The 121896-nt window shown below is 47.6% G+C and overlaps 3 protein-coding genes and 1 long non-coding RNA gene across 11 annotated transcripts; 2 read left to right on the top strand and 2 right to left on the bottom strand.

Moving 5' to 3' along the window:
* The first annotated feature begins 2919 nt into the window (after positions 1–2919).
* On the top strand, positions 2920–15361 carry SQSTM1 (sequestosome 1). 2 transcript variants are annotated; one of them, XM_049648977.1, is made up of 8 exons: positions 2920–3201; positions 4951–5046; positions 5544–5773; positions 5879–6020; positions 7363–7443; positions 13096–13307; positions 13496–13691; positions 14505–15361. In XM_049648977.1, the coding sequence occupies exons 1-8, from the start codon at positions 2979–2981 to the stop codon at positions 14660–14662; spliced, it is 1338 nt and encodes a 445-aa protein (XP_049504934.1). In that variant the 5' UTR covers positions 2920–2978; the 3' UTR covers positions 14663–15361. The 2 variants fall into 2 exon arrangements, with proteins under 2 accessions (XP_049504934.1, XP_049504935.1); XM_049648978.1 differs by lacking the exon at positions 7363–7443.
* Positions 15362–15363: 2 nt separating this feature from the next.
* Positions 15364–35439, bottom strand: MRNIP (MRN complex interacting protein). 5 transcript variants are annotated; one of them, XM_049648982.1, is made up of 8 exons: positions 35302–35318; positions 32803–32862; positions 32413–32505; positions 27224–27312; positions 23687–23762; positions 22371–22528; positions 21596–21683; positions 15364–16277 (listed from the first exon to the last, which is right to left on the bottom strand). In XM_049648982.1, exons 3-8 carry the CDS (start codon positions 32422–32424, stop codon positions 15792–15794), a joined length of 909 nt encoding a protein of 302 aa, XP_049504939.1. In that variant the 5' UTR covers positions 32425–32505; positions 32803–32862; positions 35302–35318; the 3' UTR covers positions 15364–15791. The 5 variants fall into 5 exon arrangements, with proteins under 5 accessions (XP_049504939.1, XP_049504936.1, XP_049504937.1 ...); XM_049648979.1 differs by lacking the exon at positions 32413–32505 and having other exon boundaries at positions 35302–35439; XM_049648980.1 differs by lacking the exon at positions 32413–32505 and having other exon boundaries at positions 23699–23762; positions 35302–35439.
* Positions 22523–24758, top strand: LOC125935358 (uncharacterized). The gene is made up of 2 exons (XR_007461631.1): positions 22523–23376; positions 24564–24758. It is a non-coding gene; the product is annotated as an uncharacterized LOC125935358 (long non-coding RNA).
* Positions 35440–39093: 3654 nt separating the features above from the next.
* Positions 39094–85351, bottom strand: TBC1D9B (TBC1 domain family member 9B). Of its 3 annotated transcripts, XM_049648976.1 has the most exons (22): positions 85150–85351; positions 81642–81752; positions 75778–75896; positions 72768–72996; positions 71618–71876; positions 70336–70543; positions 67206–67418; positions 53650–53811; positions 53210–53360; positions 52505–52719; positions 50870–50987; positions 49491–49776; positions 48112–48241; positions 47884–47982; positions 47043–47111; positions 45893–46133; positions 45452–45517; positions 43831–43902; positions 43557–43607; positions 41864–41926; positions 41186–41292; positions 39094–40114 (listed from the first exon to the last, which is right to left on the bottom strand). In XM_049648976.1, exons 1-22 carry the CDS (start codon positions 85265–85267, stop codon positions 39428–39430), a joined length of 3774 nt encoding a protein of 1257 aa, XP_049504933.1. In that variant the 5' UTR covers positions 85268–85351; the 3' UTR covers positions 39094–39427. The 3 variants fall into 3 exon arrangements, with proteins under 3 accessions (XP_049504933.1, XP_049504931.1, XP_049504932.1); XM_049648974.1 differs by lacking the exon at positions 43557–43607; XM_049648975.1 differs by lacking the exons at positions 43557–43607; positions 81642–81752.
* Between the last annotated feature and the right edge of the window lie 36545 nt (positions 85352–121896).

Genomic DNA, 121896 nt, shown 5'->3' with positions numbered 1-121896 from the left:
CAGGTAATATTCAGTGTCTGGGGATTTTCCCAAGGGGTTGCTCAGGAAAGGCCTCATGGAGGAGGTGACAATTATGGAGAGGTTGGGTTGCAAGAGGAGGGAGGGAGGGTTCCAGGTAGGGGAAGGAAGGAGCCAGAGGAAAGTCACCAGGTGGAATGAGTTAGCATGGTTAGGAACCAAGGGTGTGTCTCTCCCTTGTGAGGGAGAACAGTGGAGCTCAGTGTGGGACTCCCACCCACGAACCACTCTGTTCCTCCATGGACAAACTCAGTCCCTGGACCCAGTGCTGGGTTCTGGAGGGGCCTGATCCCCTGTGATCCTGGTTTCCTTGAGGTGACCTACAGCAGCCTGGCCTGAGTCCTGCGGTGGCCTTGTCTCTGGTTGCCCCAGCATCCACCTATAAGCTTGGCTCCACATCCCAAAGAAAATACAGGGAACTTCAGAAAACCATTGTCAAGGGATGGGGTTACTTCTTTAAGGGGGAGGAATAGGAGGGCGGAATTGAGGTGGTTACAACATCCCAGACAGCAATAAACTAAACCAGATAACCTCCCAGCCACTCCTGCTCGTCCCCCAGAAAACCTGACCCAGGTCTCTTCTGTGCTCCCCACACTTTCACCTCAACCCCGACTGTAGTCTCCTTCCTGACATCCCTACGCCCAGTGGACGCCCCCAAAGGCAGCCAAACAACAGCTAGCAAAGCCTAGGGGCATTGCCTGGGAGCGGCCCCATTCTAGCCCCATTTCAAAGATGGGGAAACTGAGAGGCTTGTCATATGCCCAAAGATGGCAGGCCCAGTAGATAGTGGGTCTTCTGGCTCAGGTGCAAGTGGGGCATAGGGGAGGTCCCTGACACCCAAGAAGGGGAAAGACAACGGATGTCAGAAAGGGGCATTGGACCCCTTCTGGTTGGCTCTGGTCTCCACGCTGCCAGCTCCCTGCCACCCTGGCCTCTCTGAGCTCTCATGGCTCTGTCCTGCCCCCCACCCCTGCTGCCTGGCTGCTTGTTAAAATGTTGCTGAGATAGGTGGCAGCGGGGCGGGGATCCCCCTGTTATGACGGTGGTCATGGGACGCTGACTCACTGCTGGCCAGACCACCTGACCTCACCCGGCAGGCAGGCGAGAGGGCCCTGCCAGGGGGTTCCCCAGCTGCCGCCTTGTTTACTTCTCACTGGCCTTGGGGGAGGGCAGGGCAAGGGCCATGTTCAACAGTAGGGCATCCTGGGAAGGTCACAGCTGGGACTCTCTAGAGCTGGGGGGGGGGGGGGGGGGGGGGCTCCAGGTTGGTTTCCCTGGGCCCCATTCCCTGCCACCCCCTTTTCACCTAAACTCCTCATCCCTCCTCTCAAATCATGGTCCCAAATAGGGCTGAACAGAGGAGAAAGCAAAGGAGGTTCTGCTGGCAGCGTCTGTTTCCGCTGCTTGTTTGGACAGGGGCCGCACCTTGAGCCCTTCCTGAAGGGCTTTCCTTCTGTGCTCCCACTGATTCAGATGAGGCTGCTGAAACCTGGGGGGAGGTGGGACGCTGGGCTCTTGGCTCAGCCTGTTCTGGGCTGCCAGGCTCCCAGGCTGCTGAGTCACCCCCATGGACACCTGTGGGCCCTGCAGCTTCTGCCCGGCACCCCCTGACCCTGTCTGCGGGGCACTGGGCATTGGGTCAGTTTCCCAGGCTCCCAATAGGGATGCAGGAAGGGGTCTGAGAGGGTATATCCTCTCAAAAAGGGCTTCTTTGGCCTGGGCGGGGGTGTGAAGACTTGCCTAGTCTGGAACCCCTGGGGAGGACCCAGCACACCTGTGGACAGGTCCCTGCTCTGCTTCCAGGGGCAAACCGCCTTCACATCTGAGCCAAATCCACCCACCCTTCCCTTCTGGGTTTCCCATCCCTTGAGGTTTTACCTGCTCCCACAAACCACACCATGAGAGGACAGGATTTTGACTCAGCAGGTCTGACTTCTCACAGGACCCGACCTGGGAGATGACATTGGATGATATACCCTTCCTGCCCACCTCCTTCCAAGACCCCCCCCCCCCCAACTTCCTCCAGACCTTGTGAACAGGTGGATTTTGTCACATGAAGCAGTGTTTCTTGGTTACTAGCTGGAGGGCTGTTGGTCTGACCCCTGGGGTGCCCGTGAGACCCACAGGCCTGAGACTACACAGGCCGTTGGGGCACCACCTGCTGAACCGAGCTCTGCGCTGACAGGTGGGTGCCTGGCTGCCCATGGGGAGCTCCCTGGGCTGCAGTGAACCCGTAATGACTACCGAGGCTCCAGGAAGCCTTGGCTGGCCCTCCGGCCAGGTGAGCGTGAGGAGACTCTGGGCTCAACCTTACTCTCTATTATACTGGGAGCTCCCTGATCCTCAGGCCTGAGCTGGGGGTATGTCCCTCATGCCAGTAAGGGGCCATCATAGGGGATGCTGGGGGCGGTGGAGCGGGCTGCCACCCGGGAAGCCGAGTGCTTCGGGAGGCTGTGAAGAATGCAGACTCGGGACAGCACCTAGGGGACTAGTTTGTTCTGGCCTGGGGCTTCCCGCCTCTGTGGGCCCCCTCCCGCTGCGCTGGGTATCCCCGGCGGCCTCCGTTCTGCTTTGCTGAGTCACCGCCCGGCCCAAGCCTGGGAGGGCTTTGGGGCGGGACCCCTTCGGGGTGCCTCCCCTCAGGTGAGGATGACGGGGTCCCGGCCTAGATGTCGGAGTCCTAGGCCGGTCTCTTGGGGTGCGCTAAGGACATGAGGAGAGGTGTCGGCAATACGGGAGTACCGGAGACTGTGAGGGAACACTTGGGGACGCGGGAGAAGAGGGGGGAGCGCGCTGGAGGCCTATGCAGGGCGGCTCGCGCTCGCCTGGGGGGCGGAGCGGGCCGCCGAGTCCCCGCCCCCAGGAGGCCGTCCTGGGCGGGGCTTCCCGCGTTCTCTACAAAAGCCGAGCGCTCTTTGCCGCTGCGGCCCAGCTCGCTTCCTCCTCACCAACAAGCAGTGATGGCGTCGCTCACCGTCAAGGCCTACCTTCTGGGCAAGGAGGACGCGGCCCGTGAGATCCGCCGCTTCAGCTTCTGCTTCAGCCCAGAACCCGAGGCGGAGGCGGAGGCGGAGGCCGAGGCGGAGGTCGCGGCTGGGCCCGGACCCTGCGAACGGCTGCTGAGCCGGGTGGCCGCCCTGTTCCCCGCGCTGCGGCCCGGAGGCTTCCAGACGCACTATCGCGGTGAGCGGGCCGGGCGCCCTCGGGCAGCTGCTCGGGGCCGTGACGCAGGCTTGCCGTGCGGGGCGGGGTGGCTGGCCCTTCTCGTCCGGCCTGGAGGAGCCTGCCGGGGTCTGCTCTGACCGCTGTCTGGGTGGGCGTCGAGTCGGCCTCGGGCGCACTTCTGGGCCGGGTGCTGCAAGGCTCTCTCGGTGGGTTTCAGGCCCGGGGGCGCAGGGCGCCGCCCCTCCCCCTGCAGTGACGTCGCAGATCTTGGCAAGGGCGCGTGGGGGCGTCCTAGCCGGTTCCCGGCGGGCACTCAGGTTACGCTGACATCCTGTGGCTGCCGAATCTGGGCTGGCTAGGGCCGGGTGGGGGTTCAGATAGGGCCCGGGAAGGGCCGGCCGGGGGCAGAAGTGAGACGGGAGAACGAGCGCGGGGGTGCGAGGGCTCAGGCAGGGCTGCCTGGCTGACGAGTGCGCACACTGCCCCCCTGGCAGTGGACAGAAGGCCAAAAGCAAAACATTCTTCAGAAGCGTCGGTGGAGGGACAGAAGCCCGGGAACCAGCTCAGTTTCTTGCTGCGCTGGTGTGACTGGTGGCTGCTGGTGGGTGGGGTGGGGAAGTGGTTGTGGCTGGGAGGGAGGCGGGCAGCCAAGGCCGGCCCCTGGGGAGGGGCAGCGCCGGGACCTCCCTTAGGAGTGCTGCCAGCTGGTCTGCCCGCTTCTGGATTGTTTTGTTTTGTTTTGTGATGACTTTATTGAGCTGTAATTCACTTACAATTCACCCACTGTTACCGTGCACAGTTTTGAGCGACTTGTGCAACTATCATCACAGTTTTCAGAACCTTTTCATCACATTACAAAGAAAGTGTACCCTTTGGCTCTCTTCCTGTTCTCCTCACCCCTAAGCAACCACTGATCTTTTTCTGTATGGACGTCCTTATTCTGGACATTTCACATAAATCTGTACATGGAATCTGACAATTATGTATTCTTTGGTGACTGGCTTCCTAGCATAACATTTTCGAGGTTTACATGTGCTGTAGCATAGTTCAGTACTTAATTCCTTTTTGTGATGAATAGTCTCCCATTTTACAGACATACCACATTTTGTTTATGCATTCATTAGTTGATGGATATTTTGGTTAATCACCTTATGATATCCTGCCCCTGTTCTTGTGGTGGACGTTTCATCTGTGGTGGCCCACAGACCTGGCCCAGTCTGCATGGTGTAATGTACTGTGTGGTTTGGTCTACGTGGTGGGACTTGAACACCATTAGCTAAATCTAAGTCTAAAAATGCAAGAGTACATACAGATACTTTAGCTTCATTGGAGCAGGAAGTAGGCAGACCTAAACCACAGGAGGTCCAAGGCCTTTGGAAGGGCTGGGCCCCTAGGAACCCATCACAGGTGTGGATCTCCTGCAGTTGAAGATGGGTCTAAAGCGTGGTCGGAAGTGGACCGAGGCAGCACCTGTTTACAGGACAGCTGGCTTAAAGACAGAGCAGGTGGCCGGCTGTCCCTGGGAACACATGCTCTGTCTCCTGTGGGCGTCCACGGCCCATGTTGGGGTGCTTACCTTCCAGGCAGTGGGGAGTGAAAGGGCATTCTGACCTCTGGCCTCAGCCCTGCTGGCCCCTGGCTCACACAGGTGTGCCTCAGTTTCTAGGCCTGCAGGTGCCCCTTTAGGGTTGACCTCAGCCCCTCTGAGCAGCTTGTGTTGGGCTGAGAAGCCCTGGGTGCTCACGTGCTGTCTTTTAAACAATCTAGATGAGGATGGAGACTTGGTTGCCTTTTCCAGCGATGAGGAGCTGACCATGGCAATGTCCTATGTGAAGGATGACATCTTCCGTATTTACATTAAAGGTAAAGGTCTGAAGCTGGGTGCTTCTTCTAAGTAAGGCCAGCTTGAGGTTTTTGAGAAATCCCTTCAGAGTGGGAGGGGGAAAGAACCTGTGGGTTGAAACCGAGACTTAATCATCACTGTGCTTGGCCCGAGAAAGGAGTCTGTCCACCGCATGGGGTGGGGCCTGAGGATCTCTGGGTTCACTCTTGATTATGCCCAGACCAAGTGCCTTGGGCTGGGACAGCTTTGGGGGTGCTGTGGGGTTTATTGTAATATGGGGCAAGGCCAAAGCTGTGTAGACACAGCTCCCTGCCACTTCTCGCTCGTCTGGGTACCAGCACAGGGACCAGGAACCTCCTGGCAGTTTCTCAGGTCCCTTTGTTATTGTCACTTGAACAGCTGAGTTCTGCAGGGACTCTGGAGAGTAGGGCTGGGGCCTGCTAACTGAAAGCCCTATGGTGGTGATGAATGGGAGACTTCTGGGGTCCCACCTCTTGGCTCTCTGTCCTTCCTGCAGAGAAGAAGGAGTGCCGGCGGGACCACCGCCCCCCGTGTGCTCAGGAGGCACCCCGCAGCATGGTGCACCCCAACGTGATCTGTGATGGTTGCAATGGGCCGGTGGTGGGGACCCGCTACAAATGCAGCGTCTGCCCGGACTATGACTTGTGTGCTGCCTGTGAGGGGAAGGGCTTGCACAGAGAGCACAACAAGCTTGTCTTCCCCACCACCTTTGGGCCCTTCTCCGAGGTGAGTAGGGCTTCCCTGAGGGCTGGGGTGGGCCTGGAGTGGGCCTGGGGCGGAGGGAGTCCCCTGACATGGTGTTGTGCCACCCCTCTGCTTGCTCCTTGTCAGGGCTTCTCACATAGCCGCTGGCTCCGGAAACTGAAACATGGGCACTTTGGGTGGCCCGGCTGGGAGATGGGCCCACCGGGGAATTGGAGCCCACGTCCCCCTCGTGCAGGGGATGCCCGCCCCAGCCCTGCGGCGGAGTCAGGTGAGGCTTGAGTCTGCCGGCTTCTGAAGGGTGAGATGGCAGGCCTGGTGGAGCCGGAGGGCCTTCCCCAAGTCCCGAGTCTGCTGCTGGGCCTGTGGCCTGGCAGGCACTTCACAGCTGTTCACAGCATTTGATCCTAACAAAACCCTGCAAAGTGGGGGGACATTGTCTTCATTTCATAGCTGGAAAACTGAGGCACCTAAGTGCCCAAGGCCACTAACTCACCTGCACTGAATCTAGCCACGGCCCAGGCGTGATCAGCTGTAATCTTCCCCCAGCTTCTGCCTCACAATGCTGCCCTTCTGAGGTGGCCCTCACCTATAGGCAGGGAGGCCCTGAGAGCTCCCACACCTCTGTGATATGCCCGCTGCTGCTTTTGTGTTGGCTGCCAGCAAAATCAGCTAAATCTGCTCAAGGCTTTTATTTATTTATTTATTTACTTACTTACTTAAAGTTTATATATTTATTTTGAGAGACAGAGCATGAGCTGGGGAGGGGTAGACGGGGCGGGATCCACACTGTTGGTGCAGAGCTTGATGTGGGGCTCAGTCCCACAAAGCTGAGATCATGACCTGAGCTGAAAGTAAGAGTCTGATGCTTAAGTGACTGAGCACCACCACCGCCCCCTTTTTTTTTTTAAAGTAAGGTCTACACCCAACATGCAGCTTGAACTCGACCCTGAGATCAAGAGTCCCATGCTGTACTGACTGAGCTATCCAGGTGCCTCTGCTCAAGTCTTTTTTTATTTTTCTCTCTCTCTTTTTTTTTTTTAAATGTTTGGCTTATTTTGAGAGAGAGCAGGGGAGGGGCAGAGAGTCCCAAGTAAGCTCCGCACTGGCAGCGCAGAGCCTGACGTGGGGCTTGATCCTATGGGTCATGAGTTCATGACCTGAGCCAAAACCAACCAAGAGTCAAACACTCAACCAGGTGAGGCACCCAGGCACCCACCCACACTCAAGTCTTTTTAAATACAATCACAAAGTTAACTTACATGTGGCTTGTGTTCTAGATTTTTGGATTTTGGTTTTATTCTGATTTTATTAACTGTCCTTCGATTTACCTCATCCTTTGGAACAAAGATGGGGATGTTTGTTTGATTTTTGATGTGGTTTGAGCTAGAACGTGGTCTATTTTTTCTACTGCGTGTACTGAATCCCCCACAGGTTTCTGAGCACCGGGGTCACAAAGGGGCCGAGAGTGGGAGAGAGTGAGGGAGGGCTGCCAGGACAAGGCCCCTGGGGATAGAGGGGACCCATAATGAACTTGATAGGATTGCAACAGGTGTTCAAGTTACTGAGAAACATGCTTTGAATTAAACATCCTTGTTTTTTGCAAATCAAAGCTTCTGGCCCATCGGAGGACCCCAGCGTGAATTTCCTTAAGAATGTAGGGGAGAGTGTGGCAGCTGCCCTCAGCCCTCTGGGTAAGTGGCTGTCTTTGTCCTCTGACAGCAGCGTTTCGAGAACTAGTGGGTGGCTGTCTGGTGGCTTGCCCCTGGGACACTGTAGAGGAGTTGTCACTGCTGTGCCCTTGATACTAGTGAGCATCTGTTGGCTCACCTTGACCTTTGCCATGTGCTGCACCCCAGGTCACTCAGTTGAAATCCCTGACAAATTCTTGAGCTTTCCACTGGTGTGAATTGGAAGCAGTGAGTGTGTGGTTGGGATAATCCCAAGAGGCTCAGCTGCAGGGCTGGCCTGTCCACTTCAGATAGTTCTTCCCACAAAGGGCAGTCTGCACTTTCCCCGAACGTGAGTCTTGGGTTTACCCAAGGACTTAAGTGAGCAGTTAGCTGAGATGCTGTTTCTTTTTTTCTCCCCTCCACACCCCCCCCCCTTTTTTTTTTTCTTTGCAACCCCAGCTTTTCTGGGTGCTTTCTACGTGCCTGGCTTGTGCCCGAGCTGGGGAGCAGTGTGTGATAAGGAGTTCTGTGTGACACTGGATTTCACAGATGTGAGGTTTCTCCATGGGTGAACCACAGCGAGTACCTTCCTGGTGGTGTGACTGGCCCTAGGCTATATCTATTTATTTTTGTAATTTTTTTTTTAAGTTTATTTCGGAGAGTGTGCACACGCTGGTGAATGGGGGACAGGCACAGAGAGAAAGAGAGAGAATCCCAAGCAGGCTCCCTGCAGCTAGCACAGAGTCTGATGTGGGGTTTGAACTCAGGAACTGTGAATCATGACCTGAGCTGAAGTCTGAAGTTTAACTGACTGAGCCACCCAGGTGCCCCTGGCCTGAGGCTTTAGAAAGTACCTTCTGCATCTGCTGGTCTTGATGTGGGGGCTTCCAGACAGGGCTTTGTGGCAGTGATAGCCCACTACAAAGGTGACAAGATTATAGTGGCTCCATGATCTCTGACTAGAAGTGCTCTGCTTTGTGACTGCAGTGGCAGGAAGTGCCCACACAGATGGTCTAGAAGTCATGTCCAGTGTCTGAAAGGATGCTGGTGGAAGGGGAGGCATGACTGCCCTCACCTCCAGCGTGAGAGCACCCCAGCTCCCACTCCTTCAGCCCAGAATGCAGCTTTGCGGCAGCAGTGATGTCCTGGCATTGCTGCCCGTCAACACCTCAGGCCACATACTGTTTTTGTACTGGTGTTTCAGGCACTTGAGGGAGAGAAAAGAACTAATGTTGTTAATGCTTTATAAGGGGCATCAAATCAAGAGATCAGCTAGTGCTAAACCCCAGCTGCCACTCACTTACAACGTGGTGTTGAGAGCGTGAAGGCCCTGGGTATTTTGAGAGATGGTCCTCCAAAGGCTGGGATTTAGGGGCACGGGAAGCTTCTTTTTGGAAGACAGTTAATGGGCAGTGGTTCTCTAGCCTGGCTGAGCATCAGAATCACCAACACGGGTTTTTGGGGTGTAGATTTTGTTATATGGGAATGTTACTAAAAGGACTCTGAAGAACAAAGTCCTTCACTAAAAAGAACGAACAAGACAAGCCGGTGAGTCCTAAAGCCAAGTTTAGGTTCAGGTAGGGAACTTTGGAACAGTGTAGAGTCTCAGGTCCACTTTTTTGATTCTGGTAAATGGGTCTTGGGTAGGGCCCGGGGTCTGTGTTTTGAAGGCTTCCCAGGCCACTCTGGGTCACATTTGCTGTCCATCTGGAGACCCATCTGAGCTTGTGGCATGTTTCAGACCTTGACCTGGGTGCCCCACTCAAGACATCTGGGAATAATTTTGGCAGTGCCCAGGTGTTTTGGGATGAGGGTAAAGGCCCTTTTTAAGTCTTTCAAAGTGGGTGGAGTTGCTTTCTACAACTAGGGAGGAGCCTAGAGCTCTACGAAACAAGTAAAGTTTCAGTAAATATGCCTTTGAGTAATTTCAGTCCCGGAGAGCCACTTGAGGAATTGATTAAGCTCTGGTGTTGTAGGTATCTTCCTTTCTCATGAGTACCTGATGGCTAGGATGACTCATACTGCCAACGGCCGAGAAGGGACTGTTCCCAGAGCAGGGGCCCAGGGACAGCCGTTAATACCTCCCAGAGGGCAGTCTATGTGCAGTGACTCAGCGGCTTTAAAGTAAAACTCCAAGGCCTTTTTTGGTAGGTGCCATGAGAACCAGCTGAGCAGGTCCACTGCTGAGTCCTAGGACTGTTCCTGGCCTGAGTTTGCAGTCCCTGACGTCCAGGACTTGAGAAAACCCTTCCCCACACAGAGGCTTTGGGGGAAGCAGGGCACAGACTGTGGTACATATTGTAAGCCCCTAAGTGTCAGGTTATCATCAGTTGGAGAACTTGGCTTCTAGAATCTCTCGTTCATTGACAGAAGTCCCATTGTTCATCCATAAAGAAAAGTGAGAGTATGTGGGTGTTCATTGTACTGTTCCAAATTTTCTGTTTGTTGGAACCTTTCATGATGAAATATTGGAGGATAGTAGGGTAAAAACAGCTTAACTATGGCAGATGGGGGGGTGGGTATTGGTAGCTAAGCCTGTCTCTATCTCTGCTCCTCAAACTCTACCAAAATAACAGTAAAGGGATTAAACAACATGGTGAAAAAATCATAGGGGACAAGATGAGGTGACATCAAACTTTGGAAGGTGGGAAATGGATGGAGGGTAGTAACCAACAGTGGAGGCATCAGAAGCCCACATCCTGCACAGGAATACTGGTGAGAGGCAAGATGGCCGCTCAGGGTCCAGGAGAGGCCAAGGAGCAGTCAAGACCACTGTTCGGGGATCATGTAGAGATCACTGGCTGGTCAGCCAGATGGTGGCCCTTGCCAACCCATGCACAAGACCTGATGTTTAATTGCTGGACCCAGGGAAGCTTTAGCCTTAAGGACACTATTACCTTACCCTGCCCTGTGTCCACAGCCTGGAATTGGGCACCATGAATGAGCAGTGGGTCTCTAGCAGGCGCTAGGGAGTCCCTGCTCAGGGGAGGCCGAGCATGCTGGAGCAGAGTCCCACAGCTCTGCTGCCTAGGATCCTGATGCCTGGCCATACACCCAGTCACCCTGCAGAGGGAAATGAATGATGGCCCTGGCCCCACAGGGAGTGCCTCACTAGGATCGACTGCCATAGATCACCGACCATTTGGGAAAATCTCAGCACATGGACAAGAAGGAACTTGGGAAAGGACATTACAGGAAAAAGAATGTTAACATCCTCAGTGAGATACAAAAATATATTTCTATCCTTGAAAAAAGAATAGGATACCATAAAATGACAACAGATTAAAAAAATTTTTTTTAGTGTTTATTTTTGAGAGAGAGAGAGAGCTCACGTGTGAGCAAGGAAGAGGCAGAGGGAGACAGGATACGAGGTGGACTCCACACCGACAGCAGAGAGTCCTATGTGGGGCTTGAACTTCCAAACTGTGAGAATCATGATCTGAGCCAAAGACAGACTGAGCCACCCAGGTGCGCTCCAAGATAAGAACAGATAAGAATGTTCTTAGAATCCAGAAGAAAAATAACAAAGACCTCAGAAGGGGGCTTAGATTTTCAGGTCATTTTGAGGAGATATTCCAGAAGCAAAACAAATAGAGATGAGAAGAGGGAAAAAGTGAGAAGATTTGAGGATTGATCCTGGAGGCCCAGTATAGGATGAATAATAGAAATGCTAAAAAGAACAGACAAAACCGAAGGAAGGAAATGAGCAAAGAATGTAAGAGCATCTCAGCACTAAGGACATTAACCTCTGGATTGAAGGGGACCCCAGTTGTCTTGGACAATGACCAAAAACCCCACACCAGAGCTTATTGCCTGGTTTCGGAGCCCTTTGGATAAAGGGAGGCTCTGGAAATGCTCCAGGTTATCCTAAAAACTGGAGAGTTCAAAGCGCCAGCACTGGAAGCCGGAAGACCATGGAACAACCAGTGACCTCAAAAGCCTGAGCTAAAATGGTTTTTCAACCAAGAGAGCTACCCCCACCTGATTGTCAAGTGTGAGGGCAGAACAAAGTTGTTTTCAGGTATGCAAGGTCTTAGTCATCTTCCTTGGCTCGGACCCTCCCCCAACCCAACAAAATGAAGACATAAACACAGAACGAGGAAGGTGTTCAAAATACGGGACCCAAAACATGAGCAAGATGGGAGGCATCAGGTAGGAGAGGAGAGGCAGGTGCAGCATAGCTGTGCCTCTGGCCCAGGGAGCTGCCAGCATGGGGCAGAGCCGGGGGTGGTGCTAGAGGGATGGTTTCCAGGGAAAAACTGGACCTGTAGGGGTATCTGGCACTTAACCCAGGTAGAAAATTCCATAGAGCTGTTGGCAGAATACGGAGAGAGCAAATGAGAAAAGTGAGTGTTGTTAATGTTGCCAAAAAAAAAAAACCAACCAAAAAAACTACAAGGAAATAAGTTCAGTATTTGGGCTGGCAAAGAACAATATTTATATAGTGGCATTATGTTGTCACTAAAAGTTTTGAAAGCATAGGGGAAGGGGAGGTAAGTGGATCTAGAATAAGAAGCCAACAAGGAAGAGCAGTGTGGATTGAAAGCTGTCTTTGGGAGTGGGCAGGCTGTGGTGGGGGACAGGGAGTCTTCGAGATAGCCTTTAGGAGCTGACTCTAAGCCGTGGGCGTGTCGTCCTTTGAGAAATTAGTTAGAAACACAGCCTGGCGTCTGGGTAGCTGTCAGTTAAGTGTCTGACTCAGGTCGTGATCTCAATGGTTCGTGAGATCGAGCCCTACACCAGGCTCTGTGTTGACAGCATGGAGCCTGCTTAGATTCTATCTCTCTCTCCCTGCCTCTCTCCCACTCAACGCTCTCTCAAAAATAAACTTTAGGGCACTGGGTGGCTCAATAGGTTAAGCGTCTGACTTTGGCTCAGGTCATGATCTCACGGTTGTTGAGTTTGAGCCCCACATCGGGCTTGCTGCTCTCTGTGCAGAGTTCGCTTCATATCCTCTGTCCATCTGTCTCTGCCCTTCCTGCTGGTGTGTTGTCACTTTTCTCTCAAAAACAAACTTAAAAAAGAGCACCAGGGACCACCTTCCGGGTCCTCAGTGAGCATGTGCCCGTGTGAGAGACCAGAGGAGACCTGCTGGCCTGTGTTTCCAGCCTCACAAAGTTAAGCAGGATTCTAGCATTTACTCTGTTTTTCACATCACCAGGCCCCACACACAAGTGTGATGCTTCATGTGGTCCTCAGCGCCATGGCTGGGACAGCCTGGCCACCTGGGGTTTGGCTCCCCATTCCTAGGGCTTGGCCCTGCCTGCCATACAGCTGCTGCCCACACATTTAGGGAAAAACAAGATCTCTTTATGGGTTTTCTGGCTCCAAAGCTGACCTGGGATGTTAGTGGAGATTAAAGTTTCCTTAAGTTGGAAGAAGAGAAAGGTCCAATGAGGTGGACAAGTCAGCAGAGTTTTTCTAGAAGCCAGGATATTGGGAGCAGTCAGCCCTTGGGATCTTGAAGATAAAGAAATGACCATCCATTTGCCTGGTCCTGCTCTGGCTGTGTGACTGTGGAGGGTAGCAGATCCCACTCTGTCCTGACCCGTGACGCTCAGGGGGACTGAACATGGAAGGGCTCTGTAAGCCCGTGCGCCCCACACACTGTGTCACATCAGGGAGGCCCTGTGAAGGCCTCACTGGTTTTTGTTTCCTCCTCGGTCTCTCTAGGCATCGAAGTGGATATTGACGTGGAACATGGAGGGAAGAGAAGCCGCCTCACGCCCGTCTCTCCGGGCAGCTCCAGCACGGAGGAGAAGTGTAGCTCTCAGCCGAGCAGCTGCTCTTCTGACCCCAGCAAACCGGACGGGGACACGGAGGGTGCTGCGCAGTCTCTGGCGGAGCAGATGGACAAGATAGCTCTAGAGCCGGGGCAGCCTGAGGCAAGTCTCCCCCTCCAGAGGCCACAGCCACTGCCTGGTGCTTACATGGCTGGCTGATGGCTTTTCTGTTACAGTTCAGTCTGTGAGCCCTCTGCTAGAACTTTCCTTGCCCTTTGTCCACACCTGCCTCTCCCAGGAACTGGGGCTGTGGGTGGGTCCTTGTGTGCTCATGACTGCTTCTGTTCCAGGAACAGATGGAGTCTGATAACTGTTCAGGAGGGGACGAGGACTGGACTCATTTATCTTCAAAAGAAGTAGACCCGTCTACAGGTGAACTCCAGTCTCTACAGATGCCCGAGTCCGAAGGGCCAGCCTCCCTAGACTCTTCTCAGGAAGGGCCCACAGGGCTGAAGGAGGCCGCGGTGTACCCACATCTGCCCCCAGGCAAGTGATTTCAAACAGTTTTATATTTCTACCTTTATCCTTCAGAGCATCTAGTCCCCTCCCTTTAGCTTCCAGACCCAGAGTCATGAAGGCGGTGGGATTTCAAGGCTCTGGCACCGCCACATACCCCTAGAAGTGGATTCAGAGTTCACCTTCCGTTTCCCTGAGGGAAATGTCGATCTCAGAGCTCCTACAGGAGCCGGGAAGGCCGACCTGTGGAGGGTGGCGTGCCTGGCGGTAGGGCCACATGAGGACTGCGCAGCCCCGGGTGCATTGAGTAGGAAAGGCAGCTGACATATTGCTTAGGTTCGTTATGATCACAAGACGACAATGTTTGAAATGGTAAGACAGGTGAAAACCCGGCTGTGGGCCAGATTTGGCTCTTTGGGCTACCAGTGTTTATGCATGTTCTCTGCCTCAGGGCAGGGGGCAGCAACCTATAGCTTATGGGACAAGAGTGAGTTTTTCATTTTTATCATGGTTGGAAAAAAATCAAGATATGAAAACTAGATGAAATTAAAATGGCAATGTCCAGAATAGAAGTTTTACTGGAGCACAGCCGTGCCTGTCTGTTGACACAGCATCTGGCTGTTTTATGCTGTAATGGCAGAACTGAGTAGTTGTGAGAAACCATATAGCCTCACACAACAGCTTAAGATATTTACTCTCTGGCCCTTTACGGGGAAAGCTGGTCAACCCTGGCCTGGGAACTTCACTCTGAAGGTCGAAGAGCCCGTGGAAGGGCCAGCTCCACAGGCACGGGGTGCTGGCTGGCTGGACTCGCCCTCATGGCTTTTGTCCTCTCTCTGGCAGAAGCTGACCCCCGGCTGATAGAGTCCCTCTCCCAGATGCTGTCCATGGGGTTCTCAGACGAAGGCGGCTGGCTCACCAGGCTCCTACAGACCAAGAACTATGACATCGGGGCTGCCCTGGACACCATCCAGTATTCAAAGCATCCACTGCCGTTGTGACAGCTTTTGCTCACTTGTTCTGTCCCCTTTCTTGTCTCATAGTTGTTTTGAGCTAGTGTAGAACAGCAGGGCCTCTGTAAGGGCCAGTTTCTCTGCATTCTTCTTCCAGAATCTGGGGGGTGGGGATGCATGAAGCCATATAGGGCAGGAGAACAAGTGAGAGGAGGAGACCCCAGCATGTGTGCCAATGTCTGAGAAACGTCTACCAGCTTTCCTTGGGTACGTGGAGGCTTCCTGGGGCAGACTGAAAGTCCTTGCTGGGGAGGACACTGAGGCCACATGGCAGCATATTCCTGTTCTCCCCCCACCAGGATTACACCAGCAGTCCAGAATGTCTTGTCTAATGGCCTTCTGCCTTTTTTTAATCACTACTCACATGCTGACATGTAGTTGATTTTTCTGCTAGAAACCTGATCCGCTCCAAGTTCAGACGAGTCCCGCCAACATCCTGTCTCCTGTCTGGGTGGAGGAGGAGCAAGTGCAGGAGGGGAGACTAGGGCAGCCTGGGACTGGTCAGGAGGGGGGGCCGAGGGGGCGGAGGCTGGAGCTCACAGATACTGCCTGTCGTTAACCACTGTAGTTCTCTCCTTTCCCCGCGTGTCCTTACTTTTAAAGTAAGAAACCCTTTGTAACCATTCTGTTGCTATGTTGTAAACAATCTGTAAGCACCTTAATCAAAGATGTTGCAACCAGAGATGACCTGATAGTTGTGTTTGTCATTTTTTTATTTTTGAAAGATCACACCTGTGTGAGCAGGGGGAGGGACAGGAGAGGGGGCAGAGGAGCCAAACTAGGCTTCGCACTGACAGCACAAAGCCCAACGTGGGGCTTGAACTAAAGAGCCAGAGGAGACCCTCAACCATCTGAGCCACCCAGTGCCCTGTAGTGTGTCTTTCTTGACAGGACTGGGGATCACTTATGGGAACTTTAAAAAAAAAAAAAAATCTACAGCCAATGTGAAACTTTCTCAGGATGAGTTCAAGTCACACACTCTTCCAACTGAGCCAGCCAGGCACCCCTATTTATGGGAACCATTTAAAAGCTACTTGGGGAGCCCCCTTTCCAGTGGCCAAGAGGTCTAATTTGCTCATACAACAAATATGTCTGTTAGTAAAATTCTAGTTTCAGTTCACAAGTGGTCCTCAAAGTCCTCCCCAGTTTTAAAGAGGTCACACAGTTGCACAAGTGGGGGCTCTTGTGCCCCTGTGGCTAAGGACCCACCCTTTGCCAGAGGATTGGTGTCCCATGGCTGTTTGGTGGTCTTCACGCAGGGCCTCTGGGAGCCGGATGTGAGCGTGTGTGTGAGCCAGAGAAGCTCGGGTGCATCATGGGGCTTGCTGATGTACCCCTCCCTTGGGGTTTGGGCCCTAAGGGTCCCCTGCTCAGCCAGTGCCACCTTGGCTGGCCTAGGGTCGCTATTCAAAGGAACTGGGGGCTTCATGTCCACACACTGGCTGTTTCCAGGCGGCTGAAGGAATCGTTCCCACTTGGAAGGCATGGTCCTGACACGGTGGGTAGGTTGTGGAGGATCCCCCTGAGGAACAAAAAGCTCCCTGGTGCCCCAGTCCTTGTGACTGCTTTTGTCTTTGACCTTCCCCATCAAGCCAGTGTGGTCCTGCAACGGAAAGGAGAGAAGATGATCAGGTCCGCCATTCAGAACAAGTGCCAGTGGCCCAGCAGGACCCAGGGATGGGAGAGAAGGATCCCTGTGCCTGCATTGCTGTGTCCTCTGCCTCAGGGTTCTCCCACTTTTCACTCTGTTCTGCCTACTTGCTAGTTCTTGTGCTGGCAGGCTAGGGACCTGCTTTCATTCTGTGGTTTGGCAAAGCAGGGCAAATAAATGCCCTCACCTCAAATCCTCTGCCAAATTCTATGACCAGGCTTTCCAGAAAAGAGTATTTCCATGGAAACTTAGAATCAAGTGAGAGGGTGCCTGAGAGGAGGGGTCAGCAGGAAAGGCCCATGAGACCATCTAGAAAGGGGGGAAGAGCTGTCCTGTCTGCTCACTGCCAACAGATGGGAAGGTCTCTCCAGAACTGCGGGGGAAGGTTTGAAGCCGGTGGGGTGGGGGGTGGGGAGTGGCTGCACAGAAGACCCCAGGAGGTGAGCACAGCATGGGGCCTGGCCTCTCTTCCCTCAGGAGCCAAGGGCGCACTGGAACCAGGGTTTGACGGCCTATAAAGGCATCTGAGAGTAGGAACAGGCAGGACCCTGCATCACTACCCGAGGGCGGTGTGGAAGAGGCTTGTGGTCGGTTGTAACAGCCGAAGATGACCATCGGCCCTGCCCCTGACTTGCTGGGACCACGTTATTGTGCAGCCTTAGTTCCTCACCTGCAAAACCAAACATGCCTGTGTGGGCATCCCACGTGACAATGTAGTTAAAATGTTTAACTGAGGGACCAGCAGATCAATAACTGTCATTATTCTAGGACTTGGAGATTCAGGGCCACACAGCTAGTCAGTGGCCACGTCAAAGTTTGACCTTTGCCCTACTGTGTGAGGCTGGCCAGGCTGACCTTGGCCTATGTTGCGGTGATGCAGTGACCGAGGCCCAGCAGAGACTTCTGCCTTGGTGCCTGCGGCTCCGGTGACAGAAGAAAGCAAAGTCTGAGTGCAGTGGGGTTGGGAAGATTTAAAACACCAAGAACGAGCAGAAGTGTGGGAGGGTGGTGGGGCTGGATAGGAGGATTTTGAGCTTACCTCGTACCACGGACATAGGGGGGCAACAACTACATGTATCCTAACTAACTCAAAATGATGTGAAGCATGGCAGGGCAGACTTTGCACAGCTAGTTGTAACAAGGTAATATTGGGAAGGGTAGGAGGGGCAGAGATGAGTGCAGTCAAGGACCAAACGCTTGGAGTGACTGGCCACAAATGGGAGGGGCCAGACCCCACACCAGGCACCCCGGCCTCAGGGACCTGCACTGGGAAGACCAGTCCCTATATAACATCTGGCTTTGTAAATCTGGAGCTTAACACTAAGAGAGCTGGAGGCTGATAGGAAACCAAGTCCCTGTCTGTAAAGAGCCAACACAATAAATAACTGTGCCCAACACAGCACAGAAACAGTAGTTTGAAAAGCACCTGGGTATATATGTGAAGATCTTAGTTAACTAATTTTAGGATATATGCTGGAGGGGCAGGGATCTGTAGGAGCTCTCTTCTAGAACAAAAGTGCTAGTGGGCACCATTTCACTTGCCCTCCCCCAGCCAGGATAACAGGATGCGTGTGGGAGCCAGTTCTGTCTCCACACACTGTGCTAGCACCATGTGCTCTGCTCCCAGCCGTCCCTGGTAGTCTTGAATTCTGGCAAACGTTTAAAGAGTTAATACCTATTCTCTTCACACTATTCCAAAAAATAGAAGAGGAAAGAAAACTTGTACATTCATTATATGAGCATTGTATCAGCATTACCCTGATACCAAAACCAGACAAAGGCACTGCAAGAAAAGAAAATTAAGGACCAAAATCCCTGATGAACACAGATGCAAAAATCAAAAAAATCTTAGCAAGCCAATTTCAGCAATATGTTAAAAGGATCATCATTCGCCATGATCAAGTAGGATTTATTCCAGGTACATCAGGGTGATTCAATGTTCACATATTAGTTAATGTGATACATGGTATCAACAAGAGAAGGATAACAACCAATTGTTCATCCCAATAAGATGCAGGAAAAGCATCTGACAAGGTACAATATCCATTCATGATAAAAACTCTCAATAAAACGGGTTTAGAGGAAACACACTTCAACATAATAAAGGCCATATATGTCAAGCCCACAGTTAATACCATACTAAATGGTGCAAAAGTGAAAGCTTTTCCTCTAAGATCTCAGGAACAAGACAAGGATATCCACGTTCACTACTTTCATTCAGCAGAGTACTGGAAGTCCTACCATAGCAATCAGACAAGAAAAAGAAATAAAAGGCATCCAAACTGGTAAGGAAGAAGTAAAACTCACTATTTGCAGATGACATGATACTCCATATAGAACACTCTAAAGACTCTACCTAGGAACTATCAGAATAAATGCATTCAGTGAAGTTGCAGAAATCTCTTGTGTTTGTATACATTAATAACAAAAGAGAAAGAGAAATTCTATACACTAATTCTATACACTAATATACACTAATAAGAGAATTCTATACACTAATAACAGAAAGAGAAATTAAGAAAACAACCCCATTTATGATTATATCAAAAAGAATAAAATACCTTGGAATAAATTTAACCAAAGAGGTAGAAGACCTAAATTCTGAAAACTGTACGACACTGATGAAAGCAACTGAAGATGACACAAATGGAAAGATAAACCACGCTCATGGATTAGGATTAATACTGTCCCATACTACCCTATGCAATCTATGAAATGCAATGCAATCCACATGAAAATACCATTTTTCACAGAACCAGAACAAACAATCCTTAAATGTGTATGGAATCCAAAAGACCCTGAGTAGCAAAAGCAAACTTGAGAAAGAAAAACAAAGCTGGAGGTATAACAATCACAGATTTCAAAATATACTACAAAGGTATAGCAATCAAAACTTATCAGCATAAAAAATGGACACACAGGGGCGCCTGGGTGGCGCAGTCGGTTAAGCGTCCGACTTCAGCCAGGTCACGATCTCGCGGTCCGTGAGTTCGAGCCCCGCGTCAGGCTCTGGGCTGATGGCTCGGAGCCTGGAGCCTGTTTCCGATTCTGTGTCTCCCTCTTTCTCTGACCCTCCCCCGTTTATGCTCTGTCTCTCTCTGTCCCAAAAATAAATAAAAAAAAAAAAACGTTGAAAAAAAAAAAAATTAAAAAAAAAAAAAAATGGACACACAGATCAGTGGAACAGAATAGAAAATCCAGAAATAAACCCACGATTATATGGTCAGTTAATCAAGGACAAAGAAGGGAAGAATGTACAGTGGGGGAAAAGACAGTCTCTTCAATGAAAGGTGGTGGGAAAACTAGACCATTTTCTTACACTATACAAAAAAATAAACTCAAAATGGATTAAATATCTTCTAGGCACACCTGGGTGGCTCAGTCGGTTAAGTGTCCAACTCTTAATTTTGGCTCAAGTCACGATCTCACGGTTCATGAGTTTGAGCCCTGCATCGGGCTCTGTGCTGACAGCACGGGGCCTACTTGGGATTCTCTCTTTCCCTCTTTGCCCCTGCCCCACTCACATACTCATGCACAAGCTCTCTCTCAAAATAAATAAACTTAAAAAAAAAAAAACAACTTTCAAAAAAAAAAGGGGGTTAAAGACCTAAATGTGAGATCTGAAACCATAAAACTCTTAAAAGACAATATATACAATAAGCTCTTGAACACTGGCCTTAGCAACATATTTATGGCTATGACTCCTCAGGCAAGGGAAACAAAAGCAAAAATAAAATACTGGGAGTACATAAAAACAAAAAGCTTTTGCACAGTGAAGAAAGCCATTAACAAAATGAAAAGGCAATGTGTACTGAATGGAAGAAGATATTTGCAAATAACATATCTGAAAAGGGGTTAATATCCTTAATATATAAAGAACTTATAATACAACTCAACACCAAAAACCCAAATAATCCAATTAAAAAATGGGCAAAGGGCCCAAATAGACACTTTTCCAAAGAAGACATACAGATGGCCAACAGACACATGGAAAGATGCTCAACATTGCTAATTATCAGGGAAATGCAAATCAAAACCACAATGAAATATTATCTCACACCTGTCAGAATGGGTATTATCAAAAAGACAAGAAATAACAAGTATTGGGGAGGACATGGAGAAAAGGGAACCTTAGTGCACTGTTGGTGGGAATATAAACTGGTGTAACCACAGTGGAAAGCTATATGGAATTTCCTCAAAAAATTAAAAATAGAAATACCATATGATCCAGTAATTTCATTACTGGGTATTTACCCAAAGAAAGCAAAAACACTAATTCAAAAAGATATATGTGCCCTTATGTTTACTGCAACATTATTTATAACAGCCAAGATATGGAAACAGCCCAAGTGCCCATTGATGATAGATGAGTAGATAAAGATGTGGTATATATCTATATAATGGAATATTAGCCATAAAAAAGAATTCATAAATACAGAGAACTGGTGGTCGCCCAAGCGGAAGGGGATGAGGAGATGGCAAAATAAATGAAGGGGATGAAAAGATACAAACTTCCAGTGATAAAATAAGTAAGTCATAGAGATGAAAAACAGCATAGGAAATATCATACTGTAATAATGTATGGTGACAATGACTATATTTATCATGGTGAGCACTGATTCATGTATTGAACTGCTAAATCACTATGTTGTACATCAATATAACTGTATGTCAACTATACTCCAATAATTAAAAAGAACAAGAGCAGAACCTAGGGGAAGACAGTGTCTCAGTGCAAAAGAACACACTTGGGTAACTGAAGGTGAGGATGGGAACAATTCCTTAGAAATGCAGGGCAGATCCCATGTTGGCTAGTCTGACAAAGACCCTCCACTGCATGTAGAAGGAAGAGAAAATTCCTGACTCAGAAAAGCCCTAGTGGCTAACCTTCGTTGATCAAGCTGTCCTTTTGACTAGGAGCTCACATCACTGAGACATTGAATACGGCAGGGAAATGGTACAAGCCAGAGAAAGGAGTTGGTTTAAGTCAAAGCAGACAAAACACTTGGGTGTTAAAAAATTCTATGTGTGGTTTGGGTGCCTGGATACCTCAAGGGTAAGCATCCAACTTCAGGTCAGGTCATGATCTCACAGTTTGTGAGTTCAAGCCCCTTGCTGGGCTCTGCGCTGACAGCTCAGACCCTGGAGCCTGCTTCGAATTGTGTCTCCCTCTCTCTTAAAATTGAATAAACATTAAAAAAAAAAAAAATTCCATAGTGTGTTCAGTAGTTACTAGGACCAGAAGAGAAACACTGTCCTCATTCACTGACCTTCTGAGGCTCCAAGGGAATCTCAGAGTCACTCGGGTTCCAGACATCAGGGCTGTGTGGAGGATGGTCTGTGCTCTGGATCCATTTCCTGGTGGAGATAAAGTTCTGTCAAGAATCTAGTCCTATCTCCTCACAGGGTCCTGATCCTGACTTGGTGGTCACCAGGTGTGACCTCTAGCACAGGAAATTGTACTCCCATACAGCTTCCAAGGTGGCTTCTCTACTTCTCCTCCACTGCCAATAACAGGCTGCCCAACAACATCCAAGGCAGTCCATTTCTGCTCCATAGCTTGTAGTTGCTAGAAAGTTCTTATTTTGAATTGGAATCTACCTTCCAATAAATCACTCGCCCTATGGGAGCCACCGTGGATCTAGATAAGGCAGTGTCTCAGAAGAATTGCAGAAACACAGAGTAAGCCTACAGGAGAAGACACCTGTAAGAGGTCAGGTCTTTCCTGCTGTAGGTTATAAGCTCCCAGGCCTGTAAGCCACTCTGGCCACACTTCACTTTGTCAATTCTTCCTGGGGATCAGTGCAGTCACAATTAAGTGAGCACCATAAAAGGTGCTCATACTGGCACCCCGCACCTCTCACCTCTGTGCGGCAGCATCTGGCACCTGGCGAGGCCAAGGAGGGCCTGGTGAAGCTAGCTGATGGCCATCGCCAATCAGACTTCCCCCATGCTGCTGGCTGCTAGAGGTTGCGCATCACTCCCCGCCATCTGTGAGTCACTGTGGGTATGGGGCGATGGCTGGATTAGTGACTAGCTTGGCACCTTTTTCTAGGCAGGCCTGTGTTGAAGGGAGGGTCCGTCTTCTCTGTCCTGGACAAGGGCTGTGTCTTGAAATACACTCCTCCTCCTTCCATCCCCTGTTCTTCTGAGTCTCCTTCCAGATACTTCAGCCAGCGGTTCTCTGAGGACTGAGGTTTTTCCTACAGGATTGGGAAGTAAGTTTATTCTCAGGACCCACATCTCCCTTGTCACCAGGAAAGGTATTTCGCTGGAAGGTAATGGGGAGATGGGTGTCCTGAGGCACCACTGGGGACTGTGCACACTGGCACAGGCCAGGGGAAAGATACAGGGCACAGCTCATCAAGGAAATTTACAAATGTCCATGCTCCCTGACCTAGGGGTTCCAAATGAAGACAAAGGCACAAAGATGCTCATCAAAGTGATATGAACCACAGCAAATATGTATCGTAGCAAAAATCTGGAAATAATCTACATGCCCAGTCATCATGGAATAAACACTGGTTACATCCACTATATTCCGTAAATACTGGACATCACTGAAAACTCTACTGCGACACAAGAACAACATAAGTGAAGACTCCAGGGTGCAAACTAGCATTTCTTGTAATAACAATGATGTAAAATTCTGTCCCTAAGTGGACAGAATTGGAAGTATAGAACCAAGTATGTGAGAGCTTCTGGGTTAAGGTGATGTACTTAGGAGCAGGGCTCTTGTTTATAATAAAAACAGGAAAAGCGCGCGACATTGCCAAGCAACTGACATTGCCAACATGATTCTGTGAGTGGAGGCAGGCTCTGTCCTCAGGTGGGCAGGGGGCCCCTGGCAGCTGTTCCCACTAACCCTGTCCCAAGGTACCCACAGCACCTTGGATGTACCAATGGCATCACTTCCTCATTCACTCAAGCTCTTACACACACTGCCCAGCCAACACTGTCTAAGCACCTACTTTCCTAGGCACTGGGACAGAAAGCTGGATGTGAGCCCTGCTGGGAGGCCCAGTCTGGAGAAAGGAAACATGAAGGCCAGGTACTGTACAATAGCACCTTTTCCCTGTCAGAGGTGTGCCCAGAGCACTGCGGGACAAGGGGAGAAACACGGGGAGGTATAGTTCAAGCTAATTTCAGAGGAGTTCTCCCGGCCAAAGACAAGGCCCCGTTCAGAGTACCGTAATTACTGGTACACACATTACTGGTACAAAAGGGATACGTTTACTCTTTGTTGGGTTTCCAGTAGCTTTAAGCCAAGTGCCCATTGTTGATAGCACTGTTGAACAAAAGATCAACAGATGAATAAATGGAACCCCCTCTGTGACACAGAGACAGAGCTGCTGGCTTACCCATGAACTCACATGCTCAGCCTGCTGAGGCTCTGCGTTGTCCTCTTCGTCAATATTTACAGGTTCTTCCAGAGACCTTAGTGAAAGATTGTACATGCGTCCTTAGTAAAATGACCAGGAAGACGAAGGGCAAGGAGAGGAGAACAGCAGGACATAAATACTCGACAATGGCCATCAAAGGCTGTTCTAGGGGATCTTAGGATCTTATTTCTGTTGTTCTGATCTAGTTCAGGAGGCCTGGGCAGAGGCACCAACAACAGGAAAAGTGACACAGGGCAGACTCTAAAGCTGGAGTTTGCATCCTGGCTTTGCCAATGACTGGCGGTCACTGTCACAGTGTGACTTTGGGTTCATCATTTTACCCCGCTTCCCTCATCCACAAATGAAGACAATACTGCATGGGTGACTGTGAAGACAAACGTGACAAAGTGTGTGCACATGCCTGGCTGAGGGCCTGGAACACAGAGAGTAATGTCAGCTGAACTCCTGTAGCACAGAGTCCCTCCCATCAGCAATGGAGATGTCTCCACTGCATAGGGTTATATAAGTCTTTCTAGTCATACCTCAACCCTTACAAGACAGGAGAGGCACTGTGTGTGTCACAGGGAGAGGGAACAGCACAGGGAAGAGGAACAGGGCTCTTCCACCACATAAAGAAGAGTGGGGAGCCAGAGCCTCTGTGGTCTCTAATGGGACTGAGGGGCGGGTAAATACTTACCATGCAAGGGCTGGAGGTTAGCACAAGGCCAGCCCCACCCACATCACACAGGGTGGTTACATCACACAATCAGGAGGGCACTCTCCCTGGTGAGCTATGCGAACTGCCAACTCTGCCAAATGTGGGCGTCTGTACTTGATTCTCTTCCTCTGTACGCAGAAGCCAATAATCCTCACAGGGTGATTATGATGAGGAAATGAGATCATGCATGTGAAACACCTACCCTGCCACATGGCTGATAATCCAGTGTTCACCAGAGCAGTGGCCTAGCAGCCACTGGCTAGAAGTCTGCTCACCTTTCTGATTCAGGAACTCAACTCCATCAATAAAGGACATCTCTCAACAGTCTGAGGATACCAGTCTGTGTTCTTGTTTCTGACGTTACCACTGACAAGTCGGGTGCCTGATGTTCCTTTGTAGGAGATCTCTCTTCTCTCCACCTACTCTTCAGCTCTCCCCTTTGTCTTCTGTGTTCCCTAATTTCATTATGTTGTTGTCATCATCTAAGGGTCATTTAATTTTTTTAACCTTAAAAATTAACTTGAGGTATAACATACACTAAAATTCAAGTGTATAGATGAGCTTTGATAAATTAGATCTTTGAAATTATCACCCCAATCAAGATATAGCAAAAACATTTTTCATTGAGATATAATGGACAAGATATGGAAAATTCTCATCACCCCCAAAAGTTCTCATACCTGTCTTGGCAGGCAATTCTCTCCCCTAGAAAACCACACTGATCCATACAGCAGGTAGTCTTTTGTGTCTGGCTTCTCTCACTTAGCAATGTTTTTGAGATTTGCCCATGTTGTTTCTGTTGTAGCATGCCACTGCATGAACATACCTCAATGTGTTTATCCATTAACCTTCTGTATGTCCACATACAGATATTGCACTCAGTCACTGCAGCATCATAGTAGACCTTGAAATTAGGCAGTAGAAATCCTCCAGCTTTGTTCTTATCAGAATTGTTTTGGTAATTCTAGGTACTTGCATTTCTATATAAATTTTAGGATTAGTTTTCCAATTTTTACAAAACAAACAAACAAACCCCACTGGAATTTTGATTTGGATTAGGTGGTCTCTACCAACCAATTTAGGATAAACTGAAATCTTCACGATATTGAATTTTCCAATCCATGAACATGAACTCTTCATTAACTTAGATCTTTTAATTTCTCTTAGCAATGTTTTATGGTTTATACTGAACAGATCTGACACATTTTTGTTATATTTACCCTAAGTATCTAATTTTTGATGCTGTTATAAATGGTATTTGATTTAAAAAATCATTTTCCAATTGTTCATAGCATTTATATAGAAATAATTTAATTTTGTACGTTGACTTTGTATCCTTGTGATCTTGCTAAAATATTAGCTCTAGTAGCATTTGTGTAGTTTCATCAGGATTTCCTACATACATAATCATGGTGTTTGCAAATAAAATAATGACTTGTTCCAGTTTGAGATTTATTGTTTCCTAAATCTAAGAATATAAGCCTTTGATTCTAGAAAATGCTCTAGTCTTTTCTCTTCAAATATTGCCTTTACCCTGCTTTCTTAACTCCCTCTTGCCGAACTCTTCCCTTAGTTTTCATGTTTCTCAACTCACATTTTCCACCTTTTTATCTTTCTGTGTTGCACTGTGAATACTTTCTTCAGATTTATCTTTCATTTCACTGATTCTCTCTTCAGCTACATTTAATGCTCAATCTGTCCACTGAATTTTTAATTTCAATGATTATCTGGTTCTTTTTCAAACGTACTTGGTCATTTTCTAAAGTCATTTGCCTTTTTTTTTTGTAATCTCCAATTACAATTGTGGGGCTCCAATTCATGACCCCGAGGTCAAGAGTCACATGCTCTACCACCAACTGAACCAGCCAGGTGCCTTGAAGTCCCTTGCTTCTTACATTATCAACCTTCTTTTTTATTTCATTAACTATATTAAACATTCAGGTCTGGGCTGAAGATGTATGCTCCAGAGGAGCTATATTTACCTCTGCTTCCTTGGACAATTCAAAAATAAATTCTCTGCTTGAGGCTTTTCACACAGTGCATGTAGAAGACTGAAAAGCCATGTGATAGATTTCTTGTGTTTATTATACCCTGGAGAGAGATTTCCTCTCTTTGGCCAGCACCAAGGTCAACACAGGCAGGCTGCAAAGAGGTTGCATTTCTAGTTCAGTTAATTCATGGAGGGTGTAGTCTTTTGGGGACTCAGCTTTTTTTTTAAAAAAAAATTATTTATTTATTTTGAGAGAGAGAATGTACAAGCAGGGGAGGGGCAGAGAAAGTGAGGAAGAGAGAGAATCCCTAACAGGTTCCACACTGTCAGCACAGAATTTGATGTGGGGCTTGATCCCATGAACCATGAGATCATAACCTGAGCCCAAATCAAGAGTCGGACGCTTAACTGACTGAACCACCCAGGCGCCCCAGGCACTTGACTTTATGTGGTGGTCTCCTACTGACCTTCCCATGCTGAACAGGCCTTGTCTTTGTCTCCTGCACCCCTCCCAATCACCTAAATGAAAGTTCCAGAGCACTAGGCTTCAATTGCCTCAACAGCCCAGGTACTTACTCTCTGAATTTTGGCTTTTGCTTCATTTTTGACTTCTGATATTTCATTTACTTCCATCATCTCATCAGTGTACTTAAAATATCATAGCTGACATATTTTAGTTATTTTCAGTTGGAAGAGTGTTAGGATAACTAATCACCATATAGAAAAAGCTTTCTCCATATAAAACTTCCACTAATCACTCAAGATTAACACAGGACAAGATAACTGTGCCCTTTTCAAACAACTGTACCTGAGTGACATCTCTGAAATCTGTCCCTGCAGCAGATTTAATTTTTGGACATGGCGTCTACAGTCAGCACCGGAACCCTCGCCGTAAGTCTGAAAAACAAAAAAATATTAAGTTTAAAAAGTGCTGATAGGATGCGGAGAAACAGATCCATTAGTGATGTACCTCAGGGAGAAGAAAGCTGTACTTTATAAGGCCCAAATGTACCATGCAGAAATTCTAATGACTTGACCACTTTTTCTGGAGTAATTGATTTGCAAACTAACAGTCTCAGGAACTAACAGTTGTGGTCTGACTGTCCTTCTAGCACTTGGAACTCTACACATCAAAGACTAACTCAGCCCCAGGCCCCACACAAAATGGTTAATAAACATGAATAAGAAATTGAAGATATGTAACGCGAACCACCAGTAAACATAAAATATGCTACTTCACTGATCATCTAAGGACCATAAAATAAGATGAAATACTTTTTTTTCACTTAGCAGTCACTCATTTGTTTACCAATATTTACTGAACACCTATTATGTGCCAGGCCCCTGGAGTAGTTAAGGACAATACAGTACAGAAGTGGACAAAAATCAGTCATCATGGAGCATACATTCTAGTGTGAGGAGACTGCATAAGTCAACTATGTGGCCATTACATGACGAGAAGTACCACCAAGGAAAATAAGGTGATGAAAGGGGATGGGGCAGTGTGGGGGAAACAGTAGACTATTTTATACAGGGCATTCAAGGAATAGATAACTAAGGTGACATTTGGGCACAAAATAGGAAGATATGAGGCATAAGCCACATAGATAGCTGGGGGAAAGCATTCAGCAGAAGCAATGAAATACACTTGAAGGCAAAGACCCTAAGCCTGTGAAGGAACAGTAAGGAGGCCACATGGCTAGAGCTGAGTGGTCCGGGGGAAAATGGTAGGAGATGAGGTCTGAGTGTATTATTCCCTACTATAGGCAAAGTCAACCTCATGGGAACGAGACCTGTTCTGTGGCTGCCATCTTGAAAACATTAAAAAAAATTTTTTTTATTTGAAAATGTTAATAACCTTATCTTTGGAAGGCAGCTATACTCACCACTATACCACCAATGCTCAATAGCCTAATCTTTGAATACGTGTGATAAGATAATGGAGCATGTCCATAAGCAGAGGAGATATACACACTACACAAGTCCATTGTTCCTTGCCACACCATTTGCATACAGCATGCTCAATGACCCAGGAGCACAGAATTAAAGTGGACTCACAATACGTGGGAGTGTTCACTGAGACTCTGAGTGTAGACACTAAGTGTTTGCCGTCTACGCCTGAGTATGTGGGGAGCACCCACTGGCTGAGAGGCCAGGCTTTCCACTGGAACAAGAACTTGCTTCAGTTTCAGAAGGAAGGCAAGGATGTTTTAAAAATACATGAATAATCAAGGAACCCTATCATATCTTTTTATTCCTGTTACTTGCCTGGAACAGCTGATCACTTATGCTGAAAATGATGACACGGAAGGAAAGGGCAAGGCAGGAAGACCCTTGTTCCTTTCCCTCTCAGTCCTTCCTTATGCATCAGTGAGCTGATGGGGGAGAGTGTGGGGAGAATGTATCAATGAGTATAAAGAGCAGAGTTAGTTTTGTGCAGCATGTCCACTGTTCTGGTAAGAATGAAATACATAGGCATGAATGAGCTCCAAAATACAAATTGGGCAATTCTGAGGATTCTGCATATATACAGTAAATGTTCTTATATTATTCCACATATAGACTAAACACTTACTATTTTTTTTAAGTAGGCTTCATGCCCAGCACGGAGCCCACTGTGGGGCCTGAACTCATGAGACCATGAGATCAAGATGTGAGCTGAGATCAAGGGTCAGATGCTTAAACCAATTGAGCCACCCAGGTACCCCTAGACTAAACGCTCTTTGCATTTTAAACTGGTGCTGCATAAAAAAAAAAAATAATAAAAAAATAATAATAATAATAAAATAATTTTAAAATGTTAGTTTTTCTTTACTTAGGAAGACATTCAACAGTAAATAAAAGACATTATAAAAAATCAAGAGAGACCAGGACGGAAAGGAAAAGCTTAATATTTTGGTATTTTTAACAGCTTTCTTTCTGCTTTTGAACAAGGGGTCCCACAATTTCGTTTTGTACCAGGCACACTTGGCCCTGCCTGTAGGACCATGGGTTTTGCTCTAACTTGGAAGGCTGGGGTGAGTGACCTCGCCTAGCACATGTTTTAGCGGGACCTTCAGGTATGGTGCTGAGGGCAGACTGTATGGCAGACACAGGTGGGCTAGCAGGAGGTTGCTGTAAACACTGATGTGGCTCAGACCACTGTAGTAACAAATGGTCATTCTGGGTACATCCTGAAAGTAGAGCTGACAAAATCTATTGATGGACTGGATGAAGAGTGTTTAAGAAAAAAAAAAAAAAAGGAGTCAGAGAGGACTTCCACATTTTTAGCCCAAACAACTAACAAGGGACTTAGCACGTAAGAGACAGGGTGGACTGTGGGAGAGCAGGTGGGTGGGGTAAGGTGAGGCCTTCTGTTTGGAAAGGTGGGTTTGGGACACCCATTAGAGAGCTGAATGGATGGTGCAGGGGCAGGCCTGGGGCTTGAGACAGACATTCCAGAACTGTCAGGTGATCTCATCTCAGACCACCGAAGGAGTGCCACTAGAGAAGAGGCCAACAAACTGAGCACCACAGCATTCTCACATTTAGAAGTTGGGGAGATTGGAAAAAAACTAGCAAAGAGGACAGAAACACAGCCAGAAAGACAGCGGGAAAGCCAGGAGTGGGATGACTGGAAGTCCAGGTGAAGACAATGTTTCAGTGACAAACTGTGACAGACACTACCAATAGGTCAAGTCACCGGAGGAGAACTCACAACTGTTTTTAGCAAATGGAGATCCCTGATGACTTTGACATGAGCAATTTTACTGGACTGTGGGGAATAAAAGTCCAGCTGGGGCAAGTTCAAGCAAGAATGGGAGAGGAACTGCAGAACAGAATGGCAAAGCTTTAAAAGATGTTAAGTGGCAGGGAGGACGCTCGCCAGCATGGCAGGGACCACTGGCTGAATACTGAAATGCATTCTCCTCCTATCTGGCCACAGACTGGGCTACACTTTCTAGTCTTCCTTGCAGTCAGGTGTGGCCTTGAGACTAGGTTCTTTCTAGTGGGATGTGAGCCACTTCCGGGCCTGGCCCCTCAAAGCCTCCTGTGTAGCTCCTTCGTGCTCTTGCCCTTCAGTGGCTCCAGGCAGCAGGAGACAGGCCTCTGGGAGTGACAGAACCTCAAGATAGAAGAAGCCTGGGTCCCTGCATGACCTCACCAAGGACGGCTGCCCTGCTGAACTCAATTCCTCTCAGGACTGTTACAAGAACAAGAGAAATAACTTCTTCTTTTTTTAAAGTTTATTTATTTTCAGTAATCTCTACATACAACATGGGGCTCGAATTCATGACCCTGAGTTCAAGAGTTGCACACTCTTCTGACTAAGCCAGCCAGGCGCCCCATTGAGAGAAACAACTTCTACTGTGTTAGGCCACCACAATTTTGTTGTCCTGTCACGGTGGCCTAGTCTACCATAAGCCATATACCACTGCACATGCATTGAGGTGCTGGGAGGAAGGTAGAGCCTCCTCAAGGAGAACTTAGAAATATGTGCTGACATCAAAAACAAGCAGCAGTCACTAGCTCATGAGCCAGCCCCTTGCCTTCTGAGACTCAATCTTGGAGTGCGCCTCGGCAGCTGTACTGCTGACCAATGACCTGATCAGCCCCACTTCTACCATCCCAGCTGGCTGGACCAAAAGTGGACATCTGGGTCAAATGGGCCAATCAGATCACTTCTGCCAGTTTATTAATTAGGACTCAGCTATTCTAGTTGGCTTGAAGTGAGAGTCCATGGTCTGTGGGTGGAGTGTGTTACTGTGAACTATCTGGGGAGATAGTAAGGGAAGGAAAGGAGGCAGGGAGAGGGGAAGGAGGATGTGGGGACAATCAGGTATGGGGAGGAGAAGGGGAGGAAAAGATGCCTACATTGCTGGCAGCTTTTCAATTCTTGGGGCTGGTTCTTCAAGGGGTCAGGGGTGAAACCCCTCCCCTGAATTCCCCATGATACCCCATTACTTTGCCAGGACATTTTTTTTCTATTTTGCTGAGGCCATTCTGAAATATTCTATTATTTGTAACTAAAAGAGCCTTCGTCAAAAGATATCCTTTGAAACTGCAATTTAAACTTCTAGGAATTTGTCCTAAGGAAGTAATTAGTCTAGTGAAGGAGGAGGTTCTTTGTAAGAAGCTTCACTGAAGCATCGTTCTTACCAATGAAGATGAAGATCAACCTAAATGCCAAACAACATGGGATTGGTCACTTACCAACTCAACAAGTATTTATCGAGCGACCACTTACTCTGTGCCAGGTACTGTGCTATGTGCAGAGGGTGTATCAGCATAAAACAGGCAAAGCTTCTGCTCTCAGGGAACTTCCAGGAGATAAACAATAAACACACTCACATAAACACACTCGAATATAATATCTGATCAGGATAGTGAGAAGAGCTAGGCAAAGTTCCAACAATGAGCACAAAGGCCTTAAGAGTGCAGCACATCTGGATTGTTTCAAGGCCATAAAGAAAAGGCCTTATGGCTGAAGGAGAACAAGGAGCTGAGGGTGGAGAGGTGGCATCAAGGGCCAGAGAAGGTATACAGGGGCTCAAAGAGGCAAAAGGTGCAGGACACTGTGTGGTATCAAAGAGATGAGGTGGAGGGGCACCTGGGTGGTTCAGTTGGTTAAGCATCCGATTCTTGATTTCTGCTCAGGTCATGATCTCACAGTTATGAGACTGAGCCCTGTGTCGGGCTCTACACTGACTGTATGAAGCCTTCTTGGGATTCTCTCTCTGCCCCTCCCTTGCTGTGCTCATGCTCTTGCTCTCTCTCATGTGTGCTCCCTCCCTCAAACATACACATTAAAAAAAGCAAAAAAGGATGAGTTGGAGAAATAGGTATCCACTTGAAGAGAACGGCAATGGCCTAAATAAGCTTTTACTCCGAGCTTTCATTCTCTCTCTCTCGGTCTCCTGATGGCCTCCCCTTCCTGAGCCCACCCATGCCCACACCCTGCATGCACCAACATGCACCCGACCGGTTGTGGGTCTGACTGCCTGGTCATCTTCTTACAGGCTCCTGCATTCTCCCTGCATTGTGCTCAATCTAGTTTCAAATGGCCAGTGTGTGTGCATCGGTTTCTCTTCCTCTTCCACATGAGCAGATCTGTGAGGGCAAGAACGACAAAGCTTTTTGCCTTCCCTTGTTTCTCCTGTGCCTGCAGGCAGAAAGTACTCAATAAATACTTGCTGACCAAATAAACAAATGAAGGTAACTTTCCATGCACTGCTCCATCCATTTCACTTCCTGACAGAACAGGAATTTAGGGAGCAGAGGCTCTGCATCTAGTGAACTTGGTCCCAATACTGGGATGCTGGGACCCCATGAGAAACACGCTACTGCAGGGCTGGGCCCACCGGCTTTCTGGCCTGGGTATTAGATACCCTGTTTCTCAGGACTCACCCGCAAAAATGACTGCTTCTCTCCACAAGCTTTGCACGTCCACTTGAGACTCTTCTTCTCCTACAATGAATTTCAGAAATTTGGCTTAGATAATTATTTAAAACAGGTGGAACTGAATCAAAAATAATGATATAAAAAGGCCAGTGGAAAAGAATAAAAGTGTAAAAACAAACCAACAACATATATGTATAAAAAGCTAGTACCTTGTAAAGGTGGCATTTTAGGAGTGAGGAAAAAACAGACTATTTAATAAGTGGTGCTGGGAAAACTGGCTATCCGTATCAAACAGTCTAGTTAGATCTCTATTACCTGCGGTTCTCAAAAATAATTCCACAACATTTAATTCCAATTCTTGATAAATTTAACTAGATGGGTTCTCTCTTAACAGGATAAAATACCTTACATTCAACTCTAAAACTGCAGAATCACTACCAGCTCTCCCATGAAAGTCAAGAACAAGCCAAGAATCCCCACTACTATTTACCATTGTTATTTTCTACAAATGGAATTGGAAAAGAAAAATAAGAGGTATGAAAACTGGAAATGAGGAAAACATTATCATTATTTATTGATTTGATTTTTTTTTTACCTGAAAACTCAAGAAAACCAAATGAAAAACCACTAAAAACAATCTAAGATGGTGGGGATGAATACAAAGTTAATATAGCTTCAAAAGTTAATAGAGTCTTTATATAAGCAATTATCTAGTTAGAAAAGGTAACGGAAGAGTCCATTTATAACAACAACAAAGAAAATATTATCAAAAGGCACCAAAGTTGTTTGAAAAAATGGAATGGAGTAGTGTGCTTAACATAAAAAACATGCCTGGGGGTGCCTGGGTGGCTCAGTCGATTAAGCCTCCAACTTCCGCTCAGGTCATGATCTCATGGTCTGTGAGTTTTGAGCCCCATGTCCGGCTCTGTGCTGACAGCTGAGCCTGGAGCCTGCTTCATACTCTGTGTCTCCTTCTCTCTCTGACCCTCCCCCGTTCATGCTTTGTCTCTCTCTGTCTCAAAAATAAATAAACATTAAAAAAAAATTAAAAAAAAAACATGCCTGGGTTGATTTATAAAAATTAATAGATGTATGATCCTAACACAAAAACCATTGGGTTTTTTTGAAGTACCCAAAAGGATTCTAAGGAGGACAAGCCACATCTACAAATTTATGTGGGCATGTCCTGCAATTCATTTAATTCTCCGGTACTGAACCTCAAACACTGTAAGAATGTTTTCTATGGGTACATCTGCATGTAAGAAATGCACTTTAAAAAAAAAAAAAAGGTCTAGAAGGACACATGGTAACTGGCTAGCTCTGGGGGATCTGGAGACAGTATGGTTTAACAGGATCTTTGTAGATAGCTCTGCATCTGCCATTTATTAGACCACTTGGTTTCTCTGGATTGCTGTATTCTCATCTCTGTAAAATAATAATGGTAAAATACCTAATCCAGAGGTTGTCTGAAATTAAAGGGGATGTGTGAAATTGTCATACCTGCAATTAAACTGTTAACTCTTTCCCCCCTTTAGTTTCAAATCACTTTTCATCGTTGAAAACAACCATGAGTGTGTACTACATTATATATGTGTAATAATTTAAAAAATGGAAATTTCTATTTAATATCAATTCCTAAAACACTGTCCAAAAAAAAATGAAGTAAAAACAATTCCTGAGTCCCCAAACAGCCCTTACAGTCCCAGCGAGCTTACAACTACATACTCAGCATCGGACTTTTAAACATACGTTTTGAAGAAGTTTGAGGTTATCCTTTTTCAGGGCACAGATTAGCAGACAACGAGGGATAAGAGAGGACTATCAGAAGCAGATACGCCTGCTTGACAGCAGTGTTAGGTGACATCAAGCAGGAAGACGAAATGCTATCCAGGAAAAAAGAGGTTAAATGACATCCTCTAAATTGCATCTTGAAAGTTTGGGAAGCAGTACGTTTTAGAAGTATCGATTATCCTGTTTAAAATATTCATGCGCGAGTTGTTTACACTCTGGGAAAGGTGGCGAGTCCCTTAATAAGCGGATGGAGACACTGCCAGAGCCAAGCAGTGGCAGCAGGGGACGCCCGTTCGTGTGTCAGTTTTAAAAACTGTCATCTCCCATGCATTCAAAATAAGAAAGAAGCCACTTTGGGAGCTAGGCTCTACATAAAAGAGGCTATCCTCAACCTCGCTTTCCCAGCTATCTATAAGTTACGAGGCCGCCTCGGCAGAAACCACTGCCCCTGGTTCCTACCAATCCTTTACAACAGCCATGACAAAAACTAAAAAAAGAAAGCCCACGACCACGTTATGAAGAGATATCAAAACCCAGTCCTCAAGGCCAGTCATCATCACGTGTCCGGGCCTCAGGGAGACCCAAGCAACTGCAGGAGACGGCGCCCGCGCCTGAGGGCAAGGTACGGGAAGGAGGCCGGGCACCCCGCGGCCCCGCCAAGTCCCGCACGCCGTCCCCGCGCCCAGCGGAGGGGGAGGCCGGTGCCCACCCCACCTGGTGCGACTGGAAGGCGCGGCAGCTGTAGCACCGCAGCACCCGAAACCGCTGAGGCGCCGCCATTGCGGTTACCCTCGCCGCTGCGCATGCGCCCCGTTCTCCTGCCCGCCCCAACTACGCCCCCCACACGCGTTCAGGGTCCACTAGACGACTCCCCCAACCGCGTCGTCTCGCCTCACGTGCGCATGCGCTTTGCGCTTCGGTCGGCCCCAGCTCCGCCCTCACCAGGCTTTCGGGCCTCTCTAGCTTGCTGGGCTCGCTGGGAAGAGTGAAGTTGCAAGGGCAAGTCCTCCAGCCGCTGCTCGGGGTCTGGCCATTGCCCTCACCATTCCCTCTGCTGCTTCTAGTCGCAGACTGGGAGTGGGAGGGCGCCTCTCCGCCCCGGCCCAACCCCTGGGACTCGTGGTTGGGGCTTGCGGGTCTTCTGGGCAGAGGCAGCCAGGTAACCTTTGAGCCTGAGCCCCGAGGACCGCGAAAACACGCAGCTCACCAGCCCCACGCTTACGGGAGAGGGAGAGAGGAGAGGCAGCTGTAAACGAAACCAGACCCTCCTGCAGCTCCCAAGAAAGCCCCGCTGTGATCCGCTTTGGAAAGTGGAGGAGAAGGGCCGAGTGACGCACCCCTTTTGTCCCAACCGCGCTGGGACCCTAACGCCAGCCCGTCAAGACGTTCCACATGTCGATAACATCTTATTAAAATTATAACACCCAATCTTGACAAGGATGTAGTGAGAAGAACAGGATTCTGGTAGAAGAGTAAAATAAAAAAAAAAAAAAAACTTATGGAAAACGATCTGGCAGTTACCTCTACACTAAGAAAATAACTGACTCACCCAGATTTATTTTTTATGCATTAGTGTTCACTCTCGTATAACAGAAAAAAGTGGAAATGTGCTAAAGAATGGTTGCTTACGGTAACTCAGCAAGGACCATCATGCAGGTCCATTACAGAAAATCTGAGTTTGACATGAAATGCTGGCAGTGTGTATCGATGGGAAGCAAAGAAGTTACAAGAGTACATAACTTCAGTTAGGTAAAACCAGGTATTATTTATTTCCAGGGGTGGGGGCTTAAGGTTATATATGATTTAAAATTGTTTAAGAAATTGTTTAAATTATCCAACTTTTGCACAATAGCATAGGTTAGAAAAAAACCAAATTTGCTTACAAATACTATGTTTGAGAGGCTGAATTTACAAAAGGACTGTGACCAGACCACATATTAACACCTCTATAGCAAAACCCCCCAACCTCCAAAACAAATCTACAACCTCTAGAGCAGACAGGACTTGGTCAATGACTGCCAATTTCCCTATATTTTGCATTTTGCCTTTCATCTCTGGACCAACTTGAGGACAATTATGCTCCTCACAGCAACACAAAAGACTCTTTCTAGTTAGCCAGCTTCCCCTTCCCTGCCCACAGCCTCTAATCAGAGCACACCTGAAGCCTTTCTTTGTTTTCACTTATAAGGCTTTCCCACTCCTCTACCTTTGAGTCTCTGCCAAGTGATGACGGCTGACTCCTTTTCTACAACAAACTCTAGATAAATAGTTCCTGTTCTCATTTGAGTGGTATTTGTTTATTCCCACGTTTGAGAACGTGGCTGAGAACGGAAGGTATCTGAAAAGAATGTTTCATGTTCAATAAAAAGAATAAAAATTTCATATATGGTACGGGTTCAACTTTGAAAAAGAGAAAAAAACACAGGGCGCCTGGGTGGCTCAGTCAGTTGAGTGTCTGACTCTTGATTTTGGCTCAGATCGTGATTTCACGGTTGGTGAGGTGGAGCCTTGCGTGGGCTTCAAGCTGACTGCTTGGGATTCTCTCTCTCTCTGCCCCTCTTCCACTCACACTCTCAGTCTCAAAATAAATAAACATTGAAAAACAAACACACAAAAATACTGAATAATCTTAAAACTAGGAAAAATTGTTTTTCTACTTTTCTGTATGTTTTCCTCCTGTAATAAATATGTAATCTTTAAAACTCATATATATTTTGGGGCGCCTTGGGTGGCTCAGTTAAGTGTCTGACTCTTGTTTTGGTTCAGGTCATGATCTCATGGTTTTTGAGATGGAGCTCTGTGTAGGGCTTTAAGCTATCTGCTTGGGATTCTCTCCTTGCTCTCTGCCCCTCCCCCTGCATACTCTCTCTCTCAAAAATAAACATTAAAAAAATTCATTTTCTTGGGAATTAAAAAAATGACTTGGATTGGTACAACATCACTTGGTAAGCCCTTAAAAACTACACAATTGTGTTTACTTCCAGGATAAAAATATTTTTAAAGCTTTACTTGTATTCGTATATTTTGTGTTAACTGTTCTGGTTGTTAAATATTTTGAATATCATCACAGGTTGAATGATTAATAGACGAAAGTACTATTGTACATTTTTGTATATTCTTTTATCATAGGAAAGGCTAGATTCTTGTTTTATAGTCTTCTGTTTAATTTCTTTGGTGTATTCTCACATTTAGACTTCTACATGATATAATACATTTACCCAAATTTCATTTCATTTCAATCTTTCTAATTGATTACAATCAATTTAATACTTTAAACTGCCAACCTTGTGGGATTTTTATGTATATCTTTACCTAATTTCATTATGGCCGAGAATACGGTCTTTCTGGTATGAGCCCTTTGAAATTTCTTTATGGCAATGTGGTATGTTTGTGTAAATAGTAGAAAGGAAATGACACTGATTAATGACATCTTCTTGTTAAGAAAGCAAACAATTATTCATTTTCCTTGATGTTTTGCTGCATTTATTGAGATGTGTGACCCAGCAGCTGTGAACAAGGTAAAATCACAGAGACTGTTATTTAAAATACCAGCCATAAAAGCTATAGATAGGAAGTAGATTAGTGGTTGCTTGGAGCTGGGGGTGGGAACAGGGATTGGCTGCACATGGGTAGGAGGGGTCTTTTTGGGCTGATGGAAATATTCTAAAATTGCATTGTGATGATAGTTCACAACTCTGTAAATTTACTAAAAATCATCGAACTAGAACTTGAAAACAAGTGAATTTTATGGTATGCAAATTATGCCTCAATAAAACTATTACAAAAAAACCAAAACAACCACGGAGAGCTGTTCCGTGTAGGGGAGGGCAGACGCTAGACGCTGATGATCAGCTCTTGCTGCAAAGCTAGGAGATGCTCATGGCTCAGCCTGTCACCTGTGGCCCCACAACAGCTTCCTGAACCCAAGTGCTTGCTGCAGCCCAGGCCTGTGCACACACCTACACCCACAAGACTCAGGCTGCTTATACCTACGAAGCTCGGGGCTTACCCTGTTGGCCCAGGTCAGACACCTTCTGTGTCCCCAATCTCCCTGGGAACCTTGAACCCCCATCCCTGTGGGGGTCTAAGTGCCCAGAGCCTCTGGAACACGGCCTGGCCCCTCACCTGCCTGAGTAGAAGCCAGGAGCCCAAGCAGTAGCTGAGGCTACATGAAGGCTCTGTACACAGTATGGTATTGAGTTCTTTCAGGGATTTATTAAGGCATTGAGCACTGTGATTTCCAGCCAACTGAAATGAATACAAGGAAATATATCAGGACCTGAGGGATGTGCTTTTAAGGTTAATGGTGAGGCTGACGTGCTGAAAGAGCATTCGGAGTGACGCCGGTGCAGCACTCGCCCTGGTGTGGTAGACACTTTCTGTCTGGGTCCCTCAGCAGGGGCTCGGGCTCAGGAGCTCCTAGAGAGTACCTTGAAGTTCCCACCACTTTGATGCCCAATAGACATGTGACCTCCTGCCTGGTGCCAAATGGCAGGAAAGCCCCCCCCCCCCACCGAATACACAGCTTTGGGAACCCCCATCCTCCCCAGGGGTGGAGGGCGTGGTGTGGCCTGGCCACAGCATGGGGCACAGAGGCTCTGGGCGAGCAGGCCAGGACGGACAGCCTCTGACACTACATGGGGACCAAGGCGGGTCCCACCAGGCAGGCAGGAAGAAGGGGCTGGGAGCCTCTGTCTGGGCCCAACTGTGGCTGTTCAGCCTTGTTTTCCCCTTGATTACAACTCACTGCATCTGGGGAGAACAGGAGGGGTGTGTCCTTAAGGAGAAAAGAGAACAGGAGGGAGGAGGAGGAGGGGAGGAGAGACAAGCCAGGTCCCCGTCAGCCTGAAAGTCCAGACTGTTCGAGGTCACTGGAGGTGCTGAACTGTCTCTCCACCTTCTTTTGGTCCTTGATCTTGAGTCCAATGTCCACCCTCTTCTCAAAGAAGTTCACCAGAACGGACTCCGTCAGGATGGAGGCTAAGATCTGCTCGAAGGAAATGCACCAGTCGGTGTCCACGGTGCCCCCACAGCGGGCAATGGCTGGGGGGCTTCGGGCCTCCCCGCCTACCAGCACCGTGTCGTCCGCCAGGTCCTCGCACTGCAGGGAGCCTGTGCTGACCACCGAGTAGGAGGACATGGACATGTCGTCTTTGGTTTCGTCGTCGGACAGAAGCTGGGGGGGGGAGCCCCTCCCCTCGCCGCCGCCCCCTTCGCCCACCACTTGGCTCTCCCGGGGAACTTTCCCAAGGTGGGTGTCTCCCCCGGCTTTGGCCTGGGGGTCGCCTGCAGCTGGAGGCTGAAGCTCTGGGGCCGGGTCCTGCGGGGGGTCTGGGGTGGGCAGCTCATCCTCCTCGGGTGCACCGTCCTGGGGCTTCCTGCCCGGCTGCACAGAAAACTTCTTCCCCACCTCACCGATGCGGAGTAGGAGGCTCGCCACCGTGGCAATGGCATGGTACAAGTCCTGCTCCATGGGGTCCTCACTGAACATGTTATAAAGCGTCTTGCACAGCTCAATGAACTGTTCCTTTTCAGGGGAGATAGAGAAAAAGGTCAGGGAGATGGTAAAGGATGGGCTGGGCTGGCCTCGGGTTAGCCAGACTGCCCATGCTGTGCTGTCTTGTTAGGTGTCTCCATACCTGTGCCTTGTCACGCCCATTTCACAGACTGGGACATTGAGACTCAGAGAGGGAAAGTGACTTGACCAGTATCACACAGCCTTCGAATAGCTTTCTTTTCTAGCTGCCTTTCTTTCAGCTCAGAGAGGGACTGGGAGTCTTTCTTGTCCCTACATCTACTCTGCTAGCAGAGACAGATTGACTTTTATTGTGACTCCAAACCCAGTGGCTACAGAGACTTCTTCAGTGTGTTTTGGAGTCACTTTGAGTTTTTTATATCTTTGATCAAAGTAGAGGGTGGGGACAAGGCAAGTACAGCCTGGGTCAGTTGAGGGGGTGGGGAGGTCTGATTCCAGGTGGCTCACACCACACACTCAGGCCTCCTGCCTGAGAACGGGATAGTGCCTCTACTATCTCTACGGGGCACCCTATTCTTCAGGCTGCGGGTGAGAGAGTGCCCAGATCGCAGGGTATGCCTCTGGGAAGAGCAGGGCTGTGGTCAGGCTGCCTTTGGTTAGATGTCTGCGGCCCTGGCAGCGAGACCCTTGGCAAGATGCCGGGTTCCCGACCCAGAGACCAGGAGAGGAACAGTGGGCCATGGGTGGAGCAGGCCTGGGTGTGCATGGCACCTGTGAGGGGCCTGGGAGAAGCAGGGGTGCCATGAGGCTGTCTCGTAGTCGGGATTGTGTGAGTCTCTGCGTGTCAGAGGCTAACCTTCCTTACTGCTTTTCTGGTACACGGATACTGATCAAATGTGAGCAAATCGTCACCAGGAAACACCACCCAGGACAAGGCCCTGAAACAACTGGCCTCTTATCTTTCTGGAATTGTCCCTGACTGCTGTCTGACTAGCAGGTGCTGGACGTTGGCAGGAGAATTTCCACCCTACAGGGAGTGTTGGGAGGGAGGGTGGGGAGCTGCCAGGTGTGTGTGGGGAGGCAACCTTGGAAATGTCTGTTGTGGGCTCTGAATGGGCCTACCTGGTTCATCTTGGGAAGATCCTTAATCGTCTCCTTCTGAACCTCCTTCTCTTTGGCCCACATGCGAAGGTAGTGGCGATAGTCTGGAGGACTGATCCCCTTCTCTTCTGCAAGTTGGAAGAAAATAAATCTGTCAAATTTGAGAAACAGCCGGGGGCTGGTAGCAGGTAGTGGGTGGGTTTTGGTGTCATCCGGCATAGGGTTATCTGGGCCCTTTTACCAACCCCCCTGGTATTTGGGGAGGTAGGGATAGGAAGAACACTCCAGAACACCCAAGTGTCTCCCCTAAGTTATTCTGCTATATTAGGTTTGGCCTGAGGTGAAGAGGGCCTCCACCTGTCTTCCCTGAGATGGGGACAGAAGCCCGTGGAAGCAGAAGGGGGAGAGATGCTGGGCATCTAGAGGGATCCTGGCAGAAAGCAGACACCCCAGAGGGAGGTGGTGACAGCAGGGGAGGGGGAGGGGTATTCACAGCTACAAGACAGGTCTGGGGCTGATGAGAATAGCCTCCCCTGGCACCTAATGGGCCAAGTATTCACCTTTCCACAGGAAGGGCTGCGGTGCTGGGCATGAGTTTGCCGTTTCCCTGGGTGGGGGCCTCTCCTGCAGGGAGGGCCCCCCAGATCCCACTGACCCTGGGATCTGCACCAGTACTGGTGAAGACTGGCTAGCACATACCTCCTTTTTTGTCTTGGACGTCCTCATTTCCACCTCCCTCTTGCTCTTCCTGCCGTAGTGCTTCTGGACAACCAGAAAAGAAAAAGTACGCAGGGAATGTTTTGCAGTTATGACTGTGGACCATGGCGGCCTGTGAGCAGTCTGGTCTGTTCTCCTGCAGAATCAAAGCACCCCCAAACCCTCCTTCCTCTCTACGAAAGGAATACAGGTCTATGCACAAAGTGTTTAAGTGAACAATGATGCACGTTATGGAGTTAAAACCCGAGAATTAATTTCTGTAGTTACTGTTGAAAAAGGTCGAACGGAGGGCAGTCCTGATTATCAGTTCAACCCATGACCAACTGCCACACTGGCTGATGAGGAATTTTATGGACATGAGTTCTGTATCTGGCGCTGTATTTCTTTCTTTCTTTTTCCTTTTCTTTTTCTTTTTTTCTCTTTCTTTCTAATATTTATTTTTGATACAGTGCAAGTGGGGGAGGGGCGGAGAGTGTGGGACAGAGGATCCAAAGTGGGCTCTGCCCTTACAGGCTGACAGCAGCCAGCCCAATGATGCAAGGCTCGAACTCACGAACTGCAAGATCATGACCTGAGCTGAAGTCGGATGCTCAACTGACTGAGCCACACAGGTGCCCCTTGCGCTGTATTTCTTAAAGTGACACATTTGCTGGAGTCGGCCTGCACTGTGCTTCCTATGGGGACCATGAATGTGGGGAGTCTCCCAGACCTGAGGGCAGCACGGATGCCGGAGACCTACTGGTGGGCGGCAGCATCCCAGTGCTGTGTGGTGGGGGGGGGGAGGGTGCACCTCTCTGGGCTCAGGCTTCTCACTGCGGAATGGAGACCCACTGCCTGGGGCTATGTGCGGTCTGAGGACAGGGCTCTGAACCCCCAGTCCCTGGCCTTAACTGGAAGCGCCTGGGAAAAGCCTAAAGTGCCCCTGATTTTTCAGATTCTGAGTCTAACAGAAGACACATCTGCTTATTTAGTCTGTGTATTTGAAATCCAGGTTCTCAAGCTTCATTTCAAGTTCAAATTAAGCCTTTTGACACCACCAGCAGGACTGCCTTGGGCATCTTGATACCCACTGTTTTTAATTTCTCTTAGGTGTGGATTGTCTCCCATGGGAACTTATAGGACGGGGTTTTGGTCAGTTTTGTAAATCCGTTATGTACCACCAGCCTCACTGCCAAATCCCAAGCCCAGAATGCCCCCTTCACCCTGGATCTGATGCTCCAGAATGGGCTCTAACTGTAGCAACAGGAATGACTTCAAAAAGGCACTCAACAAATGTATTTCTCCTTAATGAAAAAGTTGTGTAGAGCAAGAGAACATTTTCCAGGGAAAGTGTCCACCACCCTCCTCTACCTCTGCTGATCCGTTTCACACTGTTGTGATGATGGCATCTATACTTTTTCCTATGAACGTGATGATGGAATGAATACTTTCTGCACGTGGCTGTGGAGCTGATGCCCTGGTGTCTGTGCACTGCCCACTGCGCTGTGTGTCATCATTTACTACTCCCCTCGACAAGCATGGAGACCGCCCCTCAACTCCCCCAGTAAGCAGCAGCTTCGTTCTGGGTCCTCCTCAGCGGGACCAAGCGTGTCCAGGCCTCCTGACCATGCAGCAGAGTGTTAGGAAGACACAGCCCAGCACAAAGCAGGTGCCCCTGACCCCCCCAGGGACTGACCTTGAGCCTCCCAGGGCAGGAAAATGTCCAGATCTGAGGCCAGAGGAGATGCTGGAAGGGACAGCGGAGGAGAGGTGGAGGAGAGAGGGAGGAATAGGCCAAGGTCCAGGAAGGCAGAGACAAGAGAAACAGGAGTGAGAACACCCCCGGGGACCTGCCCAACACAGGGCGCTCCCCGAGCCCACTGAGGGCTGCAGGCCGCCTGTGTGGGCCCCACAGCAAGGCTGCACAGCTACGAGGCCCAAGGCCACAGCACGGGGCCAGCAGCTCTCACCTTCTGAGGAGCTGTCCTCTGTGAAGTAATGGGTCGCTTCCAGGGCTGACTCTGCCTCCTCTGGGCTCAGGGCTGCACTCAAAGAGAGAGGCAAGTGAGGGCAGGAGAAAACAATGGCACTCACCAAAGCAAACCTCCCAAGTCCTGGAAGGAGGCCTGGCTCCCCGCAGGGCACCAGGTGCCCATGATGTGGGGTGTGGTCGTAGCGCTAATGGCGACCACTGATCACAGTTCTTGTTCCTTTCTTGACTTGTGTTTGAAAATGTCACACGTATCCCATCTAAAAACCCCAGCAGTGCAGCTGGGAGTCTGGACAATGGCCAGCCCTCTTCCTGCCCTGATGGTGTGGTGCTGAGGATCCTTCAGACACAAGTGCAGGGCCCAGCCACGCATGAGCGACTTGCTCTTCCCTCTGATGCACCTCAGGCTTCATTCCATGTCAGCATCGTTCCACGTCAGCATCCACATCAGCATCCACTACTTTGTGAGTAAGCAGTCCCCTGGGTTTCCGATTCACATGGTTCTTGGGGGAGGAGTCTCATCCTCCCCACTGTATGGACGGGGATGCGATGATGGGGGGTCGAAAAGGTGGCACTTAGGGGAGGTGGCAGGGTGTGGACCGAAGTCCACAGGAACTCTGGACACAGCAGAGCAGGCAGAGGTGGCTCAGGAGTTGGCGAAGGTGGCCCCATGTGCTACCTGTAGGATCCTGGCCCTGTGGGGTCTGCCTAGCCCGGGGCTTTCCCTCAGTAGAGGCAGAGCTGGCTGCTATCAACCTTCCCGGAGGCATCCCTGAGGCCACTGTTCTTTGAATTACAGGGAAAACCAGCCACAGGTGAGGATACCTGTGTCAAGAGCAGGGCCTTCCAGCTCTGGCTGCTCAGAACACCCCCGCCCCCGCTGGTTGAGGGGGGAGAGATTTAAACCCGCATTCTGGGCCAATTAAGTGACAGTCTCTAGGGTGAGCACAGCAGTGTTCTAAAAACCATTCGGCCTACTTGGAGGCAGCTGCAGACTCCCCAGGGCGGGTAATGAACAACAGCAGGGGCCCAAGGTAGCTCTACCCCAGGGTAGAGGGCCCAGGGCTAGAATTCTCACCTGCCCAAGTCTCAATTTCCCCATCTTGGAGAACTCTCCATGTGGCTACCTTTGCTGAGCTGGGTGAGCTCTGCCTGCACAGTGGGAACCCAGAGACCGTGGGATCCGGCCTGGGTTAGGACTGGCTGCTGGGCACCCTTCATCCCATCCCAGCCTGTTAGCATCTCCGGCAGGCTCAGGCCCCGGAGCCAAGGGAGAGCAGCTCCTGCTCGTGGCTGCACAGCAGGGCTACCCAGGCCATTCTGAGGGCCGTGGCAGTGCCCCCAGGCTGACCCTCAGGGGACAGACAGGAGCTTCCCTGTGTCTTACCTGGGTCCTTACCCCTGGTCTGAGTCCTCTGAGACAGTCCCTCTCAGGTTTTGGCCCTACCCCAGTGCTCTGGCCTCCTCCTCCCACTCTGTCAGGATGTGGAACCTCTATGATGCCTAGGCCCCCCAGGCCCAGCACCGCACAGAGGCCTGTGCCCTGGGACGCTGCAGCCCCAACCCTGTATGCATGAGAGGCCCTCACTGGTGACTCTCACCTGGGGGCAGGTGCAACTTGTAGAGTGCCTTGAGCTTCTCGGTCAGGTCCCCATGGTACATCCCGCCTGCAGAGGAAGGCCAGTGAGGAGGCATGCTGGCTACAGGGCACCAAAGCCCCACGGCCAGTCCACACTGGAGCACCTCCCCTTCCAGTGGGTTCTGGTGTGTCCCTCCTCATACCCTGACTCCCTCCTGGAGAGGTCCCGGAGTAAGCCCCAGGTCTCCCACTGTCCCTGGGCTTTCCCCTTCTCAGGCTCTGCGGACCCACCCTGTGCAGCCCTGGCCTGAGGGAGGGGTGGAGGAGGAGAAGACCCCACTAGACCCCTACGTGTTCCCCATGGGAAAACTGCCCTTTCTATATCAAGGATCTTGCTGCAGTGGGAAGACTGGCTGGGCTGGCATTTGGAGGCTTCTTGAGGAAGGGCCCTGGAGCTACTCACTCATTCCTGTCACAAACTCCTTGAAGTTGATCAGAGAGTCCTTGTTTTCATCCAGGAGCCGGAACATGCGCCCCGCCAGTACAGGCATGTGGGAGCCGCAGGCCCAGGGTGTCAGGCTGGCGAAGAGTTCCCGGAACTGGCCTGCATCGATACGGTACTGCTCCAGGTATGGCAGGCTGGGGTCCCGACGCACAGCCGTGGGGCGGCTGCTCCCCCAGTACTGACTTGCCAGGTGCTTGGCCTGTGGAGGGCACGGCCTGGTGAGATGGCCTGGCCTCCCAGAGCCTGGGCGGTTAGGACTGCCAGGCTGGCCAGCGAGTCCACCCTCCTCTTCTGTCTGAGTCTGAAGGGCACTGGGGTGGGGAGCACTAGGCCAGACATGGCATCTCAGGGAACCTCCCACATTGGTACCACCAGCCTCTTGTTCACACATGCAGGAACTGAGACATAGCGGGTGAGAGGTAGCACTGACTGGGCTGTTCTGACTGGAAGGCTCATCACAGTGGCCACCCTGGCTGGTAAACCAGAGGCAGATGGGAACCAATAACAAGAAGTGTGGACTGTGTTGTTTCTGCCTGCTCATCACAACTTTTCCCCTTCTGGTAACAGCACCTGAAATCTTTTTGGAGACCGCCTCCTGTCCTATCCTCAGGGCGTGGGACAGGCACATGGCCTAGTTAGTTTTGGCTCAATAGTAATAACCCTCCTATAGCCACAGCACCTAACTTGAGTCCAACAATTCACCCTGGACTTTTTGCTAAAACTACTTAGAAAGAAAAAGCTTTTTCCCTTGAGAGAACAGGATGACCCTGGAGCTTCTGAGGACAGTCCTGCCATTCTTAAACCTGCCTGCATGTTTAAGCACCTGGATCCAGCCATGCCTGAAGCTGTAAACTTCCTAGACTTTCCAGTAACATGAGCCAATGCTTTCCCTCTTGTGTAAGCTGACTAGAGTGGGCTTTCTGCCACTTTAAGAAAGCGTCCTGCCTAAACTCCATGGAGAATTAAATTCTACCATGTGAGGTTTGTGGTAACTGCATCTGAGGACATTTTTAAATCGATGTCTCTTCTGGCAGGAGGTTGCTGCACTGAGGACACATTTAGGGGACTGGGATGGGGTACTGGTTCTGCCCTTGCTCTAGGCTGTCACCTTAAACACCATGTAAAGGTCCTCCAGCTCTTCAATTGAGAAACCAATGTCCCCAGGTATAGCTCGGACCTAGAAGGAAAGAGAAACAGGATGTACCGATGGATTCTCAAATTCTAGCTCTTTGACAGAATTCCCATGTGGATGAAGGTTAAGACACAGACCACCCTCTTAATGTTGCCAGCTGGCCAAGCACACAATGGCAGCCCATTCAGGAAAGAAGGTGTGGACCACACAAGTATCCCTGGTCACCTATCCTGTTATTCAGTCTACACTTTCCAAGCTCCGTGCTGAGCATGGTGGGGGGAGGGAGGCCTGTCTGTCCTGATGCCCAGTCAGGTACACAGGGTGAGGGGCATTTAGTGACTGCTATCTGAATCTCTGGAAAGACTCTGGCCCTGGCTTTTTGGCAGGCGTCCTAGAACCTGCCAGTAAATTCTCTCGCCAGAGCTAGGGAGGACAAAGGCTTGTAGGGGAGGCACAGGGGGCTGGGTGGGTGGAGGGCGGCTGAGTGTTGCTACCCAGGGGCAGGTACAAGCCCAGGCTGGAGGGCTCAGCCCACAGTAGGATGACACTTGGTCTTTTGGCTCTGAGGTGTCAGAGTTTTGCAGTATCAACCTGGGAGCAGAACACCGTGACCACAGAACAGTGACCAGTCCTCTCCCACCTCCCCAGATCTGCACCTTCACTCCTGGAATCCAGACTCATACAGGGCAGCACTAGGGGGCTCTGCACCTGGCCCTGTGGGCAGGTGAGGAGATAGCAGGGCAGGAGCAGCCCACCTAGATCACTGCCCCCACCCCTGCCAGCAACCTGTGGCCACTGGAGCCCAGTCGATCCGTACCACGCTCCTCTTGGCCGTATCCTCCAGGGACTGGATCACTTTCAGCCTCTGCTTAAACCGCATCTGTTCAATGTCGTCGGCCCTCAGGCTGCTGAATTTCTACCGGCCAAAGGTGATTCCGTGAGATGAGGCAGAACCACAGAGCAGAGAACTGCTACCAGCCACGGCCGCCCACACCCACATGCCCGGGTGGGGCAGGCTGGCCAGACAGCCCTGGAGGGTGCTGACCTCATATGACACCTTCAGGAGGTCGAAGATGTCCACCTCTGTGGGAGGGTCATCTCCACTAGTCAGCAGGGCATGGAGGTGTGGGATAGGAGGAGAAACACTCTGCTTATTAACCACATTATCCAGGTATCTGTAAGGATTAAAGAACAGAAGTTGGACCACCCACAGGCAACAGGGATGTCTTACCTACTAAGTGATGTGGAGGGACCTAATTTGCCTAGACTCCCAATTAATAAGCAAGTGTGCTGAGGAGGGGGCAGCCTCCAGGAGAGCAAGAGATGAGCCAATGACTCTGCAGCAGGGGAGGGGAGAGCCATGCCCCAGAGGATGTCCTGGCAAATCCAGGATCCCCCTGGAGGCGGCAGAGAGGCCTCGCCTCTTGTGGGGCCTGAGCACTAATTCTGGGAAGCCAGGCTGTCCTCTGGGGGTCCCCTGCATGGGGGCCCTTTTTAAGCCCAGACCCTAGCACACTAGGAGAAAGGTTTGTCCCAGCTGGAGGGATGACATCTTCCTGGGCTGGCTCAGTGGGCAGGTGGCGGCGTCCTTGGCAGGTCTGGGTGGCCAGGAGTGTTCCAGGATGGACAAATACAGACACATGGCCAGCATGTGGGCCTGGGCCGGTGTGAGGCCAGGGCTGGGGCGGGGGGGGGGGGGGGTTTCTGGGTGTAAGGGGCTTGAGGGCCAGGCTGGGGGACTCAGTTCCTTTGTCCAGAGGACAACTACTATAGTGGCATGGGGAGCCACAAGGTCAGACTCTGAGGAGAGCCCTGTGGGTGCTGGTGGGTGGGGCTGGAGCAGGGAAAACAGTAATGAAGCAGGCCCAGGGCCCAGGGCAGAGGTACTGTACGCGTGCACTGAGATGGTATGGGTGGAGAGGAGGGGCTGGATCACAGAGAGTCTACGAGGATGGGCTGCAGGGGCTGCGGGAGGAGGTGGTGGCCAGGATGACTCTGGGCCTTAGGTGACAGTGGTTAGAGCAAGCCCAGCATGGGACCCTCCATCTAGGTGAAAGTGATGGGGAGTGAGGTTGCTGAGCTGGGGAAGGCGCCATCAGGACTGCTTTGAGAGAAGAGCAGATGCTCAGCCTTTGCTAGAGGCTGGAGGCCATGCTGTTCCAGCTGCCTTTTGCCCCCCAGGTCCTCCAGCCCAGTGTGCTCTGGTCCACCACCCATTTTATCTGCTCCCAGAGCTATCACTGCCCAGTGCCATTCTGTCTCCCATCAGAAAAGAGGTTGTCCCCTGCCACCTGGAGTGTGCTTGGTGGGCACATCACTGAATGCTGAGTGAGGCATGCACAGGGGTGCTGAGGGGTCAGGTTCTGCCACCCGTGGGGGTGCCGGCCAGCAGCCCCGCAGGAGGAGGGTATCCGGCTCGGTCACCTGCCCAGGACGGTCATGGCCTCGCCCTCGTCGCTGCAGCCCAGCAGCTGCTCCATGTTGGCATCCAGGATGGCCAAGGCCACCTGCAGGATCACCTTGATGCCCTCGTAGAAGAAGCAGTCAACAATGACCACAGCGCTCTCGAAGGGCATGACGCTGAGGAAGAGGGTCAGGAACCAGGAGAGTGAGATGCTGGAAATCACCCCCAGGTCCTGCATCTTCTCAGAGAGCTGGGGCAGGAAGTCTCTCGTCAGCTCTTCAAAGATGCCTTGATCCACCAGGGCCCCTGGGGAGAGGACGAAGGGGTCTGAATGATAAGCCTGTTCCTGGCTCAGGCAGGTCCTCATGGGGGCGGGGGGGGGGGTGCCAGGGTGAGATGCAGGAAGTCCGTCTGATCCTTGGCCAATTCCGCTTACACGGAGGGCTGGAGGGGGTGGAGTGGAGAAGACAGGAAAGAAAAACACGCTGCGGGGTTCCTTTCTACAGCTTCCAAACCACCATGTGAAAAGAATAATTTCTTCCACTGCGGTTGGATTTTCTTTTGGGGAAATACAGATTTCTCCCTTCTAGAAGTGTCAGAAGTAAACAGGGGCTTTGGGGGGGCTTCTGTGTGTTCTGCCCTGAAGCTTGTGAACAGATGTGCTTATAATGGACCCCAAGAGGGGAGACCCCCAAAACCAAATGGTAGGGGAAGGACATCTCAGAATAACAGACTTAATTATATAATGTAATTAAACACATTTGCCAGTGCATTTTCATTTAATAGCACCAATTCTACTGGCTGTGCTCATAATAGTTGAAGCTGGGTTTACAGGTGCATGGGGATGTACTACATGCTCTGGCTGTGATACTGGAATTTTTGTACAATAAAAAGACTTACGGGGCACCTGAATGGCTCAGTCAGTTAAGTGTCCAACTCTTGATTTTGGCTCAGGTCACGATCTTGTGGTTCGTGAGTTCGAACCCTGCATCGGACTCTGTGCTGACAGCGCGGAGCCTGCTTAGGATTCTCTCTCTGCCCCTTCCCTACTTGCTCTCTATCAAAAATAAATAAAAATAAACTTAAAAAAAAAGGCTTAGGAAGAGTTGGATGGATGAGAATTTAGGCCTCAGGCTCTCCTTTAAAAACCACTGACTGGGTAGTATCTTCTCATTGCCAGCCACTCCGAGGGCAATGTGTAAAGGCTCGGTGAGATGGTAGGGGTCTGTGTTTGGGTCTCCACTTTCTAGCCTCTTCATCCGTAGAAAGGGAGCCGTGACTGTCTGCAGCCTGTTGCACATCTGTGAGGCCTCCACTCACTTGTGCTGTGTGCTCAGTGGAGAGCCTGGCACAGGGAGGCCGCTACCCCTGCAGGGAAAGCTGGGCCGCAGGCACTCACCTACCACTCTGGTGTTGTAGTAGTCGGGCAGCATGCGCTCACAGAGGGCCACCAGCAGCCAGAAGGCCTCTTCCTCGCTGCCATAGAGCAGGAGCACTGAGGTGACGATGTTCATGGCCTGTGAGCACAGAGACAGCAAGGGAGGCTCCCGGAGCTGGCCACTGCATATAACTAACTGACCGTTCCCCCACCCAGTGTCCTGCATGGCCTCCCACCCAACTCCAGGCAACTTGCCAAAAGGCAATTTGCAGGAAATCGATTGGACAAAAACCATCTGCCAAGTCCCTCAAGTCGAGCCAGTGGGCACTTGGAAAGCTGAAGAGGATATAAGCATGTGACGCTACTTCTTCAGAGTGGTTTTTAGTGTCGGAGGTGTGACACGGGGCCAGGAAGATGTGTAAGTGAGCCGCCCATGACAGCTACATGGCAGCAGGGCGGCCGAGGCCAAATGGGACCGTACACGGCCTGAGCTGATAGACAGGCTTGTAAGAAGAACGCTTTGGTGGTGGTGATTATCTTAAAAATTCTTTAAAGCCAGCGCCCTGACTTTCCGTGAACCGGCGACACGTCATGCAGAACACTGGTTTTATAGAAAGTGACCTTTGAGGAGGTGGCATGCTCTCTGAAATCCAGATTGCAGTCTCAGGGAAACAGAAAGCCATGTGACTGGGCCAGGAAAATGTCCCCTGTATGTGAAATCAAATGCCACAAGAAATGCAAATCAAAACCACCATGAGATGCCACCACACTCATGCCATTAGGACAACTCTTATCAAAAGACCAGAAAGCAAGTTTGGTGAGGATGTGGGGTTACTGGAACTCTCGTGCACTGCTGGTGGGAATGTAAAATGGTGCAGCTGCTGGGAAACACTATGGCAATCCCTAAAAAAAAAAAAATTAAAGGCAGAATTACCATTCGATCCAGCAATTTCACTTCTGGGTATACACACAAAAGAAATGAAAGCAGGGACAGGAACAGATACTGCACACGCATGCTCACGGCGCATTATTCACAATAGCCAGAAGGCAGAAGCAAACCTAGCGTCTGTGTACAGATGGATGGATAGACCAAGTACGATATATACACAGAATGAATATTATTCAGCCTCCAAAAGGAAGGAAATTCTGACATGTGATACAACACAGATGAACCTTGAGGACCCTGTGCGAACGAAGCCAGCCACGGAACGACAAACAGTGTGTGACTGCATTCAGATGAGGCACTTAGGGCAAATCCATCGAGATGGAAAGAAGAAGGGGGGCTGCCAGGGAGGTTGTTTTCAGGAGTACAGAGCTTCAGTTTTGCAAGATGAGAAGAGTTTTGGAGATGGATGGTGGGGATGGTTGCACAATGACACACTTCACGCCACTGAAGCGTACGCTTAAGACGTTGTATACATTTTACCACAAACACTAAACAGTCAAATGCTCCAGGACCCAGGCCAGGGCACACAGAAGAGCAAGCAATTAATACTGTTTCTGATTACACCTCTATCTGTGATCGGGCTTTTCCCGGGGGGTCGGGGGGCACAGTCACAGTCTGTGAGGCCATCGCTAAGGTCCAGGGCGCCAGGCTCTGCTTATAGGAGCTGCTGGTGAGAGATGTGGTCTCTGGGCCTGGCCAATCCCCTTTACCTGACAGTAGCCGATGGTGGGGTTTCGGAAAGCGTAGGCGGTCAGCACCCGCCGGAGAGCAGCGATCCCGAGCTCGTTCTGGAAGGCGGGGTGCTCAGGCATGGAGCGGTGGAGATCTCGCTCAATCTCCTCCGTGGCCAGGCTGTACTTCCCTGTGGACTTCTCCACCAGCTCCTCGTAGTAGCCAGGGTGAGTCACCATCTCATTCCAGGCCCCTGTGGAGACACAGCTGCCAGCTGTCTCTCTCTCCTCCTCCTCCCCTCCTGAGACCGTGGGGGCAGTGACAGGGCAGGCTGGAGATGTCAATGCACCACAGAAGAGAAGTGTAACTCTGGGGTCCGTTAAGAGGGGTGAGACAAAGGTTCCCTCGTGACTGCTCCTGGGAGGGGTTGTCCCCACCAGAGTTTAAACAGCATTCTCATGAAACTGTCCAAGTGGCCAAGGAGAGTGTATGCTGTCAGGGCCTGTCCCAAGGAGAGGAGGCCTCAGGGGACCTGCCTCTCACTGCAAGTGGGAAGGTACCAGCCGGGAGACGGCATCCTGTCCTTGGTGTCTGCTCCCCACGGTGGCTCTCCTGACGTGGGCCCCTCACAGACGAGAGCCCCCTTTCGGCCTTGTAAAGGGCTGGCCGTTCCCGCCTGGGTGACTAGTGGAGCTCTCATGCAGGGGCCCCCGAGGATCCGGGCCGAAGCTGGGGCAGCTCACCAGAGAAGAGGAGCCACAGCTCTCCCCGGAGGCTCTCGGGGATGCCTTTCAGCACCAGCTCCCGCGTTCTGGCCGTGCGGTACATGCACATACCACGCCCGTACTCAAAGAAGTGAATGTTCCATGACTCCTCTTTCATCTTCTCCTTAGCCTGGGGGAGAAGCAGACGGGGTCTGTGAGCACCAGTCAGCCGGGGGCTGAGGTGCAGGTGTTGGGCCCTCCTCCATCTAGAATGAAGATTTACAAGGGCTCCTGATAAAAATGCCGAGGGCCCAGGCTGGGCTTGGCACAGCACCAGCCGCAGGCGTCAGGGAAATGAACCTCCCTGCAGAAGCCTAGAGACTGTGGTGACCGGCTGTGCCCCTTGGGTTAGGCAGGATGTCCCTGGCCTCCTCCCAGGCTGGGTCCTACATGGCAGTGGAGTCCATGCTCTGGCTCACCCCCTTGGCCCCCAGGTCCTCCATGGGCGAATTTCTCTGGAAGAGTTTGAGTAGACCCTGGGAAGAGGTCGGTGCATCCTGCACGCTGGAGCTTTGGCGACCACCAAGGGGTGTGGAGGGACTGGTGAGCTGATCTGACGCCTTTGGAGGAGCTGGGCAAGGCTGAAAAACACAACACAGAAGGGAAGGCACCCGGTGAGTGAGCCCCCTGTGGGGCCTCTGACTTGCACATCAGTCACAAGTGCTGGCTGCTGGACTGAGGTGGGTGGGAAGTATGGGCAGAGAAGCACCAGGTCTGGCCGAGCAGGAGGCCATGCTGTGGCCCAGCAGGACATCCACGCTGTCCTCCCTTCACCAAGCCCTTTCACAGTGGCTGATCTCTTAGGGGAAGGTCCTAAGGCCCATGCTGCCAGGCCTTCTCTGAGGTCAGGGCCCGGAGCCCCTGTGTGCCCCTCAAGGGCCTGGTTGGCGGTGCTTGTTGCTCCCTGGAGCACCTTCCTCACTCCAGCCTCTGGGGTACAGACCCTGCTGAAGGGGCAAGTACATCTGCCCAGATTGTCCCCAGATGGCGGCCGTAGTAGTGCTGCCCGACGTTTGAACACAAGGCCCCTGGTCACAGGGATCAGCTCATGCTGGGATTGTCAGGAAAGTGCAGTGGGTCCCATGGATCCCAGGCGAGGAGTCATACAGGGAAAGTGGAGCAGAGGCAGGGCGACACTGGGGCCAGGTCGGCCAGCACAGTCCTGACCTGATGGCCCGGCCTGCCCTTTCCAGATCGCCAGAGTCCTGATTGAGGCCATCCCTTCTGCGCGTGCCCTTGATGACTGCCAATTGAGGGAAGGAGCCCTCTCCTGTCCTCTCTCCCTCAGGCGACCTGTCCACTGTGCCCTCAAGGTCCCCTCAAAGAAGGGGCTTCTGGAGGGCTAGTTATTGCCCCCAAAGCTCCCTGCTTCTGTCTTCCTCTGGTCCACACGTCTAGCGTGTGGTGCAGTCTTCAGTGGCCACACCACCTCTTTGCTCTGGACACCTATGCCAGCTTGAGGCTGGGTTCTCCTCACCGGTATGCAGTGGCTTCCAGCACACTAGGACTGGGTGTGTGTGAGGAGGAGTCCCGATCTCTGCCACGGGGTACACCCCCCACAGGGGCTAACCAGGAACAGGGCCTTATGTTAGAAGAGGGCCTCCTCCATGTAGGAGCCTGGCAATCCACTTTCCCACTGCACAGAGAGCCAAAGGGCAAGAGAAATGGACCCTGGTGTGGTTCTGGGAACATCTCAGTGTGGAGGGCAATGTGGGGCTGGCAGCAGGGAAGGGAGGCATCAGGGATGAAGGTCTGCAGGAGAACCCTAACCTTCAGAGCTCTTCCCCTGGTTTTCTAGAACCCGTCCCCAGGCAAACCTATCTCCTCAGGGAAGCACCGGCAGCTGTGACCCTTCAGGCACAGTGTGGGTGACACCTGACATCTGCCCCCTGCTTGTCCACTGTTCAGCCTGCAGGGACCTGAATTCCAGGCGAGCTTGATGTAATGGCCTGTGCTTATCTTGTCCCCTGGCCCAGGGGGTCAGGTGGTCCAGAGCTGGTGCCCATTCTGTCTATTCTCCCCTCAGCTTCCTCCCTGAGCACCTGCTGGTGGGAACAACACTGCTCTTAGGTGGACACATGTCACTGGCTCCCCTCTTGCCAGTAGCAGCTCCCCATTAAAAATTTTTTTAAAAATGTTTATTCATTTTTGAGAGAGAAAGAGACAGATAGAGCATGAGTTGGGGAGGGGCAGAGACAGAGGGAGACACAGAATCTGAAGCAGGTTCCAGACTCCGAGCTATTAGCACAGAGTCCAATGCGGGGCTTGAACCCACGAACCCTGAGATCATGACCTGAGCTGAAGTCGGACACTTAACCAACTGAGCCACCCAGGCACCCCAGCATGTGGGGGGCACATCTCTCTTCCCTCTGGGCCCCACACCCAATGGGCTCCACCAAGAACTGGGGTGATGGCCCTGAACTAATCAGCATTTCCTGCCCCTGGGCTCAGGGTGGGTTGAAGGCACTGCATCACCCAGGCGCCACCAAGGAAATGCTGTGGTAACCACAGGGAATGTCAGGAGGAGCCAAGGAGGATGCAGGGCTGCTGCCAGCATCCTGGTCTATACACCACCTGGGAACATTGCCCTCTTGGCAGAAAACCCAGTCCAATGGGGAGAGGCCTCTCTGGGGATAGGCGGCTGACTGCATGGACTTCTTGGCTTGTGAGCCAGTAAGCTCCTCCTCTGTGTGTCATGCTCCAGTCTGGGTCCTGTTGTCTGTGACCCCCCTGCCATGGTCCCATCCACCAAGTGGCAGGGGCAGGGGTGCTGGATGGCTTCCTGCAGTACCTCACTATCTCTGTGTTCCCTGTAAGAAAACCCTCTTCTTGGCTGTGGTGATGGTTTCACAAGGAATACATGTTAAACTCACCAAACTGTACTCTTTGGATATATATGGCATGTTGTATGTTAATTTTACCCCAGAGGTGCTGTTTTTAATAAAGACGGAAAAAAGGAAAAAAAAAAAAGAAAAAAAAAAGAAGAGAATTCTGCTAGGTTCCCATCCACAGTGCATCCTTCTGCCCCTGGCTGATTTCAGAAATTCAGAAATAGGGGCACCTGGGTGGCTCAGCTGGTTAAGTGTCTGACTCGTGGTTTCAGCTCAGGTTATGATCTCACAGCTTCGTGGGTTTGAGCTCCACATCGCAGCACAGAGCCTGCTTGGGATTCTCTCTCTCTTCCTCTCTCTCCACCCCTCCCCGACTTGCACTCTGTCTCAAAATAAATAAACTTAAAAAAATAAAAAGAAATTCAGAAATAAACTTTCACGACAAATCGCTCAAACCAGAGGGCACAACCCCAGTCCAGACCAACAGAGCCCTAATATAGAGATTCTGCTTCCTGCCTGAGGTTCCCCAAAGGGACCAGGACTGCGAATGGACTTATAGGCCACAGAGCACCTCAGAGGATCAAACTCTCAGTGCCAGAAAAGGAGACGGACTCAAGGATGTGGTCTTGGCAATGACCGTCCTGTGTGACAGTCACCAGAGCCACAGTGAGCTCACAGGCCGTGATGCCTGGGAGTCCTGCGTTTTCCTAGGCTAGTCCCTCCCCTTCCTGCAGCTGACCACCTCACACATTCCAGTGCAAATCTCGGGAGCCACCTGCCCACCTCACTTCCTGTGAATCAAATCTCAAACCTCTGGCGTCCTGTTTAACTGAGCGAGGAGCAATCTGAAGTCCATTACAGCCACGCCTACCAGCCAGCCTTCCTGCATGTGTGGCCTCGCAGGCAGGCCAGGTCTGGCCCCCTCCATTCTGGCTCCGAATCTCACCCCTCCACCTCCAGGACCTTCCTCTAGGCAACTGGATGTAGCCAGAGCTGACCCCACAGACCCTCCTATGTGCCTCAACTGGGTGGTGCTCACACATTGTGTTCACTGAGCTACCACTTGTGATCTGTGCGCTTTTTAGAGTATATGTGTTATGCTCCAACTGAAAAGTGACCTCTTATTCTTGGCTGACTTTTATACAAAATTCTCAAAAGAGTTGTTTAAACTCACTGTATCCTTTCCCCCTCAAGTTTTTTTTTTTTTTTTTTTTTCCTAGAAAGTGTGCCTTTATGTTCTAATACCCACCTTTATAATAATATCTTTATCTAGTACCCTGGTCCGTCCTTTCTAGACCCTGTTGACTCCCTGCTATGGGCAATACTGAAATTAGTGAGTAACCCTTTCCTCCCCTCCCTCCTCTCTTTCTCTGCCAACATACAGTGATTTACTTTCACTCTTAGTTAACGAGGCAAGCAATGAGCTTTTTCTACTTTCCAGGCCTTCTTACCTCATGTTTTCATTGTATTATTTCTTGTCAGAGCATAGAAAATGTACACAGTGTCTGTCAATTTCATTCTCATTTGCTAGCCTGGTTTCTACAAATACATTCAACGTGCCCACCAGACCTTCAGTCAAAGCTTCTCCAAACGTCTCTGGGTTGTCTGAACATTGTTCTTAATTAGATTCTTCAAGAGTTGGTATATTTCTTAAATTCCTACATATTCTTTACTTACTGCCTGAACCTCAGTTTGCCAGATAGAAAATCTGTGAGGCATAATTTTTATTAAAAATTGTATATCTTAGAGGTGTTACTGTTTGTATAAAATGTTATCTGAAAGTCTGATCCCAGGGGCACCTGGGTGGCTCAGTCAGTTAAGCATCCTTCTGACTTTTTTTTTTTTAATTTTTTTTTTTCAACATTTTTTATTTATTTTTGGGACAGAGAGAGACAGAGCATGAATGGGGGAGGGGCAGAGAGAGAGGGAGACACAGAATCGGAAACAGGCTCCAGGCTCCGAGCCATCAGCCCAGAGCCTGACGCGGGGCTCGAACTCACGGACCGCGAGATCGTGACCTGGCTGAAGTCGGACGCTTAACCGACTGCGCCACCCAGGCGCCCCAGCATCCTTCTGACTTTTGATTTTGGCTCAGGTCATGATTTTACGGTTCGTGAGATCAAGCCCTGCATCGTGCTCTGCACTGAGAGTGAGAAGCCTGCTTGGGATTCTCTCTCTCTCTCTCTCTCTCTCTCTCTCTCTCTCTCTTTTCTGCCACTGTCCCCCGCTCACGCTCTTTTTCTTTCTCTCAAAATAGATAAACATTAAAAAAAGAAATAAAAGTCTGATCCCAGTCTGATTTTATTCTTTCATAAATGACTTGGTCTTTTTGGATTGGTTGTCCTCCCAATTTTTTCAAATCTTTATTTTTTATTAATGTTTATTTATTTTTGAAAGAGAGAGAGAGAGAGAGAGAGAGAGAGAGAGCGAGCACAGGGTAACAGCAGAGAGAGGGGGAGACACAGAATCTGAAGCGGGCTCCAGGCTCTGAGCTGTCCGCACAGAGCCTGACATAGGGCTTTAACTCATGAGCCATGACACGAAGACCTGAGCCAAAGTCAGGAGCTTAACTGACTGCGCCACCCATGTGCCCCTCAAGTCTTTAGTTTTTACCATGTTCTGTAACAATTATTGGTTATTCTGTACTGGTTTTCCCAGTCGTACAACAGGCCCTTCCACTGTGCACGTTCAAGTCTTTTTATACTCAGAAAAGTTTTCGTGACTGGTAGTTTCTATCAGTTGTTATTTTATCTATGCTCTTTGGTTTTCAGTTCCAGGGACCTACATTAAACATAAGTTGGATCTTCTTTGCCTGACTTCTATACTGTGGCTTTTGGCTATTTTTTTCTCTTTCTTCACTTGTTTTGCCCTCCTCTGACCCCCAACCCTCCCTTATCCTTTGATATCTATTCATTGTTGCATTCTCCTTGTGCAATACTTATTTTTCTTCCTTTCTTTTTTATTATTTTTTAAATTTTATTTATTTATTTATTTATTTATTTATTTTTTCAATATATGAAATTTATTGTCAGATTGGTTTCCATACAACACCCAGTGCTCATCCCAAAAGATGCCCTCTTCAATACCCATCACCCACCCTCCCCTCCCTCCCACCCCCCACCAACCCTCAGTTTGTTCTCAGTTTTTAAGAGTCTCTTATGCTTCCTTTCTTTTTTTTAAGTAGGCTCCACACCCAGCATGGAGCCTGATGCAGGGCTTGAACTCATGACGCTAAGATCAAGACCTGAGCTGAGCTCAAGAGTCAGACACTTAACTGAGCCACCCAGGCGCCCCTGTCTTTTTTGTATGTGATACTTATTTCTGAAATATTTCTGTAGTTTTTTTCTAATTCTTTTCTGACTCTTGTCAACTCTCTTTTCTTTTGACTGGTCACTTTGTTTCTGATCTTTCTAAAAGTTCTATTTATACCATTCTTCAGTAGTTTCTGTCATTTCTAATTCTTTAAAAAAATTTTTTTTTAACGTTTATTTATTTTTGAGACAGAGAGAGACAGAGCATGAATAGGGGAGGGGCAGAGAGAGAGGGAGACACAGAATCTGAAACGGGCTCCAGGCTCTGAGCTGTCAGCACAGAGCCCGACGCGGGGCTCGAACTCACGGACCGTGAGATCATGACCTGAGCCGAAGTCGGACGCCTAACCGACTGAGCCACCCAGGCGCCCCTCTAATTCTTTTTAGATCATTTTGAAATATTAGGGTACAGTTTTCATCTGCCTTGGAGGGATACTGTTCTGATGTGCTTTCATTGTCTGTGGAAGGTTATTTGGTTCATTTCCCCCCCAATTATACCGTTGTATAGAGTGCAATCACAATCTTCTGTTGCTTGTGTTTAAATGATATAGATTCTTCTGCACTTTCAGGAGGATGTCATACATGTCAGGAGATGTGGGTCCGGGTAGCTTTCTGCACTGAGCCATTAGTGGGGTCCATCTTCTGCTGTACCTCTCTGTGGAGCCCTCTCCCTTTAGGACTTCCTGATCCATCTCCGCTACTGTCAGAGGCTTCTCTCTGTTTTACCCCCTGGGTTCCTGCCCTGCTCTGTCCCAGGTCTGAGGGAGGGCTCTTTCTTGTTGGGAGTTGTCATTGGTGTTTCAGATCCTTTACTGCCTCAGCACAGCTGCTGACTCTATATCCAGTTAGAATAATGCTACCGTTGGTGGTTTGACCCCATCTACTTGTAGCTAACGCTTCCACCTGCTTTTGTTGAAAACAAAACTTCCACTCTTAAAGTTGGTCTGGGCCTTTTCCTGAGGAAACTTGGTAAGATTTAGAAGTGACCCTGCTCCCGCCACCTTGTGCCAGTTAAAGGCCACTCCAGTCAGGCTTTTCTTCCTGTCTTTCCACTGAGCAACTCTCGTCAAGGCCACTATGACCTCTGTTTGTTCTCTTCAGTAGTCCGTTCTTAGTGTTCATTATGCTTGACGTCACACTTCATACACCCTAAACTGAATTCTTACAATTTTGCTCTTCCTGCATCTTCCCCAGGTCCTTAAATGGTGGCTTTATTCTCTAAGCTGCACAGTCAACGCTACAGCATCATTTCTTTGTAACCCCCCCTCTTTCTCCCATACCCAGTATCAAACCCAAAAGTTTAACCTCAGATCTACTTCCAAAACGTATGTGATATACAAACACTGCACAATCCAAAAAGGAAATCAACAAAACAATTCCATTTCTGACAACATGGAAAAGAATAAAAGTGCTTAGGGATAAACCTAGTCAAGGAGGTCAAAGACTTGTTGGCTGAAAACTACAAAATCTTGCTGAAAGAAATTAAAGAAGGCATAAAATAAACAAAGACATTTTGTGGTCGTGGATTAGGGGAAATAAGATTAAGATGTCAATACTCCCCAAAGTGATCTACAGATTCAGTGCAGTCCCCATCAAAACCCCAATGACTTTTTTTTTAATTTTTAATTTTTAATTTTTTTTGAGGTTTTTATTCATTTTTTGAGAGACAGAGAGAGACAGAGTGCAAGCAGGGAAGGGGCAGAGAGCGACAGAGACACAGACTCTGAAGCAGGCTCCAGGCTCTGAGCTGTCAGCACAGAGCCCAACGTGGGGCTCAAACCCACAAACCGCAAGATCATGACCTGAGCCGAAGTCGGCCGCTTAACCGACTGAGCCACCCAGGTGCCCCCCTGCCCCAATGACTTTTATGCAGAAAAAAAAAAATCTATTAAAATTCATATGGAATATCAAGGGCAGGACCACAAAAAGCCATAACAATAGCCAAAGAAAATGAAGTTGGAGGTTTCATACTTCCTGATTGAAAAATTTATTATAAAGCAGGGGCACCTGGGTAGCTCAGTTGGTTAAGCATCTGACTCTTGATATAGGCTCAGGTCATGATCTCACAGTTGTGGGATGGAGCCTCGGGTCAGGCTCTGTGTTGACAGTGCAGAGCCTGCTTGGGATCCTCTCTTTCCCGCTTGCTCTGCTTCTGCATCCTCTCTTTCAAAATAAATAAACATTAAAAAAATTACTATAAAGCAATAGTTAAAACAATGTGGTACCGGCATAAAGACATACAGATTAATGGAACAGAACTGAAAGCCCAGAACTGAACCCTCGAATATATGGTCAAATGATGTGTGACAAGGGTGCCAAGACTGTTTAAGGGGAACAGGTTAAGTTTTTATTGCAAATGGTGCTGAGAACTGGATATTCACATGCAAAATGATGAAGCTAGACCCTTACCTCACACCATACATGAAAATTCACTAAAAACTGGAGCACAGACCTAAATGTAAGAGCTAAGCCAAAAAACTCTTAGAACAAAACACAGAGAAAAAGCTTCATGACATTGGATTGGCAATTATTTTTTGGATATGACATCAAAAGTGCAAGAAATAAATGAAAAATAGATAAATTGCACCACATAAAAATTTAGAACTTCTGTGTATCAAAAGGCATAATAATCAAAATGAGAAAACAACCCATGGAATGAGAGAAAATGTTTGCAAATTATGTATCTGATGGGTCAATATGCAGAATATATAGATAACTTCTCTAACTTGACCACAAACAACCCAATTTTAAAAAAGGTGAAGAAGGGCTTGAATAGACATTTTTCATAGAGGCTAAACAAATGGCCAGTAAGACATGAAAAGATGCTCGGTATCACTAATCACTGGGGAAACGCAAACCCAAAGCTCAATGAGATACCACTTCACATCCATTAGAAAACTCAGAAAATAACAAGCATTGGCATGGATGGGGAGAAACTGGAGCCCTTGGGCATTGCTGGTGGGAATGTAAAATGGTAGAGTCATTGTGGAAAAAGGTATGGCAAGTCCTCAAAACATTAAACACTGAATTACCCATTGACTTCTTCCCAGCAATTCAACTTCTGGGTATATCCGTATGAACTGGAAGCAGGGTCTTGAAGAAATATTTGCACACCCACTCACAGCAGCATTACACAATAGCCAAAGGGTGGAAGGAAACCAAGTGTCCATCAAAAGATGAATGGCTAAGCAACCATGGTATAAACATACAATGGGATATTATTCAGCCTTAAAGAGGAAGGAAATTCTGACATGTGCTACCATGAGGATGAACCTTGAGGACATTACATTAATAAGATCAGCCAGTCACAAAAGGAACTCTTATAAGACGCACCTTGGGCAGTCAAGTTCATAGGAACAGAAAGGGGAGTGGTGGTTCCCAGAGGTGGCAGGGAAGGGGGATAGGGAGTGAGTGTTTCAGTTCTGCAAGATGGGAAGAGTTGATGGACAGATGGGGGTGGTAGTGATGGTTACACAAGATGTGAATGTACTTCACACCACTGAACTGTACACTTAAAAATGGTTAAGATGGTGGTGTGGTGGGGTGCCTGGGTGTCTCAATCAGTTAAACGTCCAACTTCAGCTCAGGTCATGATCTCACAGTTCGTGAGTTCAAGCCCCAAGTCAGGTTCTGCAGTGACAGCTTGGAGCCTGATTGGGATTCTTTGTCTCCCCCTCTCTCTGCCCCTCCCCCACTCACACTATCTTTGTCTCTCTCAAAATAAATAAATAAACTTAAAAAAACGGGTAAGGGGTGCCAGGGTGGCTCAGTCGGTTAAGTGGCCAACTTTGGCTCAGGTCATGATCTCACAGTTCACAAGTTCAAGCCCCATGTCAGGCTCTGTGTGGACAGCTTGGAGTCTGGAGTTTGCTTTGGATTCTGTGTCTCCCTCTCTCTCTGCCCCTCCCCGGCTTGTGCTCTCTCTCTCAAAATAAACATTAAAAAATTTTTTTTAAAAATGGTTAACATGGTGATTTTTAGGTGATGTGTCTTTTACCACAATTGAAAAACAAAAAAGTACACCCTGAATTTGACCACCTCTTACCAGCTCCACTGCTACCTCCCTCGACCATGGCTCTATTGTCCCACGTCCTGACTACTGTAACAGCCTTCCAACTCCGCTTCTGTTTTCGCCACTCTCTAGTCCAGCACTGTCCAGGAGACACAGAATGAGAGCAGTGTGGGTAATTTAACACAGTCTAGGAGCCATATTAAAAAGAGTGAGAGAAATTGGTGAGATAAGTGTTAGCAACATATTTTATTTGATCCAATATAGCCAATATATGATTATTCCAACACAGAATTCATAGAAAACGTTACTGAGATCTCTTTTCATTGCAAATCTTCAACCTCTGGTGTCTAGTTTATGCTCATGGCACGTTTGGATTTGGACTAGCCACATTTTAAGGGCTCAAGAGCCACATGTGGTTTCTGTACTGAGGAGCTGCACCTCTAACCTGTTCCCAACACAAGGCGCCACAGTAGTTCTGTGAAAGCATGCACAGATTGTGTCGCTCCTCTGGTCAGAACGTGCTGACAGCTTCCTGTATTACTGAGTCAATGCTAACGTGCTTACAAGGTCTACAGGCTTCCATGCTCTGGCTTCCTGCCTCCTCTCTAACCTCACTTTCCACACTGGTCTTCGCTTGTCTCTGTAGCCTGTGCCAAGCTCAATCCCATTTCCGGGTCTTTGCACATGCTATGTCCTCTGCCTCCAACACTCTTTCCCCAGATACTTCATGGCTTGTTCCCTTCTTTCAAGCTTCTGCTTAAATGCCATGTGACTGGAGCCCCTCCTTTGTTTGCTTATTGTCTGTTTCTCTCACTAGAATATAAACTCTGTCTAATCTGTTCACTGTTCTATTCCCAGTGCATAGAATAGCACCTGGCACCTGATGGAAATGCAATAAAAATGTGTTGGGTGGGGGCGCCTGGGTGGCGCAGTCGGTTAAGCGTCCGACTTCAGCCAGGTCACGATCTCACGGTCCGTGAGTTCGAGCCCCGCGTCAGGCTCTGGGCTGATGGCTCGGAGCCTGGAGCCTGTTTCCGATTCTGTGTCTCCCTCTCTCTCTGCCCCTCCCCCATTCATGCTCTGTCTCTCTCTGTCCCAAAAATAAATAAAAAACGTTGAAAAAAAAAAATTAAAAAAAAAAAAATGTGTTGGGTGAATGATGACCATTTAGAAGGGGCCAGGGGCCTGTGCTTACTCTGGCCCGGCAGCCCTGTCCTTTGTGGTGCTGGGCCTCATGAAGGCAGCTCAACATGCTTGCTCATGTCCCTTTCCACTCAACCTAAACTTACTCTTCCCTTGAAATCCCAGATCAAGCCCAACTTCCTCTAAGAAACCTTTCTGAATGTTTCTAATGAACAGGTTCTGTCTGGCCCCTTCCCATCCATTCCTTACCTGCTTAATAACTTATTGAGAATTGATTACAGGGGTGGAAAATTTAAAGGTCTCTGTGGGCCAGACCAGGTGGGGGCTCTAGGGAGCTGAAGGCCATGTGCTACCTCTTGGCTCCAATGCCACCTGGTGGGAATGTGAGCGCTGTCATACCAGGGCCGCAGATTTTTCCAGAGAAGCCAAATATGTGGATTTTTATATGGACTCTTCTAGTCTTGAAGTGTTTTTACAAACTCAGATTGACCCACAGCACACACATCTTGTCATACCAGGAAGCAGGCAAAAATGACCAGGGTTGTGTCAAAAGGGCACAAATGAGAACCTCAGGGGGCTCTCTCCGGTCACAGATGGACTGAGGATAATAACTGTCATGGATCGAAACATATCAAGGCGCCAAAATCTGTAAGTTCATAATTACACTACAAAATAGACATAACAAATGGCATGATCACATCTGGAGGATGCTAGGGAACCGACTCATCATTTGAACAACTGGTGAATAAAAAAAAGGAAGGCTACAAGGTTTACTCTGCCTTTCCTATGCGAACTGTGCCTCAGGTAACTAGGTAGTTGATGAGGGGGCTCCTCTCAATATGGAAGTATTCCAGCTAATAAACAAAAGGAATGGCAGTAGTAGAGTGCCGCCATCTTACAATCCCTGATGAGTTACCAGATCTATACAGGGCTCGACAGTGACTGACAATGGCACATAACACAATGACCAGGTATTAATATAGCTCTTGGTGGAAGTATGTAGCTCCTCAATCATCCCACGTACAAGTAGATCTGCCCCCTAAACACACAAACAACTGAACTTGAATCTGATCTGGATCTCACTATCCAACTACCAACTGACAGAAAATAGGGGACAAAGGGACACATCAGGAAAAGCACAAATGACCCAATTCCTTCAACAAAACACTGCAAGAAAAATGAGAGATAGAGCAGAAGTCTACAGATAAAAAGGAATTTAAGAGACGTATCAATTGATCGCATGTGACTTATCTGTACTTCAATGCAAACGATCGAATAGTAAAAAGTTTGGGGAAACGTGAATACAAATGCAGTTGACCACTGAGCAACACGAGTTCCAACTGCACGGCCTCACTCACACACGGATCTTTTGGATAAATACAGTATTGTAAATGTATTCTCCTTTCCTTATGATCCTCCTCGTCTTCCTCTTTTTTTTTTTTTTAAAGGTTTTACTTTTAAATAATCTCTATACCCAACGTGGGGCTCAAACTCACAACCCCGAGATCAAATTGCATGCTCCAACAACTGGGCCAGCCAGGCGCCCCTCCTTATGATCTTAATGACACTTTCTTTTCTCTTACGTTATTGTAAAAATGCAGTATATAATACATATATAGATAACATACAAAGCATATGTTAATCAACTGTTTATGTTATTTGTAAGGCATCCAGTCAACAATAGGCTGTTAGTAGTTAAGTTTTTGAGGAGTCAAAGGTTATATGTGGATTTCTGACTGTGTGAGGGGTCGATGCCCCTAACCTTTGCATTGTTCAAGGTTCAACTGTCTTTGTTTCTTTTTTAATGTTTATTTATTTTCAAGAGAGTGCCAGAGAGAGAGAGATGGGGACAGAGGATCCGAAGCAGGCTCTGCACCGACAGCAGTGAGCCTGATATGGGGCCTGACCCCACGGACCATGAGATGATGACCTGAGCCGAAGTTGGGACACTCAACCAACTGAGCAACCCAGGCGCCCCTCAACTGTCTTTGATATTAAGGAATTATTGTGAATTTTGTTGGTGTAATAATGATATTGAAGGTAAGTCTTTAAAAAGGAGGCCTTGGGCACCTGGGTGGCTCAGTCAGTTAAGCACCTGACTTTTGATTTTGGCTCAGGTCATGATCTCATGGTTTGTGAGTTTGAGCCCCACATCATGCTCTGTGCTGACAGCATGGCACCTGCTTGGGATTCTCTCTTTCCCCCACTCTCTGCCTCTCCCCCACTCGCAATCTCTCTCAAAATAAATAAACTTAAAAAAATAAAAATAGATGAAAAGGAGGTCTCTCCCTGTAAAAATCCCTGAAAGATTGACAGAAGAAATACCAGTAAATAAACCCATGCTGGATAGGCCTTGATAGTGTAGCAAAAGTTCCTCACGGATGGAGATGAGGTTGGCTGGTCAAGCCAGAGAAGGTCTCTTATGTGGAATGGGACTTGGCGCAGACAGGTGAGGCTCAGAGGACTGGGGGGTGTGGTGGGGTGCAGAGAGGCCTGTGAGGTCAGGCAGTGTGTGGCTGGGATACCGGGATGGGTGCTAGATTAGGTTCTCCATCCTGCACCCAGAGGGTGCCCTCCCCACCTGAGGCCACAACAGGCACCATAAGATCAGACTCCAGCATGGAGGCCCTGGCCCTGGCCCCGATCCCCACCTCACGGCTCCCAAGGGGCCCTCTTACCTCTGGGGCCGGCTCCATGGTGCTGGCTTTTCTTCCCACTCCACTGCCACCCGGCTGCTTGGATGGCATCTTCTGGAGGAAGTCAGAGATCCTCTGAACTAAAAAATCACGATCTTTCAGGTTGGCAAACAAGAAGGTCATTTTGCTCTTGGTGCTAATGGACAGAGGACTGGGCAGGACACTGGAGCTGTCAGCTTTTTCAACAATAGTCACCTGAGAAGGCAAAAAAAAAAACCCCAACCTATTAGGCATCTGTGTCTTGGGACAGAAAGCTGAACAGTTTTGTATGTCTGAGACACAGCAGCCTCACATAGTTCTCTCCTGGCCAGGGTGCTGTGAGGGGTCAGGGGAACTCTCTGGGCCCCACTGCATTCATATGTGGACTCTGCTGCTTGCTAACATGTGACTCTGAGCAAGTTACGTGCACATCTAAGCCTCGTTTCCCCCAGTTGATGCGGGCGCGAGCATATCAGCCTTGCAGGGCTGTCATGAGAATGATGATGCAGAATGAAAGGTGCTCAGCCCAGCTGCTAGTCCATTTGATTTCCCAAAGATGTCCGGTTACTCTCTTACTCTAAAGCACAGTGAGTGGCCCTGCTTGCACTTGCTGACAGTGTGTCCTGGGTCCAGCTCTGACCTTGAGGCGTGTGGACAGAGCATCACAGGTGTGGAGGGTGCAAAAAGGACTTTGAAGGGATGCCTCTGCAGAGCCTGCAGCCCAGGGGCTGGACTATGGACATGTAGGTGAAGCATAGTTCTCACAGGTGAGTAGGGACCAAAGGGTGAGCTAGGACTCCATCAGGCTGCTTCGTGCCGAAGGCACCTCCAGGGAGGTACAGGGAGGTAGCAACTGAGGTTGAGAACTGGTAGAGCCAGGGGAGGAACTGAGGCAGACATCAGGGCAGAATTCCCAGCGAACACCCTGAGGAAGGGATGGGAGCAGCTTGACAAACAAGGAAAGGCTGGAGAAGCTGGGGCAAGAGTGAGGACGAGAGGGATGTGTGAGTGTGTATTATGTGCATCCCATATGTATCCCATATGTATGTATGTGTGCAAATGTACGTGTAGGAGTGCACACATGTGTTATGGTGTGTATGTATGTATGTATGTGTAGGTATGTGCATGAATGCATATAGGGGTGGTAATGTGTACGTGTACTTACATGCGTGCAAGATGCATGTGAGCGTGTGCGTGTGCGTGGTATATGTGCAGATGCATGTGGGTGTGTGTATGGTGTGTGTATATGTGGATAAGTATGTGTGCAGATGCATATGAGTGTGTGTTTGTGTGTGTGAGCACATCTGCATGCATGTAAGCTAAGACCTAAAAAGGAGTGAATGGTTCACTAAAGGTCCACAGGTCACAGCAGGCAGCTGGGGACTCTTCTAATCACAGGAGATGCTGGACGAGCTGGGGCAGGGCACTGACATGCTGTGGGAGGAGGGGACTAATGGGGTTCAGTGCAGGCAGCACCCTCCCGAGGAGGTGGCTGTGGAGAGGAAGGGACATGCTATGGTTGGGATGCGGGAACAAGGCCAGGTCAGGAGCAAGGACGGCTCCTGCTTCTGAGCTGAGCGGACGGACGGACGGACGGAATGTTGCTTCCCAAGGCTGCAACAGGAAGAGCATGTTTGGAGGGTGGGTGCAGAGTCAAGAGCCTACTGGGTGTGGGCACACAGCATGCTCTGAGTGGAAGGCCCTGTGAAGTGCCCTGGTGGGTGCAAGGAGGATCATCAGCACCAGGCCGGGTCTGTCCAGACTAGCTGCGGGGCCAGTCTCATCCCAAGAGCCCCAGACAGTCTGCCCCCGCCTCAGCCAGAGCTCTCTGCCATCAGAAATGGCAGGATCAGGGGTGTCTGGGTGGCTCAGTTAATAGACCAATTCTCAGTTTCGGCTCAGGTCATGATTTCATAGCTCATGAGTTTGAGCCCCACCTCAGGCTCTGCACTGACAGGGTGGAACCTGCTTGGGATTCTGTTTCTCTCTTTCAAAATAAAAAGTAAAACTTAAAAAAGAAAAAAAAGGTAGGATCATCAGGAGAAATAGAGCTGAGGCCTAAGGAGACCTCTGCACCCACCCCAGGTCTCAGGGCCAGGTCAGCACAGCGCCCAGGATAGACTCACGGGCCCAGTGCAAAAAGGGAACATGGTGTTAGGGGCTACCTGAGCCTTGAGCTTCTGGGTCTGTGGCTCTTTTGAGTCCTTTGCCTCTGACCTCCCTTGGGGAAACGAGGCAGCACATAGAACCCCCCACCCCTGCTCATAGCTGCACCTACAGTTTGAGTGCGTTGTACAAATGCAGGGAGGTGTCACTGTTCTGGGTTTTTAATAAAATCAAGATACTGTGATTTGGGTTATAACTGAAGAACCTTACTGGGCTTCCTAGAGTTGAACAGCCCGCCTGTTCTGCTGGGCCATGAGGAAGAGGAGGCCTGGGAACCTGCTGTGACTGTGGGGTCAGTGCTTTCCATCTGGGCAGGGGCCCTCTCCCTCACTTTCTACACCCTTCACGGCAGCACAGAACAAATGGCCTTGACTTCAAGGTCCCTGCGGAAGCCTAAGAGACCTGAGAAAAAACACTTCCGACAGGTGAGAGCTGTCCCGTCCCTGACAGGTGAAAGCTGACCCTTATCTGTGACAGGTGAGAGCTGCCCCCCATCCCTGACAGGTGACAGTGGACTTCCAGCCCTGCTGGAGCCAGAGTCACAGCCAAGGCAAGTGTTGGGAGAGGAACAGTGAGATGGCCTCCAAGAGTGACATGGTGGGGCTGGTGAGGGTCCATAGTCCTCCAAGCCCAGCCAAGGCAGGACTTTGCTCAAGTCCAACTGCAGGGCCAGGAAGGCAGGACTTGGGGACACTCACCTGCTGGACACCACTGGGATTTGACTGGAGAGGCACAGGGATTTGACTGGAGAGGACTTTCCTGAAGTTACCTCATGTCCCAGTGTGAGTGCTTCTGGCATGCCAAACCCCACCCTGCTCCCCAGCAGTCAAGGGGATCCCTGAGGGAACCTGGCAGCTCGAGGGGCCTGGCCCCAGTGCAGGGGCTCAGGGAAGTTGCTGACTTGCTCTGTACCCTCCGCAGGCCTGCCACCAGATGTCGTGGAGCTGGCATGGCACTGGGGGCTCACCTCCCGGAGGGGTATGATGAGGTGGCATGCGTCCTCCTCTTTGCTGGCAAAGCAGATGTAGTTGCTGGAGATGAACATCTGGCCAGGGATGTGCAGTTTGTTGAATGGGGTCCACAGCGTACAGCCTGTGTGGCCATCCAGGCGCTCGTCCCTGGGCAGCCGGAACGTGGCCCGGTAGCACTCATTCTTGGCTCGGGCATCCAGGTCTCTGGGAAACCAAGGTGGGGTGGGAGGAAAGGAGATAAGAGTGAGGACACAATATGCCTGCAAGGGGACCTCAGAGCCTTGGTTTCCACACGGGATTGGGCTCTTTGGGGTCATGCCCCAGAGACCTTCGAGTTCAATAAAACACACACAGCAGATGCCCATGTACCACGGGAGACATCTGCATGACCAGCAGAGGACATGTATGCAGCAAACAGTGTGCCTTTGGGCCGCAAGGGCTCTGGAGGACACCCACAGCTTGACAGGGCTTCATACGTTGCTTGCTCAGTGCTGAGGATGGACAGGGCCCCAGTGCCCAGGGGTTCCCCACAACTGCCCTGCATGCCTCTGCCCAAGGCTGCTACTTCTGCCAGGGAACACCCAGCCCCACTCAAACACCCAGAGGAGGACTCCCCAAGATGCCCTGTTGATGAATGCAAGGGTATGCTCGCTTATCTGATGGCCATGTGAAGTGGCCGCCTGGCACCCTGGTCCTGCCCCTTTGGTGGCTCTTTCCTTGGAAATATCTTTCTCCTTAGCCCCCCGGGGTAGAGGGGGCTGCCAGCAGCCTGAGCAAGGCCTGGCAGGCACACCCTGATGGACAGTGTCAAGTCCTGGCCCTGCTTGTTTCCTTTCTGGAAGGTTCCAGCAGCAACCCCATCACTCACATATGGAGAGTGACATCCTTGGATGGACGTGCTGGTCCTGAAGGTGTACCCCACGGTCTGGGCCAAGGCCATGGTCTCTGGGGGCAACCCAGGAAACAGCCAGGCGGGGATGAGGTCTTGGTACACGGGTATGAATCCGGGAACCCCTGAGCTCCCGGCCAGTCGTGCGGGTTTGCAGCTACAATTGAGGAACACAACGGTAGTGCTCCGGGGAGGAGGGCCAGCCATCATTACTGTCTACCAATCGCCAGCATATGAGCCCCTCCACCTCACAGGGCTTTGAGAAGTAACTCTTCGTGGTTAGTAGTAGCTATTTTTGGATGGCACCTCTGTGGACCTCATAGTGTCCTCCTGTCCCAAATACACCCCGAGAGGGGGGCGCGTCCCTCCCACCCCAGAGGGCCACTCACCGCTTCAGAGCCGAGATGTTCCTGTGTGGCCGGGAAGGCCGGGGCAGTGCCTTGTCCTCCAGGAAGCCCTCACTGTCCAGCAGCTGCCGCATGGCCAGGTTGGCCAGCTGCTCCATGAGCTTGAAGGTCTCACCAATGTTCAGGAACATGGAAAAGAAGAGCTCCTGGTCCCGGGTGTCCACACGGATGCTCTCGGGGAAGAGCAGTGTGGCATTCTTCTCCAGCCTTGTGACGTCTACCCATTGCACCACCAGGCTCACTGCATGCCCGCAGGACAGATACACCAGTGGGTCAGACGGGCCGGAGGGTTGGGCAGCACGTGCACCCACTGGGACAACCGCTCCCCAGGGAATCACTGACTGTGTGTCCCCGAGGGAATCACTGACTGTGTGTCCCCCATGCCTGAGCCTGGTTGTGCTGGGACATGTGATCCACATGGAGGGACCGGCCCCAAGAATATCTGGGGTGACTATGTGTCCCACAAATGATTGAAGGGTAACACAGATGAACATGGGAAGTGAGCTGAGACCCTGGTCCAGAGAAGCCCACCTAGTGGGAGTGCGCTGACAGTGGGGACGTTGACCCCTGCCTGGTGAGGAGGTGGGAGGGGCAGGGTGGAGAGGGAAGAAGGGCAGGTGGAAGGGTGTGTCAGATGTGTGCCTGGTGGGACAAGGCCTTGCTGGGCTCAGGAGGGCTGAAGCCCTGGGAGCTCTTTCCTGGGGTGATGTAGCAGCAGAGGGCGCCAGCCTTGTGTCCGGAGGCAGGGAGGGTCCTGCAGCAACAAGGCACCCCATAACCCGGAGCCACTCAGGGATGGCAGGTGCCCTTGGATATTCCACTTAAAGGAGAGAAGGGAGCCCCCGTGCAGTCACTCTGTGAGGAACCACATCGATGGATGGAGGTGGGATGGGGAGCCCCCAAGAGCCAGGTGCAGACCTAGCTCGAGTCTGGGCCTCCCTACCGAGAGCCGGTGAGGTGCACTGGGTTTCGGGGAGATCCTCTGGTGTGTGTGTGGGGACAGAGTATCTGGGGGCCGAGAGGAAGGAAGGCACTCAGGAACCCCAGCGGTCTGGAGAGGTGGTGAGTTTTCTGGGGTGGGGGGGCAGTGGGGAGAGAAGCTGAGGATGATGGGCCTGCCTGCCGCACTCACCTTCCTTCCCCAGCAGGAACGAGTAGAAGCACAGGTGGTTGACGGTCAGGTAGAGCCAGCCCTGCCGGGGCACGCGACCTTTCCAGTAGCTGCAAGAGTAGTAGTTGACCAACTTCTCCCCCTCCGGCATCCCGAACTGCTTCCGCATCTTCAGCTCGGCCTCCTTGAACTTTCCGGGGTCCTCGTCTCCCTGGGGCTGCAGGTTCTTGTTCTCTTCTGCGATGATGCCCTGGAGGAGGACAAGGGAACTGACTCTTGGCCTGCCCAGGGGTTTCTGTGGCCCCAGGGAACCCAGGCAGTGGGACCCAGGACTCTCATTCATTGGCCCCAAGGCCACAAGCATGGGAGGCCCAGTGGGCAAGGCTGGGGCACACAGTTGGACAGACAGACCCCAGGCAGATGCCCTCAACTCCCTGAGCTAATAATACTTCTAGCATGGCTGGCTTGAAGTAGTGACGTTAAAAATAAACATTTCTTCTTCTTTTTTTATTTTTTGAGAGGGAGAGAGAGAGAGAGAGCGTGCGCATGTGTGCATGTGCACGGGAACAGGGAGGGGGAGAATCCCAAGCAGGCTTGGTGCTGTCAGTGCAGAGCCCGATATGGGGGCGGGGGGGGGGGGGGGGCTCAATCCCATGACCCTGGGATCATGACCTCAGCTGAAACCAAGAGTCAGACGCTCAACTGACTGAGCTACCCAGACACCCCTAAACTCCTGAATTGGTTGGCTTAAAGTTTTTTAGGGCATTTCTCTCTCCTTTTTCAAACTCTGCTTTTTTAGGGGCACCTGGATGGCTCAGTCGGTTGAGTGTCTGTCCAACTTTGGCTCAGGTCATGACCTCATGATTTGTGAGTTCAAGACTGCATTGGGCTCTGTGCTGACAGCTCAGAGCCTAGAGCCTGCTTTAGATTGTGTGTGTGTGTGTGTGTGTGTGTGTGTGTGTGCGCGCGCTGCTCCCCTACTCGTGCTCTGTCTCTCTCTCAAAAATAAACATTACAAAAAATAAAAAAAACCAACTCTGCTTTTTTATAGATGGTTCTCATATTTCATTCTTTTCATTGCTTATTTGAGGTTTCTAGCTTTGGTCCTGGTTCCCTTTTGCCACAGGTTTATGTCTTAGCTGGTTTTCAGGACGTGTTGCCTTTCTGCATTGTTCCTTTGTTTCCTATGCAGTTAACTTCTGCCCTTTGTGATTTCCTTCAAATTTCCTGATTTCTGGAGTCAGAAATGCTAACTTACTGAACTGGATGCCTGGCTCATTAGTTTCCACCTTTTCTTTTTCTTCTCATAAGATTTAAGGCTTCAGATGTTCTGTGTACTGTTTTTGCTGCAGTCCACAAATTTGGATATGCAGTAGTATTTTGACAATCATTCAGTTCTAAGTATTTTCTTTTTTAAAAAATTTCTTAAGTAGGCTCCACACCCAGTGTGAAGTCCAGTGTGGGGGCCTGAACTCACCACTCTGAGATCAAGACCTGAGCTGAGATGAAGAATCTGATGCTTAATTGGCTGAGCCCCCCAGGCACCCGAGTTCTAAATATTTTTTAATATGCGTTTCTTCTTTAACCCATGAGTCATTGAGAAATTTTGTTCTGTTTTGTTGGTTAGTTTGGGTCTGGCATGGAGGAAACATTTAATAATGTTGCTGCTTCATCATCATCAATATTCTTATTTTTAAGCTTATTTATTTACTTTTGAGAGATACAGAGATAGCATGAGTTGGGGAGGGGCAGAGAGACAGGGAGGGAGAGAGAGAATCCCAAGCAGGCTCTGCACTGCCAGCACAGAGTCCAATACAGGGCTCAAACTCACGAAGCTGAGAGATCATGATCTGAGATGAAACCAAGAGCCGGATGCTTAGCCGACAAGAGCCACCCAGGTGCCTCCATTATTAAGTTAAGCTCCACTCACAATGTAGAGCTTGAACTCACATCCCCGAGGGATCAAGAGTCGGGTGCTCTACCGACTGAGCCAGTCATTATTATTATTATTATTATTATTGTTATTATTATTATTATTGCCCAGCTTGCTCATTAGGAGAATAGAGACTTGCCTCTGCCCTCCTTGCCTTTCTTTGTGCAGCTAGAAAGGCAATGCAGGTCTTACTCTGAACCCCAAAGCACACGGGGAAGAGCCGAGGAACTATTGGTGTCATCTGCCCAGGTCTGGAAAGTTCTGGCATAAAGAAGTCACAGGGCCTGCTCAAAGCAACTATGCACCGCAAAACTTTGACTCAGTAAGAACCTCCAAGAAATCTAACTGAAGGCAAAATAACTGAACAAAAAGAAGACACACATGAGCATGCGCTTAGGTAGATGCTCCTTACAGTGTTAACTGTCCCCCTGGAAGAGGAAACAACCCAACTATCATTGCATCAGTTTTTATGCATATTCCACTAAGTATAACATATATGACCTAACCAGTCCCCTGACATAAAGCGCTCAGTACGGTACTCCATAAATGCTATGCTAGCAAGAAGTACCGCTCTCATTTTGCAGAACAGATAGCAGCTGCTTCCCCTCCTACCATAGACTGGAAGGTGCCGTTTCCAGTCTTTCTGCTGACAGTGCTGCAGAGTATGTGTTATTCTGCACGTATGACGACACCATATGGTAAATTCCAAGGAAGGGAATCACTGGGCCAGAGGGTGCACACATTTTTAAGTAGTGTTCGTTTTGTAAATGAGACATGCCTCCAACTATTCTATCACTTCCATCTTCTTCCTGTTACGGTGGCCAAGGCATTGGCCATGAGAGCTGCTCCTTTGTGGGGAATGGAAACTCCCAGCTAAGCTTGGTCAGACTCCTGCAGCTGGCCGGGAGAAGCAGGGACCTGTGTGGCAAGTTCAAATGCCCCTTTCAAGACTGAGAGAACGGGAGTGAACACTGCCTTCCATTTCTAGTAAACAGAGAGAAGACCTAACCACACTGTTTGGAGGTTAAATAAGATGATACAGGTGAACCTGCCAGCCCAGAGCAGGAGCAGGAGCCAGTGGTGGAAGTTGAACCTTACGTGTATCTTGCCCTTGACGAAGGTGGTGATATCTTCCTCATTGTCAAAGATGGACAGCGTCTGGAGTAAGTTATTTTCCAGCCATTCCCAGTGCTTTGTGATCTCTTTGCGGGAAGAACCTAGGGAAGGTTTGGTGGAGTAAAAAAGAGGAAAATCATTAAAATCACCAGGCCTTAACCATAAATTCAGAGACTAAAACAGATGACCTAATTTGCTATATCCAAAAGACTCCAATCTTCAGGCTGCTTACTCTTTTCCTACTTAAACTTTACGTACAAGGGTGCCTGGGTGGCTCAGTCAGTTAAGTGCCTGACTTTGGCTTAAGTCATGATCTTGTGGGTCGTGAGTTCGAGCCCCACATTAGGGTCTGGGCTGACAGCTCAGAGACTGAAGCCTGCTTTGGATTCTGTGTCTCCCTCTCTCTCTGCCCTTCCCCTGTCCTCACTCTGTCTCTCTCTCAAAATTAAATAAACATTAAAAAAACCACAACTTTACATACATAACAGTAGTCATGAACACGAAAAATGGTTCAGGCAGAATTGTAGAGAGTCATGTGGAACATAAAGCCTCCATTTCCTCTAACACCAAGTAAGAGTCACCACTAGCTTCCTACATGCCCTTCCAGAAATAGTCTATAGATCTGCAGGTTTGCTTAGTTGTAAAGATTTCCCTTCCAGATAAAAGGACTTGATGTGGTCTTTGATATATAGGTGACTGACCAGACAGTCAGACTTGTAAGTGCCAGCAGTTTCAGGAGCATTCAGGTGTCCACAGATGGCAGCTGGATGGAGCTTCCTGTAGGACTCCAGGTCCCTGGCCAGCTGGTCTTCTGTGGGGCAAGCCAGAGGCTCTCGCCTGCTCTCTCTGAAGCCAGAGGCACCCACCCAGGCCTTTGCCTGCAAGGTCCTCCTCACCACCCCTGTTCACACCCAAGCCCTTCTCCTCCCCCTCCTGACCCCTGCAGCTTCTGGCTAGTCCCCAGTTTCAGCCCGCCTAGGAGGTAGTCCCTTCTCTCCTCATGGAAGGGTTCTGGAGGGCACAGCAGCTCCAGTGGTAATGGAAAAACTTAGGGCAGTTTTAATGCCGCTCCTGAAGGGTGGGGCAGCTGTTTTCTCTGCCCCCTCTCCCCAACTGAAGGAACTGGGAGGGGAAGCAAAGGGATGACAGGAGTCTCTGCCTGGCTTCCCCTACCTCTTTGGGATTTTGCCTGTGCCTGGCAGGGGATTTCACTCAAGAACTGTTTTCTTTTTCTTTTCTTTTTTTAAGATTTTAAATTTGATTTATTTGGAGAAAGAGAGAGGGGCACGTGTGCAAGCAGGGAAGGGTCAGAGAGGGAGGGAGAGAGAGAATCCCAAGAGCGGGGCTCAAACTCATGAAACCGTGAGATCATGACCTGAGCTGACCAAGGGTTGGATGCTTAACTGACTGAGCCACCCAGGCGCCCCTCAGAAACCGTTTTCTGAACGAATGAACACCAGAAGAGTGACAGCCCTGCGTCCTTCTCAGCTGATCAGTTTATGGACTGTGAGTGCCCGTGGTAAGGCCCACAGATTAGGCATGGAGGGAGCCTGAGTAAAGACCCAAGTCCAATTTTTGCTGGGTGCCTGATTCTCTGCCACCCCATCCTTCCCTACCTATCAACAACCTTCCACCAGCTGAAGACTCAATCCTGACCCTGCCCTGGCCAGGCCAAGTTGGTCCCTACCATCAACTCTGTCCCAGGCATCTCGCTCACTGATTGCTCTGGGACATGTCACAACCCAGCTGGTCTTGGTTAAGGTTGATTGTTCCTTTACATTTACCCAAGGAGTTCACTACTCTAGCAATCAATACTGAGTTAAGACCCTTCCCCTCTCCCGTGGGCCAGTGTGAAGATGCCCACGTGAAGGCAATTAAACCCAGATTCATACAACTGTCAGTGAGTCACAACAGACAATCAAAATTACAGGCATAATTCCACCCACAATTTCCTTCTTCTCCCTCCGTTTTTCCTTTGGACTTCTTTTATGGCCTCCTTTCCCTGGTGCACAGAGGCCAAGGTCTTGTTGGTAGGAGAAGGGATTTCTCTTTCTCTCTCTTTTTGCCAAGAACCTGCATTTGAATTTGGAAGTTAAATTTGCAAGTGATACAGCTCTAGAGTCATTGTCTTTCATGCACACATTCCTGGCAACCTCAAACAGAAGAAATCTTGTCCACACTGTCCACTGTGTGGATCTGTCTGCACTTTGAGTATAAATATTTACCTATGTGCATTCAAAAGAATTATCAGAAGTAACTCAATCTTCCCTTAGCACTAAGTAAACACAAACTATGCCATCTTTATGTTAGGTTCAGAGAATAAAAAAGATAGCTAATTATTATTAAGTGCTACTTCTGTTTTCAGAACTTTTCATGGAATATCTTATTTTCTTTTTAGAGAACCTTGGAGACAGTACCATTATTTTTGTTTTATAGGATGGAGGTGAGGCACAGAGAGGTTAAGTGAGTTGCCCAGTGTCACACAGCTGAGATGTGACCAAACCATGGTCCTAGCCCAGGCTGACTGGTTGCTCAGACTCTACCCTTGCCCTTAGGGAGCTGCCAGTCTAGGGTGAGAGCCAGTGAGCCCTTAGTGTAAAAGTGCTGGTAAAAGTACCCCAAACATGGTGAGTCTGGAGTAGCAAGAAGGAAAAAGTGGATACCTGGGTCTGGGGAATCTGGTTTTCCATAGGAGCTGACACTGGGCGGGTTCTCAACAGAGTGCAAGGTTAGGTGGATGTGGGGGGCACACTACACATTGGCCAGGACAGGTGTGTCTGGTCTGGCTGAAGGCCAGTTGTGAGATGAGGGAAGGACAGAAATGGAGGCAGGCTGGCCCCAAAAGTCCTTTAATGGCAAGCTAAGGAGTCAGGATTCACTGGGCAGGTGTCAGCATGACCATGTCTGGTTTTGCAGAGCTGAAGGGGAAGGAGGGAGGCACAGCAGAGGTCAGGGCAGGCTTGGGGGGTGTGGTAGAAGCAGGAGTAGGTCAGTGTGTGGCCTGAGGCTAAAGACTAAGGCTCCCCAGCACCAGGCCCTGCTAGTTCCCACACTGCCACAAGCATGGCCTTCCTCTCACTGCCATGGATTGTCTCTTCCTCATCTGCTGAGAAGGAACATTGCTGAGACAAGGGAAAATCTCAAGGGCCCATTTTATTTTATTAAAAAAATTTAAAAAAAAAAATTTTTTTCTTAACATTTATTTATTTTTGAGACAGAGAGAGACAGAGCATGAACAGGGGAGGATCAGAGAGAGAGAGGGAGACACAGAATGTGAAACAGGCTTCAGGCTTTGAGCTGTCAGCACAGAGCCCAACGCGGGGCTCAAACTCATGGACCGTGAGATCATGACCTGAGCCGAAGTTGGACGCTCAAACAACTGAGCCACCCAGGTGCCCCTAAAAAATTCTTTTAAAGTATTTATTTATTTTTGAGAAAGAGAGAGAGAGAGCATGAGCAGGAGAGGGGCAGAGAGACAGGGAGATACAGAATCGGAAGCAGGCTCCAGGCTCTGAGCTGTCAGCACAGAGACTGACGTGGGGCTCCAACTCATAAACTGAGAGATCATGACCTGAGCCGAAGTTGGACGCTTAACTGACTGGGCCAACCAGGGGCCCAAAGGACCCATTTCATTTCTTTATTTTAAAGTTTTATTTATTTAAAGTTTTATTTATTTGAGAGAGAGAGAGAGAGAGAGAGAGAGAGAGTGTGTGAGTGTGTCGCACGCGCGCGTGCGGGGGAGGGGCAGACAGAGGGAAAGAGAATCCCAGTCAGGCTCTGTATCCTCAAAACACAGCCCGATTCAGGGCTCAAACCCACCAACCGTGAGATCATGACCTGAGCTGAAATCAAGAGTCAGATGCTTAACCAATTGAGCCACCCAGAGGCCTCCACAAAGGCCCATTTTAGAGTAACGTGTCTCCTTGCAGCTCAGGCACAGGACAACCTCCCTGGGTCCCACCCCATAGGAAGCCCCTCTCTCAGGCAGACTCTGGAACCAGGAGAGCAGGGGTCCCAATTCGCCCCCACCTGGCCTTGGGCAATCCCAGACTTTGAAGCCTTTGTTGATTCCTACACAGGGGAAAGGGCACCTCTATTCAGGTGCCAGGGAGGAAGATGACTTTGGAAGAAGGGGTCTCAGCTGTGAACGCTCTTATCCTTTCTCAGGCCTCCTAACCCTCACTGTGCCACAGTTTCCTCATCTTCAAAATATAGGGGAAAAAAAAAACTCACAAAAAACAAAGTTTCACCTTCTCGAGTTTTCGGGAAGTTCACATAAGTGCCTGGCCTGCTGCATGTGCTGTCTGAGTGCTGGCTGTGACCGTTAATGTATCCCAGTGACCTCAGCTGGGTTGGTACCCACTGAAAGAGGACCTCCTCCCAGACTCTAGGGAGGGCTGAGCGTGTCTCCTCCCAGGTGGATGACTACTGCCAGTCCCATTATTCACGGCAGCTACTTCTGTAAAGTCTCATGAACAATACTGACCCCAGGGGAGCTACAGGGAAGGCTAAGCTCCTGTAAACCTGTAGTCACAACATTTTCATCAACCGATCAATACATGACTTTGTTTTATGTGGCTCTCTGATTAAAGGCACCCTATTTAATATATATTAATTCCCTAACGTGGAACTCATGGCTAGCAGCTCTGTCTGTAACACATGCCTGAATGAAGCTTCTCTAACACACCTACTTTCTCTATGAGGCACATCACACTTTTTGTGCTTAGGAACCCAGCCAGCACCTTGGCATTACATTTGGGTCCACTTTATTTATTTGTATTTTATTTATTCAAACAATTTTTTATGTTTATTAATTTTTGAGAGAGAGAGACAGAGAGAGAGAGAGACAGAGCACGAGCAGGGAGGAAAAAGGAGACACAAAATCTGAAGCAGGCTCCAGGCTCCGAGCTGTCAGCACAGAGCCCAATGCGGGGCTCGAACCCACAAACTGAGATCATGACTTGAGCTGAAGTTGGACACTTCACTGACTGAGCCACCCAGGCGCCCCAATTTATTTACTTTTAAAGTTTATTTATTTTGAGCGAGAGAGCACACCCATGCAGGGGAGGGGCAGTGAGAGAGGGAGAAAGAGAGAATCCCAAGCAGGGCTTGATCCCAGGAACTGTGAGATCATGATCGGAGCAGAAAGCAAGAGTTGATGCTCAACCAAGGAGCCTCCCAGGTGCCCCAGGGGGCCATTTGAAACAAAGTCACCAACAAACAACACAAAAAAGCCCAAAGTATGGTGCTTAGACTACAGAAAAGATACTTGTTTACCGTTTGACAGCTGACACAAGAAGATAGAAAGATGGGGGTGCCCGGGTGACTCAGTCGGTTGGGTGTCCGACTTCAGCTCAGGTCATGATCTCACAGTTGATGAGTTCGAGCCCCAAGTTGGGCTCTGTGCTGACAGCTCAGAGCCTGGAGCCTACTTCAGATTCTGTGTCTCCCTCTCTCTGCCCCTTCCCCACTCATGCTCTTTCTCTCTCAAAAATGAATAAACGTTAAAAAAAAAAATTAAAAAAAAGAAAGATGGCTTGTTCTTGTTCCCCCTCAGCAGGCAACCTGTGTGTCAGGTAACTCCAATTTTTCACTGCTCCGCACATGCACGTTCCCACCAATGTCCACAATCTCAAAGCACTACAGGGCACCTGTGAACCTCTGAGCTGCCTTCCTAAGCTGGACGCAGGCCTGGGCTGTGTGGTCTGAACGAAGGGTAGCACCAGGTTCTCTGGAGGCAATATCCAGTCCAGGAATGCAGGCTGGGTCCCCTCCCTGCTGGGGGGCCCACCTTGCTCATCTAGGGCAGGCCCTGTCCAGCATCCCTTGTGATTCAAGGCACCTACCACATGCCACTGTCCAGTAGACCTGGGAGTCCTGGGTCTGGTGCAGGATTCGATAAGGGGCTACGCGGGCACTGGAGTCCAACACCACGTCCAGGGTGCCCACAAGAAGACCTGGGAGCAGGGCAGAGAGTGAGGGTGAGGGAGAGCCACACCGGCAGCCGAGCCCGGAGGCAGCCAGAACAGTAGCACTGCCCTCAATGCCATGAGGTGATGACAGGTCTGGCATCACCCTCATCCACCAAATGACTTCTTTTTCCTCAAAGGCCTTCAGCTGTATCTGATCCCTATCAAAAACTCCCCTCCCACTTCTTCCTGGAAGCTTCTGCTTATTCTCCTGACTCACAAATGCTTGCAGGCAGGGGCAGACTCAGGATTTAAGGGGCCCTTTTTATGAGCTTAAACAATTCTGGGGGGCCCTCTTTAGGAAAAATACAAAATTAGGTTTGAAAACAAGCATTTCTTTAGAATGAGAAAGGACAAGTCTCAAATTAAAAACAAAAACAATACCATGGATATCACAAAATCCAGACAAAAAGTACAATGTGTTTTATTAACTGCCAGACACATCTCTTAAGATACATTTTTGTTTTTGCCCTGACATTTTTGGCCATGTACTCTGATGGCTTTTTCAAATATAAGACAATGACTTTGTAATATCACTTTCCATTATCAACAACAGGAAGATAATGTAGTCTTTCCTCCGCCAAGTAATCACACATTTTTATTCTGGAAAGTTTAAGGAGGTTTCTTGTGGCTTCAGAAGTCATGACTGAAGAAGACATGGCAATTTTTAGAACTGTCCAATTTGGGAAAACACTGATCTAGTTGTTTCCATCTCTGAACTGAAGCATTTTAGGACATTTCAAATTTCCCTTTTCATCACATATATCCTTTATCAATGTTGCTGTTTCCCTGACAAATTAGAAGAAATGCCTTTGACCCGTGTTTGATTCACTTCTCTTTGTTAAATTGAATTATTAAGCTATCTGAAAATCTGTTCACTGTTCCTATTTGGAATTTATTTTTTCCTTTTCATGAAGTGCTGTTTTTGGTATGATCTGGAAATATTCTGTTACCATTTTCCTGTTGATGTCAGAATAATTTTATTAACTCGACTTTAACACTTTTGGGTCATATTCCATTTTTAACTATTTTTTTTCCCTCCTAAATCTTAACAAATAAAATTACTGATTACAAAAGAAGATACTCATCACCCACATCCAATTTAGGAGTCTGGAATCTCTCGCTTGTTTTATTGAAATGTTCTAAACCGTCTCTCTAAATTGCAGTTAAATTGGCATATTAAAACTTCATCAGGATTTGGAATAAACTTTTTTTTTTCCATGGTTTCTGCTGGGGTTTCTCTTTGGGTCTTGGAGATTTTATTTTAATCCTTATACTGTTGGCATATCCTTGTTTCAAGACCTGAAAGCTTTTTCATGGGCAGAACATCTCGTCACACTCAGACTCTTCAATGAGGAATCCAGGCTAGCATCTGTTTTTTTTTTTTTTTTTTTTTAATGTTTATTTATTTTTGAGAGGGAGAGAGTGAGCAGGGGAGGGGCAGAGAGAGAGAGGGACAGAGGATCTGAAGCAGGCTCTGCACTGACAGCAGAGAGCCAGACGTGGGGCTTGAACCCACAAACCATGAGATCATGACCTGAGCTGAAGTCAGATGCTTAACTGACTGAGCCACCCAGGCGCCCCAGGGCTGGCATCTGTTTTTAAAGGCCAGCCTGAACAAAACCACATCTCTAACTGTTCCTCCCTTGGAGATACAGGGTTCAGGAAGCCAGGATGTCTATGATGGCACAAGGAAGGCCATGGCAGAGGCCACAGCAGGACTCATCACACCTAGCTGAACAGGGAGCTGAAGGAGTGGTTCCGGGGGGGGGGGGGGGCAGGGGGGGGGGGGGGGGGGGAGGGCAGAGAGACAGGAGTGAAGTGGAAAGCACCTTCTGTGCCCAGGAAGGCAGAGCACAGAGGGTCCCACCCACCCTCTGAGATGATTTTTAGATGCACAGAGCACAGAATGAGTGCTGGAAGCACACTGGTGCTACACAAGGTACTGAGCACCATGTCTGGCTTTCCTAAATGGGCTTTTGAGGTTGACCACTGTTCAGACTCTCCAGAGGAGCTGCTGTCTAACATCCACTGAACATCCTAGTCTAGGACACAGGTCCAGCACTGGCTCCTGTGATTCTTGAGGCTGCTGGGAGGCAGCTTAGGCACTGAAGGGAACACAGTTTTCTTAGGAAGGCACAGTCCGGGGAGCCTGGGGTGGCTCAGTCAGTTAAGGGTCTGACTTCGGCTCAGGTCATGATGTCACAGTTCGTGAGTTTGAGCCCCGCATCAGGCTCTGTCAGCATGGAGCCTGCTTCCAATCCTCTGTTTACCTCTCTCTCTGCCCTTTCCATGCTCAAGCATGTGTGTGCGCACTCTCTCTCTCAAAATAAGTAAACATTAAGAAAAAAAAAAAAAAGAACGGTACAGTCTCTTCCACATTAGGAGGTATGGCCAGGAAAAGTGGCAGAGAAGGTTTGTGGGAAACTCCTAGCTGCATCTTGCACGACTATTCGCTGCTAATGTTTAAAATCACAATGTTTCACAAAAATTTCTGTAGATAACCGTAAGATCTGGCAACACTGGGCCTGCAGTCTGGTATGGCAACAAAGGGCCACCTGGAAGCATAGACACTGAGCCTGCCCCAGCTCTGCACTGGTAGTGCCCACACAGGCTTGGAGCATGAGGGACCTCGGACAACCTGCAGAGGGAAGGCCCAGGGCACTTTCTCTGGATCCCACATGCCACACAACTCCTGGAGGTGCCTGCCCACCATTAGCGGTGCTGCCCAGATGGACAAAGGGGCACCTTGGCTGGCTCGCCAGAACAGCCTACACTGGTAATTAGGCAAAGCCTCCATCTGCGGCTCCAGGGCACCACCAAGCAAGAAAGGTGGACAAAAAGCTGGAGGGATGGGGGCTGAGGCCAGCAGCAGCTCGGGGGGCCTCTGATCTCGCTAAAAGGGCAAATCTGGGTGGAAGGAAAGATGCAAAAGAAAACGTGTGCTTGTGTCACTTGGCGCCTCTGACGTCCTGGGGGAAACTGAGGCAGACGCAGAGGACCAGGAGATGTCGCTGACTTTCAGCTGTGAAATCTCACTCCAGGAGGCTGCACACGCCTGGGCTAAGCCCCGGGAAGCTCACGGGCACCGCGATCGGCCAGAGGCCGCTGCCAGCCTTCGCCTGACCTCCCAGGGTTGGCTGAAGTCGCCGACCAGCCTCCCAACGCCAGCCCCTTTGCCTTTTCCCCGTCCTAGGCCCGTCCTCACCGCGCGCCCCCCGCCCCCGGGCCCCGTCCCCACCTCCCGCCCCGGACACCCTCTTCGCCTCCCCGACCCCCCGCCCTCCCCTCGCGCCCCCGCCCCGGCCCGGCCCCCGCCGCCGGCGCGCCCTCCCCGCCCGGCCCGCGGTCGCGTCCATAGGCCCGGCCGCCGCGCGCCTCTCACCCGTGAGGCCGCCGCCCTTGCCGTGGCCGCGGCGCCGCTGCAGCACGAAGAAGGGGTTGGCCCGCTCCGTCACCCAAAGCGCGTTGGCCACCAGCACCTCCTCCGGGCCCAACCACATCGTGGGACCGCTCGCACCGGGCCGAGGCCGGCCAGGCGGAAGCGCCGCCGCCGTCGCCGCCGCGCCGGAGCCGAGCGGGCGGGGCGGGGCGGGGCGGGCGGGCTGACCGGGCGGCGCCCCCTGGCGGGCGCGCGGACCAGCAAACGCCGGCTCGGGGCCCGCGGGGCGCGCGCGTCTCCCCGGGCCCCGCCCCGCCCCACTGCCCCCGGCCTCCCGCCGCAGGCCGGCCTGACCCGGCCGGGTCCGCCTCCCTCTCGCCCAAGTCCCGGCACTGTAGTCTCATCTAAGGAGCGACGGCCCAGCCCCGGGGCCATGGGCTTCTGGCCAGAATGGCCGAGTGCACAGGCCCCAGGAACTGGTCGCGCAGAGAGACGGGGCCCTGGCGTTCTGTGAAAACCTGTCCAGGGTTTGTGGGGGAAATGTAAAGAAATAGCATTTGCAAATACACGTCCGGCTAATTGTGCTGTGCACCCCAAGGCATATTAACTTTGCAAAGGGCTTCTGGAAGGGGTTAGACGATTGTCACCATTTTCAGAATTCGGACGCCGGGACCTAGGACTAGGAAAACCTCCAGGAGCTGAGGACGGGTTGTCAGGGAGCCTCGAAGCTGGCAGGGTCCATAGAAATACGTGCAGTCCCCACACATGAGAGAGAGGGACCCTGGGGCTTGGTGGTCCAGGGGTTGGGACAGGGCTGGCCCTGGGACATTAGGGGTTTCTGCATAAGCATGGGTAGAGGATGTGAACCCCCTGCTTTCCCAGTGCTGGCCTGTAAGGGTCCACCCCCTCACAAACACCGGCCCTTTTGAGTGAAAGAGGGCGCTGTTAATTATGTCTGGGGCAATCCAGAAGGTCCAGGTCCAGTTTGGTTGCAGGATCATGCTGCTGGCCTGAGCCCACCCAGGAACCGGCAGGTGGGCAAGCCCATCAGGCACTTTGGGATCATCTCGGGAGGCTTTAGCTGGTTGCCAATTGGGTTTCTGTCACCGGCATTCAGAAATCTAATATGATAGAAGGAAGTAAAATAGGCAGTTTTATGGTTGACAGCCAGAGTGATCAAAAGTCTTCTGAAGTATTGCTTGAGACCTTATCAAGGTGCAGAGGCCATTTTTCTTTAAGACCTTGTAAGCTTGAACTGATAATGTGTTCTCTGGGGAGTAATCTACCCTCAGGAATTTGGAGTACTTGTTAACACCTTAGGAGGAGGTAAAGGGTTATTTTGTTCCTTCATGCCAGTGGTTCTCAAGCTTGAGCATACATCAGAATCACCTGCAAGGCTTGTTAAAACACAGATTGGTGGGCCCCACCTCAGAGTGTTTGCATTTCTTTCTTTTTTTTAAAAAATGTTTATTTTTGAGAGACAGAGACAGAGACAGAGACAGAGTATGAGCAGGGGAGGAGCAGAGAGAGAGGGAGACAAAGAATCTGAAGCAGGCTCCAGGCTCTGAGCTGTCAGCACAGATCCCGATGCAGGGTCTCATGAACCGTAACATCATGACCTGAGCCGAAGTCCGACCCTTAATTGAGCCACCCAGGTGCCCCAAAAGTCACCCTTTTTTTTTTTTTTAACGTTTATTTATTTTTGAGACAGAGAGAGACAGAGCATGAACAGGGGAGGGGCAGAGAGAGGGAGACACAGAATCTGAAACAGGCTTCAGGCTCTGAGCTGTCAGCACAGAGCCCGACGCGGGGCTCGAACTCACGGACCGCGAGATCATGACCTGAGCCGAAGTCGGCCGCTTAACCAACTGAGCCACCCAGGCGCCCCAAAAGTCACCCTTTTAAAGTGCACAGTTTGGTGTTAGTACATTCACAAAGTTGTGCAATCATTACCACTAACTCCATCACTCCGGAAAGAAACTTCTTACGTATTAGAAACTTCTTATATATCACTCCCCATTCCCCAACCCCCTCCACCCCTGGCGACCACTAATCTATTTCTGTCCCTCTGAGTTTGCCCATTGTGGATATTTCATATAAATGAACTCATACACTATGTGGCCTTTGTGTCTTGCTTCTTTCACTTACTGTCATGTGTTCAAGGTTCATGTTGTAGCATGTATCAGTACTTCATTCCTTTTTATGGGTAATATCCCATTGTTTTAATATGCCCCATTTTCCTTATCCACTCCTCAGTTGGATATTTGGGTTGTTTTCCCTTTGAGGCTGTTATGAATAATGCTGCTGTGAACATCTGTGTACGAGCTTTTGGGTGAACATGTTTTCAGTTCTCTTGGACATGTTTCTAGAAGTGGAATTGTTGGGTCCTATGGTAAACCTATGTTGAACCTTTTGAGGAACCACCACACTGTTCTCCAAAACAGCCGCACCACCTCACATTCCCACCAGTGATGTGTGGAGGTTGCAATTTCTCCATATCTGGTCAACATTTGTTATTGTCTTTTTTTTTTTTATTAAACAAATTTTTTAAATGTTTATTTCTGGGAGAGAGACAGAGTGTGAGCGGGTGAGGGGCAGAGAGAGAGGGAGACACAGAATCCGAAGCAGGCTCCAGGCTCCGAGCTGCCAGCACAGAGCCTGATGCAGGGCTCGAACTCACAGAGTGTGAGATCATGACCTAAGCCGAAGTTGGATGCTTAGCCGACTGAGCCACCCAGGCACCTGTTACTGTCTGTCTTGTTTATGACAGCCACCCTAGTGGGTATGAAGTAGTATATCATGTTGTTTGGATCTGTGTTTCCCCAACAACTTACAATGTTGAGCATCTTTTCATGTGCTTGATGGTCATTTGAGCATCTTTGTTGGAGAAATGTCTATTTATATCCTTCGCCCATTTTAATTAATTTTTTTTAAAGCTTATCCACTTATTCTAGACAGAGAGAGAGAGAGAGAGAGCGCGCACAGGGGAGGGGCAGAGAGAGATGGAGAGAGAGAATCCCTAGCAGGCTCTGTGCTGTTGGCCTGGAGCCTGATGTGGGGCTCCGTCTCACCAACTGTGAGCTCATGACCTGAGCCGAAATCAAGAGTCAGATGTTTAACCGACTGAGCTGCCCAGGCACCCAGGCTTCTGCCCCAACATCCACTTCTTCCCGTGCAGCATTGTGATTTTGCTGAGGAAACCACACCTTAGAACTCTCAGCTCCTGCCTTTCAGGTGAGGCCACGTGCACTCCTGGTCTGCAGAAGTGGAGCCCATGATGGCCTCGGCTGTTGGCACATACTATCTGTAACACACCACCTGGTTCAGTGATGGCCATGGGCCTCCAACCAAGCCAGTCAGCCTCAAAGAGGTCCCATTTTTCTCTGGATTACCTCCTGGGGAAGTGGGCCAGCTCTGGTGCTGATGGGGCTACCACCACCCTGAGCCTGAGCCTGGAGTCTCCCTGCAGGAAGCAGGCTAGCAAATGAGAACTGGTGTCCATGTATGAGGGTCAGACCATGCACAAGGTTCCCCCTGCACGTTAGCTCTGCTAAATTCCCCTTTTGCTTAAGTCAGTTTTGTCTGGGGTTTCTGCCACTTCAGCCAAGAGTCCCTCACTGATGCAGGTTACCACCAACAGCACTCAATGTGGACAAAGCAGCTTTTTCAGTAGGTTTTTATTGAAATGGTTATATTAGCAAATCCCACACATACAGGTATACACTATCAGCATATAGGTATATACCATACCATTTCACTACTTAATTATACTTACATTAACCATATGGACCTAGGCCATTGTGCTGCCCAGGACATTTCAAAGGGCTTATAAGATCTGATTGCCAATAATCAGCTCACATTTTACTTGCAGGTAATCTGTGTTCTAGACAAAGTAACTCCCCCTACAGTGAGCCCCCAAATGAAGCAAATGAGCAATTTTGCTTTTGGGCTATTTGATGTGTGTTTTTTCTGGCACAAGCTATCCATTGGTGAGTTAAAATTCAAGTGCATAGTTTCCCTTTCATCCCTCAAGGTGGAAGATAAGTCATTTGCCACATTTAGGTATATCCCAAGCCTCCCCCACCCCAAATTACCTGTGCTACAGTTAGAAAAATAGTTTTGTATGCCATCCTCTGAGATGTTGTGCATAGTTAGCAGGAACCCAGAATAAGAGAGCTCTGTGAATGACCCAAATATGAAGGGGGTAACTTTAATATTTTATATGAGTACAAAAGCTACTGAGGGTCAAAAACAATTGTGACATACGTAGCCTTCAGTTTGGACCAACTCCTCTTGTACAGGAAGAAGACTATTCTAGTAGGTGACACTGTTCCCCATACCCCAAATAGCATTTCATAGCTTGGAGTCTTTTGTTTCTGTGATCACACCGGTCAGGTTTCCTTAGGCAGAGCCACAGCCACTTGGGAGTGGACCCTGCTTCTCGTTCTCAGCTTTAGACTTGGCTTTAGATTCTGGCCCCAAGCATCAGCCAAGGGTGCCCCTACTCCAGTTGGCTCAGCAAGCCAGGGGGATGTAGGACACAGTGCTCTCTCTAGGAAGGCATGTGTCATTTCAGGCTGGGCACCCAGTAAAGGTGCTGGGGACGCAGACACTAGCCACAGCTAGTTGACTTTGTCCACACAGCATACAGTCAGCAGGCAGGTAACCTACTTAGCAACAGCTTACTTGAGTGAAGGGAAAGAAATGGCCTGGATATTAGAGTCTACTTACCCCCCACCCCACCTTTTGTCTTTATAGCCATCTCAGCTCAGTACCTACCAGTCACTAGAATAGTCCTTTAATATCACACAGTGTAAATACACTTGGACTTAATTGTGGATGAAGGGTAATTCTGAAAACAAATTAGGATCCACTTTGTGCTGGGTTAAATTTGTAAAAACATAGCTCAGAACGATCATCTGGGGCTTTTGACAGTTGCTGAGAGTCCTAAAGAGAGCTGAAGAGAGGGTGATTGTGGAGGGGGTAAGGAGCTGATGAGGGCCAGCCAGGGTTGCCAGATGACCAACTGACATGTGTCTTCCCTACACATGTGTCCACCCAAGCGGATGACAGTGGACTGGTGGGAAATGAGCCGTTTCAGGCCAGCATTCGACTGGGCCGGGGATCCTCAAGGTTGTGTCCCAGGAGATTCAAGATCCACTGCGGCAAAGAAAAGGGTGCCAATGACTTCCTCCCTCTCTTGGCTTTTCCACCAAAGGAGAATGTGTGTGGTTTATAAAGGCGCTTCCGCTGATTCTCAACACCACCCTTGGCTTGAGCACCGGGGCTCTGGCAGCTGTCTCTGGGCCCCTGGCAACACTCCTTGGGCCTGCCGTTTCAGAGAAACTCTTTCCTTTCAGGATGCCAGGCCGGTTGGTGCCACCTCGAACCTTGGTCTTTTGTGGTATATGCATGTAGGAGATTCAATGGGAGGAACTAGGAAAGCCCAGGAAGAAGGTCTGAGGGATTTCAGCAGCACTGAATCCTTCTGAAAGTTTAGTACTCAAGTTTGTATGAAATTCAAAATTTTGAAAATGTTTTCTTTTTTTTTTTTTTTGTCACAAAGTATCTTCCTTCTCCCCCAAGTCAGAGTGAAGAAAAAAAAAAAAAAAAAAAAAAAAAAAAAAAAAAAGGCTTGAGCTAGAGTGAACTGCCAGAGGGCAAATCCCAGGTAAGTCCTGGGTTGTGGGCTGGGGGCCCCCATGGGGTCTTGTTAGACTGTGAGACAGTGAGAGCCAAGTCTTGGGTGCAGACATGTCGTCCTTCTAAGTAGCTGAGGCAGCCGGCACCCCTTCCCCTCCACAGTCACTTGAGGCTGGCTGGTGGGATGCAGCTCTAGAGATCACAGGGGACTGATATCACCCCCCGCCTACTAGGGTGCCAACTGGGCCCTCCTTGTCAAGGCTCAGTTAGTGGGGATCTTTCAGGATACGCCTAAGAAAGAAGACAACCTTCCTGACTCCACCAGCACCCTGGTGGAGCCCTAGAGAGGGGGCGGGGAAGACGCCAGCTAGTTAGGGTCTCTGTCTCGGAGTGGGACATGGAGGGGAGGGGAGACCTTTCCCCCTTCTGCCACACTTGGCTCTTGCCGCTGTTTCGCAGGATGGTAAGCAAAGCACAGTTCCATGCAGCCAACACAGGCACCTTACCTCTGTATCCTTCTTTCTGGATTTCCTCTGATGTTACGAGACTTAAAATGTGTAAGTTTCCCAGTCTTGCGAAACATCCATGGATGTCATGTGAACATATGCACTCATTTTCTCCTTTTCCCACTAGGTTTTGGAATGATTTACCAACGAGGCCACAAGGCACAAGCAGACGCACCTCTCTTGTGACAAGTGCCCTTAGCAGGGAAGACACTTCTTTCAAGCTGTGGGTGTCCTAACAGTTGCCCTGTGATAATGATCCTTTCCTCGGGTGTTGGGAGTAGTGCTCAGGTCAATCAGTCCAAACTCTGTTTCTGGGAGTGAGTGAGGGCCAACTCCTCCGCCCCTCAAGCCATCACCTCCTTTCTTGAAGAGGGAAGTCCCACCCAGTGGTTTAAACTAAATTGGTTGCCGACACCTGCTCCTTCTGCTCATCCCTTAAATGTTGGTGTCCCCAGGGCTTTTTCCCAAGCCTGGCTCTCATGTCACTGGGCAATTTCAGCCCCACTCTGGCTCCCACCATCATCTGAATGAAGGGAACGCCAGGCCTGGCTGGAGAGCCTCTCTGGGGAGTCTAACTGTTGTGAGTGTATATGTGTGTGAGTGCGTGTATCTTTGTGTACACACCTATGTGTATGTGTAGGGGGGGTGTAGGGAGGGAGGGAGGGGGAGAAAGAAGGAGAAGGGGAGAGGAGGGAGAAGGTTTGGGGCATCTGAGGGGCAGGGATTACATGGGGGCTACTTTGGTAGGTCTAGGTGACCTATTCCTTTCAAACACAGCTTCCCAGGAATTCTGACCGCCCTTTCCTTACCTCAGGCTGCCTGAGATCCAGAGTTACACCTCCAGGCCTCCCACTAGAGGGAGGTGGAAAGTGTCCCCACAGGGGCTCTCCCTGGGTCCCACCAACACCTACCGGGTCACCGAGACTAGTCACCTGGACTTCCTCTTCAGGCTGGTGGGACCCCGGGCTCGGGCCTAACAGTGAAGCCTTCGGCCCTGGGGCAGGCCTCAGCACCTGGGCATTGCAGTGTCTCTCTGGTCCATACCCTCCTCACTCTTGCTCTTTCCCAGAGATGTGGGCCCTCCCCACAGCCCTGGGAGTGAGACCCATGCCCTTGCCAGTCTCCTGCTCCTCATCCCTCGTCTTCATGGGGCGGGGCAGTATGCATTCCCATCCTGCCTTCTCATGGCTGCCTGGTGCCCCTCCTTCTGCACCCCGGGGGAAACCCCCATCTCCATGACTCACCGTCATCGTATTTCGCTTCACAGCGCAGTTGGCCAGTGTTCTAGAACAGCCTAAGTCTTCATGATCCCTGGAGCCCCCTCAACTCTGAGTGTAGCAAATAGTGAGAATTGAATAAAGGTCTGTTGAGGAAATTAGCCTCGTAATCCTACTCTTTTCCTTATAAATTCTACTTCCTGGAAACCAGTGTTTTTGTTCCATGACATTTAGGAACAGCAACTGCTTGTCAGGGGGACCTGACATTAACACCACCTCCTTGTTTGCCTATAGCAGAACCACAGCCTAAGTGATAAAGGTTAATGGGGAGACAGCATTTTGGGAACCAGTTTCATTTAACGGGAGATCATGGAAAGAATGGGGGTGTGAGGGGTAATAAGAATATGAGAAGAGTTTACAGAGCCCATAGGAAATTTCAGGTCAGTCAAATTCAGTAACCTTATTTTGTTTAAACCCTTAGCAACTGCGTGTTTTGGAAGCTGGGCTGCTGGGTGCAGCAGGGCAGCTGGCAGTACAGTCCAAATGGGTGTTCAGGGAAGCGCGCCCCTTGGCAGTTCCTCTGAGTCAGGCCTGAGGAGGGGCTGGGGAATGGAGCCTTCCTTCAAAAGCCGGCCTCACCAGACTTGGTGAGGTGTCTTTAACCACCCAGGAGTAGAGCTGGTCTTCCCCTGAGGGGGCAGAGGCCGGGAGCCCTGGACAGACACACTACCCACCCACCACTGGGTGATGCCATGCCTGGCCCTTCTGTTGTTTCCTGGCCAGTGGCCTCTTCCCTTTCCCTGACGGATCAGCAAAAGAGGGCTATGGGCAGTTGCTCACTCCGGAAGTGAAACACAACCAAATCCTAAGTGTTTGCATTTTAACTGTAACGACCCAATTCCTGGCTGATCAGGTGATGGTTATGGCTACCCCAGACCCCACTCCACAAGAATCCTGCGGTGCATGCTGAGAGGTCTGCACCAGGCACAGCCTGGGGACGGGGTGGAGGCCATGCTGGGAGGAAGAGGTGGGAGCCAGGCCCAGCTCAGAGCAGTCCGCAGGAGGGACAGAGGGTTTGCGGTGTAAGCGACTTGTTCCTCTGTCCCTTCTGTTCTTCAAATAGTAACCCTCCCTGCCCCCCCCCCCACACACAAAAAAAAACATTCAGAAGCTATCTACACTTCCTGGCTAATAACCACTGTGGCTGTAAGACTTGGAACAACTGAGATCCTCATATGCTGGGGAAGAGGGTCTGGTCTCTCTATAACCTCAACCAGGCCTGTATGGCCAATAAACTGCTTCTAAACCTCGAACTTCTCAGATGTAGGGGTGCTGAGAAGGATGTCTCACCCAGACCCCTACCCCGCTCTCTGGGGTCCCTGGAGTGGCTCCACAGAGAAGTCTCCAGCACCACTGCCAGCAAAGAGGCTGTTATTTGGGACAAATATTGCTATTCCCGGAGTGTATGACCTCCACATAGAAGTTACTGTCTCTCCTGACAAAGGCAGGACGTTCTGTAGCCGAGCAGAAAAGTGGCCTCAATTTTTAGGGAAAAGGTGTCAAGCTGGGACCCAGAGCACTATTCTGAGTGAATTCCCCTGTAAGAAATGCCTCCTTGGTTATTTGACAGTGAAGGTGTGTCCTAGATTTACCAGAAATTCAAATATGTTTTAATACGTAGATATTTAGGGGTCTGAGTTTTTAATTTTTTCTCAGGTCACTTCATTCCTTTTCAGTAAAGGAATGTCTTGAGTAAAATTTAATGTCTATGCTTTTGTGAGACCATACAAATCAGAAGAGAGTGCCCTGCTGGGATCTCAGTTCTGATGCAGGAAAACAAGGTCATGGTACAGACAACACGGTCAGAATTGAGCCATCTTCCCTGTTGGATGAGCCAAAGCAAACACAAACTTGGGTGTGTGTCTGGAACACTGAGTTCTAATCTCCTTGAGACTCATTCCCTCACCACAGAGCCAGTGGGGCAAACCTGTCTTTCTGAACAGTGCTTTCTTGAAACTGTTTATCAAAAATTTTTTTGTACTACAAAGACAATAAAAAGGAAAAAAAAAAGAACCAAATAGAAGCCCTTGGTTAAAAGTAAAAAGAAAAAGCTGCTAAGACCTTAAAAATCCTGCACTGTTCTAGCCTCAAATGATTATGGACATAACGCCAGTGGTCACTGGGAGGTGACGTTCCCAATGGCTATCACCACCCTGGTTCTCTGAGGGGTTTTGCTCGGGGGCGCAACTGTGTTTTGAGGCATCCTAGCAACATGTGATGAGAATAGACACTTAAAAGGGAGAAGCCAGCTGCACAGGGAAAAACGGCAAGTGTCCACCTTGTTTTTCTGTTTTACAGAGTTAATAAAAATCACAGGGGGGGGGGGTCACAGATCTGAGTGGTTTGCTGCCAGATGTAAGCATATGGAGGCTGAAGTTTCCATTCTCATAAGAAGGATCTAGGACCTGAACACATTTACATCTCTGTATGGCTCCTACTGAAAGGAGAAACAGGCTGATCTGCAGTGTGTCCTTGAGCAAAAAGGAGGCGTCAATTTGTTTTACAGATTTGCTTGTCCTGGTTCTGTGCTGGTATTACTCTTCACGTACATGTTTCTTGTGACGTTAACGCGATGTCATCCCCAGGCGTGTGGGGCGAGCACGTGTGTCCCTGATGTCCGCCGTGCTGGCCACCGTGTCTTTTTCTGTAAGCTCCTGTGCCTTCTTCATGCCAAGGCTGGTAGGAGGCAACTGGGTCAGACTAGTAAGACTGAAGAGGGGTGCTCATCTGGTATCTAACAGCAAGGAGGTGGTCTGATCTCAAGAAAACACTCAGAGTTGTTCTGGGCTTGACACCCATTGGCCATCACTCCAAGGTCACCCAGAGAAGACTGCCAGGCTGTCCTCATGGGGCCCACCTCTCCTCACACCTCAGCAGATGCCAAGCAGACAAGTCCACAGGCCTCGGGGTCAGGGCCTTCAGGGCTTCGGTGGTCACAAAAGCACTCGGCCCCCTGTGTCATGCTCTAGGAGGGGGGCTGGAAACGGCAACGAGCAAGATTGCCGGCCCTGCACAGCCGGCAGCCCCACCGTGGTGTGCTGGGTGGTAGTCTCAGAGGAGGGACGAAAGGCAAGCCTTTCTCTCAGGAACCTTTGGCAAGAGGCTCCTCAACAGAAAGTAGGAGAAGAGACAGGAAGATAGAGAGTGGGCCACGTAGCAGCAACTTGTGCCCCACGTCAGTGAGGAGTGTCACCTGCAAGCTTAAGTACGCAATGTAAGTGGGGAGCACAAAAGGTATTTTAGAAATCCCAACATCACCCTGACACAGAATATGCATGTAATTACTCAGAGACATGTTTGCAATGCAACATTGACCCCTGGGCCCCTGCTCTTCTCCGGGAACAGCCAGGCTTGTTGGGACCCATGTTCCTGGCCCAGCTTTGGACAGGTTTTCAGTGCTCCAAGGTCACTTGGACAATAACACTGTCCTCAAAGCCTCACCTTGGGGGAACCTTGCAGTTTAACCCTGAGCCCCAATCTGTGCTTGGAAAGCCCTGCCATTCTTCCACAATGGATGCTGACAGAAGAATACAAAATAAGAAAGGTGATCATAAATCAAATCACAAAAGAGGTGACCCCCCAGAGCCCATTTAGAAAAATCAGGTTTTGTTCTCATCATACATGTCCAAAGAGGGTTCGATTGTGGAGAATTCACTTTCATACACCAGACTCCGAGGAGACAAGGAGTTTCGATGAAAGAAGTGACCACCTGGAAAAGGAACAGGAAACACAGACTTAATAGGTCATCAGGCCTCCATTTCCCATGTAGCTCGGAGGAAAGAAGACACATTATCTTCAAAGCATCATATTTTCTAAAGAATCTCCATTTGGGGATCTTACCATGAGAGAAATGGAAAGGATTTGGGCATCCCTTAGTTTGAGCACATTAGAAACATGTAAATCCCGGGGCGCCTGGGTGGCTCAGTCAGTTAAGCGTCCGACTTCGGCTCAGGTCATGATCTCACGGTCCGTGAGTTCGAGCCCCACATTGGGCTCTGTGCTGACAGCTCAGAGCCTGGAGCCCGTTTCAGATTCTGTGTCTCCCTCTCTCTCTGCCCCTCCCCTGTTCATGCTCTGTCTCTCTCTGTCTCAAAAATAAATAAACGTTAAAAAAAAAAAAGAAAAAAAGAAACATGTAAATCCCAATGTTCGGGTCCCTATGAGATTAACCCCTGGAGCTTTTGAAAGCAAAAGCCGCCTGGTGCTTTGCAAATATGAAGGTTTCTACCCAGGGCCTTGCAATCTGTAGAGGCCTCCTTCTGTACCTTCCACCTGAATACCTGTTCAGGGAGGAGCCTGGTATGTGTGTGTGTGTGTTCCATGTGTGTGCGCGCGCGTGCGCGCGCGCACACACACACACACACACACACACACACACACACACACACCAGCTCCTTCTACAGCTGTATAAACTGGAGGTTGTGGCTTTGAGGCTTTGATAAAGCATTAAAAAGTTTTTATTTGTATTAGAGTTATGCCTTCACATGGCTTAGACAGCAAATTCCACATGTGTTATTGAGACCAGTAATCTCTGGTGCCTCTCTCTCAGAGACAGCCACTTTAACCAGATTCTTGTGGTGTTTACCTCCATGTCTCTAAACAATATGCCTGAGCTGGTCCTTCCTTATTTTTTTTGTTTAGTGTTAGACTTTATCTGCTGAGTCTCCAGTATGGAGGATGAGGATTTCCACGCTCTCCTCCTCTCTACCACATCTACCTCTACTTTCCATTCCCTAATATAATGATATTTTGATAAAAAATTCAGCATTTACACTATTAGACCATTTCCGCTATTCAGAGCGAAGCCATGCTTACATTTCCTCTTCTGAACGACTGATTTGTTTGCACAGCTTTCCTGAGGTATACATAACATATGCCAAAATGCATGTATTTCAAGTGCACAGTTTGCACACACCTATGAAACCATGGCCAGATTCTAGATGGTGAACATCTCCATCACCCCCAAAAGTTCCCTAGTGTCTCTGCTGATTCTTCTCCTTTTCCTGCCCTACCTCTAACCTCAGGTAAATACATCTTTCCAGCACTGTATGTAAGTGGAATCGTATAGTTATTTATTGGCTCTTATAACTAATGCTGCTATGGGGGCGCCTGGGTGGCTCAGTCGGTTAAGCAGCCGACTCTTGATTACAGCTCAGGTCATGATCTCATGGTTTGTGAGATCGAACCCCAAGTTGGGCTCCAAGCTGGGCATGGAGCCTGCTTGGGATCCTCTCTCTCTGCCCCTCCACCACTTGTGTTCTCTCTCTCACAAAAACAAACATACAAATAAATAAAGCTGCTATGAACATCTGTGTACAAGTCTGAGTAAGGACATGTGCTTTCCTTTCTCTTGGGTAGATACCCAAGGCTGGAGCGCCTGTGTGGCTGTATGCTTACTTTTCTAAAAGTACCACTGAACATTCTCCCAGCAGTAAATGAGAGCTCCAGGTCCTCCACATCCTCACTAGCACTTAAAATGGTCAATCTTTTACAGTTTGGCCATTCAAGTAGGAGCATGGGAGTCTAATTTGTATTTCCCTGATATTAGGCATCCTCTCATGCAGTAATATTATTAGCCAGCTGTGTATCTTCTGTAGGGAAGTGTTTTGCTAAGATCTCTTGTCCATTTTAAAAACGGGGTTGTTTTCATACTATTGAGCTGTAAAAATTTTATTTTCTTTAATTTTTTTTTTTTTTAAATTTTTTTTTCAACGTTTTTTATTTATTTTTGGGACAGAGAGAGACAGAGCATGAACGGGGGAGGGGCAGAGAGAGAGGGAGACACAGAATCGGAAACAGGCTCCAGGCTCCGAGCCATCAGCCCAGAGCCCGACGCGGGGCTCGAACTCACGGACCGCGAGATCGTGACCTGGCTGAAGTCGGACGCTTAACCGACTGCGCCACCCAGGCGCCCCTTATTTTCTTTAATTTTAATTTATTTTTTTTTTATTTGAGAGAGAGAGTGGGGAAGAGGGGCAGAGGAGGAGCGAGAGAGAATCCCAAGAAGGCTCCACACTCAGCGCAGAGCCCAATGCAGGACTGGATCCCACAACTCTGGGATCATGACCTGAGCTGAAATAAAAAGTCAGACGCTCAACTGACTGAGCCACCCAGGTGCCCCGATTTCAATCTTTTCAAATTTATTGAGACTGTTTTGTGGCCTAACATGTGATCAATCCTGAAGAATGTTCCATGTGCATTTAAAAAGAACGTGTATCCTGCTATTTTTGGATGGAATGTTCTGTACGTATTCACTAAGTACATGTGATCTAATGTGTTCTTCAAAGCCACTGTTTGTTGATTTTCTGTCTGGATGTAATTGTATGTATCTTTAGGTCTAAAGTGAGTCTCTAAAGTGAGCTCTAAAGTGAGCATATAGATGGATCTCATTTTTTATCCATTCAGTCACCCTATATCTTTTGATCAGAACATTTAGTCCATTTATATTTAAGCTAATTGCTGATATGTATGTACTTACTGCCATTTTGTAACTGTTTTCTGGCTCTTTTTGTAATTTTTCTCTTTTCCTTTCTTTTTCTCTTGCTTTCTTCCCTTGTGAATTGATGACTTTCTTTAATGTTATGCTTGGACTCTTTTCTCTATTTTTTGTGTAACAGCTACGAGTTTTTGGTTCGTGATTACCATGAAGTTCCTATATAATATCCTATGTATATAATAGTCTACATTGACAGTAACTTAGAACACATTCTAGAAGCACTACATGTTTCCCCTCCACTCCACATTTGATATACATGATGTCACATTTTATACATCTTTCTATTCTGTGTATCTCTTAACTAATCTTTGGAGATATAATTGACTTTATTACTCTGTCTTTTGACCTTCATACTAGCATTATAAGAGATCGATCTACTACTTTTACTATATGCTTGCTTTTACTAGTGAATTCTTTTTCCTTTCGTGTTTTCTTCTAATTCTGGCCTTTTCTTTCCTGCTTAAAAAAAAATCCCTTTAATATTTCTTATAAGGCCAGTATAGTGGTGATAAACTCTTTTAACTTTGTTTGTTTGGGAAACTTTTCATATCTCTTCCAAGTCTGCAAAGGTTCTGTTGAAAAATCTGCTCATGGCCTTAGGGGTTTCCCTTGTACATAACTATTTGCTTTTGCTGTTTTAAAAATTCTCTCTTTAACTTTAATCTTTGACATCTTAATTATTATGTGTCTTGTCATGGACTTCTATGGCTTCAGCTTGTTTGGGGCTCTCTGTATTCTGGACCTGGATGTCTGTTTCCTTTCCCACGTTAGGAAAGTCTTCAGGGGTGCCTGAGTGGCTCAACTGGTTAAGCATCTGACTTTGGCTCAGGTCATGATCTCACAGTTGGTGGGTTTGAGTCCTGTGTTGGGTTCTGGGCTGACAGCTCAGATCCTGGAGCCTGCTTTGGATTCTCTCCCCCGCCCCCCGCCCCTCTCTCTCTCTGTCCCTCCCCCACTTATGCTCTCCCTCCCTCTCAAAAATAAATAAACATAAAAAAAAAAAAAAAAGAGAAAGTCTTCAGCTAATATTTCTTTAAATAAGTTTTCTGTATCCACCCTTTCCTTCTGGGACCCCTTATAATGTGGGTGTTCATATGCCTGGTGTTGTCCCAGAGGTTCCTTAACCTATCCTTATTTTAAAAAATTCTTTATTATTTTTGCTTTTCAGCTTGGTTACTTTCCACATCAACAGTCCATTCTTCTGCATCCTCTAATCTGCTACTGATTTCCTCTAGTGTATTTTTTATCTCAGTTATTGTGTTCTTTAGCTTTGATGGTTCTTTTTTTTTAAGTTTTTATATATTTATTTTGAGACAGAGAGAATGCAAGCAGGGGAGGCGCAGAGAGAGAGGGAGAATCCCAAGCAAGCTTCATGCTGTCAGTGCGGAGCACGATGTGGGGTTTGAATCCACAAATCTCTAGATCATGACCTGAGCCAAAGTTAGACACTTAACTGACTGAGCTACCCAGGTGCCTCTTGATGGTTCCTTTTAAAAAATATATTAATATAAATTTTTTTAATGTTTATTTATTTTTGAGAGAGACAGACAGAGTGTGAGTGGGGCAGGGGTAGAGAGAGAGAGGGAGACACAGAATCTGAAGCAGGCTCCAGGCTCTGAGTTGTCAGAACAGAGCCTGACATGGGGCTCAAACTTACGAACCATGAGATCATGACCTGAGCTGAAGTTGGAAGCTTAACTGACTGAGCCACCCAGGCACCCCTTGAAAAATACTTTCTATGCCTGAGGCACCTGGGTGGCTTAGTCGGTTAAGCCACTGACTCTTAATTTTGGCTTGGGTCATGATCTCAATGGTTCTTGAGTTCGAGCCCTGCGTCTGGCTCCATGTTGATAGTGTAGAGCCTACTTGGGATTCTCTCTCTCTCTCTCTCTCTCTCTCTCTCTCTCTCTTTGCTCCTCCCCAGCCTGTGCTCTCTCTTTCAAAATAAGTAACTATGAAAAAAATATGCCTTTGTTGAAGTTCTCACTGAGTTCATCAACTCAGCTCTCAAGTTTGGTGACCATCTTTATGACTATTACTTTGAACTTTTTATCAAGTAAGTTACTTATCTCTGTTTCATGTAGTTCTTTTTCTGATGTTTTGCCTTTTTTTTTTTTTTAACATATCCCTCTGTTCTCTCATTTTGTTTGACTCTCTGTGTTTGTTTCTATGTATTACGTAGGTCAGCCAAAGTCTCTTGGTCGTGAAAGCAGTGGCCTTGCATTGAAGGCATCCTGTTGTGCCCAGTAGTGCAATTTCCCGGGTTAGCAGAGCCAGGCACTTCTGGGATGTCCTCTGAGTTGGTTGTGAGCACCCTCCTGCTGTGGCTAGGTCACAACTGCTGTGGGTGTACTGATGGGTGAGGCTGGCCCCTGGTGTGGGAGGCTGCAGCTGCTGCAAGCACACTGGTGGGCACGGCTGGCCCTCAGCCCAGCTGTCTGCAATGACTGGTTGCAGTTACTGAGGACACACTGCTGGGCAGGACTGGCTCCCAGTATGGCTGGCTGAGAGGTCAGTGGTAGCTTCTGTGGGCGTGCTGGTGGGTGTGATTAGCTCCCAGTGCAGCTGGCTCAGGGGACCAGCCACAGCTTCTGGCACAGTGCTGGTGGGTGGGGCTGGCTTTTCCCTTTCTTGGGGCAGGAGCTGCTTTGCTGGGGGGCACTGTTTTTCACCAGGTGTGGTGTGGCAGTGGTTGCTTTGTGGGGGACGCTAGTCTGAGCTGAGGCTGCCTGCCAGGTGTGGCAAGGTGAGATCTGCCTTGGCGGAGTGCCTGCTAGGGCAGGAGGGTTGGATGGGGCAGCTCTACAGGTGAAAACCAGGTGGGGTGAGTGGTGCTAGCAAGGTAGGTGGAGAGAACGAGCTCCCACAAGTGTCTGGCTAGCTAGGCTGAAGGAGGGCATGAAAAATGGTGCCCCAAAACACTTCTGTTCCCAAAGAAAGTTTCTGCAGATCCCTGCCCCTCTGGCACATGCCCTAAAATTAGTTAGTAAATCTTCACATATAACCTAGGTGCTTTTCAAACTGCTGCCTCTGTGCTGGGTCTTGGGCTGAGGTACATAGCATGCCGGCCTTTTAAGAGCAGTCTCAAATTCCTATAGTCCTCCAGGTGTCCTGGGGTCCTAGGTGTTGCTGAGTCTCCACTGATTTTCATAGCCACATGTTATGGGGGCTCATCTTCCCAGTGTGGGCCCTCAGACCCAGGGGTGCCGGATGTGGGGAGTGATCACCTCACTCTTCAGGGAGGACCTCTGTGCCTATTATATCCCTCCTGCTTGTGGCTTGCTCTGCTGGGAGTCTGGCTCCCTACCCATGCTCTGTCCCTCCTATCCTTCTCAATGTGATCTCCTTATGTCTTTATCTGTGGAAGAGCTGTTCTGTCAGTGCCTGGACCTGTCTATGGAAGGGGGTGAGCACAGCATCCTCCTCCTCCACCGTCTTCCTGAGGTCTCTAGTAGGTAACCTTTTCATTTTGTTGATGGTTTCCTTTGCTGTGCAGAATGCCTGTATGTTTATTTTGCTAATTTCCCCATCAGGTAGTCAGTCATTTTTTCTTTTCTTTTTTTTTTTCTGAATAGACATCCTTTGTCAGATATAAGTACCGCATGTGTCTTCTTCCAAAATAATCTATTCTGATTAACAGAATTTCTTCATTTTAGTGTGGACCACACTTTTATTTTACGGCTTTTTGAGTCCTGTTTAAGAAATCTTTGCGTATCCTAAGGTTTTGAAGATTGTTTAGAAGCTTCATTGTTTTGCCGTTCACACTTAAGTCTATGCTCCATTTCAAATTAATTTTTGAGTGTGGTATGAAGTTGGAATCAAGATTCATTTTTTCTTTATAGATATTCAGTTGACCCAGCACCATTTATTGAAAAGCCTGTTTTTATCTTTACTGCTATACAGTGCTACCTTTGATGTGAATCAGGTGTCGATAAAATGCATGGCTGTTTGGGACTATATACTGCTCTGCTAAGCTATTTGTCCATCCTTCCATCAATAACTCAGTCTTAATTACAATACCTTTCTAAAAAGTCTTAACATCATTTCTATAAGTCCTCTCACTTTATCATTCTTTACGATTGTCTTGCTATTCTTGGCTCTTTTCATTTCCACATAAATTTTATAAATCAGTTTGCAAAGTTACATGCACACACACACATACACACCCCTACTGGGATCTGATGAAAACCGCAGTGAATCTAGGGGCACCTGGGTGGCTCAGCTTGTTAAGCAACTAACTCTTGATTTCAGCTCAGGTCATGATCTCGTAGTTCCTGAGACCAAGCTCCGTGAGGAGACTGCTTGGGATTCTCCCTCTCCCACTCCCTCTGTCCCTTCCCAGCTTGAGCACATGCTCTCTCTCTCTCAAAATAAATAAGTAAACTTAAAAAAAAAAAAAAACTGCAGTGAATCTATAGATCAATTTGGGAAGAATTAACATCTTTACAACATTGAGTCTTACACACTATCAACCTGGTATACTCATTTATTTCTCTCTATAATGCTTAATATTTTTTTGTGTGTAGAAGGCTTGCACATTTTCTTTTAGATTTATTCATCAGTATTTGATGTTTATTTGATGCCTTGGTAAATGGTACCTTTAAAAAATTTTCATTTTATTTGCTTATTGTTGGTATATAGAAGCACAATTAACCCTGCTAAATTTACTTATTCATTTTAAGAGTTTATTTGTGGAATCTTTTGGATTTTCTACATATACTACTATGTTGTCTATAAATAGTGAGTTTTATTTGTTCCTTTCCAATCCTCACATCTTTTATATTTTTGGTTCCTTTAGCATAATGGCTAAGACTGCTAATATGATATTGAAAGAGATAGTCACAACAGGTATCCTGATTTCCAATCTTAGGGAAAAGTTTTTAATATTTCATCATTAAATATGATGCTTGCTGTAGTTTTGAAAATACACATTATTAGGTTAAGGAAGTGTTCTTTTTCTAGTTTGCTGAATGTTCTTCCTTTCTTTGCTTGTCCCTCCCTTTCTCCATCTCTGCTTGCTCTCTCCCTCGCTCCTTCCCTCCCTTCCTTCCTCCCTCCCTCCCTTTCTTCCCTTCCCTTTCCTTCCTTTCTTTTTTAATTTTAAGTAATCTCTACACCCAATGTGAGGCTTGAACTCACAACCCTGAGATCATGCTCTTCAGACTGTGCCAGCCAGGTGCCCTAAACACTCTTTTAAAATCAGGAATGAATGTTAAATTTTTAACAAGTGCTTTGTCTATATCTATTAAACATGACTTTCCACTTTTATTCTGTTAATGTGTTGAATCACACTGATTTTCAACCTTGCAGTTTTTAAAAAAATTTATTTATTTATTTTGAGGTGGGGGAGGGTCAGAGAGAGAGAGAGAGAGGGAGAGAGGAAGAATCCCAAGCAGGTTCTGCACTATCAGTGCTAAGATTGACGTGGGGCTCGAACTCATGAACAGTGAGATTATGATCTGAGCAGAAATCAAGAGTCAGATGCTCAACCAACTGAGCTGCTCAGGCTCTCCTAACCTGGCAGTTTTTAATGAATCCAACTTGGTTGCAATTTTTTCCTATTTATATATTGTCAGATTCATTGAGCTAATATTTTATTTAGTGTATTTGCATCTGTAATCATAAAAGAAATTAACCTGTAATTTTTCCTTTTTTTGGTAATATCCTTTTTTATAATTTGGTAGTAATGGTATACTAGTCTCAATGAAAGTCTTGGGAAGTTTTCTTCTTTTTCTCTTCTCTGGATAAATCTGTGTAAGATTGGTGTCATTTCCTCCTGAAATGTTAGAGAGAATTCACCACTGACACCATGTAAGCCTAGAGCTTTTCTCTGGGGGAAGATTTTTAAACTCCTGATTTAATTTATTGCCTAGATACAGAATTCAAATTTCCAATTTTTTCTTGTGTCAATTTTGGTACTTTGCATTTTTTCAGGGGTTTGTCTGTTTCGTTTAAATTTCAGAATTTACTAACATAAAGTTGTCATAATATCCTTTTATAATTTTTTATTGTAAAAAACACAGAATATTAAATTTGCCATCTTAACTATTTTTAAGTGTATAGTTCAATAGTGTTGAGTGTATTCACATTGCTGTGAAACATACTTCCAGAACTTTTCATCTTGCAAATCTGAAACTCTGTATCCATTAAACAACTTCCTTTTCCCTCCTTCCACCAGCCCTGGTAACCACCATTCTATTTTCTATTTTTATAAACTTTATTATTATTTATTTTCACGCGTAGGCTCTATAGTGATGCCCCCTTTTCATCCCTTATATTGGTCATTTGGGTCTTTTATCTTGATAGCAGAGATTTGTTAGTTTTATTACTAGCCTTTTTAAAGAAACAACTTTGTGCTTGGTTGATTTTTTTCTATTGTAGATTTGTTTTCCATTGAATTCATCTATGATCTTTAGTATTTTCTTCATTTGATTTAGTTTGCTGGTTTTTATTTGGGAGGAATGCTTAGAACACTGAGTTCTAGCTTTTTTCTGTTCTAATATATGCATTTTAGGTCACAGATTTTCCTCTAAACGACTTTACTGGTATTACACAAATTTTGATATGTCATATTTATATCCATATTCAATTAAACATTTTAAAATGATTTCCACTGCAATTTCTTCTCTGACTTATAAGCTTTTTAGAAATATATATATAGAAACATATATATATATAAATATATATATATATATACACACACACACACACACACACATCTATTTTAATATTTATTTATTTATTTTTGAGAGAAAGAGAGCTTGAGTGGGGAAGGGGCAGAGAGAGGGGGACAGAGGATATGAAGCAGGCTCCATGCTGACAACAGTGACCCTCACATGTGGGGCTTGAACTCACAAACTGTGAGATCACGACCTGAGCCGAAGTCGGACACTCAACCTACTGAGGCACCCAGGCGCCCCTAGAAATATATTAATTGAGGGGTGCTTGGTGTGTTCAGTGGGTGGAGCATACACTCTTGATCTTGGGGTTGTGGGTTCGAGCCTCATATTGGGTGTAGAGATTAAAAAAATAAAATCTTAAAAAAAGGTAGTATATTACTTGATTCCAAATGTCTAGGGATCATTCTAATTACCGTTTCATTATTGATTTTTAACTTAATTTCACTGGTTAGAAAACATACTCTATATGATTTCAATCTTATATGTTTGTTGAAATTTGCTTTACCTCGCAGTACATGGTCTATTTTAGTAAGTGATTTATATGCACTTGAAAATAATATATATCCTGTAGTTGATGAGTGCTATATATATGTCAATTACATCCTTGTTAATGGTGTTGTTCAAATCTAGATCCTTGACGAGTATTTGCTTGTTAAAAATAGATGTGTATAAACTTCCCAATATATGATGTTGGAATTGTTAGTTCTTTTAGATGTCAATTTTTGCTTCATATATTTTGAGCATATATTAGGTACATAAATTTATAATTGTTTTCTTCACGATGGATTAACTTTTTCATCATTATGAGATGTCCCTCTTTATCTTAAGGCATATTTGTCTGATATTTATACAGCAATGATTTTCTTTTGGTTAATGTTTACATGATCTATATTTTTCTATCATTGTATTTTCAACAGTCCCGCCTCCTTAAAGAAGTGTCACACATATAGATGTGCATGTGTGTTTATAAATTTTAATTCTAGTCTATCTTTGCATTTGAGTAATCATTTTATATTCATTACTGACAAATTGAGATTTAAATTTATCATTTTATTGTTTTTTATTTGCCCCTCCTGTTCCATGTTCCTTTCCTCTTTTTTATTTTTAATGTTTATTTTTGAGAGAGACGGGGGGGGGAGGGGCAGAAAGAGAGGGAGACACAGAAACCCAAGCAGGCTCTAGACTTTGAGCTGTCAGCACAGAGCCTGATGCAGGGCTTGAACCCGTGAACTGTGAGATCATGACCTGAGTGTAAGTCAGATACTTAACCAACTGAGCCACCCAGGCGCCCCTATTTTTATTTTTTAAGCAATTAAAAAAAGTTTTTTTTAATGTTTATTCAATTTTGAGAGACAGAGAGACAGAGGGTGAATGGGGAAGGGGCAGAGAGAGAGAGAGAGAGAGAGAGATACAGAATCTGAAACAGGTTCCAGGCTCTGGGCTGTCAGCACAGAGCCTGACATGAGGCTTGAACCCACCAGCCATTAAGATCGTGACCTGAGCCGAAGTTGGGACACTTAACTGACTGAGCCACTCAGGTGCCCCTAAGCAATTTTTTAAAGTGTATTTATCTTGAGAAAGGGAGAAAGGGGGAGAGGGAGAGGGAGAGAGAGAAAGAGAAAGAGAGAGAAAGAAAATGAGCGGGGTAGGGACTGGGAGACAGAGAGAGAATCCCAAGCAGGCTCTGTACTGTCAGTGTGGAGCCCAACACAGGCCTCAAACTCACAAACCGTGAGATCATGACCTGAGCCGACATCAACTGTCGACGCTCAACTGACTGAGCCACCCAGGCCTCCCTCCTCTATTTTAAAAAAATATTTCTTCTTTTGGATAATTTTGTCATTCTATTTTTACCTCTATAAGTTTATTATATATTATTTTCCTATTCTTTCAGTGGCTGTGCTAGTCTAGAGACTATTTTACTACTGTTTTTAGTTGTCACCCTGATCACAACATGTATCTTTGATTTATTAAAGTCTTAATACAAATCAGTATTTTTACTTACTCCTGGGCAATGCAAATATCTAAAGAGCACTTTTACCCTCTTCTACCTTTTGTGCAACTGATGTCAGGTAATCTCCACAGGACATTACTACTGAGAGTTTTATACATCAACTGTCATTCAGGTTAACCAGTATCTACCATTTTCTCTCTCTTTAATCTTCCCGCACCTCCATGTTCCTGTATGGAATAACTGTCCTTCCTCCTGAAGAATTCCCCCTCGGTATTTGTGTTTGTTGGAAAACGGCTTGTCTGCTTTTTTATTCATTATTTTTGGAACGAAGCATTTCATTTATTTTATTTTTTACTGAAGTATACTTGACATACAATGTAATATGGGTGTCAGATGTACAACAGTGAGTGATTCAACAACCCTACAAATTATGTAATGCTCACCACAGTGTAGTTACCATCTGTTAGCACACAAAGTTATTACAGTTATTATTGACTGTATTCCCTATGCTGTACTTTTCATCCTTGTGAATTATTTTATACGTATTTATTTCTGATGGACTTTTTCCTAGGTATTTAGGTTGAGAGGGTTTTTTTCCCCGCTAACACTTCACGTCACTGTTTTATGGTTTTCATTGTTTGTCAAGACACCAACTATCAGTCTATTGCTATCAGTTCTATCAGTTCTATTGCTACTTTAAAAGTAACATATCTCATATTGAAGAAGGAAAAACAAAGCTGGAGGACTCATACTTCTTGATCTCAAAGCTACTATAAAAGTACGGTAATATAGTGTGGCATTAGCATAAAGATAGATCAATGAAGTACAATTGAGAATGTACAAACTCATATATTAAGTTTTTTTAAATTAAAAAAAATTTGTTTAACGGTTATTTATTTTGAGAGAGACAGCATGAATGGGGAAAGGGCAGAGAGAGAGGGAGACACAGAATCTGAAACAGGCTCCAGGCTCTGAGCTGTCAGCACAGAGCCTGATGCGGGGCTCCAACTCACAGACCACAAGATCATGATGTGGGCCAAAGTCGGACGCTCAACCAACTGAGCCACTCAGATACCTCTGCTCGTATTTTAACAAGGGTGCCAAGACCCTTCAAAGGGGGAAAGAAGAAAGAATAATCTCTTCCAAAAGTACTGGAACAAATGGATATCCACATGCAAAAGAATGAAGTTGGACCCTTACCTCACACTAATACATAAATATTAACCCAAAATGGATCACACACCTAAATGTAAGAGCTAAAGTTGAAAGTTTTTGTGACCTTGAATTAGGCAATTGTTTCTTAGATATGACACCTAAAGCACAAGCTACCAGAGAAAATACAGACAAATTGGACTCAATCAAAATTAAAATTTTGTACTTTGTCTTTTTTTTTTTTAAAGTAGGCTTCACACCCAGCACAGAGCCCAGTACACAGCTTGAACTCACAACCTGAGTTCAAGACCTAAGCCTTGAAATGACTTTTTTTTTTTTTTTTTTTTTTTTTTTTTAAAGAAAACAGCAAGTGTTGATGAAGATGTAGAGAAACTGGAACTCTTGTACATTGATGGTGGGAATGGTGACCATAGGACCCAGCAATTCCACACCCAGGTATATACCTAAAAGAATTGGAGAGAGAGATGCAAACAGATTCTTGTACACTAATTCAGAGCAGCATTATTCACAATAGCCAAAAGGTGGAAGCAGCCAAAATGTCCATCAACAGATGAGTGGATGAACAAATTATAGTGTGTATATATGTACACACACACACACACACACACACACACACACACACACACACTGGACTATTAGCCATAAAAAGGCATGAAGTACGTGTTAAATGTGGATGGTTCCTGAAAACATCATGCTAAGTGAAAGAAGACAGACAAACGATTACATAATTTGTATGATTCCATTTACATGGCAGATCTAGAATAGGTATATCCACAGACAGAACACAGATAGGTATTTTCCTGGGGCTGGAGGGGAAGGTGGAATGAGGAGCGACTACTTAATAGGCAGAGGTTTGCTTTTTGGGGTGATAAAAGCTTTTTATAACTGGACAGAGGCGGTGGTTACACAACACTGTGAATATACTAAGTACCATTATTCACTTTAAAGCGGTTAACTTGATGTTATGTGAATTTCTTCTCAATCAAAAAGCAGTAATATATTGTGGCGCCTGAGTGGCTCAGTTGGTTAAGTGTCTGACTTCAGCTCAGGTCATGATCTCGCAGTGCATGGGTTCGAGCCTCGCATCAGGCTCTGTGCTGACAGCTCAGAGCCTAGAGCCTGCTTTGGACTCTGTGTCTCCCTCTCTCTCTGTCCCTCCCCCACTCACACTCTGTCTCTCTCTGTATCTCTCTCAAAAATAAAGACATTAAAAACAAATTTTAAAAAAAGCAGTAATATATCTTTTTTCTCTGCTTTAAAGTTTTTGCTTTTCTTTTTTGTTTTACAATGACATATGTTAGTGTGTTTTACTTGAATCTGTGGTTTGATGTCTGTCAGTTTTGGAAAATTCTCAGCCATTTTCTCTTCTAATATTGCTTCTGCCTCAATCTATCTCTTTTCCTTCTATAACCTGAATTACATGTATGTTAGATTTTTTGTCATCATCATCTAAATTCTCTTGTGACCTTTTTTGTATTTTCTTTCTCTTTTTCCTTTTGTGCTTCAGGTTGAATATTTTCTCCTGACCTGTTTTCCAGTTCACAAATCCTTTCTTCAGTTATATTTAAGTTGATATTAAACCTCTGTGAGGTTCCTACTTTCAGTCCTCACATTTCCATTTATCTTTTTTTTTTTTTGCTTCTTCCATTATTTCTGAAATTATCCATCTTGTTATCAGTTTCCTGTACATACTTGAAGTTATTTTAAAGTCTATTATATTTCTGATATTTGTATTTCTGTGGATCTACTATTCTTTGTTTTTCCTGTTTTTTGGTTGTTTGGTCTTCTAGTATGTCTGGTATTTTTGATGGCTTGTTGGACAGTACATATGAAAACTGTAGAGATAATCTGAGGCTGCTGCTGGTGGTATCCTCCTCTGGAGGATTTTCTATTGGGAAGGGACATATCACTTAGGCTATGGGCATATCCTTCCATCCAATTAGAAATTAAGCAGTCTTTGAGAGGGTTAGTCAAATTCTGGTTCAACCTGTATCTAGTTCAAGGGTATAGCCCTTTGGGGATCCCAGTGGAAAGCCTAGGGTGCTTATCAGGGCTCCTTGTTCTTGGTGTGCTCTGAACTCCAAGTTACTGTCTCACAAGTCCAGTAAGACTGCCTGAGCTCTCCTCAGTCATTCACCCCCACATTCTGGTCACTTCTCAGCCATTGTTTACCAACTGGAAAATGCTTCAAAAAGAAAAGCAGTGTTGAACATTGGGTTCATATTGCCATACTTCCCTTTCCTCTGTGTTCTTGGCTCCTCAAGTTCTCACCACACTGATAGCTCTTCAATGCCTTAAAATAGAACATTAAAAAGATGCTTTTTCCAGATTCTCTGTTGTGCTTGGTATGATGTTGGAAGTACAAGCTAGTATGACATTAGCAGAAGCAGAAATGTGATCAACTTATTATTGATGACTTAGAGCCCCCATTCATGTGGCTTACAATCTTTCAGAAGTTTTCTTCAGAATCCTGAAATTGATTAATGCCATTAAAAAAGAAAAGAGACTTTGTAATTCCCTGAAAAATGTAAATACTTTAATTATTATGGTGTTTTTCTATTTGCTGTCTTATATCTTTCTTCCCCAATTAGACCATAAACTTATGGGTACAATTCAGATGGATTTTATCTCTGTCTTTTCACATTATGCCAGCAAATACTCTACAGAATTGAATTGATTAGGATGCACACTATCCCGATCACATCACTAATTTGTGTCCAGATAGTTTTAACTTGGAACTCCCCTAGCATGACATAAAGAGGGATTTTGCACTAAGAAACAGACAAGAGGGGTGCCTGGCTGGCTCAGCCGGAAAAGCATGATTCTTGATCTGGAGGTCATGAGGTTGAGCCCCATGCTGAGTGCAGAGATTACTAAAAGTGGTATATAAACTTAAAGAAAAAAAGGAAACAGAAAAGAAGCTAGAAATTAACCACCAATTGCTATTTCTGTGTATCATTGATTTTAGTTGTTATATAGCCTTTGTAAAGATTATAAAGACTTAAAACAACTGAAATATTCATCAATCGAGAATTGATTCAATATACAAAGCATCTGTCAATATTAAAGAGAATGAGGCAGACAGATCCACAGGCACTGATATGGAATAATCTCCAAATACTGGGCAAGAAGAAAATTATAGTCTATGTGTTCTTTTTTGGCAAACCTATTGCTTCCTGTATTCTTGGTCTCAAATTGTGTTAAGTACTTGTTTTCTGATTCCGTTCTAGCAAAGAAGCCTGTCTCTGTTTTGAAACTGCAAGCTTTTGTGAGAAGAAATTTTAGGCAAACTTAAGGGAGTTGTTGATGTAGTTGCAAAAAGGGAACAGAAAACTGTAGAGTAGAGCCATTTAGGAGAACCTTGCAAGGTTAAGCTGAAGACAGAAAGCATTCACAAAAGCACAAGTCCTAATTGCTTACAAATGTAAATGTTAGAGCATCTTGCAACAGTGTGAGGTCTGGAGACTTCTGGACTTAAATGGTATAAAGTTTTCTTCAATGATGTTACATTCATTCTTAAATTACCTGATGCTAGGGGCACCTGGGTGGCTCAGTCTGTTAAGCATCCGACTTTGGCTCAGGTCATGATCTCATGGTTTGTGAGTTCAAACCCTACGTTAGGTTCTGTGCTGACAGCTTGGAGCCTGGATCCTACTTCAGATTCTGTGTCTCCCTCTCTCTCTGCCCCTCCCCTGCTTGCACTCTGTCTCTCTCTAAAATAAACATTAAAAAATTAAAAAAAAAAATACCTGATGCTAATTTGTTGCTATGGATAACCGTATTCCCACTGTCATCTGTGGCCCTCTTCTGTAGCTATAAGGTAGGGATTCTTTTGTTTGGCAGAAAGGCTGAAAAATGTCTTTTTTTTTTTTAACCTTTGGGCTTAAGGAAATTTAATAGATCAGTGACCAATTCATAACTTGTTCTAAAACTATGCGCAGAAGAGATTTTGTCGGGGAAGGACAATATGTAGATTAAGCTAACAATTATAAAGGTATGTATGAAAAAATATGCTTATATATGCACAAAATCTCTCTGCAAGTGCACACGTAAAACTTAGGCAACAGAGATTGCTGGGAGAACACTGAGGACTGCATCAGAGTGGGAGGGAGATGTACCTTCACCTTATACCCTTTTGTACTATTTTGACTTTTTTTTTTTTTACCATTTGCATTTTATTCAGGAAAATAATTTAAGATGATTTTTAAGTACAAGAAAAAGGGTTGAAGGGGGAAATTTTAAATTTATGTATAATTTCACAACAATACTGCAAGACAGATGTGTTATTCTTATTTCAGAGAGAGGAAAATGGATGTTCAGAGGTGAAATAACTACCTCAAAATCATAAAGCTAGAGCTGGAATCCAGGTAAAGCAGAATCCAAAGCAAAGGCATCTTTCAGTTTTGTACTCTTAAATGTTTATTTATGTGTGTTGAGAGAGAGAGAGAGAGAGAGAGAGAGAGAGAGAGAGAGAAAGAGTACGAGGAAGCAGAGACAGAGGGAGATAAAATCCCAAGCAGGCTTGATGCTCAGCGCAGAGCCTGATGCGGGCCTCAATCCCATGAACCATGAGATCTTGACCTGAGTCAAAATCAAAAGTCAGATGCTTAACTGACTGAGCCACCCAGGTGCCCCACGGTTTTATACTCTTAACACAAAAATACTTTAGATGGTAGTTATGATCAAACTGCAAAAAAAAAACAAAAAAACAAAAAAAACAATATAATTACATTTAGTCAATATATTTAATTAATTAGTACAATTCAAATTCCTTAGATGCAATACTATTGACCGATTGAAGTTTTTTTTTCTTTAACGTTTATTTATTTTTTGGGAGAGAGGGAGGGATGGAGGGAGAGAGGGAGGGAGGGAGGAGAGAGAGAGAGACAGAAAGAGAGAAAGAGAGATAGAGAAGCAGAGAGAAGGAGTCACAGAATCCAAAGCAGGCTCCAGGCTCTGAGCTGTCAGCACAGAGCCCGATGCAGGACTTGAACTCACAGGCTGTGAGATCATGACCTGAGCTGAAGTTGGACACTTAACCAACTAAGCCACCCAGGAACCTGACCAATTTAAGCTTTTTATTCCGTATAAGAAATGGCTACAATAAATGAGAAGGTATACTTTTTCTAAGGCAATCAAAATTCAATTAAAATTTAAAAACTTTCCAAGGACTTTACAAAAAAAAAAAATCACTTTGATTAAAAAAAAATCACAATGTTGCTACTGCTTCTCTTTCTTTTCCAGAAATTCCAAAAAGATTATTACACCAGTGAAGACAGACAAGTCAACTTGAATGCTATTACCAACAGACCAGCTTGATAACTGAAGGACCCGGCAAATTATAAGGATTGCTCTCACTACAGAATCCTCCCCGTGTTCCTATAATTAATGTTACAGTATAATCTACAAAACTGTACCTTGTGCCTTCTTATAGAAATTAGACCATGCTCAAGTCTTCTTTATCCTGAGGCATCAAGAATTCCCTTGGAGTGAGGCTCCAGAGGGCAGGAGGGGGTCTCCTATCCCCCTTCCCAGAGCCCTCGTGTTCTATTTTCTCCTTATTTCTAGTCCCCTGCTGCAGGCCCTATCTCCAGATCAGGCAGATATATTTGCTCCTATGCGGTACAGCTTTGTTTTATCGCTATGCCTTAGGCTTACTGGTGGCTGCAGCCTATTGAAAGTGATAAATGACTAGAATTTTCACATAAAGCTTTCTTCTTATAAATCAGGAATTGGTGCTTGAGGCAAGACAGCCTTTCCAAGAGTCTTTTCAAAAGGCTGCTAGAGTTCTCACCTGGGCCTGGGACCTCTGTAGCCTCCAGGAAGATGAGTGCGTGCTGGCTGAACAGGAGGGAAAGGCAGTGGTGCCCAGCGGACCGAACATCGAACAGAAGACCAGTTGCAAAACCTCAGCAGGGCGGGGCCTTCCCTGGGCTGGAGGACACCTGTGCAAGGCTTTCCCATCACCAACACCCCGAGGCACTTTTTAGGGATCAGTGCTTTTCATGTAAGAAAGGAAGCAACAGATACTACTGGGGAATACTATGTGCCAGGCACTTGCACAAGCCCCGTCCTCACTCTCCCGGCTCTGTATGGCTGCTACTGTGACTTGAACTCAGGGGCAAGACGTTGAGGCTGGAGGAGGCTATGTGACTGACCCAGCCAGGAAGGGGGCTGGTCCAGGCTCATAGCCCAGCTGCTGGACCGCACATTTCAACGTGGTGCAGATCACGTCAACCTCAACACCCAGGGGTTGCCTGCTTTGTGTGTCCATTCATCGAGCTGGCAGAGTAGGTGAGGTATGCAGAGAGGTAATGGAAATTCAGTGTCTTGCCCCAGGCTTAGCAGGGCCAGGCCTCCATGGGAAGCTAAATTCTCTGTGCTGTGGCTGTGAACCTCCTCACCTGTCCCTGGCTGTTTGTGCTGACTCCCAGCTAAGGAGGACTCCACTCTGGAGCCCAGTTCCATGTGGGAGCCTGAGTTCCAAGGGGGCATTTATACCTGCCTAGCAGTAAATGATGTTTGAAGAGTGTAGGTGACTCTGCCTGTTGCTCGGCAGCAGGAGCGCCTGCCCCGTGGAGACAGGACTCTGATGTTTCGTAGCTATTTGCAGTCTCGGGTCCCACTTGTTGGCACTGCACCGGGATCTGAGTGATGTTTCAAATGCCATTGGGATTACGCTTTCGTTTTTGCCTCTATAAACCTCCCCAACCCCTAAGATGCAGCTCTCCTCTACTGTAGTTAGGTTACACAAGTCACCAGAAGCTAGGTGCTAGAAATTCGGCCTTTCTGGGTCTGAAAAAAAGTAAATTGTGCCTTTGAATTCTGAAAGACCCTTCACCGTCCACCTGTTTAGGCTGGTCTTGTTTCAGCCATGTGTGGTGTGTGGTGTGTGGTGTGTGGTGGCGGGGTGTGGGGATCATGAGTAAAGAAGCCTCTTGGAAGGAGAGGTCACGTCAGGGCCACCTCCGGCTGAGCGCCCCACTTCTGCCTCTGCACCCTGAGCTTAGGGGTGGCCTCCGCAGGGAAGGGCGTCATCTTGAGGCAGAGGGCAGAGACTCAGGGTGAGAGAACCCCTTTCCCTTCGGTCAGCAAGACCAACGTGTATTTTCCTCAAAAGGAACTTGTATGAAAACCTTGAAGGTAAAGGAAACAAGAGTAAGGGAACTGGGTATGTTTTGCAGACTTACTAGATTTCTCTTCAGTTTCCTGGAGCCCCCTCAGAGACTGGCCAGGCTCTTGCCACCAATTTTACACACCCATCCTGGGCATCTTTTCATCACTGAAGTGTGCTTTTACCCCTCCTTCTCAGCCTGTGCTCGGGTTTGGCAGCCACCCTCGCTCTTGTGACCTCTACCTGCCTTTTCCACTCCTCAGAAAAGACAATGCTTCCCCTCTCTGAGCTGTCTGCAGGTGCACTGGTGCAGCTCTCCTGTACGGATGCTCTCCTGTGCTGGGTGAATTCTCCCTAGATGTCTCCTTACCCATGTGTTTCTAGAATCTTCTCATCATAGGCCCTACTGTTTTCAGCCTATTTCTTGCTTGCTGGCTTGTGTGCTAAAGCAGCTTCTGAGCCGTGCTGTTCTAAGCCGGCACCTCTACCTACTTTCTTTAGTGACTCCATTTATTTAATTTTAGGTTCCAGTCTGCAACTATTTCACACTTTCCAAAAATGCATGAGCCTCCTTAAGGCTCCCCACTGGAAAAGCCACGGTCTGTAACAGCCCAGGACACCTCTCACCTGCTTGTGTCCTTGATCCCAGGCATCATACTTCTCAGCCTTTCCTACCACCGAGCATTGTGCACACAGGGCCCGTGGTCAGGATGCCCGGTGATCTGCCCTGCCACTTGATGAGCTTCTCTGAGGTGCAAAACAGAATGGGGTTTAAGAACACAGCCGTGGTAAGTTACTGGATTTCTCTAAACCTGTTTCCTTGTCTGTAACATGGGGGTTAACAAAAGGGTTGTTGCAAGGATTAAATGAGTTAATGTGTGAAATGCTTAAAAGAGTGAGTGCCTACCATATAGTAAGCACTAGATGTTAGCTATTATTGTGATTAATCATTAACTTTAAAAAGTGTGTGTATATACACACATGTACACAGAAAGAGTACGTGCATGCATGCACTAGCTCAGCCCTCAAATAGTTCCCTCTGTTCATGGTCCTGTTTCTTCCCTGAACCTTAGAATTCCATAAGAGTGAGAACCATGCACACTTTCCAAATGCTGGCCCAATGGTCTCAGGGCTGGAGTGTGGCTGGTGGTCAGGAACGTTATCCCTGGGCTGCTTCCGTTTCTGACTTTGCCACTTAATAGGTGAGCAATCTCCGGCCAAGTTTCTGGATATTCTCTAAGTTTCTTCATTTGCAAAAGAAGAAAGAACTATCCCTTCTCTGATTGGGATGTTGCCAAGATAAAGATTATCATGTATGTAAACCACTCAGCATGGTGCCTGCCACATCCTGGGAGATCTGGGGCTGCTAGTTTTTTCCTGCCCAGCTTCACAGCAGAGTTCTGGAATGGCAGTTTCTATCTCGACTGGATTCTTTGTTCTATTTGTTGCCATTAGGTTCTATTCTTAAACTGTCCTGATAAGGAATTTAACATAACCGAATATTTTTGTAGATAAAAAGTCAAAGAACCATCAGGATCTTTTCTCAACTATTTAAAAAGTCTACAGTTAAAAAAAAAAGTCTACAGTTACAACCCAGCTGGCTGAAGAGAAATTAGATTTAATCCCATGGGGCTTCAGCGGCTATAAATGTCTGAAGCCATCAGGTAGATGATCAGGGAACTGCTTTCCTGTGGAGGCTCTTTGGACTGTAGACTGTATTCTTACCCACCTTTTGTCTGTTGTAAACACTGAGTCTTCCTTGAAATAAAACTCTTGAGAAACACTTTTTACTTTTGGTATGTGTATAAAACAAAAAGCAAAAACCACCTAATTCTTTAGGATTATAAAGTTTTCCAGTAAGGGCTTCAAAGTGAAATATCAATCTGTTCCAGACTAATTTCTGGTCATCTTCTAATTTTTAAAGTAGTAAACAAGAAATGACTCAACTTTATATATTTCTTCTATTCATAAAGCTGACTTCACTGTTGGTAGCGCTGTGACTGTGAAGAAATAAGCAACTGCCTTTGGATGATAATTTGAACTCTGATTCTAAGGAACCAAAGCCCATGTAAAGGATAACACGTGCAAACACATGCACACATATACAACACACCACCTTCAGAGTTAACAGAGACCAAGACTAATTGAAACATAAAAACTTAATGATGCCAGTTAAACTTCAAAGCCATAAAACGGTAGGTTCAAATTTCAATGGCAGGTGACAAATCTTTCCTAAGACTGATGGAAAGCTCCATCCTGTTAATTCACTCATTTCATTTCTTAGCTCTTATAAAAATTCTGTATTTGGCCCTGAAAAGCACCTACTATTTTAAAAAAGTCTTACTCTCTGCTAGGGCTTGAAACAATGTGAAAAGGCAAAAGCACATTAATAGAGACAGTAGCACTGTCATTAAACACTCTTACATCTCCTGCTTATGAAGGAAAATCACAACTCACCATAAATGGGAAGGAGAGCAAAGGGAACAAACTAGGTTAATTTTTACTGGAATAAAGTAAGGTGGGGAGGAACTATCTTACTAATTTATGAAAATACTGCTAGAAGAAAAAAATATTTTGTAGGTATTGAGGAAGAAGCCAACCTCAACACAGCCTGCTCTAGAGAATAAGGTTAAACACTCAGGTGAATTCTCTAGCATACAGAGTCGGCTGGAAATACCAGGAGAGCCACTGAACCAGTGAATCTCAAGGGATAAAGATGTACTAAATAACCTCTGCGGCTTCTGAAAATCCTTTAACTTACTCATGCACCTAACAACAGGGCCCCAGAATACATAAAGCAAAAACTGACATAATTGAAGGGAGAAACAATAATAGATTCAACAATAATCATTGGAATCTTCAGTACTCCACTTTCAATAACAGAACAGCTAGATCGAAGATAAAAGAGGAACAAGAAAATTGAACAACACTATTAAACAACTAGAGCTAACAGACATCTACGGAGCACTCCACCCTATAGCAGAATATGTATTTCTCTCAAGTGAACATGGAACATTCTCCAAGACAGACCATATGTTAGGTAATAAAACAAGCCTCAATATATTTAAAATGATTGAAATCATACAAAGTATATTTCCAACCACAATGTGATGAAATTAGAAATCTGTAAGAGAAGGAAATTTGGGCAATTCACAAAGATGTGGCATTTAAGCAACATACTCCCCTAAACAACAAATGGGTCAAAAGAGAAATCACAGGGAAACTAGAAAAAAAAATTGGGATAACTGATATAAAACCCACAACATACCAAAACCCTATTGATGAGCAAAACTGTGCTTAAATGAAAACTTACAGCTGTAAATAATTATATTAAAAAGAAGAAAGAGCTGAAGTTTTTCCACTTTAAGAGAGAAAAAAAGAGAAAGAAAAAACTAGGCCCAAACCAAGCAGCAGAAGAAAGTAACAAAGATCTGAGTAAAAATTAATTAAATGCAAAATAGAAAAATTGGCAAATTAATGAAACCAAAAGTTAGTTCTTTGACAAGGTCAAAATTTGCAAACCTTTAGCTGAATTGACCAAGCAAAAAAGAAAGAAGACTCAAGTTACTAAAATCAGGGATGAAAGAGGGGACATTACTACCTACACTGCAGGAATAAAAAAGGATTACAAGGGAACCTTATAGACAATCATGTGCCAATGAATAAAATAAACTTGATGAAATGGACAATTACCTACAGAGATGCAAACTATAGGAACTGACTTAACTAGAAATAGAAAAGACCCGTAAAAACTAAAGACAGTGAGCCAGTAATCAAAAAACTTCCCACAAGGAAAAGTTCAGAGCCAGATGGCTTCACTGGTGAGTTTTACCAAACAAATGAGAATTAACACCAATCCTTCTCAAACTCTTTCAAAAAACAGCAGAGGAGGAAACACTTAATAATCATTATATGAGGCCAGCAGTACAGATACTAAAGCCAGAAAAAGAAATCACAAAATTATGGACCCATACCTCGTATGAATACAGATGCATAAACCCTCAGCAAATACTACCAAACTAAATTCTGCAACATATAAAAACATAATCCCACTGTGACCACTTGCCTGGGGATTTATCCCAGGAATGCAAGGTTGGCGCAACACATGAAAATTGATCAATGTAATACATTAATGCAAAAAAGGACAAAACCTATAAAATAATCACAATAGGCACAGAAAAAGCATTTGACAAAATCCAAAACTCATGATAAAAACACTCAACAAGTTAGAAACAGAGAGGAACTTTTTCAATCTGATAAAGGGCATCTATGACAATCCCATAGCTAACATCATACTCAATGGTGATAGTCTGAAAGCTTTCCCCCCAAGATAAGGAACAACACATGGATGCTGCTTGCACCACTTCTATTCAACATTCCACTAATGGAGGGTCTAGCCAGGGACAATTAAGCAAGAAAATGAAGTAAAACGCATTCAGATCAGAAAGAACATTAAATTATCTCTATTTGCAGATGATATGACCTCTTATATAGAAAATTCAAAGGCATCCACTAAAAGGCTATTAGAGCTAGTAAATGAGCTCAGCAAGGTTGCAAGAATAAAAAATCCATCATATTTCTACAGAAATTAAATAAATAAAAAGGCATCCTCTGTTCATGGATTGAAAGACTTAATACTGTTATGACACTACTACCTAAAACGATCTGCAGATTCAGCATAATCCTGATCAAAATCCCAGCTGGCATTTTTGCAGAGATTGAAAAACTGATCCTAAAATTCATATGGAAATGCAAGGGGCCTTGGATAGCCAAAACACTCTTGAAAAATAACAAAGTTGGAGGACTCACACTTCCCAATTTTAAAAACTTAGTACAAAGCAACAGCAATCAATATCATGTGATACTGACACAAGGACAGAAATGGACACCAATGGAATAGAATTGAGAGCCCAGACATAAACTCATATATTATGCTTAACTGATTTTTGACAAGGGTACCAAGACCTCCATGGGGGAAAGAATAATTTTTTCCAACAAATGGTACTGGGACAAATGGATAGCCACATGCAAAAGAATGAAGTTGGTCCCCTACCTCACACCATATACAAATTTTAACTCAAAATGAGTCAAAGACCTAAATATAAGAACTAACCTATAAAACTTATGTTAAATTTTGTTAAAAACTTGTTAAATTTCCTGTCATCTTGAATCAGGCAATGATTTTACACACATGATACCTAAAACACAAACCAAAGAAAAAGCCAGACAAACTGGACTCCATCAAAATGAAACACCTGTATTTTGAAAGTTACCACTGAGAAAGTGAACAACTTAAAGAACAGGATAAAATATTTGCAAATCATAGATAAGAGTCTAGTAATCTGGAATACATAAAGGACTCTTATAAGTTAACCACAAAAAGACAATCCAACTGAAAAAACAGGCAAAGGAGTCAAGCAGATCTTTCTCTAAAGACATTCCAGTGGCCAACAAGCACATGAAAAGCTGCCCAACATCAGTAGTCACTAGGGAAATGCAAATTAAAACCAAGTCAAAATGCAAATAATAAGGTGACATTTTGTACCCACTAGAAATGGCTAGAATTTTTTCAAAAGTTAAATAATAATAATGTGTTAGGAAGAAGAGAAATTGGAACTCTTGTACACTGCTGGTGGGCTATCCACTGCTATGGATAATAGCTTGGCAGTCTTTCAACAAGTTCTAGAGTTGCCATATGACCCAGCAATTCCACTCCCAGGGACACACCCAAGAGAACTGAAAGATACATTCACACAGAAACTTGTACAAAAGGTAGAAGCAACCCACATGTCCATTACTGGATGAACAAGATGTGGTATATTTATCCACACAATGGAATTATTATTCAGCCAGAAAGGATAAGTACTGATTCATGCTACAATATGGAAGAACTTGCAAATGTTATAT

The sequence above is a fragment of the Panthera uncia genome (assembly GCF_023721935.1).
Source record: "Panthera uncia isolate 11264 chromosome A1 unlocalized genomic scaffold, Puncia_PCG_1.0 HiC_scaffold_17, whole genome shotgun sequence".
Classification (NCBI taxonomy): Eukaryota; Metazoa; Chordata; class Mammalia; order Carnivora; family Felidae; genus Panthera; species Panthera uncia.
This window is presented reverse-complemented; position numbering and strand designations above follow the sequence as displayed.

Coding starts and splice junctions, on each gene's coding strand:
- SQSTM1 (XM_049648977.1), top strand. CDS start 2,979: ATGGCGTCGCTCACCGTCAAGGCCTACCTTCTGGGCAAGGAGGACGCG. Junction 5,047..5,543: donor CTTCCGTATTTACATTAAAG/GTAAAGGTCTGA, acceptor TCCTTCCTGCAG/AGAAGAAGGAGTGCCGGCGG. Junction 7,444..13,095: donor AGCTGCCCTCAGCCCTCTGG/GTAAGTGGCTGT, acceptor CGGTCTCTCTAG/GCATCGAAGTGGATATTGAC.
- MRNIP (XM_049648979.1), bottom strand. CDS start 35,367: ATGGCGGCGCCTCAGCGGTTTCGGGTGCTGCGGTGCTACAGCTGCCGC. Junction 32,863..35,301: donor GCGCCTTCCAGTCGCACCAG/GTGGGGTGGGCA, acceptor AATTCATTGTAG/GAGAAGAAGAGTCTCAAGTG. Junction 21,684..22,370: donor ACAGGCCTGCCTAGAAAAAG/GTGCCAAGCTAG, acceptor TATCTCCACCAG/GAAATGGATCCAGAGCACAG.
- TBC1D9B (XM_049648976.1), bottom strand. CDS start 85,267: ATGTGGTTGGGCCCGGAGGAGGTGCTGGTGGCCAACGCGCTTTGGGTG. Junction 52,720..53,209: donor GCTGTGGCTCCTCTTCTCTG/GTGAGCTGCCCC, acceptor GTGTCTCCACAG/GGGCCTGGAATGAGATGGTG. Junction 46,134..47,042: donor ACCTTTACATGGTGTTTAAG/GTGACAGCCTAG, acceptor TGCCCTCCACAG/GCCAAGCACCTGGCAAGTCA.